At 34.9% G+C, this 131,663-nt stretch overlaps 1 protein-coding gene and 1 non-coding gene across 3 annotated transcripts; both read right to left on the bottom strand.

The window, feature by feature from the left end:
• Positions 1 to 18,179: 18,179 nt before the first annotated feature.
• LOC138709511 (protein obstructor-E-like) lies at positions 18,180 to 95,199 on the bottom strand. 2 transcript variants are annotated; one of them, XM_069840330.1, is made up of 5 exons: positions 95,042 to 95,199; positions 56,083 to 56,277; positions 52,710 to 52,913; positions 46,672 to 46,885; positions 18,180 to 18,444 (listed from the first exon to the last, which is right to left on the bottom strand). In XM_069840330.1, the coding sequence occupies exons 1-5, from the start codon at positions 95,100 to 95,102 to the stop codon at positions 18,318 to 18,320; spliced, it is 801 nt and encodes a 266-aa protein (XP_069696431.1). In that variant the 5' UTR covers positions 95,103 to 95,199; the 3' UTR covers positions 18,180 to 18,317. The 2 variants fall into 2 exon arrangements, with proteins under 2 accessions (XP_069696431.1, XP_069696432.1); XM_069840331.1 differs by lacking the exon at positions 18,180 to 18,444 and adding an exon at positions 28,971 to 29,619.
• TRNAA-CGC (transfer RNA alanine (anticodon CGC)) lies at positions 79,767 to 79,842 on the bottom strand. The gene has a single exon. It is a non-coding gene; the product is annotated as a tRNA-Ala (tRNA).
• Positions 95,200 to 131,663: the final 36,464 nt, after the last annotated feature.

Raw genomic sequence — 131,663 nt, 5'->3', positions numbered from 1 at the left:
TCAGGTCAGTTCCGCTCCTCACTTACATAACCATAACATGAATACTTATGAATAATTTCAAGTTAGAAATATGGTCGAGCATAAAAAAGTCGTATGAAACTTCCCTATAATGGTAATTAAGACGCTCGTATGAAAATTACTCGTGTCTTAATTACTACCATTATAGGCTCGTTGCATAATGTACTATTATTATATTCCTGCTAGTTTCCTTTAAACTTTATTGAACTGTGAGCTATAAGAGATTTCTCGCACTCTCGCTTCTATCCTTTGTGTAATACCTTAAAAATTTCCCCTAATTTATCTTCCATCTGTCCCATTCCCGACTACTATGCAATACATGTCTACAATAACATAGAAAAAATATGTGGGAAAAGCAGTTGAAATTTATTGTAAATTTTTACGTATGGGCTATTCCATATGAAATCGATCAGTAAAAAACCTCGCATTTTTTTATACTCTACTTTTTCCCTATTTATACAAGGTGCTGAGGAGAGTGCATTTGCAAAAATATACTATCGAAAGTCAAACGGTTTTCGTATTGTTGAGCGACAAATTTAGCGTATTTTAGAAAAACAAGCCTCTTTCAGCGCTCAGAACTCTGGAACCGTTTACTGCTGAACATTGAACGAGAGCTGGACCCCGGACTCATTTCACCGGCATTATAACCTTCATTTCATTCAGACGCTAAATAACCTAGATATTCATACACCGTCGTAAAATAACCCAATAATAATAATAAATTGAACGAGAGCTCATTTTGAAGCTGACATTTGGTAGGTTATGATAAGAAGTAATCCTTATTTTTATTGTATACAGAGAGACAGATAATCTTATTTTACTTACTTTTAGGCTTTTTGCCCATTTGTAAAAATGTAAAAAAATATTGAGAAAAAACCTTGCATTATTAAGAGGGATTCGGCATTGTTTGCTTAGTGTCACGGCAATAAGTTTCGAGGGTATTAAATAGATTATTTTCACACGCCTAGACTTGAACGGCGCAACACAGCTCGGACTGGCCGAGAGATGAAGATAAGCGAGCGCTGGACGTCATTTTACTCCTGTGTTTATGAAAACCTGTGATAAAGCTAGCCCAGCTATGCGCTACTAGACGAAACATCACGTGTTTGTCTCCTGACCTTGCTTGTCTCGGCTAACTCCCGCCTCACAGTCAGCTGGTTACTTCACGCGCGTACTATTTATTTTCTTTATTTGATTTTTCAATACTTTCTTATTAACGTTGCACCAGTAAAAAATACGTGTTTATTTGTACTTTCAATGCGGAATCTAACTATATATTTTTAAAATATTTTTTCATGGGCAATTTCTCCATTTCCATAAAAAGTAAGAAAAACTGTTTACATGTCAATATAAACTTTAACTTTTCAGCATCAAAATAAACCGTGATTTTGATCATTGGGTGAAAGGGTTTCAGAGCCACAACAGTTTAAAGTTGCTAATTTTATGAAAATACGATAAATTAAAATATTTTTAATTTAAACACTATGAACTTCTGATGCCTCAAACTTTGCACAAAGCATTGTATCATAGTTGTCTACGGACAGAAAAAGTTTCATTGTATTTAAAACTTGCAAGGTCAATTGTCAATTTTCTCTATATTTCGGTCGATTTGAGATGGAATAGCCCATATACTGTACGTTGAAACAATATAGCACAGAAGATTATCTATTGGGAAACGTTGCAGGAGTCGTCGTAAGCAATAGTGGCAAGTCCAGTTCTTGAAAGACAATTAATTTTAAATAAAAACATCTCTCTTTATTTTACGTTAGTTAATATGACATAAACTGTCTTCCTGCATTCATAAAACTTGTGACCCTTAGCCCTCGGAATGTGTGTCGATATGCTTACAGGGAAGTCTTCAACATTTCACTGACCTTTTCACTTCCCCGTCAGCACATCTTTTGTAATCGTTAACTTTTCTTTAAGAGGCGTTCTCCCTCCCTTCATCATTCTTAATAATAATTTTTTCATATGACGTGGCACTAAACCCTTAGAAAAAACACGCGCTAGGTAGAACTCTGTAATTGAAAGTACAAGTTTATGATCTGTAGACTGCAAGAAGAAACCGTCTAAAGGATAATGTATGAATGTGAATGACATCAAAGATTCGGCATAAAAATTCAGGAGTGGAAATATCACTGACAATATTTTTATACGCACTAATTGGAGGACTGTATTCATATTAAAATATTTATTTATTTATTTATTTATTTATTTATTTATTTATTTATTTATTTATTTATTTATTTATTTATTTATTTATTTATTTATTTATTTATTTATTTACTTATTTATTTATTTATTTATTTATTTATTTATTTATTTAACCTGGTAGAGATAAGGCCATCAGGCCTTCTCTTCCCCTCTACCTGGGGATTACAACTACAATATTAAGAATAGAATTACAATTATAATTACAATTAATACTAAATTTACAAATACAATAAAAGTCGAAGTACTAAAAGATTAACTGATTAATAAAAGCTAGACTGGTGTAAGCTGTACCTAATCCCTTGAACCCTCCAAGAAACCAGAATATAACACTTAAAACATAAACTCTGAATCTCCTGCATCTATCGCATTGACTCAGACACAAATTGCCGTTGGCGTCTGCAAATAAGTTACCCAACACGAACACCGACCTTAGGTATGCGGTCATTGCAACCAGGAAAGTCAGACTCGTCTTGTCCTTTTCTTCAGTTCCTGTTACATATTACCACCGCCATGTTGGCAGTCCTTGACACTGCACACTTGATAATTTTGATGTAAAAACTGATAAATTAGGTGAAAGTAATAGTACCAACTGAACCGTGCAAATTCGTTTAATTCTGCCACATGTTACAACAATACCCTTGCCACGGGCTTGGTCATATCCTGGTGGCATAATCGAGCTCTGCAACTCTGTGCATATCGAAATCACTCTTCTGTTAAGTAATCCACGACGTGAACTATAATCCAAATCAAGTGATAATATCCTTTTATGCGAGATCGTGCATATTTGCTTGGTTTCCGCACAAAACCAATCCGCGGAAAGTCTAAAATTCCACTTTCAGTATTCCCAACCGAACATACATAGCAATTTCCCTCTTCTTACCGCTTAAGTGACATATTCATTTTACTGCTTTAGGCTTTTAACATATTATTTTTAGAGACGTTCAATATAGTAACAATTATAAATTGGAAACTAACCACTGCAATTTCACCTAAATTGCACTGTTAATTATTGTTTTTAAATATTTTCAAAAATTAAGTAAACTCTAAATCATTACATAACCTTACCGTTTGTTTTAAGTTCGCATTTATAGACTGGGGAAAAAAAAAAGACAGACGTATATCAAGGCCTGCTGGAGTAGGCCTATAGTAAACACAGAAAACATTTTAAAGCAACAATGTTGAAGATCAAATAAGTGTGTCGCGATATCGTGGGCATTCAGTAAAGTGTGTCATCAGTCAAAAAAGGTTTGGAACTATTGCCTTAGGATATACCTAATTCAACACTGGTATAATGTTTACTTTTTTCAGAAACTTAGGATACACATAATAATAATAATAATAATAATAATAATAATAATAATAATAATAATAATAATAATAATAATAATAATAATAATACTTACATTATGTTTAATACATATTCAGTATTTCAACATACTCTTTCTTCTTGTTTTATTTTTCTAAAAACTGGACATTGATCTGTATTTGTATTTTATTTTACTATCAACTGAATATTGAAAATCGAAACTTAAAAATGGCATTAATATCGAAATATATTAGACGCCACACACTTGCATTAAATGGATTTATGACGAAGGATAGTGACTGTGCCTGATTTAGCTGGCATATCACCGGCACTTAAAATAATGGGAAAGAAAAATGAAAATAATTCTATAAATAATTTCAGCTACCGGCGTAGCTCATTCGGCTAAGGCGCTTGTCTGCCGATCGGGAGTTGCGCTCGGGCGCGGGTTCGATTCCCGATTGGGCTGATTACCTGCTTGGATTTTTTCCGGGGTTTTCCCCAACCGTAAGGCAAAAGTCAAGTAATCTACGGCGAATCCTTGGCCTCATAGCGCCAAATAGGCCTATCATTTCCCTATCACCAATCCCATTGACGCTAAAAAGTACTTCGTAGTTGATACAGCGTCGTTAAATAACCAAGTAACAAAATAAATAAGTAATTTCTCCGAAACAATTGGGCTCTGGCAACATACTGGGTAGATGAAGGATGGGTGGAGCGGAGAAAAATTCTCTCCGGCACCGGACTCGAACCCGGGTTTTCGGCTCTACGTGCTGACGCTTTATCCACTAAGCCACACCGGATTCCAGTTCCGATGCCGGTTTGAATCCTTTCAGTTCAAGTTTCACCTCTTAGATTCAATCCGGTATCGGAACTGGAATCCGGTGTGGCTTAGTGGATAAAGCGTCAGCACGTAGAGCTGAAAACCCGGGTTCGAGTCCCGGTGCCGGAGAGAATTTTTCTCCGCTCCACCCATCCTTCATCATATGATAATGCAGAATTCCTGCACGGAAGTATCATATGTACTTCGGTACATCACAATAACACTGGGTAGATCTCTTCATGTATTTCTTCATCTTTTGCAAGGAAAAATATAGGTGAAACCGTTCGAGCCGATCTCGAATTCATCACCATTTTGCGCTTCTAATTTGAAGTGAAAACATGTAAATTTTTTTACTAAAACTTATACCTATTTCATGTACACCATTCCCAGATATATTTACCCTGGTCACAAGAAAATCAATATTCCTCTGACCCGGGAAGGTTTGTATTCAGAGTCACGTGAACCAAATCCAACGTAAATGCTCATTCACAATGAAAATTAAACATAACATAAGCGTTAACTTAAGAATATAAACGTTACGGTAAAATCAAGAAATCATACCATCATTCACAATGGGAACATAAACATAACAGCAAACATACTTGGTAACCATGGAAACATAACAACGACGCCATTTCCTCATATTCTGTCGTATACTACAGCGCTCCACGATTGTGTTCTGTTTGCAAATCACGTAAGCATAAGCATGAAAGTTTGGAGTTTGCAACCTTCCATGTTAACGTCTTACGGTAACGTTTATGTCAGTGTTTATGTGAATCATTGTGAAAGATCCCATTTGGTAGCCTGGGCGCAAACTTCTGTGTTTATGTTACGGTTATGTTGAACTTTCATTGTCAATCGGTTTTAAACGTTACGGTAAAATCAAGAACATTCACGATGGGAAAATAAACATAACCGCAAACATACTTGGTAACCATGGAAACATAACAACGACGCCATTTCCTCATATTCTATCGTATACTACAGCGCTCCACGATTGTGTTCTGTTTGCAAATCACGTAAGCATAAGCATGAAAGTTTGGCGTTTGCAAACTTCCATGTTAACGTCTTACGGTAACGTTTATGTCAGTGTTTATGTGAATCATTGTGAAAGATCCAATTTGGTAGCCTGGGCGCAAACTTCTGTGTTTATGTTACGGTTATGTTGAACTTTCATTGTGAATGGGTTTTAAACGTTACGGTAAAATCAAGAACATTCACGATGGGAAAATAAACATAACCGCAAACATACTTGGTAACCATGGAAACATAACAACGACGCCATTTCCTCATATTCTGTTGTATACTACAGCGCTCCACGATTGTGTTCTGTTTGCAAATCACGTAAGCATAAGCATGAAAGTTTGGAGTTTGCGAACTTTCATGTTAACGTCTAACGGCAATGTTTATGTCAATGTTTATGTGAATCATTGTGAATAATCTCATTTGATAACCTGGCCGCAGTCTTCTGTGTTTATGTTACAGTTACAATTAATTTTCATTCTGAACTGGGCCTTAACAGGCGAATTGCTTTGATAAACAAACACTGTTAAATTCTGTACACAGTTAAAGAGGTCAGCTTCTCATATTTGCTGCATGTTACTTCCAATATTTCTTCAGTCACGAGTGGAGCCCACTTCGCCATGTGCCGGCTTTCAATATTAGCTGTTTAATTACATATTGTGCGAGATGAACTTTCTATAACAGTGGGCGTCTGCTAATTAAATTGGGAGATCTGATCGATTGAGAATTTGGTCATTAAGCATCCAGCGCACCCACTCGCTTTTATGTGAAGGCTCTGATTTAATTAATGTGCATCTCTGACAAACGGCATCCAAGGATTCCCAGCCGACTGTGAGTTCGACATTGTTTAAGTATACGTGTATTTTGAGATGTAGCCTAATCAGTGTACTTGCACATCAACAGCAGCACTGTTTTTGTCTGCTACCTTTCAGTTCTGTACCTTTTACGACGAATATTATTGTTGTTGAGCACAACACTAATTTCCAGAACGGACCGAAGATATTCTTTAAAGTCAGTATTTTTATATAATATTTTTATTGAATTTGGTATACCCAAGAAACTAGTTCGATTAATTAAAATGTGTCTCAGTGAAACATACAGCAGAGTCCATATAGGCCAATTACTATCTGATGCGTTTCCAATTCACTGAGGGCTAAAGCAGGGAGATGCACTATCACCTTTACTTTTAACTTCGCTCTAGAATATGTCATTAGGAAAACTCAGGATAACAGAGAGGGCTTGGAATTGAACGGGTTACATCAGCTGCTTGTCTATGCGGATGACGTGAATATGTTAGAAGAAAATCCACGAACGATTAGGGAAAACACGCAAATTCTACTTGAAGCAAGTAAAGCGGTAGGTTTGGAAGTAAATCCCGAAAAGACAAAGTTTATGATTATGTCTCGTGACCAGAATGTAGTACGAAATGTAATTATAAAAATTGGAGATTTATCCTTCGAAGAGGTGGAAAAATTCAAATATCTTGGAGCAACAGTAACAAATATAAATGACACTCGGGAGGAAATTAAACACAGAATAAATATGGGAAATGCCTGTTATTATTCAGTTGGGAAGCTTTTGTCATCCAGTCTGCTGTCAAAAAATCTGACTCGTATGGGCGAATCCAGAAATGCATATAGAGTATTAGTTGGGAGGCCGGAGGGAAACAGACCTTTGGGGAGGCCGAGACGTAGATGGGAAGATAATATTAAAATGGATTTGAGGGAGGTGGGATATGATGATAGAGAATGGATTAATCTTGTTCAGGATAGAGACCAATGGCGGGCTCATGTGAGGGCGGCAATGAACCTCCGGGTTCCTTAAAAGCCAGTAAGTAATAATAATAATAATAATAATAATAATAATAATAATAATATAATATCAAGATAGCAATCCGGCAGTTTGAGATGGGCAGGGCATGCAGCACGTATGGGCGAATCAAGAAATGCATATAGAGTGTCAGTTTGGGAGGCCGGAGGGAAAAAGATCTTTGGGGAGGCCGAGACGTAGATGGGAGGATAATATAAAAATGGATTTGAGGGAAATGAGATACGATGGTAGGGAATGGATTAATCTTGCTGAGGATAGGGACCAATGGCGGGCTTATGTGAGGGCGGCAATGAACCTCCGGGTTCCTTAAAAGCCAGTAAGTATAACAATAATAATAATAATAATAATAATAATAATAATAATAATAATAATAATAATAATAATAATAGTATATCAAGATAGCAATCCGGCAGTTTGAGATGGGCAGGGCATGTAGCACGTATGGGCGAATCCAGAAATGCATATAGAGTGTTAGTTGGGAGGCCGGAGGGAAAAAGGTCTTTGGGGAGGCCGAGACGTAGATGGGAGGATAATATAGAAATGGATTTGAGGGAAGTGAGATACGATGGTAGGGAATGGATTAATCTTGCACAGGATAGGGACCGATGGCGGGCTTGTGTGAGGGCAGCAATGAACCTCTGGGTTCCTTAAAAGCCATTTGTGAGTGAGTAAATAAGTATTTCAAGACAGCACATGAATAGATATGTTCCGCTTGAATTGTTCACACAGCCTGTGTCATCTTGTTACTCCACCGGAGATCTGGATTCGCAATTTATGGATGTCAGACGATGATTACAATTTGCAAGCAAGATTCTTCCCCCGTACTGTCTGTCACGGGTATGAGGAAGCAATTATATTACAGCAAGAACCCTCTTATAGTCTGTGTTATTATATTCTCAATCTGTGCAAAGTTGGCTTCAGTTTTCTCTAATTTCACTCTGACTATGGAAGTGGAATCGTTTATCTTTTGTTTCGGATGAAAGCAAAGCGAAAACAAAAGAGCTCTCGTCTGTCAGTTTCATCTGCCACGCTTTCATAGACTTATAACTGGTCAAAGAATGACACAATCTAGCTTCATCGCATTTATTGCGCATGGACATTCAAGATAACTCGAGCTTTCCTGCGAAACAGCTTTTCGTCTTCTTCGTCATCACCAATAATAGTAATATGCGTTACAAGAGCGGTATGTTGACGTTTTCATGTTCGAGGAAAAGATTGAAAAAGCGAAACGTAGTTGAGCTTTTTTAATTTCCGAGAATTGAAAGAAAACATACCGCTCGTGTATCGTACATTATTTTGTGCGAAGATCGCTTATTACATACCTGAAAGAGGAATTTCTAATTAGTTGCAATGAAATCTCCATCTTGGTTTCTGTTCAATGGCGGCAACTTTGTAAAACAAATATATCCATCTTCAACATTGTTCCTATAAAATGTTTTCTGTGTTTGCTATACTCCAGCAGGCCGTGATATACGTCTGTCTTTTTTTCCCCCCAGTCTATGATGAGTCTGGAATCTTGTTGATTTTTTCACGGCTTCCTTAATGTTACTTGCATTACAAATGCAGTAACTTTTGTGGTGTTGTAGAGTTTACTTAATTTTTGCAAATATTAATTGCAGTGGTAAGTTTACAATTTATAATTATTACTATATTGAACGTCTCTAAAAATAATATGTTAAAAGCCTAAAGCAGTAAAATGAATATGACGCTTAAGCGGTAAGAATGGGAAATTGTTATGTCTGTTACGTTGAGAATACTGAATGTGGTATTTCACACTTACCGCGTATTGGTTTTGTGCGGAAAGCAAGCAAATACGCACGATCTCGCACAATAGTATGTTGACGTTTTCATGGTCGAGGAAAAGATTGAAAAAGCGAAACGTAGTTGAGCTTTTTTTAATTTCCGAGAACATGAAAACAAACATACTGCTCGTGTATCGTACATTATTTTGTGCGAAGATCGTTTATTACATATCTGAAAGACGAATTTCTAATTAGTTGCAATGAAATCTCCATGTTGGTTTCTGTTTAATGACGGCAACTTCGGAAAACCAAAATATCTTTCTTCAACATTGTTGCTGTAAAATGTTTTCTGTGTTTACTATACTCCAGCAGGCCGTGATATACGTCTGTCGTTTTTCCCCCAGTCTATGATGAGTCTGGAATCTTGTTGATTTTTTCACGGCTTCCTTAATGTCACTTGCATTACAAATGCAGTAACTTTTGTGGTGTTGTAGAGACTACTTAATTTTTGCAAATATTTAAAAACAATAATTAACAGTGCAATTTAGGTGAAATTGCAGTGGTAAGTTTCCAATTTATAATTATTACTATGTTAAACGTCTTTAAAAATAATATGTTAAAAGCCTAAAGCAGTAAAATGAATATGACGCTTAAGCGGTAAGAATAGGAAAATTGTTATGTGTGTTACGTTGGGAATACTGAATGTGGTATTTCACACTTACCGCGTATTGGTTATGTGCGGAAAGCAAGCAAATACGCACGATCTCGCACAATAGTAATATACGTTACAAGAGCGGTATGTTGACGTTTTCATGGTCGAGGAAAAGATTGAAAAAGCGAAACGTAGTTGAGCTTTTTTAATTTCCGAGAACATGAAAACAAACATACTGCTCGTGTATCGTACATTACTTTGTGCGAAGATCGTTTATTACATACCTGTAAGACGAATTTCTAATTAGTTGCAATGAAATCTCCATGTTGGTTTCTGTTTAATGACGGCAACTTCGGAAAACCAAAATATCTTTCTTCAACATTGTTGCTGTAAAATGTTTTCTGTGTTTACTATACTCCAGCAGGCCGTGATATACGTCTGTCTTTTTTCCCCCAGTCTATAAATGCAAACTTAAAACAAACGGTAAGGTTATGTAATGATTTATTTTTCATTTTAATATTTTAACAATATTATTTATATGACATATTGCAGTAATAACATCGGCATCTGGAATCTTGTTGATTTTTTTCACGGCTTCCTTAATGTTACTTGTATCAGGAATGCAATAAGTTTCGTGGAGTAGTAGACTTTACTTAATTTTTGCAAATATTTAAAAACAATAATTAACAGTGCAATTTAGGTGAAATTGCAGTGGTAAGTTTCCTATTTATAATTATTACTATATTAAACGTCTCTAAAAATAATATGTTAAAAGCCTAAAGCAGTAAAATGATTTTCGCGCTTAAGCGGTAAGAAGAGGGAAATTGTTATGTGTGTTACGTTGGGAATACTGGATGTGGTATTTCACACTTACCGCGTATTGGTTCTGTGCGGAAAACAAGCAAATACGCACGATCTCGCACAAAAGTATATAAGTATACTCGTATAGCATGTTACTCTATTTCAGGCCTTCGAAAACGAAGATCATGCCTCTCTTTTTTCCAGCGTTCTGGATTTATCCTTTAGTAGGGCCTACCTCATCCCTAAGGCGGCGGGGTAGTTCAGTAAGTTTATGGAGCAATTGGAAGGTCCTGGCTTCAATTCTATGTGGCAGCGGGACTTCCCTCGTTAGAGCGCTTAAGGCCGTCCAGCTTCAAGATAAGCGTGGAATGAGACATCTGTCATTTGTTGAATAGCAGTTATCCCTCCCTCTCTCTCTCTCTGCCGGCAATGTTTACCTCGCCTGTCAGACATTATTGAACGAAGTATGGATATCAGTACAGCCGCCCGGATGTTTGGAAAAATGCCTTTTTTACTGGATGGAAGTAAATCATTATTTACTTAGATGTGACTAGTTGCGGCAAATGGGGCCTAAAGTCGGATTTTTATTTTTTGTAGTTTCAAAAAGAGGATGAAATACTGAGGATTTAAAAAAATTCATGGTTCTAGGTGCTGTAGTTTTCAATATATTACTTGTTGATGTTCATATTACATTATGTACTTTTCGAGAAAAATGCAATTAAAGTTTTCATTTGTTTTCTTAGCAACTATAAGAAAGATTTAGATATTTAAGAAGCACTGTGTAAAACTACGTCCTAGCTTAGTATGTAAAAAAGCCTACAGGTAGCGCAAGATGTCAAAACATAGAAATGCAGTTTTTACACCGCAAATTCGTTATTTTGTTCTCCTGTAAAATTTCCTTTCGTGACTTTAGGTCCATTTTCGCGCAACGGGTCACAGATATAAATGTGATTTGGGGTAAATCAAAGTGATAGGGCTGATTTTTATTTTGCCTTTTTAAGGTGTTCCTTACTAATAAATGCCTTTTTTGCTCATTTGTAACTTTCGAATTAATTTTAATGTAATGTGCATGAAATTTAAATATTTGAAACAATGACTAACTTTTATAACAATAGTAAATAATAGTAATATACGTTACAAGAGCGGTATGTTGACGTTTTCATGTTCGAGGAGAAGATTGAAAAAGCGAAACGTAGTTGAGCTTTTTTAATTTCCAAGAACATGAAAACAAACATACCGCTCGTGTATCGTACATTATTTTGTGCGAAGATCGTCTATTACATACTTGAAAGACGAATTTCTAATTAGTTGCAGTGAAATCTCCAACTTGGTTTCTGTTTAATGACGGCAACTTTAGAAAACAAAAATATCCATACTCCAGCAGGCCGTGATATACGTCTGTCTTTTTTTTCCCCCCAGTCTATAAATGCGACCTTAAAACAAACGGTAAGGTTATGTAATGATTTATTTTTTCATTTTAATATTTTAACAACATTATTTATATAACATATTGCAGTAATAACATCGGCGTCTGGAGTCTTTTTGATTTTTTCACGGCTTCCTTAATGTTATTTGTATCAGGAATACAATAGCTTTCGTGGATTAGTAGACTTTACTTAATTTTTGCAAATATTTAAAAACAATAATTAACAGTGCAATTTAGGTGAAATTGCAGTAGTAAGTTTCCAATTTATAATTATTACTATGTTAAACGTCTCTAAAAATAATATGTTAAAAGCCTAAAGCAGTAAAATGAATGTCGCGCTGAAGCGGTAAGAAGAGGGAAATTGTTATGTGTGTTACGTTGGGAATACTGAATGTGGTATTCCACACTTACCGCGTATTGGTTTTGTGCGGAAAGAAGCAAATACGCACGATCTGGCACAAAAGTAATTTATTTCGGTGCTTAATCTGATAATAATCGTGCTTTAATACTAGCCTACCGGTGTAATATGAATAATGATCGACAATCCACAGTTACAAATATAATATTGTCATGTCTTCACGATACCAACAATCAGCTTTATAATTTTAAATATTCAGCCCGTTCTCATAGAAGTTTTCACGTAGCATTTCCAATTGTTTGCTTTCATATTTTCAAATCTTACTGTTACAATTTTGTGCTACACGTGTTTATTATTGTAGGAGAAAGAAATCTGAGTGAGGAACAGTCAGTTATTGTCGGGTGACAGAAGGTATAAGATCGGTTAGCTAGAATGCCTAAATTCAGTAAACCATTGAAAAGTAAACTTCATGCTTACGTTAGTGAATTTGGTGCCCATGTGTTTTCAACCGATGGAACAGTTTTGTTGTATAAGGTTTGTGAAAAGACAGTTAATCACGAAAAAAAAGTATTTTATAAGTCAACATGTGTCACCTACGAAGTAAATATGTGAGTTATTTGATATAATTTAAATTTATTGCCAAAATATATTATACCTTTTTAAATTTTATAATGCCTTTTTTACGTTTTATTTCTTTCTTGCCTGCCTATTTTAACTGTTATAAATGAAGAGTCCACTGCAAGAAAGATGGATGTCACTTTCTTGTCGAAAATGAACCAAGACTGTCAATGCATAGCTTAAGACATATAGAATGTACATAGAGAGTTATATGGCATTAACACTGATAGTCATTGTCCAGTAATGATAGGAAAATCACAGTTAAGCTTTGAGCGCTAAGCATTTCAAACTTTCAATTGCTTGTCCTGCAAAATGTATTCCAAATGACATCCATCATTCTTGCAGTGGACTCTTCAAATGCTTAAATATCCGGGCTCTAGATATCAGTGTCTAGATACAATGTTGCCTTTCTAGATTTATTTTTAATCTCTTTCATTCATTTCTGCATAGAGGATATTTCGATAGAAAAAGTCATCGCCTATTGAAAAACAATTCATCCAGTTTATAGTTTACTATTTGTGTTATCTTGAAAATATTGACCCAGACTTTCTCGAATACTGTGGCAAATGTAATGTTAGATCACTATCAAGCAATGTCTGTAAAGAGTCTTCATTGACAAATGAAAGCTAATGAAGTGATAGCTTTTAAGAGAGAATTATTTTTTGGATTTAATATAGTAAAATATCTAGAATATGCATAGACATGAGCGTCTGCCGTGATTCCTTGATTGAGGCAAATCGCTGGAGGATGGAAACAATGGTGCAAGAGTGTCTAGACGACAGATGTGGTGTAACGCGATTTACGAGCGATCCGGTCGTTGTACGGGTGAAAGTAAGTGAATGAGTGGTGGCCAACACTGCACAGCGCTCAGGGTGTGGTCACACAGCTTTCTTTCACGTTGTCGCAGCTGTCGGATTCCAATCAACGCCCTATTAACACAGCGTATGAATGGAATAAAGTACAGGGACATCATTTTATTTTTACTAACATTTTTAATATTAACCTGACTATACCTTTCTATTAACGATTGAAACAGGAAACACCGTTTGCTACCCTTTCCACGACGGAGTTCGATGATACTGGCGTAAAATACAAATCACTTTGCTAGGTATAGGAGGGAAGAAAAGTAGTTTATCCATTTATGTAAACTAGGAAATATCGCAATTCTGAGTTTGATAATTTTCATTAGGTTTTTGTTTAATCAAAATACAGTACTGTATTAACACTTAATGTTTTACACACGAATTGAGCTATCCATTCGGAAGTATTAATTATGCAGTGTATATTGTACTGTTACAGCACATTAGTGTACTATATATAGAATGAAGTTAAATTGAAAAATAATTATAATATGAATATTTAAACACATTTAGAAAATGGTGGTCGTTCATTTCGATACAGGCTTCTTTTCTTTTGTGCATATTATCGCACTATAGACTATTGTACCTAATTCCAATTACCAGTTTCGTCTTTCGTACGAGTAACTCATGTTGAAATAATTCTGTACCTTCTCTATAAAAGAGTACCTTACGTACTGTAAATTCAATCTTCACTTCTGCCCGATCCGAAAAGATAAAATCACTCAGAAATGCTATCTACTGTCCGTTCAAGTGGTTTTGTCGCAGGGTTGTAGAAGGGGGGGGGGAAATCACGTGACAGTTAATTACTTAACGAGGCCCTTTTATTTAAGTTATTTTAAACACTTGAATAATATTACGTAGACGTCCAATTTCTAACAGAAATTAATGTTTTCAGAAAAGAGCTAAGATAGCCCAGCTACTAGACTTTACAAAGGGGCGAACAGAAGCAGGTGGGGGAAACCGGGATGCTACATAGGGAAACGGACGACAGTACCCGTACGAAAATATGATTCAATATTGAAAGCTCTTTCGTCACTGGAAAACGCGAACATATTTCTGAAACGTACTATACTCAGTAACTCAGTACTGCTTACGCGCCCTCGGCTCTGTGTCGTGAACGGTTGGAAGTTTACTAGTAGAAGGGGTGCGAGAGAAGTACATTCCAAAACTCAGGTACAATGAAAATTGAAGTAAAAATAAAATGATGTCCCTGTACAATCACAGTCTAGTATATACAGTCACGAAACTTGAGTTGTGAGGGTGCTAGGAACAATAGACTGTGCCGGTACTATTTCACATTGTCTGTAATGAGGCGATATTAGCGATTCTAGTGGTTAGTAACTATCTATGGATGCATATTTACTATGTATTGAGCTTCGTGACTGTATATACTAGACAGTGACACAATATTGAAGAGATTTTCCGATATTAGCATTCACAAAATATAGAGTTAGGTACTAACAGTTATGACAATTTTCAAAACTTTTTATCACAAGCAAAACACATTAAGCCAAAAATATTACTTCTGAGCAAAAGGCGTACCAGTATAATAGACTAATACACTAGGGCATTCGATAAGTAATGGCAACAAAGCTCCTAGCGGTGACCATTGAAATCTTTTACTGCGTAATACAGCAGTAATTGTTTAATAAATTTACAATTTGAAAGTCTCGAAGTAGCCATATTTTATAAATACAGTGGCTGTTTCTGATTTGTAGTAAACAATACAGCCCTAAGGATACGAACAAAGGTACTTCACAAAAATACAAGTTGGAAGAGAAAAACATGCAACTCAGTGCTTTAGGGCATTACAAGAAACCTGTGGGAGAGAAGTCCTACCAAACTGAACTATTGTAAGTTTGGCATTCGCTTTCTATAAAGAGTTTACATCCAAAGAGCTTAGATTGAATAGTGAGAGAGATACCAAGAAATACTGCTACCGATGGAGTCCGCCGTCTTCCAAGAATTTGGCAACATATTGTTGACTTGGCAGGAGACTTTATTTGAAGTATATAATGTCAAAAGTAACCTAAATAAATTTAGTGTGAAACAGTAACCATGTTGCCATTACTTTTCGAATGCCCTAGTGTCCTAATACATAATGTGTGTATAAACTTAGAATTATAAAATAAAATGCACTTAAAGACAAACAACTTTCTAAAAAAATAACATTTTGAGGATACACTTTTGTAAAAATAAAAACGCACCTTCTTTCAGAAGTAATATTTTTGGCTTAAAATGTTAAACCGACGATTTACAATAAGCCAATAGAGTTTGTGAGAAAGAAGGAAAACGACAATCTCTGAGTCACCGCATTTCTCTTTTGCTCGCTAGAAGCGATAGTGTTGTTTCGGTACTGAAAATGCTAATATGTTAAAATATGGTTGATGCCCCAATTAATTATTCTTTACCTGAAAATTGACTCAGTTTGTCTCATAGATAATTAGGCATCCATAGCTACTTGAATAAAAGTCTTTTAGCAATCTAATTGTGCGAGAAGGGCCCATATGTTGCTCTTTCAGAGCCTCTGATTATATCTTCTTGAATTATTATACCAGGGCATTCAAAAAGTACTGGCAACATAGTTACTATTTCACACTAAATTTATTTAGGTTACTTTTGACATTACATAATTCAAATATAGTCTCCTGCCATGTCAACGTTGCCAAATTCTTGGAAGACGGTGGACTCCATCTGCAGCAGCATTTCCTGATATCTCTCTCACTAATCAATCTAAAGCTCTTCGGATGTCAACTCTTGATTGAAAGAGAAAGCCTCGCCTCCATCCAACTTTCAATAGTCCAGTATGGTACAATGAAAATGTCCTCCTTTAATTTGCCTTCACGCAATCTGGTAAACTTTTCTTTTAAATACTGAAAACCACACCCTTGTTCGTTCATTGCGTAGACCTCACTTTGAACTGTTATGAAATTTAGTGAATAGAAGGGACCAATATCTGTTTATTTATTAGAAGTACAAAAGAATATGCCAACAACCATAAGAAACCGAAAATATATCGTAAAGTCATAAAATGCATTAGCTTTTGTTTTGGTTTACAACCCCCAACCCGCGCTAGCAGATATTTCCTGGGGGAGCGCTTATTGAAAAGTGAAATCATAGTATATCTTAAAAACTTTACGTGATACGAAGAAAAGAGATGCAATTTCGGATTCAGCGCACACCAAACCGTAAGGGACACATTGTTTTTAAGGGGAGATTCCACTGAAAATTATGAAAAATTTCCAAAATATTTTTATTGACCCTTTCACTTCTTTATAATGTATATTTTCATACCCCAAATGGATTTATTTCAATACTAATTACAAATACGTTCAACATTGTTTTTAATTAAGGCTGTGGGGGGACGTGGCATTTAAAGAGCTGTCAAAAACAAATTTCTGATTACAAATGTAGTAACTTTTTATTCTAAAGTTGGCTCCCTGAAGTTACTACATGAATGTAGTGGAGGAGAATTTTAATAGGTACGTGTTATATAAATATTCATTTTACTTTCAAATACACTTTTTCGTAAGTTTACTTTTCTAGATTCAATACCAACTTTTTTATGCCAAATATTACTCAATCTGGATGAAATTTTTACTGCAAGTATTTATTAGGTAGCTGTATGTTTCTATACATTTATTTTGTAAGAAATGCTGCTAGTTTATTTTATTAATATTTTTTCATTAATTATAGAAAAAAATAACATTTTCAAAACCTCAAAACAATTTTTGAAAGTGAATAAATAAGGTATTTCATAAAATAAATACATACAAATGTTTCTCTATGTCTTGTGAATGTAACCAAAAAAAATTAAACTTAAAAATTGAGACCTTCTACTAAAAACTTGGGTTTGAAAATAGTTCTGAAAATATTTAAAAAATCAAAAGCCAAAAACATTTGTGAGTTCAAAGTTTACATTTTGTTAGTCCTTTACATATTAAACATTCTTTCAAAATTTGTTTGAAAAAAAAAAAGATTCTGAAAAAAATTGTCACTTTCAGTGTAGTGTCCCCTTAAGTCGGGGCAAAATTCTTGTTGTTCAGTGTAATTAAGGAGAAATCACAGACAGACAAATAGATTGCAAGGCAACTTTTCCATTTTGATTAATGCTGAAATGTGTATTTCTGTGAAAATATATACATTAAACCTTACTGCATCAATCAGTTTCTGTTCATGAGAAAGAAAAAGGGTAAATACATTCATTAATAATGAGATATATCGCAGCAGTCTTTATTATTTTCATTTTACCTTGCATTTATTAAAATTGTATTTTGATTTTCTGGACATATCACTGCCATGGAGTAATGATACCTAGTCGCTGTTAGTGAGTTGTATGCTGTTGTCCATAAGAAGAAATTCTTGTAACTCATAAACACTTTTCACCCCAGCATTCATTGTGCGAAATCATCCGCAGAAATTGTCCGAAGGAAAAGTATGAACACTTCACATCCATATTTCTGTGCTCAGCCGCTGTGAACCGTTACGCAGAGAAGATAAACAGATTTCCTTTCTGCACAACAGATACTTCCATTTCACAGCTTCAAGGCAGCCCCATAGACACGCTCATGCTTTGGAGTAAGGTCAGTTTCGGACTAGAGCATGGTTCAGTAGCCACACTCTTTTCTATGAGTCCACATAACAAAACATCAGTTCCTCTTCTGGTTGACGTTCACTTGATCAAATATTCTGCGATCGCCGAAGTCCTTCTTCCCGTCTCCATCGGCATCGTGATACAACACCTTGAAGTTAGGATGGTCCTTATACCAGTCCTCGCTGAAACAGATGACAACTCAGATCAGTCACAATGTTACATTCATAAAATTCAACTACGTAATAGTCTAGTTTATTGCGGTGTGGACAAGCGGTACCATTAATAGTAGTGTAGAGAGAGGGAGAGAGATAGAGTGGGTGAGTGTATGGGATGAGCGAATGGGCGAGTGTACAGGATGAGTGGGCAAGTATATAGGATGAACGAGTGAGTGAATGTGTAGGATGAGTGACTGGGAGAGTGTATAACGTACGTGAGTGGGCGAGTATTAAGAGTGGAAATGAAATAATCCTGCAGATTGAACGGGACGATAGGGTTACACTTAAATGAATAGAAAAATATATTACGTTTTGTGAAATATTGATAATTTATTATAGTTCAAGACAAAAAAAAAAGAAAAATATACATACATAAAATCATTGAACCCTTACAGTACATAATTTATAATTTACATATAGATATACAATTTTTAATATAGCCTAACTTCTAAACGTAACTACTTAACATAAGATGTTTTATCTTGCACTTGCGACTCAACTCATTTTAGTATGTTGATACAATTAGTCTTTGCTCACTTGACTAAGATGTACAGTAGTGGCAAAAAACCGGACCGACGCTTGTAGCTGATTTCAGAGCCTTGTTCACTCCAGAGCACGATAGACTGGTAACTAAGACTTTCGTGGTTGGAATCCTGCCTGGGAAGGAAACTCTTTTTTGTTCCTTATTCAAATTTATTCCCAATAATTTTCGATTACAGCGATATTTTACTACTTAATTAACTTATTATTCCCAGAACATAGATTTTACCAACAGTCGAATTATAGTGTGAGTGTGCGAGTGTCTATAGTGTGTGAGTGGGCGAGTGTGTATGATAATGAGAGAGTATGTAAGATGAGTGACGGCGAGTATATAGCGTAAGTGAGTGGGCGAGTGTATGATGTAAGTGCAAGTGTGTATAGAATGAGTGAGTGGGCGAGTAAATAGTTGAGTGAGTGGACGAGTGTATAGGTTGAGTGAGTGAGCGAGTGTATAGTATGAGTGTGTATAGGGTGAGTGGGCGAGTGTATAGTGAGAGTGAGTGTGTATAGGATGAGTGGGCGAGTGTATAGCGTAAGTGTGTATAGGATGAGTGGACGAGTGTATAGCGTAAGTGTGTATAGGATGAGTGGGTGAGTGTATAGTGTGAGTGAGTGTGTATAGAATGAATGGGCGAATGTACAGTGTGAGTGTGTATATGATGAGTGGGCGAGTGTATAGCGTAAGTGTGTATAGGATGAGTGGACGAGTGTATAGTGCGAATGAGTGTGTATAGGATGAGTGGGCGAGTGTATAGTGAGAGTGAGTGTGTATAGGATGAGTGGGCGAGTGTATAGCGTAAGTGTGTATAGGATGAGTGGGTGAGTGTATAGTGTGAGTGAGTGTGTATAGGATGAATGGGCGAATGTATAGTGTGAGTGTGTATATGATGAGTGGGCGAGTGTATAGTGAGAGTGAGTGTGTATAGGATGAGTGGGCGAGTGTATAGTGAGAGTGAGTGTGTATAGGATGAGTGGGCGAGTGTATAGTGAGAGTGAGTGTGTATAGGACGAGTGGGTGAGTGTATAGTGTGAGTGAGTGTGTATAGAATGAATGGGCGAATGTACAGTGTGAGTGTGTATATGATGAGTGGGCGAGTGTATAGCGTAAGTGTGTATAGGATGAGTGGGCGAGTGTATAGTGAGAGTGAGTGTGTATAGGATGAGTGGGCGAGTGTATAGCGTAAGTGTGTATAGGATGAGTGGGTGAGTGTATAGTGTGAGTGAGTGTGTATAGGATGAATGGGCGAATGTATAGTGTGAGTGTGTATATGATGAGTGGGCGAGTGTATAGCGTAAGTGTGTATAGGATGAGTGGACGAGTGTATAGTGCGAATGAGTGTGTATAGGATGAGTGGGCGAGTGTATAGTGAGAGTGAGTGTGTATAGGATGAGTGGGCGAGTGTATAGCGTAAGTGTGTATAGGATGAGTGGGTGAGTGTATAGTGTGAGTGAGTGTGTATAGGATGAATGGGCGAATGTATAGTGTGAGTGTGTATATGATGAGTGGGCGAGTGTATAGCGTAAGTGTGTATAGGATGAGTGGACGAGTGTATAGTGCGAATGAGTGTGTATAGGATGAGTAGGCGAGTGTATAGTGAGAGTGAGTGTGTATAGGATGAGTGGGCGAGTGTATAGTGAGAGTGAGTGTGTATAGTATGAGTGGGCGAGTGTATAGTGAGAGTGAGTGTGTATAGGATGAGTGGGCGAGTGGATAGTGAGAGTGAGTGTGTATAGGATGAGTGGGCGAGTGTATAGTGAGAGTGAGTGTGTATAGGACGAGTGGGCGAGTGTATAGTGAGAGTGAGTGTGTATAGTATGAGTGGGCGAGTGTATAGTGAGAGTGAGTGTGTATAGGATGAGTGGGCGAGTGTATAGTGAGAGTGAGTGTGTATAGGATGAGTGGGCGAGTGTATAGTGAGAGTGAGTGTGTATAGGATGAGTGGGCGAGTGTATAGTGAGAGTGAGTGTGTATAGTATGAGTGGGCGAGTGTATAGTGAGAGTGAGTGTGTATAGGATGAGTGGGCGAGTGTATAGTGAGAGTGAGTGTGTATAGGATGAGTGGGCGAGTGTATAGTGAGAGTGAGTGTGTATAGTATGAGTGGGCGAGTGTGTAGTGAGAGTGAGTGTGTATAGGATGAGTGGGCGAGTGGATAGTGAGAGTGAGTGTGTATAGGATGAGTGGGCGAGTGTATAGTGAGAGTGAGTGTGTATAGGACGAGTGGGCGAGTGTATAGTGAGAGTGAGTGTGTATAGTATGAGTGGGCGAGTGTATAGTGAGAGTGAGTGTGTATAGGATGAGTGGGCGAGTGTATAGTGAGAGTGAGTGTGTATAGGATGAGTGGGCGAGTGTATAGTGAGAGTGAGTGTGTATAGTATGAGTGGGCGAGTGTATAGTGAGAGTGAGTGTGTATAGGATGAGTGGGCGAGTGTATAGTGAGAGTGAGTGTGTATAGGATGAGTGGGCGAGTGTATAGTGAGAGTGAGTGTGTATAGGATGAGTGGGCGAGTGTATAGTGAGAGTGAGTGTGTATAGTATGAGTGGGCGAGTGTATAGTGAGAGTGAGTGTGTATAGGATGAGTGGGCGAGTGTATAGTGAGAGTGAGTGTGTATAGTATGAGTGGGCGAGTGTATAGTGAGAGTGAGTGTGTATAGGATGAGTGGGCGAGTGTATAGTGAGAGTGAGTGTGTATAGGATGAGTGGGCGAGTGTATAGTGAGAGTGAGTGTGTATAGTATGAGTGGGCGAGTGTATAGTGAGAGTGAGTGTGTATAGGATGAGTGGGCGAGTGGATAGTGAGAGTGAGTGTGTATAGGATGAGTGGGCGAGTGTATAGTGAGAGTGAGTGTGTATAGGACGAGTGGGCGAGTGTATAGTGAGAGTGAGTGTGTAAGGTATGAGTGGGCGAGTGTATACCCAGGTAGTATGAGTGAGTGTGTATAGAATGAGTGGGCGAGTGTATAGATGAGTGGGCGAGTGTATAGATGATTGGGCGAGTATAGATGAGTGAGTGTGTATAGGATGAGTGGGCGAGTGTATAGTGTGAGTGAGTGTGTATGGGATGAGTGTTCGTGTGTATAGTATGAGTGAGTGTATATAGAATTAGTGGGGAGTGTATAGATGAGTGAGCGATTGTATAGAGAGGGCGGGTAATATCGAGTGAATTCATAGGGTCAGTGAGAAATGGAAAGAGGAATTGATACAAATGAATTATTCAGTAGACTTCTTATCTCGTTCTATGATAAGTGTCTAGCATTTTCACAACTATTTCGAAAATATAAATGATATATACTTCAGAAATTTTAGTTACTTTTTTTTTTAATTACAAGACTTTTATAATTTCAGGAAAGGATTTTCCAGTCGTTTTATTTTCTTCGTAGATTGATAGAAAATATATGTATGCCTAGACGTAAAAGGCACAAACATTTACATTTGGTCTTACTGATGTAAATCCGGCTACATTATGGCTTCAGGATGTGATATAGTGTTCACAGGACCAAAAGAATTGATTATTGCTTTACAGATCGGCTACTGAATTATGATTTATCAAATCACGTACGGGTACAATGCTATCTGAACCTGTAGCATTGATGTTTGAATGTAATAATTTCTCTATGTGAGATCTTTGTTTCAATCTCATCCTGGTGGCGGAAAATCTAAGGTAATAATCTATATGTACTTCATAAAATAATTGCATACAGTCAAAATATATGCGCTTGTAATTATTTTCATCTTTATGTTACGTAATAGTTAAGATATTAAAGTCGCAGACCCAACCTTCACAATTCACAGTTCACCCATGTTAAACCGCTTCATTTAATTATAAAAAATAAAGAAGGAAATTGAATCAAGCAACGAATCAAAGCAACAGTAAGTGGGTAAAGAGGGAAGTATGGAAAGAGGCGGGAAGAAAGAAACTAAAAAGGTCTGAAAATGAAAGAGAGGAAAGGACAAGAAGTAGAGTATAGTCCGGATTAGCTTACTTAATACCCTAAGGGCGAAACCTAACCATTTTTCCCCTATTACGACATATGCTAGTGGATTATAGTGATTTTATAGCTCTCAGGTTGAATTTTCTTTTACCAACTTCATTTCGAATTTCGGGTAATGAACAAACTACAACTGGCAGTTATTTTCTAATTGTTGTGTTGGCAGCAATAATTTCGGTTTGTAGTGAAGAAAACTGATGAAAATGGAAGTAAGTAAATACATTTTTACGTTAAGTCTCATGAATCATAAACTGTTTAGTCAAATGAATGAATTTCATGTTGCCAGACGAAATAAATTCTAATATTAGATCATACTAATCCTAATTACCAACATAATATTGTAGAAGTCCAGGAGAAAAATATACTATTTCATAAATTATTGAACCATTTAGAAAACAACTCGCAACATAAAGATGAGATGTGGTAAATAATTAAGACATTGTTATTGTTAATACTGTATTATTATTATTTATTGATTTATTTATTCTTTTTATTTATTTAACTAGCTAGCTAGTGAGTACAAATTAAATTTATAAAACAAAAATGTTTCTAGCCACTATCGTAAGAGCCAGGCTCGTGTACGGTGTGGTCTTAGTCAATAAAATAACATAAAATTTACAAGGACAGTTTACTAAACACAGTAAGTAACTTAATTCAAACCAATAAATAACACACAGGAGCAAACAAAAAGAAGAAATAAAAAAAAGAGATAAAAATACACATTTAATATAAATTGACAATCAGACAGAAGCCAGTGATATTCAATAAAAATATGAATATAGTCGACAGAAATAAAAGGTAAAAAAATACATTTCTTAATATTAAAATGTAATAAATAATTTTATTGGAAACATTTTAGAACAAGTATCCCACTTCAATTATCTAGGATGTGATATTAGTTTTAATTATGAGAAAGATATTGAGAAGAAAGTTAATAGATTTCAGATGATATGTGGAACAATTGGAAGAACTTTAGAAAGAAAAGCGAGAAAAGAAACTCAAATGAAATTTTATAAAGTTATGGCTGTACCTACTCTTATATATAGCTCTGAATCATGGACAATAACAAAAAAAGAAGAATCACGTAAACAATCAGCAGAGATGAAATTTATGAGATACGTAAGAAGATGCACTAAAGCCGATAAAATAAAAAATGAAACAATAAGATCAGATTTAAATATTTTTTCAGTACACGACATGGTAGAAGAAAATAAAACAAAATGGAAAGATCATGTTGACAGAATGGCAGAGAATAGGCTACCAAAGAAGATAATGAATTATCGCCCGATCGGGAAAAGGGATCTGGGTAGACCTCGCAAGAGGTGGCTGGACGATAGAGACCGGAACAGGTGATATCACCTAAACCTTGAAGGGAGAAGAAGAAGAAGAAATAATTTTATAAATTTATTTTTTAAAAGTTTCAATTTTAAAATATTTGAAATTTGGAAAATGGTTTGTACTTTTATTATAAAGTCTTGGGCCGAATGTAGCACCATGTTTAAGAGCTGCACTTGTATTATTATTATTATTATTATTATTATTATTATTATTATTATTATTATTATTATTATTATCCAGGATTGTTAAATTTATGTCTGCCTATATTCCATCTATCTGTATAACTATATTTTATCTGCCTGCCTGCCTGTCTGCATATTTATACATCTATATATCTATCTGTCTGATCTATTTATCTATCTCATCTATACTTATATCTATGTATAATATCTGCATTCAAACCTATATCTTCGTTAGTTCATCCCCATCTTTAAATATAAATAAATAGGCTACATAGGCCTATACATTAAATTTATAATATAGATATAAGCTATATAAAATTATTATTGCCCATAGCGAGATTTATCTTAAAAACCAATGTTGTGGGTTGCTTTTATTAATCTACTCTATCAAATCTCAGTAGTGAAGCATGCTTGATATGTGATTTACACGATGCGACGTCGGGCGATGATATTTCTCAGTCCTTATTAATCTTTATAGGGTTCCCGCTTTTTCAATCATTTTCAGTCCTACATATTAGATCTGTACACAGAGGTGTTTAGTATGACATGATCACAGTGATTTATATTTATTTTCTACTCATTACAACCTTAAACTTTGAGTGATTTTACATAAAGTCATAATTACTTGAGACACACATGTAGAATCTGATAAAAATACTGGTGTAACTTAAACTAATAGAGTAGCGGGTGGATTTTCTCATCGAGGACCCAGCTTAACACCCTGGAAAGATCAAGTGGTGATGAGCGAAGAGAGTGCTCCGGTAGTCTTACTGGAAACATCTTTTCTTCCCTGTCAATTGTTTCACCGTTTTGCTATAACTAAATTCATTCCTGTGATCTGCCCAGAAAGTAATGAGAAATTCCTGGGATCCAAGCGGCAAGGAATCTCACAGCTGACGCCGACATTCCTTTGATAAACAAGTTGCTTTTGATGCCATTGTAGGAATGTTCTTTGGTTACAGTAATTCTTAGACATTAATTGTCTGAGTTTGTGTAAGTGGCTATATATATATATATATATATATATATATATATATATATAGTGAATTATATGGATTTATTATAATATTTATATACGCCATAGAATCAACAAAATTGGCATTACATTAGTAAATGGTTGTTGTGATGTTGCCTAATTCTCGTACATAATCTTTGTAAATAATGTAAATGCTTAAGAGCTGACAACAAGTAATTAAATACCAATAATAATAAAACAAATTTTCACTTTTGTTCTTCTTCTAAAACCCTTGAAGATGAGACTACTAAAGATCCATTTTATTGTACTTAATGTTTCTATTTTTTCTACCTTGTTAGTCAGACACCTCGTCTTGAAGTGATTATTCCAGTCTAAATGCAAATTTTATCTTCCAAATACATTAGCCTTAAGATAGAGAATGCAGTGACGCTAGAAACATCTGAAAATATTTCTTACCAATAAAAGGGCCTTTTACAAGTCATAATTGTACGATTTGATGTTTTGGTTTTACTTCTCTTGCGGAAAAAGTCATGCGAAGGAACGTTATTGTCCCTTAAAAATTTGTCTCTATCGTTCAAGGTTAAAACCTTGAATATAAAGCCCAATAGGAAACATGATAACCAACTGTAAATAAAGAAATATCTGAATTCTTTTTTCTGTAAGATAGGCCTACATATCCTTAATTTATACATCTTGATTACACAACTTTTAACACTGTATCACTTCGGAATATTTATGATAAGACTTTCCTGTGTTAAATTCTAACGTACCTTGTTTACATGTTCAGACCTATTTATGGGTCATCTTCAGAACTGGCTATTGTTGGTCTTGGCGCCTCTTGTTCTGTTTCCTGTGGGGGTGTGTTCGTGTGGTATAGTGTAGAGTCAAAGAGTGTGTGTGTTTTGAAATTGAGTTTTTGTTGTTGAGAATTTCGTTTGGGTGTGTTTTCGTTTGTCTGTATATTTCATATTGTTCTAGTGTGTTTAGTTTCTGGCTTTTTGGTTGGATGTGTAGTATTTCCATGTCTGTGTTGATGTCTCTGTGGGTGTGGTTAGCATTTGTGATGTGTCCTGCATATGTGGAGGTGTTTTGTAACACTACAAAAACATCTCAATACACAAACAACACAAACAAACAAATATAACCACACAGGCGTATACAAACTCAAATATAACACCTGCAACAGCTTCTACATGGGACAGACAGGCAGATCATTTCAAACACGTTACAAAGAACACATCACAGCCATAACAAAATTACAAAACACCTCCACATATGCAGAGTACATCACAAATGCTAACCACACCCACAGAGACATCAACACAGACATGGAAATACTACGCATCCAACCAAAAAGCCAGAAACTAAACACACTAGAACAATATGAAATATACAGACACACGAAAACACACCCCAACGAAATTCTCAACACACAACTCAATTTCAAAACACACACACTCTTTGACTCTACACTATACCACACGAACGCACCCTCACAGGAAACAGAACAAGAGGCGCCAAGACCAACAACGACCAGTTCTGAGGATGACCCATAAATAGGTCGAAACATGTAAACAAGGTACGTAAGAATTTAAGACAAGAAAGTCTTATCATAAATATCCCTTCATTTATGTCATTATATAATATAATAGAAAATAAATTGTTCTACTTGGATACTGAACAATAAAATATGAAGAAGGCAAATAAAATATTTTATATGTAGTTCAAAAACAAAATGTGTAATTATTACACAACACCTCATTGCAAGCTGTAACAGGCAACTTACAGAAATCAGCATTATTTTAGTGGTAGGAGCATGTGGGAAAGTTGTGTTCGGGTTTCTTCGTAAAATAAATTGTAGAGAAAAAAGAAAACATTGTGTTTATTATGCAACACATTTACAAATCCATATCAATGTTTAATTTTTTACATTAGCCAAAGAAATATATACTTTGCAGTCTTTCACATTCACCAATACATTAAATTGAGCTGTGTTACATAAGGTTTTCGTCCTGTCAAGTCTGTCTTAGCACTAAGTATGCAAACCTTAAGGCTTTCAGAAACTTCACACACATTATCGTATTTATTTGCAGTTTTTTCATTGCATTATTTTACAGAATATTTTATGTGGTGTTAATTGACTATTGAAAATGTATGTCGTTCATAAATCTATATTTTTTAGAGCTTACAATAAAAACAAAAGGAATTTGAGTTCATTTTATTAAATAGATAAAATAATTTGAGTTCATTGATATCTATGTAAAATTATGAATATTTACAGTAGAAATACAGTCCAGTTCTTAATTTTCTTCTCACATTGTATAGTGAGGGACATAATAGTTGAGCGACTCAAGTATTTTCTGTCAAATAATGCCACACTGCGCATGCTCCAAAAAGAAAGTTTGGGTTCATATGATGAAGAGATATTTGCTTTGCTTTTCTATTAAGTTTCACACTTTATGCTAAGAAGAAATTAAAATTGCAGTCTCTTATTAACGGCGCTGCAGATTTTGAAATGTTTTCGCCCGCTCAACAACTATGTCCCTCACTGTACATGTAACATAACCGCATTATTCATGTTCAAGTAAGTGTATCTCATAATCAGTATTCTAATAGAACTGACAGCTTCAAACTTACAACACAACGATGATGGTTTAAGGATGATAAGCAGGCTTCGAGACTTCGGACCCAATAGAGCAGTTCAGTGGGAAATCCGCATAACGGCGTATTGAGTATAGTGGTAAAGCGTACAGTGGGTGGGGGTACTGTAGAATGAATGCCAACAAATACGCAAAGGAAAACGCTCTGGATTTGACGAATAAATTGGTTTTTATACAAACCCATTTTCAAACTGTGTGTGAAACTATTACACGGTTAGAAAAGTCAGAGCAAGAGATGCCGGAAGCCCTCAAATTAGTTGAAATGACACGGAGAATTTATGAGACACCAAGTATACCGGGTACTGGACGTATGAAACAGAAGTGGAAATCAATTTTATGTAAAAATAACGGATATGGAACATTGTGTAATATAAACAGCAAATTAGTGGACATAGAGTCACCCTAGAATAAAACACTGTCTCTTAGAGACTGCGATGATGTTAGGCTTTTTCGTTTTGCTCCTATCACGTCATGCGACGTAGAGCGCAGCTTTCTACAGTACAAACTTTGGCAGATAACCGAAAAAGATTTACGTTTGAGACACTGAGAATGTATCTTGTAGTACATTGCAATTCGGTACTATAAATGTACTTCCTAAAGACGACCAATAGGATAAATGAAGAAATTAAAATTTCTACACGTTTATTTCCACTATTAACACTGTGTATAATTAAACACAAATGCCTATAAAAGACAGGAGAATAAATGCTTTTCACATTATTTTGACATTGTCATTGTGTAATGTATATTTACTTTCAGAATATACACATGTGTGTGTTTCCCCATACTACCGTACTCTATTCTAAACAGCAACGTTGTTACCTCAACACATCTCTACCTTTCACTACCTGCAGCGAGTCAACAACCTATAGTACATGCACAGTAAACTTATTGTATCGGGTCTCAAGTCTCGAAGCCTGAGATAAGATCCATAACTGTCTATACCTGATGACTCATATTGTATTCTGAGGTTTCCAGAATTATGTGGAGTTATAAAACATTTTAACGTATAAATTTTCGAGTGGAATAACATTCTTAAATGATGAAATGTAATACTAACACCAGGTTCTCGAAATATTTTCATTATTAAATTACTTTCACTTATTGATTTGCTTGAATTTAAATGACACATTTTTAGAAGAAATTATGAAAATTTTAATCTCGTTGTCATTGACTTTCTTGTTACGAAGGTATCACAGTAGATGTGCTGTGCGATGTCGATTCATGTAACAAACTTCTACCTCCATGAATTTAATCCCTATGAAGATGGTCACCAAAGAAACCAACGTGACGTTACAAGCAATTTCATTCCTGATACTTATGCAACTATCACAAATGTGACATAGAAAGTTTACGTCACAAAATATCACACTCCAGAGTAGGAATTACTTTCTTCTTTGCTTCTTTCCTTTGCTGTTCTTGTTGTTCACTTCGGGGTTATCTTTGTACCAGTCCTCACTGCAAAAAAGGAGATGCAATGTTATAAATCCATTTTCAAATTCCATATTTTAAAACAATCTACCAAACATATTACTGCAACTTAATAATTACCTCCAATTATGTAGAACATGTTAAATTACATATAATTAATTTATACTTGCATATCAATTCCTCGGCCAGAGCGTACCACTACCTCGTAAAATTGGGAGTTCTACCTCCCTATTTTCTAAGCACCTTAGTAATGTGTACACGAAAACCCTTACTTAATTTTTTAAATAGTTTATGTCAGAAGTTAATAATTATATGTAATATAGCTTAGTAGCTATATTCTTAGACATTACCATTTCTAGCTTTTCAGTTGAGGGGGCGAATTTTCGAAATAGTATAGTAATTTGTATATTATTGTAATGTGCATTACATTTTCTCTAGACAATACACACAGGATGGACACTAAGTAATGTTATTAATTTCGAAGGTTTATTCCTTGAGATATTTCAAAGAAAATAGTTTAATACAATTTTGCTCGTTTTTGTTTCCTTTTAGAGAAAAAAATAGTACATTATGCAACGAGCCTATAATGGTAGTAATTAAGACGCGAGTATGTTTGTTTATGAAACGAGCGCAAGCGAGTTTAATAATTTTCATACGAGCGTCTTAATTGCCATTATAGGCAAGTTTCATACGACTTTTTATGCGCGACCATATTTCTAACTTGAAATTATTCATAAATATTCATGTTATTGTTATGTGAGTGAGTGCAATTGCCTACCTTATGAATTGTGAGATGTGCGCAGACGCGAAAGTATTGATTTTTTCGGGAAACGAATATCGACGACCTTGATATAATCTAGAGAGTAAGATAAACATGTCTTAATATAACCTTGAAATTGAATTCGACATTGAAAAACGAGATGTCAAATTGAATTTATTTGAATATTATATACAATTAACGCTAATTATTATAGTAACAGAACATAACCTTCTGCGACAGTATTGGATTTCCAGCCTCCGTGACCTTTCGGTAGTTGTCTTTCGATTGCATATCCGAGAATAATCGAAAACCTGAACTTTAATGAATAGGTGTACTTTAATGACATGCATTAAAGGACTGCTACCAGGTGTATAATTACTACATTTCGGCATGGTCGAGCATAAAATATTTTATAATACGAAACATTTCATAGCGTATTTTGGGAGAACTACTGAATTGATTCCCAATATGCTCAGTCAGTTTTCTTTTACTGATGGCGGGTACTTGATTGTTCGTCATTCAACCATATCAAAGACAGAGTCATTGTCCATGGTGCGCCATAGGAGGCTTGTCTACGCTACACCCGTGATGACATAAGATGATGATGGAGATTTGTTGGGAGCCACAGAACCGGAGCTTCTGGAGAAAACCCTGTGTTACCTGGACCACGGGCTTGCCCAACACAAGTTATAAATTCGGAGTAGGTCGAGGATCAAACCTGGGTCCACAGGATAAGCCCAGCGCTCTAACCACAGTGGGGGCATACACAGAACTCAATATACCGAATTTAATGGACAATCTAAAACATTAGTTATATGTATTTAAGAAATGAACGTTGTTGAGCTTGGTGCTACATATTTGTTTCGTTTTTTTTTTTAATAGTGCTGCATACAGTACTGTATATAGAAACAACCAAAGTTTCGGTGCTACGTATTGACTCCATCACAACTATCACCACTCTAATCATCATTATTATCAACATCATCTTTTTCGTCAGTTACTAACAGCTACTCTTCAAAATTTAGATCGATGATAACATTGTCGATCTATGACGCAGGAAAAAAGGAAACACATTTGCATTACTTACTTACTTACTTACTTACTTACTTACTTACTTACTTATGGCTTTTAGAGAACCCAAAGGTTCGTTGCCACCCTCACATAAGCCCGCCATCGGTCACTATCCTGATCAAGATTAATCCAGTTTCTATCATCATATCCCATCTCCCTCAAATTCATTTTAATATTATCCTCCCATCTACGTCTCGGCTTCCCCAAAGTCTTTTCCCTCCGGCTTCCCAACTAACATTCTATATGTATTTCTAGATTCGTCCATACGTGCTACATGCCCTATCCATCTCAAACGTCTGGATTTAATGTTCCTAATTATGTCACGTGAAGAATACAATGCGTGCAGTTCTGCGTTATGTAACTTTCTCCATTCTCCTGTAACTTCATCCCTCTTAGCCCCAAATATTTTCCTAAGCATCTTATTCTCAAACACCCTTAACCTCTGTTTCTCTCTCAAAGTGAGAGTCCAAGTTTCACAACCATACAGAACAACCGGTATTATAACTGTTTTATAAATTCTAACTTTCAGCATATTGGATGACGAAAGCTTCTCAACAAATTTTCATTAGCATAAAATAATGCGTAACAAACTAGTGGAAAATAACCAAATAAGAAAACAATCACGAATAAGCGGAATGTAACGAAACGAAGAAGCGGTGGTTCGTAAAATGTGCATTTTCAAGAGGCTGAAACGAGATTTACAGATTGATGGTCATTAATGGTAATATTGTCTTAGTATCGTAGAATATGATTGGGCTGTCCTGTTGGACCTAATGTGAAAAGTCGAAACCATATAACGATTAGAGTCGCTTTCAGAAACAAGAGATTGCAATCATCCAACTTAATCGAGGTTATAGACTCAGCCTAGAGCAGCGCACTGCACGAGATTCGAGCTCAACCCGCTGTCTGAAAAGTGAGAGGTTGCTCACGCCACTTCAGCAACAAGAGAAAGCATTTCAGAGCACTGACTCGGTTTTATAATGTGACGACATTGTTGCAGTTAAGGGGTGACGAATCTCCCCATTGGCACCATTCGGCTTTTGAGTGTAGGAACATGAGCTCTTCTACCAGCACACAAGGATCACATGGAGAATGTTATGACAGTGTTTAACTTAGCACATTAAGTAATTATTTAGCCTATAACAAATCATAGGATGAGTTAAGAGAAATTTATATTCTTCGTATTATTATTATTATTATTATTATTATTATTATTATTATTATTATTATTATTATCTCTCTGTGTTATTTATACTCGCTTTAACATCTCTGGTCATATCGCGAGTTAATCTTCTGGATGAAATCCGAAGGCCTGTGTACTATTGTTGAGACTGGTTCTATTGTTGTGAACTAGATGGCGACTGTATATGTATTACTGATTTGTTATGAGCAGAGACCGGAACTTTGGCAGAATGCCTTTTTTAATATGTTAAATCTATCTTCATTTTGAAAGTAAAACTGTATGAATTATACCTTTGTGATTGAAACGTCACAGTTTTATGCCGCCCTTTTCTGCCTTTTTTTATGTAAATGCCTAATTTACAAAATAAATGCTTTTTTTGCCTTTATTTGATTATTTATCTACTACTTATTAATTTATGATTAAAAATTGCCTACAGATATATTTTGATTTATTTCTATAACCGCTACAATGAAAGTGACTTCACCGAATGTATATTATTGTCTTTCAGTCGTTCATATTCTCTTTGCAGCAATGAGTGCTGCCGTGTAAAAATGTATAACAGTAAGCGTTTTAATTATCGCTTGTGTTTATTTGACAAGGCTACAATGATTTTTGCTTCCGACAGTAATTACAACATCGAGTCGAAAATCTCAATTTGCATCCGACTTATGTAAAACTTTTCTTGCTGCCGAAATCTGTTTGTGGTAAGTGCAAGGTTTTTGTTATTGCCTTCTATTGCGTATTTTAGATAATTGTAATGCCTTTTGCCTGCCTATTTTAGCTATTTATGATGCCTTTTAATGATTCATAATGCCTAAATTTCCGGTCTCTGGTTATGCGTATGATTTCGGTGATGAATGAGACCGGTGATACTCAAGGATGTTGTGGCCCGAATTTCCTGGCATTTGTCTTACTGTTGAGGGAAAACTCTGAAAAAACTCAACCAAGAAATTCAACTCGACCGGGAATCGAACCCGGATCTTCTGCATAAGGGACCAGCATGGTGACCCCTACACCACAGAGGTGGTTTATTATTATTATTATTATTATTATTATTATTATTATTATTATTATTATTATTCAAAGATCTCCACATGCCTCGCTGATCATAAAAAAATTATCCTTACACTTTTTTTAGACTAGTCTCGTGCGAATAAGAAGAAATCCGATGATACGGTCTGTGCAGATATACTGTCTGCTAAAATAAATGGATCACACGATTTGTGTTCCATGAATATAGTCTCTGTTTTAGCACATTCATACAACTAGCAGAAATTACTGGAATAATAAATAATAGCGAGTCTACTGTCCACATTATAACTGAAAGCAATTCGCTATGTACGAAGGTATTTACCGGTCTCGTTAGCTGGATGTGTTCAGATGTAATTAACATCGAATTTTAAAGCGATTAACAGCTTTGGTATTGTACTCGCGATTCATTTATGACGCATAACCCGTCCAGGCACATGGCAAAAGCGCATAAATTTTGCTTTATTTTCCCGCACATTGCATTATATGGGTGTTTGTTTTTGATACAATTTAGCTCACCAAATATCTGAACATTCAGCTTCTAATTTCAATCTTTTTTTTTTTATTTCAAATGCATTTGCACTGCACACAACATTTTTATCAACGCCCGTATTTACATTTTTACAGTTCAAAATGGAAATATTGATTTTTGCTGTGGGAATAATTACAGTAATTCCTAAATTAAAGAGTTGTGATTGACTTCTCTGGAGGATAATGATCTCATTGCGTCAAATACATTCAACTTAGTAATATCTACTACTGACTTTAGTACTAGCAAAGCAATTTGAGTACTGTATCAAATGAAGGTTTTTTTTTTAAAGAACCATAGTCCAAAAAATGCAAATTTGAGATATTAATCATATTGTGAGCTTATTGTAGTGGCCATTTGCTGAATTAGTTGTTAGGGAAAAAAGACCATAGGTCTATGTTATAGGAGTGGAAATTTTCAGTGGTTTTTATATACCAACCTTAGTCCAAAGACTTTTTTGTGAAAGCAGTCATTGTCCAGCCAGGACGATGGTAACATTTACATATATCCCATTCATACCATCTTGAAACATTTATCCAAACAATTTTAAACTGTAGTAGATTGGCAGTACTACTTCTTATGTAAAGTAGTGGCAAAAAAAACCGGACCGACCCTTGTAGCTGATTTCAGAGCCTTGTTCACTCCAGAGCACGATAGACTGGTAACTAAGACTTTCGTGGTTCGAATCCTGCCTGGGAAGGAAACTTTTCTTTGTTCCTTATTTAAATTTACTCCCAATACTTTTCGATTGCTGGTAAAATTCATGTTCTGGGAATAATAAGTTAATTAAGTAGTAAAATATCGCTGCAAGTATTTCAAATTTACACATAAATAATTATCTACTAATTACAAATAAATTAATACTGTTTCAAAACTATTATTATAAATAAACTGTGTATACTCCATAGTAACACATTTATGTAACCATTCATATTGAAAAGAATGTTCAAATTCGTTCTCTAAAGCAAGACAGCTGTCCCCCACGCGACTGAATATGTTACGAAAAAGTAGTAGGGGAGAGTCGGGTAGTATCGGACATCGGGTAATATCGGACAGTGAGTTTCTTTCATCTACCACACGATGATAGTACCTGATTGACGTGGTTACGTTTCTGTGATATCGCATAGATAAACGTAACCATGTCATTCAGGTACTACCATATGGCGGTAGATGAAAGAAACGCACTGTCCGATATTACCCGATGTCCGATACTACCCGACTCTGCCCTACGCGAGTACTGCAGAGTTAAAACAAATCGAACTGAACAGATTAAGCCCATCATTTACTTACTTACTTATAAATGGCTTTTAGGGAGCCCGCAGGTTCATTGCCTCCCTCACATAAGCCCGCCATCGGTCCCTATCCTGAGTAAGATTAATCCATTCTCTATCATCATATCCCACCTCCCTCAAATCCATTTTAATATTATCTTCCCATCTACGTCTCGGCTTCCCGAAAAGTCTTTTTCCCTCCGGCCTCCCAACTAACACTCTATATGGTTTTCTGGATTCGCCCATACGTGCTACATGCCCTGCCCATCTCAAACGTCTGAATTTAATGTTCCTAATTATGTTAAGTGGAGAATGCAATGCTCTCTAAAATGTACATTATTTAATTTATTAATTGGGATGTTGGCATTGAACATCATGGTACTCTGCACAAATCCATGCTAAACGTCGAGTTAATATCTTCATAATTTTCAGATTTTTTTTTACTTTTGGATTACATTCAACACACTTTCTGTACTTTTTGTATTGCAGTGTCTGTCAATGCACTGTTTTGTTACGTTTACCTTTATTTACACAATTTATAATGTAGTGTCTATAGCCTATTGACAGTGAAAATATTATTTCAAATATCCTCAACTACTGGGTGTTCAGTTCAAAGTGTGTCATGGCTCGCTGTATGCTGTCATGTGGCTAGCCGATGAGCCTAGAGAATTCAATCTTCCTGCACTTCCACAGCTCAGGTGTATAACCTATGAGGCAGAGAAGTTGCCTAGCAAGTACGGCGTTCATTCTGAAGAGTACGTACCGATACGTACGGTAACGCCGGTAGTGGCAGGAATGTGAACTGTTTGGTAATACGTACTGTCGGGATATGGGGAGAGGGTTAAGACGATTACTTACGTATTTGTTGACATTAACTTCGACGGTTAGCATGGACACGGAGCATTTGATTTGTGTTGTGGAATGTTATCGTACGCAACCGATGATAACAAATACCCTGCGTACGACTTGCCGGCGCAAAACACAGTTCGAAAGAGGTTATGGTAGCACAGTCTACTATATACAGTCGCGAAGCTCAATATGTAGTAAAAATGCAAACATGGATAGTTGCCCACCACTAGGATCGCTATTATCGCCTCATCATCGCAGATCTCTCTCCTAGCAGCCGACAAAATATGTTACACTTTCGTTGTGTTCTTTTGGAAAAATTAACACCTTCCTTCCATTATTGAAATGTTAAATGCATAAAGTCAATTATTAGTTTAATGAAGTATATTAAATTCCACCATAAACTCGAAGGTACCTGCAAGAAATAGGTTAATATTATTTTTGTTTGTGCAAAACGAACTGAAATTTACTATAATCGCTTCACTCATTCAAGATTATAGCGAAATTAACTATGAAACCAATAAATATTAATTTGCATTTCCTTTTACAACAATAATAATGGAAATATGAATTAATGGATTAACTTATGTGTAACGGTACTTGTAGTGTAGGCTTACGTAGTTAAAGTGGGATGAGGTTAAGCAATAATAATCACACCAGAATTGGAAATAAAACGTGATTAATAAATTTTATTGTAGCAGACTTTTTCTACGTCTCTAGTAAAGTAACAAATAAAAATAACAACAAAATTAACAGCTATAATTAAAAACATATCCTTTGAAAAAAAAAGTAGGCCTAAGCAATAATAATCCCACCAGAATTGAAAATAAAATGTGATCAATAAATTTCATTAAAACGAACTTGATTTTTCTACGTCTCTAGTAAAATATTATTCCAATTATTGTATTTTAGCCATTAACATTTTCATTACAACCAATAACGAACATTTCACAAGCATCAATGTGAAATATGCAACGAGCTAGCACTCGATGGAAATACGATTCAGTCCAAAGTCGACCGTCGACCGTGATTGTTTCTAGTTGCTAACCGCTTGGAGCGCTTTATCACGAGATTTGCAAAAAATCACCTCGAGCTTCGCGACTGTATATAGTAGACTGTGATGGTAGCACACAGACCGTACAGACCGCCATCTGTTGCTACGACGTTCAAGTTATACCATACACGTTCTCAAGTTCAGATTGAAGAACGCCTTGAATAATAGGCAACTTCTCTAACATATAAGCTGAAACTCTGTTCAAATCTGTGACCCAACAACAGTGACGTCGTGACTTTGAAATGAACATCCGGTATATCCTGCAATATTACACGCTTGAGCGTCTAACCTAAGGCATTTTTACGTCTGCAATGATCCTTCGATCAGCCACAAAGATGTAGTTATTAAAATAATACGTCTAGTAAGAGCAGTGATCGATAAGACTACTCACTATGACTGCGTCCCGGTTTCGACTTTCTAGAGGAAGAGGACAGAGGATGGGCAACTATTTTGTATACGAACGTACCTGTACCAGCGCTGTGACGTCACATATACTTCGAATCAAGCAACGTCATTCCAGTTTATAGGTAGCTGGAATACGAAGCCTAGTCCTAAGTCACAGAGACTAGATTTTACAGTAGAACGTATTAAAGGTTTAGGGCCATATTCATAGACATTCTTAGCGCTGGCTTCCGGTGGATGATCAGCGAACTAACGTTTTTCATATTCATAAACCAATGTTAGCGATATATGATATGAATCCTGTACAAGTAATCACTTGATACCCGGGCTAGTTTAGCACGCTCGTAGCGCGGGCTAGCGAAATGCCTATGCATAGCACCCTTAGAGCCTAATGCTATTAGATGCGGTATCATAATTTCTTCGGCGTATACATACGTCATTTGTTGAGTCATTTTTATAATATTTTACTAGTATCTTCCTCATATGTGTAAAAAGTTAACTCGTACAAAAAAAATTGTTACAAGCATGGCTTTTCACTGTCTCATTCTCACCCCTTCAGTTGTATAATTAGAAAAAGAACCGATTAAATTGTATTAAATTTAATAGTCATGTCCGTGAACAAAATTACTGAAATTCATTAAACATATAATAAATCTCATTTCTTATCTCAAAAGCTACACGAGGTTTGAGTCATTGAAGGTCTAACGATATCAGATTATAATTTACGATCATACATTTATTGCATAACTCCTAAAATGTTTATAAGTCTGTAACATTTTATGTAATTTGTAATTATCCGTTTTTACTACCAAACCTACGTGTATACAAAATACTGTGCAGTATAAGGTCACTGTTCCGTCTGCGATCATATTACCCAGACTTAACAGCTTATTGATGCGTTTCTGATGTTCGTGAAGTTTGTTCCTCCCTAGCTTGAGGCTCTTGGAGAGTTTATACCTCACAATAATATGTGCTTGCTACATTTAATGGGGAAGATTTCACGCAAGAGCTGTTTGCGCCATCGGTGTTGTTTATGACTCTAAGTTAATACAGGCTATTACACGTCATGTTCTAGAACTGGTCTGCCATGTTGACTGCGTGTTCGACGTGGGATGATGAACCAACTGATTGCAGCATTCCGCCGCTACCGGTATTTCGAAACGAGATCACGTTTTTCGAGTTTTGAATAGATATAAATTGGGACTATTCAAATCGCGGTAAACGCATTGAGTAAAACAACCATTATTATGCATGTGATATACAGGGACATCATTTTATTTTTACTAACATTTTTAATATTAACTTGCCTATACCTCTGGATCAACGCTGTTTGCTACCCCCTTCCACGACTAGAGTTCGATGATACTGGCGTAATATACAAACAAATCACTTTACTACGTATAGGAGGAAAGAAAAGTAGTTCATCCATTTACGTAAACTAGGAAACATTGCGCTTTTGAGTTTGATCATTTTCATTAGGTTTTTGTTTAATCAAAATACAACACAGTATTAACAATCAGTGTTTTTACTCACGAACTGAGCTGTCCATGTGGACGTATTAATTATGCAGTGTATATTATACTGTCTACAGCACATTAGCGTACAATATACAGGATGAAGTTAAATTGAAAAATAATCATAATATGGATATTTAAATACATTTTTTTAAAATGGTGGCCGTTCATTTCGATACAGACTTCAGTTCTAATGTGTATATTATCGCACTATAGACTATTGTACCTAATCCCAATTACCAGTTTCGTCCTTCGTACTAGTAACTCATGTTGAAATAATTCTGTACCTACTCTATAAAAAAGTACCTTACGTACAGTAAATTCAATCTTCACTTCTGCCCGATCCGAAAAGATAAAATTACTCAGACATACTATCTACGGTCCGTCCAAGTGGTTATGTCGTAGGGTCGTAGAAAGGGAGGAAATCACGTGGCAGTTAATTACTTAACGAGCCCCTTTTACTTACGTTATTCTAAACAATTGCATAATATTACGTAGGTGTCCAATTCCTAACAGAAATTAATGTTCTCAGAAAAGAGCTAAGACAGCTGGCGAATAAAAGCTGGTGGAGGGGGGGGGGAAACCGGGATACGACGTAGGCAAATGGACGACAGTACCTGTCCGAAAATGATTCAATATTGAAAGCTCTTTCGTCACCGGAAAACGCGAACATATTTTTGGAACGTACTGTTTACTATGACTGTATATGCGGTCTTGGATCTGTGTGGAGGACGGTTGAACTTCATTAGTAGAAGGGGTGGGAGTGAAGTACATTCAAAAACTCAGGTACAATAAAAATTGAAGTAAAAATAAAATGATGTCTTGTACTAGTTGGTGTGTTATAATTTTACATATTTTCGATTTCCACATTCAATTTCGTTTTTAAGTATTCATATTATAACATAATACAGCGTGTCTACCGTGAACCTCCAACATTGGAAGTTTATTTTTAAATTAACGTCAGAATGTATTTAGCTGTGATTCTGGTCGGAAAATAATCGCAAACTCAAAAAGTTTATGTAGCAATTTCGTAGTACACGCCACAGCCATAGTAAGTGCTGCAGAAATGAACCATTTGTAAAATGGCGATTCCTAGGGAGCGTGTCCATGTTGTTCGGTGGTATGCAGAGACAAAAGACTGTCAAGGAAAGGTGTAGTTTCACATGGTTTCCCTTTATCACAGGTAAATAATATAATAGTATAGTTAAACATCGGTTGATTAATGTATTAAAATTAATTTTGGATGCGTAATTAGCAAAAGGATATTAAAATAAAGACATAGTGGAAGAAGAGTTTTATTCCCTTTTCTTAAATCAGCACGAAGGAATGGACATTTCGCGAGACTTATCAAGGACAAATTAAGATAAACAATTTGGTTTTTAGTGTAGAAGAGTGCCTAGTAAGCTTAAAGGATCAGGATGTAGGCTTAGAAAAAAGGGGGAAAAAAAGGAAAATTTTGAAGGGAAAAATCAAGAATATCGTGGCGAAAGGCGAGGTTAGTACATGAATATGGTCAGTGTATACCAGAACAGTGAGACATGTATGGAAGTGATGAGTTCAGAAGAAGTGCCAGGAAAGCAGGCAATGACGTCATCTGAAGAAGTAGGAGTAATGCAAATTGGAATTCAACAAACGCAGGAGAACATGACCTCAGTGCAGTCGAAGGAAAATAGTGGACAGCAGCTGGGGATCATTCTGAAGAGAGTGATGGAGGTAGGAGATAGAGCAGGAAGCTGTGATGAATGAAGAGGGAAAACAAGGTGAAAAATCAGTGTGACTTAAGGAAATGGTGTGGAGGGGAAAAGAAAATTAAGACCTAAAAGGATCTCTCGCATTCTTCATTGAAAATAAATCTGAAAAATGTTTATTTGAACGTCTAATGAACTTAGTTTGCAGCAAATGCTGCAAACTAAGCTCATTAGACGTTCAAATACTGTAAAAATTGTTCAGATTTATTTTCAATGAAGAATATCAGACATTCTGAAAGTTATTTGCTTCCATAATAATGAAAGATACTCTCTCTCGAGCCAATATTGAAGAGAACCACGCATATAAATATCGACACCACACCCCCATTAAATATATGAAAAAGACCCAACCCCACTTGATTAATAATTTAAAAAATATTTGATTTTTAATAATATTATCTTACGTAAGTTTTATAGCTTTCAGTAACATATAGTATATATACTATTTAGCCGCCACTCAGTAACATACAGAAATCAAAATCTAATTTACGTTATTCTCTACATCTACTTATATAACCTCAAAACGTTTCACTTTCATATCATCAATATAGCATTAATATGTATAATTAATGAAAAATAGTCACATCATGGGATTAACTACAATAATATTTCATTTCTAATGGTAATAATGTCATCAAACCACCTCAAGTTTTGTAGTTTTTAACATCCAATACACAGCTGTACCCAGAAAATTACACACTACAGAATCGAACCTGTAAATTATTTTTAGTAAGTTAAGTTTTTAATAACCAATTTAATTTGAGCTCTAAATATGTCAGCATTCTTGCAGATCATGGCCTTCGTGTAATATTGTTTACAGTAGTATGTGTTTTGTTTTATTTTGAAATGCAAACGGCCGACTTGACGCTCGCTTCGCTTTTCCTTTACAAAAAAGCGAACGGAATATCAAGTCGGCTATTAGCTAGTTCTCAAAACTGACGACAGATGGATTTTGGAAAATAGGAAAATTATGTTTAAAAATTGACATTTCACTGAAAACTACTATTTTTTTTTAAAAACTTTGAGTTCCAAGCTTCAAAATGAGGGATCATTTATTAAAATCCGTCCAGCCGTTTTCCCGTAATTTCCATTACCAGTTCAAATTATATATATATAGATTTTCTAACACCCGACATTTAGTAGGATAATAGCCTATTTCTAATTCGGATATGCATCAGGTGTCCCTACTGTCATCGGTGTTCATAGCGGTTCTAGTACAGGAAATAACTCTCGACTATGAATGTGATTGTGAGTGAGAACTGTAACAATGCTTACGAAAGTCTGTCATTAGTAAAACGTCATTAAATCATTCAACACAATGTATAACACATTTACATGAAAAAATTATCGCAGCCGTCGCGCAAAATTATGCACAAGCTGTGAGAAGTCATTATCCGTGGTCGTGATATTGTGGCCAGGTAGTTCCACTCCACGATATTCGCTCGGCTATCGGATAAATCTCCGTACAAAATGCTTGGTCACGAAAATATTGAAAAGGGGTTGCATGATGTTCAGATTGGAATCATAACCATGTTCGATTTCCTCAGCATTTACATGTCTGGATAGCTTACATGCGGTCGTACAATTTTCATACCACGCCTGCTTGATTCGCATAATGCATTTCACAATCTGCCGATAAATCATTACGCCAGGCTCTAGACAATATAATGGACGAGATTGTGCGACGCTTGTGTAATGTGGTCCGATTTGTTTCCACTCACACTGGCCTCGAATCTGGTATTCGTGCAATTTATTTGCCGTCACATTCTTCTGTATTTTTACATCCCGTTCTACACGAACTACAGACTTTGCACAGAAGCAAATTAGACCTACCACAAAGACGTTTAAAGATATTCCGACTGCGTAAAGAAAATTATTTAGTTTCCCAACCGATATATTTTGTCGTGTTGTACGCAGCAGTAAAGACTTAATTTTAATATTGCTTGGATATCACTCTCATACGTTTGAATAATATATTTTCGTTGTGAATTCATTTCCTAAGACCCGACGTAGTACCGCCCCCATACAAAGAGAGTCGTTCCGTGTTAATCTAGTACCAGGTCAAAGAAACTTAATACTTACTTACTGGCTTTTAAGGAACCCGGAGGTTCATTGCCGCCCTCACATATCCCTATCCTATCCTGAGCAAGATTAATCCAGTCTCTATCATCATATCCCACCTCCCTCAAATCCATTTTAATATTATCCTCCCATCTACGTCACGGCCTCCCTAAAGGTATTTTTCCCTCCGGCCTCCCAACTAACACTCTATATTCATTTCTGGATTCGCCCATACGTGCTACATGCCCTGCCCATCTCATACGTCTGCATTTAATGTTCCTAATTCTGTCAAGTGAAGAATACAATGCGTGCAGTTCTGTGTTGTGTAACTTTCTTCATTCTCCTGTAACTTCATCCCTCTTAGCCCCAAATATTTCCCTAAGCACCTTATTCTCAAGCACCCTTAACCTATGTTCCTCTCTCAGAGTGAGAGTCCAAGTTTCACAACCATACAGAACAACCGCTAATATAACTGTTTTATAAATTCTAACTTTCAGATTTTTTGACAACAGACTGGATGATAAAAGCTTCTCAACCGAATAATAACAGGCATTTCCCATATTTATTCTGTGTTTAATTTCCCCCCTAGTATCATTTATATTAGTTACTGTTGCTCCCAGGCATTTGAATTTTTCCACCTCTTCAAAGGATAAATTTCCAATTTGTATATTTCCATTTCGTACAATATTCTCGTCACGAAACATAATCATATACTTTGTCTTTTCGGGATTTACTTCCAAACCTATTTCATTACTTGCTTATTTTCCCTAATCGTTTGTGGATTTTCTCCAACATATTCACCTCATCCGCATAGACAAGCAGCTGATGTAACCCGTTGGATTCCAAACCCTCTCTGTTATCCTGGACTTTCCTAATGGAATACTCTAGAAGAAACTTAATACAATCCACAAAAACACTGCTATAGATATGAAAACACTCAGGACAAAAATAAAATTATATGTTGTCCTAGTAATCCTACCTAGCGTCCTAGAAAGGAACAAAGTTAAGCTAATTAAAAAAAACGTTATGGATGCATGCTATTGGGAAAGGCAAGTATTCGATATTTTAATAAGTTAGAAAAGACATGAAGACGTTAACAATTTGTGACTGGTAAAATACCTATACAGATACGATGGCATTTTATTATCTTTTCAGAAGCGAAGACCTTCCGTAGATTGGAAAGCTAATACCGGGTGTTCAATTTTGAATGAGAGCTTCCGGAACTTGTTTTTACGTTCAAGATGTCATAGGTTTGCCGTGTCTAACCAAATATAGACGATTCTAATGATTTATTATTTTGGGTTACTTTCGAATGTCTGAGTAAATTAAAATATAGGCTAAAATATAGGCTAAAACTTGTAACAAACTCAATAATGTTATCTCTAATAATGTCTGTAACTCTGAGAAATATGCTAATGGTGGAGTATACATCCTTCATTGTAAGAATTGTACACAAAAATATATTGGCCAGACTACAAGAAATTTAAAAACTAGATATTCAGAACACAAAGCAGATTTTTGTCATAGACGTCATAGATCTTAATTCGCATCCCAGTTAATAGAGAACAACCACGAACTTAAAAATAATGTCAAATGCCTTACATATTTTAAAACTATTGAGGGGTTAGGTACAGCTTGCAGCAGTAAAATTTTTGGAAATATTCAACTTTTTTTTTTTCCTCCATTACTGTATCTTGTACAATTATGAAAATTGGTATGTATAAAATGTTGTCCTTCTACTATATGAAGTCCACATCTGTGGAGTAACGGTTAGCGCGTCTGGCCGCGAAACCAGGTGGCCCGGGTTCGATTCCCGGTCGGGGCAAGTTACCTGGCTGAGGTTTTTTCCGGGGTTTTCCTTCAACCCAATATGAGCAAATGCTGGGCAACTTTCGGTGTTGGACCCCGGACTCATTTCACCGGCATTATCATCTTCATCTCATTCGGACGCTAAATAACCTGAGATATTGATAGAGTGTCGTAAAATAACCTACTAAAATAAAAAAAATACTATATGAAGAAAATATTTTTACGATTTAAAACAATTTATTTATGTATATTTTGTTTTTCAAAATCCGAAACGGTGGCAGTTTACTGTGCAGTGATGAAGCTTTTCCCTCATAACTCATAAACTTGTTAACTTTTTCACGTTCTCTCTCTTTTATTTTATTGCTGAAACTCATGTTTGCATTGTCATGCTCTTTCACCTACATCTCTTAATAAATAATATTCTTTTTATTTTGTGTTAGAAGAAAATAAACTCAATTAAAGTTGTTAAGAGTACTTTTAGTTCTTGAATCTGTAATTGTATGTCACTTGCTGAACTACATTTCTCATTTCGTAAAACACACATTTTAATATTCATTAATATTCGAAATTACTGAAGTTAGCACAGAAAGGGGCTCATATATATCATTAAATCTTTAAATGAAATTGATTCATCACAATAATAATTCTCTCTCTAGTATAATATTTTAGAAAGCTTACGACATACTGTATAATTAGAATTAAGTTTAAAGCAATTTCAACATAACAGAAACAGAAAACGGATGTAGGTAAATTCTCATTTTTAAATAGAACTATAAATGATTGGAATGACCTACCTGCAGCGGTCTTTGAGGGCTGCCCTTCCTTAAGGAGTTTCAAGATAATTCAAAAAGTTGTGTATAAAGTGCAAATTAAAATTAAGGTGACATTTAACATTTAACTTTTTAAGGTGACATGTATTTATTTAGCCTGACGAGTTACTTCCTTGGTTTGAATTGTAAATTATTTAAAAATAGCTTGTAAGAGGGTCTTAGACTAGAAATGTTTAGTTTAAATGTAGTTCTGTTTATAAGTACAGTATACATAAGGGTGTAATTATTTGACTTATTTTAACTGTTGTATCAGTGAAGCGAGGTGAGTCAGTGAAGTTATGGTTTTACAGTGCAGTGAATAGTTCCGATCAGTGATAATTTATAGCGTCAATGAAATGTGTTCTATAGTGTCAGTGAAATGTGTGCTAAAGTGTCAGTGAAATGCGTCATAGTGCCACTACAGTGAGTGAGATGAGAGTAAAGTGAAAGACTATTGAAACTTATGTAGGGCCTATACATATTAATGTAGGTTGAAATGTTTTTATTATTATTGTGTTAAATTATATTGTGTATTCTTATTGTATTGTGTATAAAATTGTAGGCCTATTGTGTATTGTGTATTGTAAATTTATTGTGTATTGTAATTTTATTGTGTATTGTAATTTTATTGTGTATTGTTTATATTGTGTATACCACTGCCACCGGGTGCTTGCCCACTTGCAGTGTGAATAAATACATAAATTAAATACAATATTTACAGTCTTAGAAAAATGTTTTGTCGCACAGATACTTTATAAGTCCCAGAAAGGAGGCAGTGCGCATGTTCAGACATACAACGAAACAAACTAATTTTATTACCTCAACTAGTCGTTCTCTTGTGAACCAGGTCGCTCGTCCTCTGATCATGCGCACTACCTCATTTCTGGGACATAAATTATATGTGTCACAAAAATATTTTCTAAGGCTGTACGCAAATTCCTTTACAATAAATTTATGATGAAGTATTTTAAGACTACTTTCTAACACACTTACCAGCCGGGCACGTTCTCCGGCGCGTCGCATTTCTGGTCCTCCTCGTTGTAGACCTCCCCCAGAGAGCAACCCAATTCCCGAGGCTGCACACCATTCAGGCACACGTAGAACTTCTGGCAGTCTTCCGGGTGCGCAAACTTTGGATGCGCTACCGCCTGTCCATTTCTGTCGACTTGTCCATCTTTAGGGCACTCGAACCCGTCCTTCAGTTTACCTGAGTTAAGACACATGGCAACAGATCACTACTTTGTTGTGAGGCGAAGCTTAAGTCAATATCAGTCTGACGTTATATGAAAATATATACTAAATTTCTACTAAACTTAAGCTCGGATAAAAGTTTCTTTTCACATAGGAACGCAGATAATAAAATTAACAAATACCAAGAAATATGCGGCACGATAAACAGAATATTAAGAAACAAGAAAAGAAAAGATACAAAAATACAATTTCGTGAAACAGTGACAGAAGTTGTGCTTATTAGTACAGGGACATCATTTTATTTTTACTTCAATTTTTATTGTACCTGAGTTTTTGAATGTACTTCACTCCTACCCCTTCTACTAATGAAGTTCCATCTGTCCTCCACACAGAACCAAGGCCGCATATAGTAAGCAGTACTGAGTTAGCGAGTATAGTACGTTCCAGAAATATGTTCGCGTTTTCCAGTGACGAAAGAGCTTTCAATATTGAATCATATTTTCGCACAGGTACTGTCGTCTGTTTGTCTACGTCACATCCCGATTTCCCCCACCTGCTTCTGCTTGCCCCTCTGTAAAGACTAGTGGCTGGGCTGTCTTAGCTCTTTTCTGTTAGGAATTGGACGTCTGCGTAATATAATACAACTGTTTAAAATAACTTAAATTAAAGGGCCTCGTAAAGTAATTGTCACCTGATTTCGCCCCTTTCTACGATTCTACGACATAACCACTTGGACGGACAGTAGATAGCATGTCTGAGTAATTTTATCTTTTTCGGATCGGGCAGAAGTGAAGATTGAATTTACAGTACGTAAGGTATTCTTTTATAGAGTAGGTACAGAAATATTTCAACATGACTTACTAGTACGAAGGACGAAATTGGTAACTGGAATTAGATGCAATAGTCTATAGTGCGATAATATGCACAAAAGAACTGAAACCTGTATCGAAATGAACGGCCACCATTTCCAAAAATGTGTTTAAATATCCATATTATGGTTATTTTCAATTTAACTTCATTCTCTATATTGTACGCTAATGTGTTGTAGACAGTATAATATACACTGCATAATGAATACGTTCGCATGGATAACTCGGTTTGTGAGTAAAAACAATCATTGTTAATACTGTACTATATTTTTATTAAAGAAAAAACTAATGAAAATTATCAAACTCAAAATCGCGATATTTCCTAGTTTACGTAATGGATGAACTCTTTTTCTTCCCTCCCATACTTAGTAAAGTGATTTGTTTGTATTTTACGCCAGTATCATCGAACTCCAATCGTGGAAGGCGGTAGCAAACGGTGTTTCCGGTATAGCCAGGTTAATATTAAAAATGTTAATAAAAATAAAATGATGTCCCTGTAGAAGTGAATAGATGACAAGCAAGAAAACTATACAAACTGCGGAAATTAAATTTGCGACAAGAATTAAAAGCTGACATATTAAAAATGAATATGTCATCATTATGAACTGTATGGATTACATCTTCTGGTCTGATCAGCTTTCACAAAGTTTTTTAATTTTATTTTAAAATGATTGTTCTCTCCAGAAATTAAAATGTAGAGGAAGCATAATTCTGAAAGACTACTTGCAATGATAGCCAAATGTAGGTCTCAAGAACGAAAAGACGCCGAATACAAAAGATGGAGCTGAAGTAAAATGTGAAGAAGCATATTGCTAATCCTTGAAGTGAAGAGAGAGAAGAAGAAAAAATAACCATTTAACCTTCTTTAATTTCATTTGTCGCTATCATAATTTACATCTAACTATTATCCTGTTGGCCGTTCGTCCCTTACTATTCTAAGGATTAAATGCGACAGGCTTATGTCAGTAGATTCACTGGCATGTAAAAGAACTTCTGCAGGACGAAATTCCGGCTCACCGGCGACGCTGATATAATCTCTGCAGTTGCGAGCGTCCTTAAATACATACACACAAACACATACATATAATATGAGGAGGTTATTACATACGTACATAAGTGTTCTGCACAAGGGCAGGTCTTTCACTCCAAACCCAGCATTCTCCAATCTCTCCTATTTTCTGTCTTCCTCTTTGTTTCCTCATATGATCCATATATCTTAATATCATCTATCATCTGATATCTTCTTCTGCCTCGAACTCTTCTCCCGTTCAGCATCCTTTCCAGTGCATCCTTCAGTAGACAGTTTTTTTCTCAGCCAGTGAACCAACCAATTTCTTTTTCTCTTTCTGATCAGTTTCAGCATCATTCTTTCTTCACCCACTCTTTCCAACACAGCTTCGTTTCTTATCCTGTCTGTCCATTTCACAAGCTCCATTCTTCTCCATATTCACATTTCGAATGCTTCTAGTCGCTTCTCTTCACTTCGTCGTAATGTCCGTGTTTCTGCCCCATACAATGGTACACTCCACACAATTCACTTCACTAGTCTCTTCCTTAGTTCTTTCTCCATAGGTCCGCAGAAGATGCTCCTTTTTCTATTAAAAGCTTTCTTTGCCATTTCTATCCTCCTTTTGACTTCCTGGCAGCAGCTCATGTTACTGCTTATAGTACAGCCCAAGTATTTGAAGCTGTCCACTTGCTCTACTGCCTCATTTAGTATTCGCAAGTTTACCTTCTTTACTTTTCTTCCTATGACCATGGTCTTCGTCTTGTTGGCATTTATCTTCATTCCATACTGCTCACAGCTGTCATTTAGCTCCATTAGCATATCCCTTAGTATCATCTCCTCTTCTGCTAACAAAGCCATATCATCAGCAAATCTTTATTCTTCTTCCTCTTACTATCACCCCTCCCATGTTCTGAAAACAGTTCTTCATTAAATCCTCCAAGTAGATGTTGAACAGGGTCGGTGATAAAGGGCATTCTTGTCGTACTCCTCTCCCTATTTCACTTCCTTCAGACATTTCTTCTCCTAATACAGGGACATCGTTTTATTTTTGCTTCAATTTTTATTGTACCTGAGTTTTGGAATGTACTTCACTCCCACCCCCTCTACTAGTGATAATTACTCTGCCTGCCATTAAAATTTCACTTTGATTCAATGTCCTCGTAAAAATAAACAGGCCGCGTTGAGTATATTGTGAGGATGGTAAGTGACCGAAACTAATTTATGTGTTGAGATGAGGAGCAAGGCAGACTCTCAAAGTCTAGGAATGAAGGCATGGGTGAAGGCATGACTACTCGGGACATTTAATTGGACGAAACAGAAAACAGAAAACTATTGAGTATGGAGACAGTGATGAACCGTTAGAAAGTCGTATTTGCAAGCAAATTTCTATCTCTTTACACACTGAAATATTTTATGGACTTGAAAGACAGTAAATTTACCGAGACGTGATTACTAGGGACCGGATTTTTATGTAATATCAAGGCGTGAAATATGTACATATTTATGTAAGAAAAATAAGCTGAATATGTACCAAAATATGTAAAATCATTAAAATATTTATCAATATCTGGCAGGTATAGGATAAGTAAGACTGTCCATTTGTGATTTCATAGAGCACCCGACTTTTTTACCGCACACTTGACACATTACTATTTTTCCATCTGTAGTGAAAGCTTCGTCCATCGCAATCCACGATTTTATTTTTGTCGTTAGGGTTGAAGATGCAGGGGTTATTTTAGTTAGTTAAAAGCAGTAGATAAACTCACTTGCACTTTATGCTGTAGGTACTAAAACTAGAGAACTGAGTGAAATGAATGACACAACAGTACTGCAAGCACTGTTTCGCTTTACTGGATTAGGAGAAAATAAGAGGAGATGTGGGGCACATGCATTTTAACTGCTCCCTGTAAGGAACAAAGTACCTACTGAAACCTCAAATTATAGGCATTTACAAACTGTTGTTTGAAAAGTGACATTCCTGTCTCATTCAGAAGAGTAGGATTATTCCAGAAGAAAACCATACTTTCTAATTGTTCGGAAAATCCCATTTCCGTATAGGTCTACTAAATTTAAAGTAAAGAGGTCAAGCAATAACCTGAAAAGCTATTTATTTTAATCTTTCAATATCTTTCCAGTTTGTTCCTTTACAGCTTCTTTTCAAAAGTAGGCTACTTTATTGCGGCTCATGCCAGACTTGACACGGGTTTTCCCTGGAAGGATTAGGAAGAGGATGGGTAAGGTTACAAATTGCATGGGAACAACTTGTTAAGAGTGTGCAGAACAATTATAGTTCGAGACAAATCATGTCGTCCTCGTCCCATTCCACTGCATGAAGTCAACGCTACTTTCTGATTTATTTTTACAATACATGCAGTTGTATGAGAAAGGTTGCCTTTTGTTCACTCATATTTACAGTGGACGGTATGGGGTGAGTGCCTCTATTACTTTCTGGAACTAAGGACGTTTATGTTTCGTCCCGAAATGTATCTTTTCTTGGGTAGGTAAAAAGGTTTTTTAAATCTGCGTATTTCAAATTGTAAACTTCCTCAGCAGAAGTTCTTTTTTCCCTTTTAGAAAATTAAAAATGAATAAAATATCTAAATATGTATATTTATGTAATACCAAGCCATAATATGTAATGTGGGGTAAATGTGTAAAAATATGTAGTATCAAATTTTAATATATTACAAGATTCGCAAAGATTTGTTATTTATATACGGTTAGATTGAAGGGAATATAATATGTAATTACTAGACTTCGTGGAATTGCCACGAGATTCGCAAGGTTTACTGTGCACGCAGTATAGACTTATGAGAAGGGGCGTGTCTCTGATGTATATACTGAGCAGTATACTGCGGTTACAATAAAACCTGTATTCTGCATTCAAGAAATATAATGAATGATCATTGAAGTAGGAAATATCTAAACATGTAAATATACAATTATTTCATAGTGAGATATATTAACTCTTAAAATTTAATTTAAGATACATCATCCTTGAATATGTGCATTGCAGTGAAGAGTTACGTACATTTTGACCGACTGCAAAGTAACCTCCTCCGATGGTCACTTAAACAGTTTGTATATTGGGAATTTGTAGTTCAACCTCACACGATGTAATACGTGCATTTCTTAAGAACGGGAAGTCACTACTTTTTAGTACACCAACTTCAGACGTCTTGTCGTGATCTGATAGTACATAATTTATAATACGAAGTTGTGAATAGGCAGAACTTTTAGCAATAATGTTTCTCAACTTACATTTCACTTTTTTTTAAATTAGTGAATTGTTATTTTGGACAACGATTTGTGATACCTTATCCACTATATTAAGGGCTTCTGAGAGTTGTAGTTTAGACGATTCTAACAGAATGATGCTTTTGGACACGATTTTAAAATTAGAATCAATGACAGAATATCTTTCAATAGCTGTTCAGAAAGCAACGACTTTACAGCTGCAACAGCGGAACTGTCTGTGCTATCCAATGCATCAATTACCTCCATTATTTTGCCGTAATATTCTGCATAATAATTAACAGCATCCAACCACGTTCCCCAACGGGTCAAGACTGGCTGTGGGGGTAAGGGTATTCCAGGGGCAATTGTTTGGAACAGCAACACTCTCATTGTAGTATGTTTGATTGAATTCTTGTCTGCACTGAACAAATGTTAAGCTTTGACTATTCCAACCACAGTAATGCAAAAACAAGTGCTTACATAGGTATACATTAGCTGTAGCTGCTCTATCTATTTGGACCGGTCACAACTCATAACATGAACTGCTTATACTACGAGACCGGGCGGTCTCTCGCCTCCTCTATACTACCGTACATCGGCAACCAGATTGCATGCTGCGTGTGGCAATTCAACGAAGTCTAGTAATTACATAAAAATCCGGTCCCTAGTGATTACGGAAGCTGTTGCTAATGCAAATAATATGTTTTATTGATGATCGCACTCACTCTCGGCCTTGCTGCAGCCGGTGCGCCCCGACGACTCTGGCCACACGCACGTGCCCTGGTACTCGTCGAAGTGCAGCCCCGGCGTGCACGGCACCTCTGTATGCTCCCCGTCGATGCAGTTGTAGAACAGGTGGCACACGGCCGGGTCCGGGTGCGCGAAGTAGCCGTTCTTGCGCGGACAGTGCTGGTTGGGCTTCGGCGGCTCTGAAACGTAAACCAGTGCATGTGGAAAAGATACTCGAAATTTCATCAGGGTTTTGTCACCAATGATATTTGAGAAAAAGGCGCTAAGTAAGTTGGGTGTCGATAACTTCTCCAGACGATTTAAAATAATGACAAGTGAAGGAACATAACACTGTCACCTATGAAAGGAAATAAATCTTCACTCCGTATTAAATCGAAAATGCCATAAATATCGTAAATGATTTATTGAAAAATCGCATTTATCATCCTCTTACTCATTATTATTATTATTATTATTATTATTATTATTATTATTATTATTATTATTATTATTATTATTATCATCATCATTATTTTATTTTATTTCGAGTATTTTTCTATTTAATAATATCAGATAATTTATGTTGTCTACTTAGCTACCTGAGGGTATTAAGGCCCAGCATATTATAAGGCCCACTACCTAGTTTTGTCATTAGCTATACACTTTTGCAAAAGAGAGCAACAGCTCTTAAGACCTATTTCTTCCTGCATTCGAGTGAGGTGTAAAGAAATTAGATTCTCGTTCTTGTTTGTAGCTGACTGATGGCACCAAGTTATGTGTGATTATTTCTGCTTTCATTATAAAAATTTTGCAATATATAAGTTGATATTTAATCGTGTTACTGTGTGTTATTAATATAATATTAAATGCATGTTATTGTGTAAACATTAAGAAGTTTGGGGCTACCGTGAAACTTTCGCTAATGAGCATATGAGCACTCCATAAATTAAAATTGGCGCGAAGTAACAGAGCAGGAAATAAGGCCCATGAAATAAATACGTGGAAACGCCCACAAGTTCATAGAAGTCCCTGAACTATAAAGTTCAAACTCTGAAGCACAATATTTTTTGCAAGAAATGAAACAAACGAAAGATTGACAATTCCTAATGCAGAAAGAGCATTGAATGAACCATCAACTTCAGGATTTGTAAACATCCAGGGGACGCGGATGTTCTGTCTGCGAAGAGAATTGTTGTGGATATACATGTGTGTGTCTCTTGTGAATGTTGGGTGCACGATGAATATGTAGGTCTGACTGAGGAAAAAAACTGAAGACTTTGTATGCCCAAATTATGTTCAATACTTGTATTCTTTATTGTGGGCCTTATTATTTGTCACAGCAGGATATAAGGCCCAGTGACATGATGTTAATTTTCATTGCTCACAGCATTTATATGTCTGTTTGAATACTTATTTGAAGTAAAATATTACAGGATAATTATAAAAGTATGCTATTCCATTATTTAAAAATTCCTAAAGGTCTCAATTTCAAAGAAAGGACGTTTTATTCCTTAGGTGGGCGTTATTACCCCCGGTTACCTTACATTATGCTTTAGTGCAATTAGCTTGGTACAAGAACACTTAGTTGAGATACCAGCTGCAAACATCAGACGGGGAACAAATATTTAATTCCTAAGTCTCCAGTTTCCTCTTGAAAGCCATTACTGCGGCGGATATATATACAGGGTGTAAACAATATAAACTGCCGAATTATATAGGTAGTGCCTATCGGTCTACTGAACAAAATATCCAGTAAAATTTAATCATATCTTTATTTTGTTTTTAATTTTTAAAATACCATGTTTTTAGGATTGATAGTAGTTTAATTATTTGTTTACATTTCGACTAAACGTGAAATGTTATTGACAATGACGTTACAGCCAACACAAACCAATACACAACCAACAGAGTAACAAACGACTGCTTCAGCGTAACGTACATACCGGGCAAAGTAGCCTAAATAATGACAGTTTATTCTCTTTTCCAAAACCGTTAGACTCACAAAACATATTTTTCCTGGGAAAACAATGACGGTTACAGAAAAACAACATTTGACTTTTTTCTTCAATTATTTATGCTCTACCACTTTAGGAACTGGTAATTTTAATATTCACTTTCGTTCAGTTTTGTAACTTTTTATATAGGACAAATAAAAAATTATATTGTTTATAAAATTAAACAGAAAAATTATTTAAATAATTTCATACAGTATATAAAACTAAATGTAAATATTTACATACGGAATACTAAATAAATTTCACAAGAGAAAAAGTTCATCGAAAGGGCTGGACTCGGGAAGAGTACCCAAAACGCTCATTGCATTTCCACGTTGAATTGCAATACTTAAACGGTGACGCAAATAAGTAGTGCAACGACGATCACCAGTAATGGAGATCAAAATTTGGCCGATTTGAGATACCAAAACTTCAGCGTCATGACTCCAAAGATCGAAGGTCTCCACAGGAAAGGGGACAAAGATATAATTGTCTACCACTAGTATTATTTTTTTTTTTTTTGCAGTTTATATGGTTTATGCCCTCTATATATTTTTTTTTTCTTATTCATTTCTGCATATAAATATTCATTCACAAAATAATGCTCACTTAATTTGAACCCATATTTATATATTACAGTATATTCATGCCCATATTTTTCCCATTGTATTGGTGTTATTTTAAATTGGTTTCAATTAGAAAATACTTTATATAGAATAACTCATGAGAAGCTCTCAAACAATCTAGCTTTCAATCTATTGTCAGCTTAAGTAAGTGGTCAAATATGAAGCCATTATAAAATATTTGTCCTACTAGCTTAAAATTGAATTTTTTATAATAATTCTAACATAGGTGTATTCTGTATGCTATAACTTGGTATACTGTACAAGTATCAACCGTCCATGTAACGAACACATTCTAAATTAATTTTTCAATACAGCGAAAAAATTCGTAATCCCGTCCATGTCTTCACAAGACGAAATGTAAAATAATTTCATTTATACGAAAGCCAGAATTTCGAAAATTTCATTAACACAAAATGAAAAACTCTCATCAAAATATAATCGATTCCACGAATTTATTTTGTACATTTCCCTTTACTTAAGTCCCTAAATACATTTTATAGCCCAATTCAATAAGAAGATTGTTCACACCTTCCGTAATGACGGTATTTCCTCTCCTAGGCCAGTGTTCTGAAAGTACCTCTTTTATCCACCAATGGAAGAGGAAAAGATAAGTTTTAGACGACGCGATAACATAACGTTAGTATATCAGGGGTGGACAATCCGCTCATTGAATTAGATAAGTTAAAGACGAAACCTATCAATAAATATAGCTACTTTGAAACTTTGTAACTTATCGGATTGTAACTTACGTAGTTCTATCCTGTCGCCGCAGTCCACGTTGAAAGGTTGGTCACATTTGTTGGTCTTCCTGTTCTCAGGATCGAACATGAGTCCGTCAGGACACAGTTTTTCCCTGGGGACCCCTTCATCGCATTCGTAGAACTTATCACACTGTTTGGGATCTGGGTATTGGCCGTACTTCCCAGGGCACGTGAAGGCTCCACCTGAAAAGTATACAGATACATCAGCAAACATATGTATGCACGACTACGTTTAGAAGTTCGAAATGGTTAAGGCAGTTCATGCCCACATGCCTGCCTTTCTGGTTATGCAATTAAATTGTTGTTTTTGTAGCAAATAAGCTGAATGGTAATGAGAAGAGCTGAAATAATATATATATATATATATATATATATATATATATATATATATATATAGACACACACACACACACACACACACACACACTAGGACATTCGAAATGCAATGGCAATATAGTTACTCTTTCACACTAAATTTACTTAAGTTACTTTTGACATTACATAAGCTTCAAATATAGTCTTCTGCCAAGTCAACAATACGTTGCCAAATTCTTGGAACACGGCGGACTCCATCTGCAGCACCATTTCTGGATATATCTCTCACTGATCAATGTAAAGCTCTAAAAGAGTAGCTCAAGCCGTAGTGTTTTTGCCTGCTTAACGTCAGCCGCAGTCGAACATGGGTTCGATATCCCCTTGGGCTGATTACCTAGATGAGTTTCTTCCGAGGATTTTCCCAATTGTAAGGCGAATGTCAGGTAATCTATGACGAGTCCTCGGTCTCATCTCGCGAAATATTATCTCGCTATCACCTATTCCATCTACACTAAATAACCTAGTAGTTGATAGAGCATCGTTATATAACAGACTAAAAATGAAAAATAATTACAACCGATCTCCAGTATATCGATAGCTAAGAAGTGATACTTCGTACCTATAGAAATGGTCATTTGGTTTACTACATCATTTTTATTTGGTTATTTTACGACGCTGTATCAACATCTCAGGTTATTTAGCGTCTGAATGATTTTAAGGTGATAATGCTGGTGAAATGAGTCCGGGGTCCAGCACCGAAAGTTACCCAGCATTTGCTCGTATTGGGTTGAGGGAAACCCCCGGAAAAAACCTCAACCAGGTAACTTGCCCCGACCGGGATTCGAACCCGGGCCACCTGGTTTCGCGGCTAGGCGCGCTGACCGTTACTCCACAGGTGTGGACTGACTACATTATTATTTTTTTTTTCACAAAATTGGAAAGTTAATTAATATTTTGGCAACCCTGCGCCATTCTCTTCTGGCTTAGTTTCCTCATAAGTGGTACCTTGTTGTATCACTTACGAAGTTCAGACTTGTCTTCGGACAGTTGACTAAACAACAACAACTAATATTTTGTCCTCGAGTAGAAGATCTTGCAAAGCAGAAACATATGGGCCTATAAAAAGTTTGTCTATTTTGAGATAAATTAATTTTAAAACATTTTTTTATTCACCTGCAATTTACAGGTACGAGGTATCACTTCTTAGTCCTTGATATCATTTGTATCTTTTAATAAAAACTATCATTTGAGTGAGAATTATATTTGAGGCGTGTGGTTGCAAAATCAGATACATCACTTTTTTTCGAAAATGAGTTAAAGTTATATTTCATATCTTCATATGATTCTACAACTGCTATAGCATTGTTATGCTCCAAAGCCAGATACATCACATGGATATGAATGATGAAAGAATAGTATTGGTTGCAAATACTTGGTTCGTTGCAAACGTTTTTCCTTCATACTGAAAAATTATGTTTTAGCGATGTATCTGATTTTGCAACTGAACACCTCATTTCATGTTGATCATTTCCGGTTAAAATTGTTCAGCAACATTGAATACGAACAAAATCCATAAAAAATACAAGTCAAATCGCTTTGTGTATTGAAATCTCGATATTAGTTTTTATAGTATTAAATTCAAAAAGTTATGTATGGATTTTATAAATAATGAAAATTGTAAATTTAGAGTTACATATTCTTATTGCGTAGTAGACATAAGACAAAGTGTATTATATACTTCTTAATTTCAATTCAGGAATCCGCCCCTGAGCACGAGTTCTACTCTTTCAAGGGTGAGCTAAAGTTTTATCTGTTTATAATATATTTTATGTTACAACTATTAGCAAATAAATACAAATACATGATGATACATGGTAAATAATGACAGTAACTAGCAGACATGTACTTCATACAATGAGAAATTAATACTGTTTAAATGGTACATTGAGTAGTTTTCTATTGCTTATTTGTTTGTTTATGCTCGACCATGCCGAAATGTAGTAATTATACACCTGGTAGCAGCCCTTTAATGCACCTCATTAAAGTACACCTATTCATTATAGTTCAGTTGTTCAGCCAATGAGAAATCACTATTGTAGCATTATAAAACCGCAAGTATCGATTATTCTCGGATATGCAATCGAAAGACAACTAGCGAAACGTCACGGAGACTGGAAATCCAATACTGTCGCAGAAGGTTATGTTCTGTTACTATAACAATTAGCGTTAATTGTAAATAATATTCAAATAAATTCAATTTGTCATGTTTTTCAATTCTAAATAAATTTCCAGGTTATATCAAGATTAATGTTCATGTTATTCTCTAGATTATATCAAGGTCAGTGACATTCGTTCCTCGGAAAAAAAAACAATACTTCCGCGTCTGCGCACATCTCATGATTTAGAAGATCAGTTCCGCTCCTCACTTAGATAACCATAACATGAATACTTATGAATAATTTCAAATTAGAAATATGGTCGAGCATAAAAAAGTCGTATGAAACTTGCCTATAATGGTAATTAAGACGCTCGTATGAAAATTATGAAACTCGCTTGCGCTCGTTTCATAAGTAAACATACTCGCGTCTTAATTACTACCATTATAGGCTCGTTGCATTATGCACTATTAAAGTCTTTCACTGGAGGTTTTATCAGTCACTCTATCGTGTGCCTTCCCTTTTGAGAACTCATTTATCATGAGGTTGTCTGAGCAGCGTCGGTCTGGGTGGACCTTGCAGGGACGGCAACGTCTTGCTGAAGCATTTCCTGATTGAAAAAATAATTTAGGAAGTCCTTGTGCGTAAACCAGTCGCCTTTTTCGCAGCAATAGTGAACATATCTGTGAGAAACACGGTGTAGATTAAGGCTTTCATTAATGTGAGGAAGTGGCGTACTGAATTTCGAATTAGGGACCGGCAATATGATAAATACACAAATTCGTGAAGAGAAGTCTTGAAGCGGAAGTGAAAGTGTCTGATAATATTTGGGCTCGACAAGAGACAAGTTTCCAGTTGACTGTCTTACATAACACAGCTCCCGCTTCCTGCATCCGTGCTTCCGTATGTCAATAAGGACCAAATGCTCAGGCTTTAGCTTTCTTCTACTGTCTTTGCTTTATTTGCACTGTTACGTGAATGAATACTGCACTCTACCGTGACTCAGTAGTAGGCCTGGATAGAAATTCGAGGACCCAGGTTTAGTCCACCGGTAAAGAAGTGAAGTGAATATTATAATAATAATAATAATAATAATAATAATAATAATAATAATAATAATAATAATAATAATAATAACAATTATTATTTATTTATTTAATCTGACAGGATTAAGGCCATAAGGCCTTCTCTTCCATCCTACCAGATAGCACATATAAATACAAAAAAGAAATACAAACACTGATGAAAATGACACAAATTAAGTTAAAGCCCTATAGAGGGTCAACAGAGTCATAGAGTTCTCATCGAGCTAATACAAGAAAAAAGAAAGAAAACAGAGATAGCAATGATGATATTGATAACTGACAATAATAATAATAATAATAATAATAATAACAATAATAATTATTTCTTTATTTAATCTGACAGGATTAAGGCCATAAGGCCTTCTCTTCCATCCTACCAGATAGCACATATAAATACAAAAAAGAAATACAAACACTGATGAAAATAATACAAATTAAGTTAAAGCCCTATAGAGGTTCAACAGAGTCATAGAGTTCTCATCGAGCTAATACAAGAAAAAAAGAAAGAAAACAGAGATAGCAATGATGATATTGATAACTGACAATAATAATAATAATAATAATAATAACAATAATAATTATTATTTATTTATTTAATCTGACAGGATTAAGGCCATAAGGCCTTCTCTTCCATCCTACCAGATAGCACATATAAATACAAAAAAGAAATACAAACACTGATGAAAATGACACAAATTAAGTTAAAGCCCTATAGAGGGTCAACAGAGTCATAGAGTTCTCATCGAGCTAATACAAGAAAAAAGAAAGAAAACAGAGATAGCAATGATGATATTGATAACTGACAATAATAATAATAATAATAATAATAATAATAATAATAATAATAATAATAATAATAATAATAACAATAATAATTATTTCTTTATTTAATCTGACAGGATTAAGGCCATAAGGCCTTCTCTTCCATCCTACCAGATAGCACATATAAATACAAAAAAGAAATACAAACACTGATGAAAATGACACAAATTAAGTTAAAGCCCTATAGAGGGTCAACAGAGTCATAGAGTTCTCATCGAGCTGATACAAGAAAAAAGAAAGAAAACAGAGATAGCAATGATGATATTGATAACTGACAATAATAATAATAATAATAATAATAATAATAATAATAATAATAATAATAATAATAAATACATTACATATTAATTGTCAATTTTACAACAGCATAGTTACAATATTTACTATATGTCATGGGTTAAGGTGAAGTTGCGCAACCTGACATGTGTTCAACAAGCAATTCCACGAACTAGAATGTGATTTTTTAATTTAAATTTGAATATTGATATTGTCCGACAGTCTCTGACATGGTCAGGGACAGCTTATGTTTGCCATGTAATGTCTCCAAGTGGTTGCCTCTTGCCATTCTGACAACATGAGCAGGGTGTCTTACTACTTCTGAATGTGTAGTGTTAGCTCACTCCTCGCAAGAGTGAAGGGGATCGAGAGTAAAGGCCCATTCACAATGAAAATTAAACATAACCGTAACATAAATACAGAAGTTTGCGCCCAGGCTACCAAATGGGATCATTCACAATGATTCACATAAGCATTGACATAAACATTTCCGTAAGACGTTAACATGAAAGTTTGCAAACTTTCATGCTTATGCTTACGTGATTTGCAAACAGTACACAATCGTGGAGCGCTGATGTATAGGCCTACGACAGAATATGAGGAAATGGCGTCGTTGTTATGTTTCCATGGTTACCAAGTATCTTTGCGGTTATGTTTATGTTCCCATCGTAAATGATTTTGATTTTACCGTAACGTTTACATTTTTAAGTTAACGCTTACGTTATGCTTAATTTTCATTGTGAATGAGCTTAAGGCTCCTTTCTTGAAAATATAATGGTGATGATGAGAACATTTTTAACCTATATCTTCTAACTTTCTCTTTCTCTCTGATTCCACAGCCCTAATTTTATTAAATGAGCACGTTCATTTGTGATTCCTATTGTTCAAAATCACATATCGGTAAAAAAAATTACGAAACTATTATCTTGTTAATAAAAACTCTTATACAGACGTTTAACTGTCTTATACTTATACAGTGAATAGCTCGTTTATAAGTCGTGTGTAAATTCTTGACTAATAATCACTATATACATCGTACATAACAATACAATTGTTATGGAACTATATCATAGTTTCTTCATTATTTTATTACGAAACGTAATAGAATAACTGATAATCTTTACTGCATCCAGTAGTGTGCTCTAGTGTGCCGCGCTGAGTATCGATATTACAACTGGGCTGATCGATTACTACGCTATATTTTGATCAAAGAGCACAGCTACAGCAATATTATTCTAATTATTCTATGCTCTTTGATTTGTTCTATGGTTACAAGGCAACCATGATCATAAAATGACAATCGAAACGAACAGCTGTTACAGAGCTTTGCCATTTTTTTTTTTCTGTACACAACGCTTAAGGGGTTAGGTACAGCTTAAGCAGTAAAATTTTGGGAATATTCAACATTTTTTTCCTGCGTTACTATATCTTGTACAATAATGAAAATAAGTATGTGTAAAACACTGTACTTCTACTATATGAAAAAAATATATATTTACGATTTAAAAAAATTATTTACACTTTTTTTTTTCAAAATTCAGTTCACTGTGCAGTGATGAAGCGTTTTTTCACATAACTAAAAAATTATCAAACATTCTGTGATGAAATATTTTGTGTGTTTTTATGCATGTCATATCTACAATATGATGCAAATCACTTCTCTACCTTTGATAGATTGTCTGATAAAAAATAAATTCATTTAAAAATGGCCAAATTACAGTACTTTCTCCTAACACAAAATAAAAAAAAATATTATTTATTAAGGAATGTAGTTGAAAGAGCATGATATTGTAAACTTTAATTTCGGCAATAAAATAAAAGAGAGAGAACATGAAAAAGTTAACTAATTTATGAGTTATGAGGGAAACGCTTCATCACTGCACAGTGAACTGTCAGCATTTTGAACTTTGAAAAACAAATATAAATATTTTTTTTAATCGTAAAGGTATTTTTTTCATATAGCAGAAGGACATTGTTTTACACATATCAATTTTCATTATTGTACAAGATACAGTAATGGAGGAAAAAAAATGTTGAATATTTCCAAAAATTTTATTGCTGTAAGCTGTACGTAACCCCTTAAACAGACGGTTTCCTATATATAACTACAGCAAAGCAATTCCCATGTGTAGTTACACAGTACTTATACATTCGTTATTAGAAAAATTTTCTGTCCCAACTCTGCATAATTCTCGTATAAAAATTATAATATACCCTACGGTTCATTAGTAAGACCGCTAGAGTATAAACATCTCCCTATTTAAAAGTCTGTTGTTTACAGTTGATCATTATAAAATTATTTTCGTTTGAGGAAACAAGACACGTTTCTAGTTTAGGCCTATGCATATATGATGAAACACTCTATTACTCTTAGAAAAATTGAAATATAATCTATAGAAATGTTCTTTTGCATACATGTACAGGGACATCATTTTATTTTTACTAACATTTTTAATATTAACTTGCCTATACCTCTGGATCAACAGCATTTGCTACCCCCTTCCACGACTGGAGTACGATGATACTGGCGTAATATACAAACAAATCACTTTACTAGGTATAGGAGGGAAGGAAAGTAGTTCATCCATTTACGTAAACTAGGAAATATCTCGCTTTTGAGTTTGATCATTTTCATTAGGTTTTCGTTTAATCAAAGTACAGTACAGTATTAACAATGAGTGTTTTTATTCACGAACTGAGCTGTCCATGTGGACGTATTCATTATGCAGTGTATATTATACTGTCTACAGCACATTAGCATACAATATAGAGAATGAAGTTGAATTGAAAAATAATTATTATATGGATATTTAAACACATTTTTTTAAATGATGCCCGTTCATTTCGATACAGGCTTCAGTTCTAATGTGCATATTATCGCACTATAGACTATTGTACCTAATTCCAATTACCAGTTTCGTTCTTCGTACTAGTAACTCATATTGAAATAATTCTGTACCTACTCTATAAAAGAGTACCTTACGTACTGTAAATTCAATTTTCACTTCTGCCCGATCCGAAAAGATAAAATTACTCAGACATGCTATCTACTGTCCGTCCAGCTGGTTATGTCGTAGGATCGTAGAAAGGGGGGAAATCACGTGACAGTTAATTGCTTAACGAGTTATTTCAAACAGTTGTATAATATTACGTAGACGTCCAATTCCTAATAGAAATTAATGTTCTGAGAAAAGAACTAAGACAGCCCAGCCACTAGCTGGCGAATAAAAGCTGGTGGGGGAAACCGGGATACGACGTAGGCAAATGGACGACAGTACCTGAACGAAAATGATTCAATATTGAAAGCTCTTTCGTCACTGGAAAACGCGAACATATTTTTTAAACGTACTGTTTATTATGACCGTAAGGCTACTATAACTGTATATGCTGACTTGGATCTCTGTGGAGGACAGTTAAACTTCATTAGTAGAAGGGGTGGGAGTGACGTACATTCAAAAATTCAGGTACAATAAAAATTGAAGTAAAAATAAAATGATGTCCCTGTATAAATCGATGTAAAACAGAAATTTCGCGAAATAAGAATACCGTGATAATATTTCTATAAACTAGGAGCAATAGTTGGTAACAGAAAAATACAAAGTGGAGTATTTTTTATTCATATTGTGTGATCTTCGATTTCCATCTTCTGTGGTACCAACAACAAAGCGTGGTATGTTACCGACGGAGTTTGGCAAAAACCAATGAAATGTGGTGATTTCACTTTCAAAGCAAGATGACTGGTTTTCTTCATATTGACCTTGGTTCGCGAAGAAACAGCTTCGAGCAAGAAGAACAATTGATATCCACTTCAGAGTTTGATTGGTTTTTTTACCGTTTGACATTTCTGCACGTCGCTTCTCGGTATTCGGACAAACCCCTTTCACTTTCCGCTCGATCACCTCGAGCCATGCCGCGACCCACCGGGAGAAGAACAGCCTGTTCAACAGTTGTGCAATACACGGCTGCAGCCATACATCCGGGAGCGAAACTGTTTTCATCACTCTCATTTCAAGACTATACAAATATGCTGACAATGTTGTAGAGGCAAATATGTATTTTGAGATCTCTGGGTTCAAGTTCAAGACTGAGAAAGGACGCCATCCAGTGGCCAAACCTATCCAATTCTGGTCACATTTTTGCCCGTCCATTGAAGATCAAACTAGACTATTTATACCGTTCTACCTCCGTTTTTTATTACAAACAAAATCCTCCCAAAGTCGCTTTTGGTGTTCTAGAGGTTAGGCCTACATGTTTGCCATTAGATCCAGGTTTCACGAGTTCAAAACCAGCAGAACTCGATGAGGTTTAAAGTGCGATAAAAATTATTAGCATTGGTAAAGCTCTTGCGTCAAAAAGACAAAAGGGAGTAAGCTCAAAACGTGAATTTTTAGGTTATGATTGACTCATATGTAGGATTTTATGGTTGTTTTAATATTGATAATCCCGAATTTCAGGCATAGATAGTTGAGTAAGTAAGCCATAGAGCTGTGCGTAAAATTGGAATATTTTTCTCACCATATCTCAAAATGGAGATTTTGGACTAAATCCCTTCTGGCTTCTGAGGTAATAGCAGTGAGTCGTGGGTTTACGGCACATAAAATAATCATGTCCCTACAGACGGCTGTAGTCCAAATATGTTGACCATTTCTGGTCCAGTCGAATATCTATCTGATGTAGTATAATAGATCCAATATTAGTGGTCTAAATATCAGTGGACTTGTCATACCCTCCATCCATAAAAGATGGCATAATACATACATACATACATACATACATACATACATACATACATACATACATACATACATACATACATACATACAGTCCACGCCTGTGGAGTAACGGTTAGCACGTCTAGCAGCGAAACCAAGTGGCCCGGGTTCGAATCCCGGTCGGGGCAAGTTACTTGGTTGAGGTTTTTTCCGGGGTTTTCCCTCAACCCAATATGAGCAAATACTGGGTAGCTTTCGGTGTTGGACTCCGGACTCATTTCACCGGCATTGTCACCTTCATCCCATTCAGACGCTAAATAACCAAAGCTGTTGATAAAGAGTCGTAAAATAACGTACTAAAATACATACATACATACATACATACATACATACATACATACATACATACATACATACATACATACATACATACATACATACATACATACATACTGTACATGCACAATGTAAACAATATAAAGTACTTTTACAAATTAGAGATACCTATTGTATTAACTGCCGGTATAAGATTTGCTCCGTAAGTATCTGCTTCATCCAACGGAATAAATAATGCATTTATAGAGCGTAATATATCATTTTAAAGCCTATTTTGTGTACTTTCTGGCTGTATTTTTAGAATTACATTTACTATAGCGATGTCCTACTCATGACATTATTATTAAATATTGGAACTGTTCTTATGGCCAGCTTAGGATCATTCGTTGCTGCTTCTCTGAGATCTTTGGCAGTTTAAATAACTGATTTGATTACATTTTAACTTCAGTATTTAAACTAGTAATATGTTAGATAGTTTATAGGTAAATGAATACTAAAATTATTATAAATAAATAAATTATGTTTTATTTAACGACGCTCGCAACTGTCGAGATTATATCAGCGTCGCCGGTGTGCCGGAATTTTGTCCCGCAGGAGTTCTTTTACATGCCAGTAAATCTACTGGCAGTACTTAAATGCCATCGACCTAGGCCGAGATCGACCTCGCAACCTCGGGCACAGAAGGCAAGCGCTATACCGCATGTGCCACTCAGGGTGACTACTAAAATTATTAATCCTGTGATAATTTATTTATAATAAAACTTTAATTCCTACTATGACCATTTTTCTGTATTAAAATACATTACATCTGTACTCTGATGATATTAAAATATTACTTTAATTAGAACAGGTTCACAATTGGCGAACTTTAGTGGACACATGCGTCTTAACTTCGCCAGTTGCACCCCCCCCCCGTCTCCTTTGATTTTGTACGAAATCTTTATTTAAAATGCTCTTTAGTATCAATATTGCAACGCAATTTTTTTATACTTTCGAAATATGATTTCATCATTAATTTAAAAATAAGTTTGCTTAAGATCCCGAACTTGTATGTATGTATTTATTCACACTGCAATGGGTATATACCCGGTGGCAGTGGTAACTAATTACACTCAATAATGACAATAATAAACTTATTAATTAAAAATACAATTAATGATAATACTAATAATTAATACTAATAATAATAATAACAATAATAATAACAACAACAACAGGGAATATACTAAATTAAATGAAACGATCACTTAAAATAACATTTGAAATATTCTAATTTGTATCTTAAAACTAAGATCGAACTAAAACCCACGAGTATATGTTCATATCTGCACAAGTACCTTTCAACATTACACTCATTTCGCTGTCAACTCACTCACTGCACTGGAACTACGACACATTTCACTGATTCTATCCTGATTTCACTAACACTTCAAAAACATTTCACTGTTCAAATACTTTGCACTGCCACTATAACCTATACAGCTTCACTGACAGGAACACGTTTCACTTACACAGCACACTTCACTGACACGACATACTTCTTCACTGATACAACACACTTCACTGACACAACATAATTCTTCACTGATACAACACTTCAATAACAACATATCATTTACACCCTTTAAGTACTGTGTATAATTACCGTCTATTAGTAAGGTCCTTAAGCCTATTTTTAAATACATTTTTGGTTGTTGGTAAAGCCTTTAGTAAGTCTGCAGGTAAAGCATTCCAGTCCCTGATAGTACGATTGAGAAAAGAAAACTTTCCAGTGTCCGTCCTCTGCCTTCTTTCCCTCAATTTATATGAGTGGTCGTTCCTTGAAGAGTAATTTGGCGGCTGCAACCTATTTTTTATTTCTTTCCAGGCAGGCTCACCTCTGTATGTTTTGAACAGTGCGCATAATCGAATTCGCGTTCTCCTGTCCGTGAGTGTGTCCCATTTTAATGGTGAATTTTTCCAACAACACTTAAGAGCCCGTTTTTGAATCTTTTCCAGTGTCTTAATATGTTCTAATCTGTAAGGATCCCAACATGCAGCACCATATTCCATTACTGGACGTACTAGTGATTTATATGCAATCTCTTTGGATTTATCAGAACCTTTTCTTAGTACCCTCATCACAAAGTGTAACGCTCTCCATGCTTTTCCCGCTGTGTCTGTAACGTGTTCCCCCCAGCCGAGATCGCTGCTAAATGTTATTCCGAGGTATTTACATTTGTTAACTTCCGGAATGGTTTCACCCCCTAACGTATACGATGCGACTATTTTATTTCTTTTCCTTGTAAAGCTGATGGCTTTGCTCTTTAGAGAATTTATTTTCATTTTGTTGGCTATTGCCCAATCATTTATTCTATTGAGGTCATTCTGGAGAAGAGTAGTATCTTCATGACTTTTTATTTCCCTGTATAGCATACAATCATCCGCGAATAAGCGAACCCTAGATAAGATATTAACTGGCAGATCATTTACAAAAGCCAAGAATAGAAGAGGCCCCAAGACACTCCCCTGCGGGACCCCGGAAGTAATTTCAATTGGGTTCGATAATTCCTCCCCTACCCGTACTCTCTGAGTGCGACAAGTTAAAAATTCCTTGATCCACTGGAGCACTCTGAAGTCAATCCCCGTTGATTGTAGTTTAACCAACAATATATCGTGTGGGACTACATCGAATGCGCGTGAAAAGTCAATAATCACTGCATCTACTTGGCTATTGGAATCTATTCCGTCTTCTAAATCCTGACATACCGTTACTAATTGACTCTCACATGAATAGCCCCCCCGAAATCCATGCTGACAGTTATGTAACCAATTTGAGTCATCCCACTTAGGGAGACTTACCTTATTTTCAGTTCTATCGCCCATGTAACACTTCCTAGATACTCTTGTTAGATTAGCATAAAACTATCTCAGTAGCTAGATCACTGTCTAATTGACTCCGAGTCTTTTGACCCTTCATGGAATTCATAGTCGACCTCTCATGAACACTCTACCATCCTGAATTAATTCAATCCAATTTATAATCTCATCTCCGTCATCTTCGTAAACATTTGATGTTCTCAGCTATCCCTTTCTTTGGTTTTTCAGACTTACTTAAATTCTGTAATCAATTATGATATACGTCCTAAGCCCCTCCTCGTTCTACATACCATTCAATGTTAGCGCTTGACTTCTAAACAGTTCTATTTTATGTTCACGGAAGAATACAAAGCAATAAGCTTGTAACTTTCTCCATTCTCCCGTCTCAGTCAGCTGGCGACCCTAATCCAAGATACTGGGGTTCGATCTCCAGCCAGCACTTTCTAAGAGATATTTTTTAAAATTTACTGTTGGGAAGATTTCGCTTCGAGTATTTATAATTATCTTGCCATTTATATTTTTTAATTGCTCCGTTCCTGTCGTAACATAATTTCAACTTTTTTAATTGTTCCTTCAGGCTAAATGAGGCGTACGTAATTTATCGTCATTTGAGCGCCGTTCGGAAAACCGAAACAAAAGAGAATAACGTAGAATTAATCTGGAATATGAGTTGTGAAGGAGATTGTAATTGCGAAAGCAGTAATGATTACTAAAAATTAATGGTGATTATAGAATTATTATGTTTAGAAAATCGTCATGGTGATTACGATTCGTGAATAAGATGAATGTGATTACTATCAGACAATAACAAAGGATACACTAATGATTTTTTAATATTGCTAGAAAATGTTTTTCATATGATAGGGATAATTGTGGGTTTGCGGTGTAAAGATGATAAAGGTGAAAATGATGGTGTTGCTTGAGAACATGATATTGGTTAAGAAGAAGAGGATGATGATGGTGATAATAAAAAACAAAATGCGTGTGATGAATATGATGATGCAAAAGAAGTAATAGTGTTGAAGAAAAAATATAATAATAATAATAATAATAATAATAATAATAATAATAATAATGGATTAAATGATGATGGTGGTGGTGGTGAGGTCAACGACGATAGCGAGGAAAATGGTAGTGAAAATAAAAGAGAAAGAAAATCATGAAAAGATGAAGAAGAACAACACTTTCGGATAGCTCAATTGGTAGAGCACCTGTCTGCGAATTGGAAGGTTCCGGGCTCAATACCGGGTGATAATATGATTTTGTTCGTCAAAACTTCTAGAATGGCCCCGGAGTCAACTCAGTCTACTGTTAAATTGAGTACCGGATCTTCCCCTGGAATAAAAGGCGATCTGAGCGTGGTGCTGACCACAACACCTAATTCTAGTGCCGAGGATATGAATGCATGAAGTGCGCCTTCATTGCGTGTAAAGGGGATGTCTTTACCTTCGTCCGTGAAGAAGGACACTGAAATGGTAAAGAAGAGATGAAGAAAATGAAAATAAGGGTGATGATATTGGAGAAAATTAAAATAACGATGATGATATTATGATGACATTTAAGATGCTGGGAAATAGATGTCGATACGATGACAGTGAAGAAGGAGAAGAATTTATTTTATTGGGTTATTTTACGACGCTGTATCAACATCTAGGTTATTTAGCGTCTGAATGATATGAAGTGAATAATGCCGGTTAAATGAGTCCGGGGTCCTGCACCGAAAGTTACCCAGCATTTGCTCGTATTAGGTTGAGGGAAAACCCCGGAAAAACCTCAACCAGGTAACTTGCCCCTACCGGGATTCGAACCCGGGCCACCTGGTTTCGCGGCCAGACGCGCTGACCGTTACTCCACAGGTGTGGACTAGAAGAAGAAGAAGAAAGAAGAATATGATCACTATAGTGACAAGTGCATGAAAAAATAGCATAAAAATTATTATTATTATTATTATTATTATTATTATTATTATTATTATTATTATTATTATTATTATTATTATTATTATTATTATTATTGTAACAATAACATTTCCTACATGCTAGCTTAGGACTCATACCCCTCGTAATGTTGTTTAGTCAACTATTCGAAGACAGTTCTGAACCTCATAAGTAATATCATAAGGCATCATTCAACTGAACCAGGAGATAATGGGGTAGGGTGGCCAGTTCCTTTCCTTCTCCATTGCATACATCGCTGACTAGTACTCATATTACACGAATCAGACTTCAGATGCATACAAACAATTGAGCTATTTCATCTCAAATCGACCGAAGTATAGAGAAAATTGACCTTACAATTTCTAAATACAATAAAACTTTTTTTGTACGTAAAGAACTGTGATACAATGCTTTGTGCAAAGTTTGAGGCATCAGAACTTCATAGTGTTTAAATTAAAAATATTTAAATTTATCGTATTTTCATAAAATTAGCAACTTTAAACTGTTGTAGCTCCGAAACCCTTTCACCCAATGATCAAAATCATAGTTTATTTTGATGCTGAAAAATTAAAGTTTATATTGACATATAAACAGATTTTCTTACTTTTTATGGAAATCGAGAAATTTAGATTTTCCCTCACTAAGGCGCCTTTGACCACGAAAAAATATTTTTAAAATATATAGTTAGATTCCGCATTGAAAGTACAAATAAACACGTATTTTTTTCTGATGGCATGTTGATAAGAAAGTATTGAAAATATCAAATAAAGAAAATAAATAGTACGCGCGTAAACTAACCAGCTGACTGTGAGACGGGAGCTAGCCGAGACAAGCAAGGCCAGGAGACATAAACACGTGATGTGTCGTCTAGCAGTCATGGCTGTGCTAGCTTTATCACAGGCCTTCATAAACACAGGAGTACAATGACGTCCAACACTCGCTTATCTTCAGCTCTCGGCCAGTGCGTGCGGTACTGCGCCGTTCAAGTTTAGGCGTGTGAAAATAATCTATTTAATACCCTCGAAACTTATTGCCGAGCCACTAAGCAAACAATGCCGAATCCCTCTTAATAATGCGAGGTTTTTTCTCAATTTTTTTTTTACATTTTTACAAATGGACAAAAGGCCTAAAAGTAAGTAAAATCAGATTATCTGTCTCTCTGAGTACAATAAAAATAAGGATTACTTCTTAACATAACCTACCAAATGTCAGCTTCAAAATAAGCTCCCGTTCATTGTTCTGCAGTAAATGGTTCCAGAGTTCTGAGCGCTGAAAGAGGCTTGTTTTTATAAAATACGCTAAATTTGTCGCTCAATAATACGAAAACCGTTTGACTTTCGATAGTAAATTTTTGAAAATGCACACTCCTCAGCACCTTGTATAAATAGGGAAAAAATTAGAGTATAAAAAATGCGAGGTTTTTTACTGATCGATTTCATATGGAATAGCCCTATTGTTTTTCCTTTGACACATATCGTCAAGTGAGATGTACTGTCTGATAATAGATCTACATATCAGCCAGAACCTCAATCAAATTGTTGCTACATGTGCTACTTGTTGCCAGGACAGATAACACTGGTGAACCGCTTGGAATCGATTCAGTTGTCAATAGTTCGCAAACCACAGTGTGGAAGCACAGTTCTGAAGCAAGAAGACGCTGACTGAAACCGCAGCTACAGATGTAGCATGCATGAGTCTAGGGGTGATTTAATGTCTCACTTGTATGTAACTTGGAAACCTGTTAGTTGCCGCTTCTGGGAACAATGCTTCGTTTGTCACATTTCAACTTACCGGACCGCCTATAATGCAGCTTGCCCTCATGTGGCTGTGTCGATTGAGTTGCATATAACCACGGCGAGTTTTCAAGGCCTAACGGTACTTTGTGTATTGTTGCGTTTTAACCCTAACAGTGGTCGCTGTAAGTTTCTGTCACAGAGTAGTCGATGCTAGCATCATTCGTTTTCAAATAAAGAAAGAAAGAAATGTGTTAGTTCTATATAAATCACTCTGTACTATCGAAATGCTCAATCTGTAGAAAATGTAAACTAAGATTTGTAAACTCTGTTTATATAAACATTCATAACAAGCATACTAGTTATACAGGGACATCATTTTATTTTTACTAACATTTCTAATATTAATATGGCTATACATTTGAATTAACGGTTGAGAACCGGAAACACTGTTTGCTACCTCCTTCCACGATTGGAGTTCGATGATACTGGCGTAAAATACAAACAAATCACTTTACTACGTATAGGAGGGAAGAAAAGCAGTTCATCCATTTACTTAAACTAGGAAATATCGCAATTTTCAGTTTGATAATTTTCATTAGGTTTTTCTTTAATCAAAATACAGTACTGCATTGACAATAAGTGTTTTTACTCACGAACTGAGCTATCCATTCGGACGTATTCATTAGTATATTAATATATTATACTGTCTACAGCACATTAGCGTACAATATAGAGAATGAAGTTAAATTGAAAATATGGATATTTATATGGATATTTAAACACAATTTTGAAAATGATGGCCGTTCATTTCGATACAGGCTTCAGTCCCTTTTTGCATATTATCGCACTATAGATTATTGACCCTAATTCCAATTACCAGTTTCGTCCTTCGTACTAGTAACTCATGTTGAAATAATTCTGTACCCACTCTACAAAAGAGTATCTTACGTACTGTAAATTCAATCTTCACTTCTGCCCGATCAGAAAGGATAAAATTACTCAGACATGCTATCTACTGTCCGTCCAAGTGGTTATGTCGCAGCGTCGTATAAAGGAGAGAAATCATGTGACAGTTAATTAACGAGGTCCTTTTATTTAAGTTATTTTAAACAGTTGTATAATATTACGTAGACGTCCAATTCCTAACAGAAATGAATGTTTTCAGAAAAGGGCTAAGACAGCCCAGCCACTAGCCTTTACAGAAGGGTGAGCAGAAGCGGGTGGCAGAAACCGGGATGCGTCATAGGCAAAAGGACGACAGTACCTGTGCAAGAATATGATTCAATATTGAAAGCTCTTTCGTCACTGGAAAACGCGAACATATTTCTGGAACGTACTGTACTCACTAACTCAGTACTGTTTGTGTTTACTATAACCATAAGGCGACTTTGACTGTATAGGCTTGGTTCTGTGTTGAGAACGGTTGGAAGTTTACTAGTAGACGGGGTGGGAGTAAAGTACATTCAAAAACTCAGGTACAATAAAAATTGAAGTAAAAATAAAATGATGTCCCTGTATGAATATCATGTGAAAGAGCATCACAAGAAGATGAGTGAAAAATGCGTATCTGTAATTCTATGTTTCGACCTGGAATCGAAAATGTTCGCCGAGTTTGTAGCCACAAGCAATAGCTGACGAATGATTTCGATTGCAGGAAATCTATTTTGTATGTAGATCTATGTTTTTCAACCTAATACCAAGAAGAAATCGCCTTGTAAAGCAACTTTCATTTCCTATTAAACTACTGAATTTAATTACATGGAATTCCCTTGAATGAAATCAATTCACATTGCAACCGAATGTAATGTTTGTGACGTAGTAAGTGAGAAAGTGGCACGACTCATTCATTCCACTCCAGATTAGAGATGAAGATACGGCTTCGCTTCGATATCATTAAACATGCATTTATATTATCCATTGTGGATTTATGATAAAGAAAGCTTTATTAAACTTCATAATAAAATGTCTTAAGGCTTTCGATTTCGGTAACTTAAGATAACATGCCGCTTTAAATATATTTTAATCTATTAAAGAGTACCATTAAGGAGAGTGGGTAGTGATGCCTGTGCGATTAAAAAATTTCAGTACAAAAGTTTAGTTCAATATTTCTAGACTTTTAGTGCTCAGATTGAAATAAAAATTTCCATGCTTATACAATCAATCATTCTGAATTCAGTGGTATAGAAGACAACTAATTGGTTTCGTATCCAAGTGCAAAAGAAAGGTCCTAACTGATAACCTGTTCTCACACTTTGCTAAGTGTACCTCATTCTTCAGGTGCACATTCCTTGCTACAATCTTCACTCATATACCTGGTATTTTCTTAAGTTATCTAATAATGTATATTGTAAATTCTAAAGCAAAACTTTGTTAAATATTTCGCTCCTAGTGAAACAGAAAAAATATTGAACTTTGTTTACCATTTTTTAACAAATATAAATGACACTCGGGAGGAAATTAAACGCAGAATAAATATGGGAAATGCGTGTTATTATTCGGTTGAGAAGCTCTTATCATCCAGTCTGCTGTCCAAAAATCTGAAAGTTAGAATTTATAAAACAGTTATATTACCGGTTCTCCTGTATGGTTATGAAACTTGGACTCTCACTCTGAGAGAGGAACATAGGTTAAGGGTGTTTGAGAATAAGGTGCTTAGGAAAATATTTGGGGCTAAGCGGGATGAAGTTACAGGAGAATGGAGAAAGTTACACAACACAGAACTGCATGCATTGTATTCTTCACCTGACATAATTAGGAACATTAAATCCAGACGTTTGAGATGGGCAGGGCATGTAGCACGTATGGGCGAATCCAGAAATGCATATAGAGTGTTAGTTCGGAGACCGGAGGGAAAAAGACCTTTAGGGAGGCCGAGACGTTGATGGGAGGATAATATTAAAATGGATTTGAGGGAGGTGGGGTATGATGATAGAGACTGGATTAATCTTGCACAGGATAGGGACCGTTGGCGGGCTTATGTGAGGGCGGCAATGAACCTTCGGGTTCCTTAAAAGCCATTTGTAAGTAAGTAAGTAAGTAAGTAAGTTTACCATTTTTTGCAATTTTTATAATGCATATATATTTTTTCTCGTGTTATATGTGAGATATTCTTAAACCTGTAGGTCTACAATGTAGAACATAGGGTGCAGAAAACACTGTAAAAATTTCATGTCAATTTATTCAGTACTTTCAGAGGAAAATGCACTTAAGTATGAAAAATGTCAAGTTATGGAAAACTGCATTTAAAAAGAAGGATGTATGAATTACATGCACCGCCAAATTTAAATAGGCTATTTAAATGACTTATCTGCAGAAATACTCTCCACAATATTTATATTGTTTTAAAGAGCAAGTTTTGTACTCTTTTTTAACATAAAATAAAAAATCGGATTTTTAACCCCTAATCACTACCTGGTTCCCTTAAAACAAGATGACAATCAATAGACACGGCAAACGAACCAACTTTAAAACCTTTCGCTCTCGCCCGAGTTTTGACACGATTTTCTATGTATTCGTTTTTCATTACGTTACTGTAGTTTTATAGTCATTTTAACCCGTAGGGTATATCGCGACTCTCTGTAGTTTACTGTTGAAAATGTGCTGTTATACTGTCTTATTATTCAGTGGTAATTAGGGTCCAATCCGCCATTCATCTTTATTTAACTGAAAATTAGCTGTATTCAGTCGAGAAACCCCACTGAAAAAACCTTGACCAGATTGGTGTACACCTCCCCAAAGCAAGTCTAGTGCGTTACCACTGAGCTACCTCATTCGGTTTGCTATAGCTTGTATCAAAGTACAAAACACTGTCTCGTATTTCATTATAAAATTATTACAGTCAACTGATGTGGAGACGTTTGAATTAAGTTTTGAACTTAAGAATTTCGGAGATAATAAGAATATTCACTTTTATGGAATGTAAAAAGAGCAATTTTTCTTTGAGATACTAAGAATATAGAAGAAATGATGATTTAAAGCTACAAGGTGAAATTTTGTTGTAACATGAGCCGTTCTAGTCAAAGAGTGAAAGGTAAATTTGATTGAACAACTTATAAATGTACACGAATGCGTAATTAAAGGCATTATAAAACTAAAATGGAAAAATGACGGATCTCCAAAAGTTTAAGTCATATGTTATGCTGAAACACAATTAATTATAAATTGTAAAATTTTACAGAATTAATGTAAAAAACATTCTGTTTATTCAGTTTCAGCCTCATAGATGTTTAAATTATTGTCCTATCCACAGAACTAAAATAAATTTGAAAATAAACTGGAAGCTGCAACTTAGTTATTTTGTCGAATTTAAAGAAATCCATGTAAGATTCAAACTGTCCTTCATACAAATTGGGCCACCGGCGTGGCTCAGTCGGTTAAGGCGCTTGCCTGCCGGTCTGAAGTTGCGCTCGGGCGCGGTTTCGATCCCCGCTTGGGCTGATTACCTGGTTGGGTTTTTTCCGAAGTTTTCCACAACCGTAAGGTGAATGCCAGGTAATCTATGGCGAATCCTCATCTCGCCAAAATACCATCTCCCTATCATCAGTCTCATCGATGTTAAATAAACTCGTAGTTGATACAGCGTTGTTAAATAACCAAATAAAATAAAATTAAATTACAAATTAATACTTTTAATATTTATGAGGGTACACAGCGCAGATAGATTTGTTATCATTAGGGCCAGAAAGTTCATGCCCTAAAAGCCTACTAAATATGCATGCAAGTATGACTTTAAAAATCTTAAAATATATACCATTAATAAATAAGTAGTAAATAATAATTTATCTAAAACTGGTTTAACAATGTGTTCACATCTTCCAGTGTTCAATATTCTAGTTTTTGAAAATTAATTTTAAACATTCTCTCCAATCTTCTCTGTTAACCCACTGTCCTTCCTCCAATGTTCTTTCCTTCATAGTTGTTTTAATTCCGTAAAACCATGTACAAAAGGTAGTGTTAGATCTCCCTTCCTTCAAACATTTTTTGGTAATCGTTCTTCACTCGTCCTTTTTACTTGACAATAATAAGAACAATGCGCTCGTAAAATAACAACAAATTAAAAAAGGAGAAAGAGTGGCCTCGATTTGTCTGGATTTTGTATTATTTGTGGACTCACTCTGTGACTCACTACCTCCATCTGTTATACTATCGCCAGTTTCTATCCATTTAGTATTTCACTTCCTATCACTTTCTGTCTTTCACTCATTTTATCCATCGCTCATTTTTACAGTCTCATTTGCTTTTACTTTAACGAGTACTTTCCCATTAAACAAAGTAAGGTATAAGATAGGTATTGTGATGGTCAGGATTATACTCTGGTCAGTCAGTAGTAACTCAATGATTGTATAGTGAATTTACAATGAAAATGCTTGATTTCAACTTATTTCTTTCGTGAAGGTACCTTGTTTTTTCTCAATGAAATATGCATGAGACCTTCGTGTATATCTTGGTTGTAGCGCGGCTTGCCTTCCGATTTGTGACTACTGTACAAAATACAGACGTAATGTTTCCACTGTGACACTTGTAAAAACATGCACGTTCTAATTTGACTTTACAAACATTTTCAAGACTCCTTACCAACACTCGTACGTCTGTTCTATAAATAGATTCGCCGCATACGTCCTTAGAAAGTTGCATCGCACGGAATTCTTTGCTACACCCTGTTTCAAAAGTGGCTTACAATTCTACAACAAATATCGCAAGCTGTTGAAAACTTGAAGTAAACAAGGATAGATATGGATTTATTGAGTAATATTATACATACAGATTTTTATATTATCATAGTTTTCTCTAAAATCAAATGCACGGATCTTCTGATTGTACGTGCTTTGTACCTAAAACAAGTCCTACTTTGTAGGTTTCACCTCCCCCCCCCCCATCTATGATTATATCCACTACTCTCTAAAAGAACACACATATTAAAATGAAAATGGCACAACAAAACACATTATATAATATATCCTAACCTAAAAGACATAAAAGTGTACAGTTGGGTGGATACTATTATCCCTTCCTCAGTTCGCGTCACAAACTTCAACAGCTGAAGTTCTAATCTTTCTCGCCGTCAAGAGGAACAATCCAGTCTTTTGTCCGTATTCTCTATTCCCCATGAGGTCAAGGCATGCAAGCGTACTCCTATTCTGACTTAGCATCGAGGGTGGTAGATATTTTCTCCGTACATTTTCGAATTCGACACACTGCAATAAAATATGTTTATAGGAGTCCTTTTCCCTGCAAATCGGACAAAGGCGCTCTCCTTCTTCGTTGACAATTTTATTACCCTTCCAAGTCCCCAATCTTAGCCACGCTAAACCTGCTCTGCTGTCTTTGTTACAAGAATTTATGTAGTCACACCTCCCCCAGTTAAGCCTGAGATCTGATTGTAAATGTAATGAGGACTTTTCCGAACATTGGAGCTCAATCCCTTGCCTCTCGATATCAATTAATCGCATCTTCACATTACGCCATACATTCTCTCTGTTATTCTCTCCTTTCTCCCACACCCATCCTATTCTTAAAGTAAGCAAGGATCTAAGTACCGTTTTCATACTTTTAAGGAAATTAAGTCATATGTTGAAGCTATTGGAACACACGTCCGCCTATTAAAACGATAAAATAACGAGCCTGGACTTTGATTCTTATTTATGTTATAGGGCTAGGTTTATAAATTCTTATTCCAGTAAAACACAATTTTCACGAAAATAGCACTTAGACACTTATTCAAATATTAATTTATTGACGTATCCATAAGCAACAATATCGATTCGAATTAGGCTTTTGGTAATCCACCGTGTCCTGGAACTTGACATTTCCATCATCAGGGTAAGAACAGAGACGTCGCTACTCCGTTAGACTGAGCTGACATCGTCCGGATTAGCCTAGCGTAACGAGCCCAACAAAATAGGCGACTTCTCTAGTCTTATCCCAGGGTTGTCAGATTTTCTCGTCAGGAATCCAGGACAGGTGATGATACCGCATACCTTAAAGTGGTTACACATTTTAATTAATTCAATTTGTAATACAACTGATTTTATTCGTGTGATGTATTTCAAGTCATTATATAGGGTCTAAAGTTTTAATTTTGTTAAATTTTTGCTAGACTATGTAGTTTCATTACGATTATTGATAAAGTCTGGGAAAATAATGTTATATTCCAACCTTATTTAGCCTATACAGAAAATTGCATAATACAATGTTTCAATCCTATTAATAATGAATCAACTTCCAAACAGAGTAACAGGTTTTCCGCTGCAAACCCAGCATTCTCCAATCTTTCCTATTTTCTGCCTTCATCTTAGTCTCCGCATATGATACATATATCTTGTCTATCATCTGATATCTTCTTCTGTCTCGAACTCTTCTCCCGTTCACCATTCCTTCCAGTGCATCCTTCAGTATGCAGTTTCTTCTTATTATTACCATTTAATACGAGAAAAATTCGTACCGGCACTGGGATTCGAACCCAGGACCTCTCAGTTCTGCGCGCTGAGCGCTCTTTCCAACTAAGCTATGCCGGGACACGATCCACGGCGCCGGCCGAACCCCTCTCGTATTAAATGGTAATAATACACATTGGCTACTTCATAGTAGACGTGTAATGTTCAATGAGGTGGGCGAGACCTCATACATAATGAATATTGAAGTTTCTTCTTAGCCAATGACCCAACCAATTTCTTTTTCTCTTCCTGATCAGTTTCAGCGTCATTCATTCTTCAGTCACTCTTTCCAACACAATTTCATTTCTTATTCTGACTGTATAATTCTACATAATTCGAAATTATTATTTATCATCGTTGTAGAAAGAACATGAAACTATTGTATCGTACCTCTATTTACGAGATCAACACAACGAACTACTACGGCGAATATTCCAGGGAGCAAGTAAACGCAGGAATCATTGCAGTCGGTACTTACGCCTGAATCATCAGGTATGGCACAGCTGTAATGATGCTATTTCAAAGCTGTGCAGCTGTAGCAGCGTGTCTGGCGTTGAGGGAAGTCAACCTTGGCATTTCGCATGGATCTCAGTCGTATGAGATAACGGTACCAAGAGTCAGACACACTCCGTAGCAATGTCACTTTTCTAACGAGCTCCGCCACCTTGAGTCCTGTACGCCTAATTTCCAAGAAATTTATAGACTCGAAATTGCACAAGGTCGTTATAGAAAATATTAAAGTTCTAATATTTTTTTCACTGATATTAGGCCTACTATTAGAATCACGCTACATTTATTTTACTTTTCCGGAGATGGAATGAATTTCAGCCGTATCATGCATCTGGCTTTCTATGTTACGAGATAGAAGTCGATTTCTTGCTGGATTTCTGATGAACAAACTAGTTCATAGTACGGTTTTCTCCTCCTAATGTTCTGGCTTTCCTTGTCGCTCTTCTTTTACAGTTGTTTCTTCATTAACTTTTATGTAATTATTTTTCTCGTTTTCTGTAGCCTACCCATGAAATACTCGTTTCTATCAACTACTATTTAATGCTAAATAACTGTATAAACTTCAAACAGAACAATATCTAGCAAAATTAATTTCCAGCTCAGAGAAGAAAATCTGGTGTCGTAACGATTCCTATGTATCAATCCATAAAATTGCATGACAACCAACTCAAGGGAACTGGGTAGTGATTAGGAGTAAAAAATCTGATTTTTTTGTGTTTAAAACAATGTTAATCAATGAATAGACTACAAACAAAAATAAAAACATCTTAAACGAAGGATTTTTCTCTAATCCTACTTCCTGTGTTAAAAACCTTGGAGTTTACTTTGATACGCATTTAAACTGGAATAACCAAGTAACCCATATTACCAAAAAAGTTCTTTCCATACTACATTCCATAAACAGCATTCGAAAATTCTTTCCGCTATCACTCAAGAAAATATTACTGGAAACACTAGTAATGCCCCACTTCGATTATTGTGTTTTTCTACTGACTGACCTCAATGTCAACCAGTCGCAAAAATTACAACGTGTTCATAATTCTTGTGTTCGCTTCGTCTGCGATGTCCGTCGCGCTGACCACATTGCCCCATCCTTCCAAACTCTAAACTGGCTACGGCTTAACGAACGTAGAAATTTTCATTCTCTTGTTCTCCTTTTCCAAGTCCTTCACACCTCTACACCTACCTACCTTGCCTCCCGTTTCAGTTACCTGTCATCATATCATAATCTCTTCACACGCACGCAAAATAGCCGCATACTAGCCATACCAACACATAAGACATCATCGTATTCATCATCATACACAATCTCGCTCTCGCGCTTGTGGAATACCCTACCCAGTGACATCAGAGACTGTCGGAATTTAGTAGCGTTCAAAAGCAAGCTTATTAAGCATTTTCTTACTGCGTAGATTATGTTTAATTTTTACTTAATTAATAAAAAAAATGTTTCTCTCTTCTTAACTTTTACAATAAACTGTCTAGCTTTTATTAATAATTAATAAAAGCTAGACAGTTTATTAGTTAATCTTTTAGTACTTTGATTTTTATTGTATTTGTAAATTTAATATTAATTGTAATTATAATTGTAATTGTATTCTTAATATTGTAGTTGTAATCCCCTTGTGGATGGGAAGAGAAGGCCTGATGGCCTTATCTCTACCAGGTTAAATAAATAAGTAAAAATAAATAAATATATTATTCCATAAGAATACTAGAAATGTTGCAAAGAAAATAAAAGATAATTTAAAAACAATAATTAAATGTCATTGCCAAGAGCAACCTAAGTCTATACATTGAAAGAATCAGATTCGCATTCATTCATGTTGGCATTTTTAATGCACCTGGAGTCTGGTGAAAGAAATTTTGAATTTCTGTTGTACAAAAAGTTTGTGAGTTCTCATATATTTCGCCCAAATACGTAAGCTAATCAGAATATAATATATCACTTTTGAGGACCTTGCAAAAGAATTACATAATCGAGCTCAAGACGTCTAGCTTCAACAATTAAAATATTCGCATTTTTCTCTCATAATTATACCAGGAACTAATGTGCAGAAATCTGAATGAACATAAAGATATGAATTTTCTTTGTATATTTTATAATTTTATCGAATCATTAGTCGTAATTATTTATTTATTTACATATTTGTTTATTTATGTTTGTTTATTTATTTTTATTTACTTATTTATTAATGTGTTTATTTATTTATTTATTTATTTATTTATTTATTTATTTATTTATTTATTTATATATTTATTTATTTATTTATTTATTTATTTATTTATTTATTTATTTATTTATTTATTTATTTATTTATTTATTTATGTGCTGCTTAACAGCCGTTGGCCAATTAAAGACGAGCACATTACTTACTTACTGGCTTTTAAGGAATCCGGAGGTTTATTGCCGCTCTCACATAAGCCTGCCATTGGTCCCTATTCTGAGCAAGATTAATCCATTCTCTACCATCATATCCCATCTCCCTCAAATCCATTTTAATATAATCTTTCCATCTACGTCTCGCCTCCCCAAAGGTCTTTTTCCCTCCGGCCTTCCAACTAACACTATATGCATTTCTGGATTCATCCATACGTGCTACATGCCCCGCCCATCTTAAACGTCTGTTTTTAATGTTCCTAATTATGCGAGATGAAGAATACAATGCGTGCAGTTCTGTGTTGTGTAACTTTCTCCATTCTCCTGTAACTTCATCCCTCTTAGCCCCGAATATTTTCCTAAGCACCTTATTCTCAAACACCCTTAACCTATGTTCCTCTCTCAAAGTGAGAGTCCAAGTTTCACAACCATACAGAACATCGGTAATATAACTGTTTTATAAATTCTAACTTTCAGATTTTTTGATAGCAGACTGGATGATAAAAGCTTCTCAACCGAATAATAACAGGCATTTCCTATATTTATTCCATGTTTAATTTCCTCTCGAGTATCATTTATATTTGTTGCTGTTGGTCCCAGGTATTTGAATTTTTCCAACTCTTCAAAGGATTAATTTCCAATTGTTATATTTCCATTTCGTACTATATTCTGATCACGAGATATAATCATATACTTTGTCTTTTCGGGATTTACTTCCAAACCTATCAGCACATTAGTACAATCAAATAAATAATAAAAATGTTAGAATGTTAAAACTTAAATACAGATATAATATTAATAAGATTGAAATGATGTGTTGAATTAATAAAGAATCGTAAGAAATATAAGGAAACATAAAATGCCAAAATTTACAGATTACATAATGCAATTAAATAATTTATATTTAGTCACTACTAATGTTATACATTAAATGAATCGAAATCACAACCATGCATGTTGGCATTTTTTATGCATTTAGAGACCAGAGAAAGAGATTTAGACTTTCTAGAACAGAAAATTTTGTGAACTCTAAACTCTTTACTAGGAATAAGAAAGCTGACATTACTTATGATGATGATGATGATGATGATGATGATATAATAATAATAATAATAATAATAATAATAATAATAATAATAATAATAGTACATAGTAAATAGGGAGGATTATCCAATATCAACTATGAACTATGAATATATGTAACATAAACATAGCATGTAGTATTGCAAATCTTGTAAGCAATGGAAGATGCTGTTTTAGCACAATAAAGAAAATAATAATAATAAAAATAATAATAATAATACATAGTAAATAGGGAGGATTATCCAATATCAACTATGAACTATGAATATATGTAACATAAACATAGCATGTAGTATTGCAAATCTTGTAAGCAATGGAACATGCTGTTTTAGCACAATAAAGAAAATAATAATAATAATAATAATAATAATAATAATAATAATAATAATAATAATAATACATAGTAAATAGGGAGGATTATCCAATATAAACTATGAACTATGAATATATGTAACATAAACATAGCATGTAGTATTGCAAATCTTGTAAGCAATGGAACATGCTGTTTTAGCACAATAAAGAAAATAATAATAATAATAATAATAATAATAATAATAATAATAATAATAATAATAATAATAATAATAGTACATAGTAAATAGGGAGGATTATCCAATATCAACTATAGCACAATAAAGAAAATAATAATAATAATAATAATAATAATAATAATAATAATAATAATAATAATAATAATAATAATAATACATAGTAAATAGGGAGGATTATCCAATATCAACTATGAACTATGAATATATGTAACATAAACATAGCATGTAGTATTGCAAATCTTGTAAGCAATGGAACATGCTGTTTTAGCACAATAAAGAAAATAATAATAATAATAATAATAATAATAATAATAATAATAGTACATAGTAAATAGGGAGGATTATCCAATATCAACTATGAACTATGAATATATGTAACATAAACATAGCATGTAGTATTGCAAATCTTGTAAGCAATGGAAGATGCTGTTTTAGCACAATAAAGAAAATAATAATAATAATAATAATAATAATAATAATAATAATAATAATACATAGTAAATAGGGAGGATTATCCAATATCAACTATGAACTATGAATATATTTAACATAAACATAGCATGTAGTATTGCAAATCTTGTAAGCAATGGAAGATGCTGTTTTTGCACAATAAAGAAAATAATAATAATAATAATAATAATAATAATAATAATAATAATAATAATACATAGTAAATAGGGAGGATTATCCAATATCAACTATGAACTATGAATATATGTAACATAAACATAGCATGTAGTATTGCAAATCTTGTAAGCAATGGAACATGCTGTTTTAGCACAATAAAGAAAATAATAATAATAATAATAATAATAATAATAATAATAATAATAATAATAATAATACATAGTAAATAGGAAGGATTATCCAATATCAACTATGAACTATGAATATATGTAACATAAACATAGCATGTAGTATTGCAAATCTTGTAAGCAATGGAACATGCTGTTTTAGCACAATAAAGAATAATAATAATAATAATAATAATAATAATAATAATAATAATAATAATAATACATAGTAAATAGGGAGGATTATCCAATATCAACTATGAACTATGAATATATGTAACATAAACATAGCATGTAGTATTGCAAATCTTGTAAGCAATGGAACATGCTGTTTTAGCACAATAAAGAAAATAATAATAATAATAATAATAATAATAATAATAATAATAATAATAATAATAATAATACTAATAATAATAATAGTAATAATAATAATAATAGTAATAATAATAATAATAAACCTTTTTCAATATCCGTTCCCTTTTTTTGGCTCACTGAAAAGATTACACGACAAAACACGAAATTTTTCAATTCTGAGAATTCCCGGGTCTTGCGGAGAGCATGATGAAAGGCCAGTAATGTGGTTCAGTGGCAGCGCTTGTGGGCATAAATTTAGTCGACTGAGATTCAATTTCCTGCGAAGGAAATTAGAATTATTCTCCCTCTACTTGATCCTTTTATTGTGAATGGAATTTTCCTTCATGTCCCGTATCGTATATTACCCTCAAGCGGTGGCTCTCATCCAGGTTCAAAATTCATTAACTGCGGCGTTAACGTTTGGTATTACGTTGCATTTCCCCTTAATATACTTAATATTTATGATAATGTTCACTTTTCTCGTGTAATCTTCACTCATTTGTTAGATATGAAACACCTTCTGTGTGCAAGAGACCATGTCTTTGTGTTGGCTGTCAAGATTGCCTACGTTCGGAAGATTAACTACATAATGAACAATTGAAGGAAATTGTGCAAGGGAAATCTTCACCTTGGACTTTGAATCCCAGAATCGTCATTCAACTATCCTTCCGCTGCAATGATAGTAAATATCTATCGTAAACTCACTGCCTCCTGGATCACATCCTATAGCTGTGTGAACTGCCTGCTCAATCGAAATTATTTTGCCGCTAGCTGGCAGCAGTGCCCACTGCTATCCGCTATTAACATTATCATAGAGTCCGTGGAGCTTCTTCGGAACAAGGGTTGGAAAGTTCATGAAGAGGTCCACTGTATTTCTGAAGACGACTCTCACAGAAGAGCGGATATAATAGCAATAAACAGGCAACAACAAAAGGCTATTATCATAGATCCAACTATACGCATGGAGAGAGATCTAAACCAAGCTCATCAGGTTGATCAGGAAAAGAGGGCCATTTATGAACCTTGTATTCCCTACCTTAGTGCCAAGTATAACATCCCTCTCTTCAATTGGTCAGTGACAGGTTTATTTTTTGGTGCTCGGAGTTCTTTACCAAAATGTACATATCATTTTTAAAACAATTATCAATATCATCTTTTAAAATTCAAAAAATCATCTCGCAAATTCTCAAAGATTCCCTGCAGATTATACAATTTCATTTATACCACTCAGAAGGCCTTAATTAAGGATATGCTAATTTTACATAAAATCTTTTATTTATCAGTATAATTTTATAGCCATCTTCTAAGATTTTATTTTACAATTATTTTTATAACAATATTCATATTTAATTAATTATATTTGTTTGCTATTAATTTCCGGATCCTCGTGATTATCCTTAATTAAGGCCGGATGAGATTTCTCTCTCTCTCTCTCTCTCTCTCTCTCTCTCTCTCAAAGTCACTATCTGCCACCTAGCGGCTACTCGCTCATAATTGTTGATTGGATAGGCAGTGTAAACAGCCATAGTATGTGATCCACCAGGCAGTGCGTAAACTCTAATGCCACGTGACAGAATACAGTGACTACGATAATGCTATATAGTACGAAAGAGTTAACGAATAACTGCGTCAGATCGTAGCATTTGGAGTCATTGAAGATGATTTATTAGAAGATATGATATTAAATAATGTTGACAGAAGATGAAACATTCAGGAACAATGCTTGGCGAAGCCTAGATTTGTTTTAAATCACTTAAGTGATGAAGAATGTCGATATACAGTATTTGAGGTTATGTTCACATGAAATATAACTTACGCTTATGTTTACACGTAGTTAGCATTACCAATTCGACCCTCACAAGTATTAACATTGTAACTCACTTTCTTCCATTTTTCAGGACAAGGAAATTAAGTTTTAAAATGATCATGTGAATCAGTGTATATAGATAGTAACAATAAGATTTTACGTACGATTGGGAGGGTTTAGAGCTACAATGATAGTACTGGAAGAAAAAGAAACAATTTAACACCATATTAACTAGCATAACTCAAAACCATAAAAAGAAATTGAGTTACAATGTTAGTATTTGGAAGGGTCGTTTAGCGACTTTTAACTGTTTTTCGGACACAGTCTCTTTTGAGTTTTCTATTGCTTAAATAGGAGTTTAGCGATTTTTATGATCCTCTAGCGATAACAATAAACTTTATCCATTGATAATAAGGAATCTAGCGACTTCTGAACTAAGGTTGGAGACTTTCCATACTTAACACCTGAGAAATAAGCAGGTACAGATAATAGGATAAAAAATGTTACTGTATCACGTATAAAGAATAGGAGAAAATTGTACGCATTTGAAACTAACTTACCCAGCACACCACAAAATCCAAGCGATCTTCATTTTGTTTCATTGTCATGCCATCACTTTGTTTAATTTTTATTATTCCTTACAGTACTTCTCAACAAGTTCGAGTAAAAATGAATTTCTGTATGCGCTGAAATTTGGTGCTCTCCCTCTTTTCATTTCTTTTCTTTCCATAACCATTTATTTTTTTTTAGAATTTTCAAAATGTAACTATTTATTTATTTATTTACTTATTTATTTATTTACTTATTTATTTACTTATATATTTACTCATTTATGTTTTCATTTATTTATTTACTTATTTATTTATGCATTTATTTATTTATGCATTTATTTATTTATCTATTTATCTTTTATCTATTTATCTATTTATTTATTTATGTACTTATCTATTTATCTATTTATTTATTTATCTATCTATCTATCTATCTATCTATCTATCTATCTATCTATCTATCTATCTATCTATCTATCTATCTATCTATCTATCTATCTATCTATCTATCTATCTATCTATCTATCTATCTATCTATCTATCTATCTATCTATCTATCTATCTATCTATCTACCTACCTACCTACCTACCTATCTATCGACCCATCTACCCATCTACCCATCTATCTATCTATCTATCTATCTATCTATCTATCTATCTATCTATCTATCTATCTATCTATCTATCTATCTATCTATCTATCTATCTATCTATCTATCTATCTATCTATCTATCTATCTATCTATCTATCTATCTATCTATCTATCTATCTATCTATCTACCTACCTACCTACCTATCTATCGACCCATCTACCCATCTACCCATCTATCTATCTATCTATCTATCTATCTATCTATCTATCTATCTATCTATCTATCTATCTATCTATCTATCTATCTATCTATCTATCTATCTATCTATCTATCTATCTATCTATCTATCTATCTATCTATCTATCTATCTATCTATCTATCTATCTATCTATCTATCTATCTATCTATCTATCTATCTATCTATCTATCTATCTATATATATATATATATATATATATATATATATATATATCCATTTATTTATTTACTTATTTAATCTGACTGGATTAAGGCCATAAGGTCTTCTCTTCCTTCCTACCAGATAGCACATATAAATACAGAAAAGAAATACAAACACTGATGAAAATAATACAAATTAAATTAAAGCCCTATAGACGATCAACAGGGGCAAAAGAACAATATACAGCTCTCTATTTCAACGAATTATAAATATAAAATACGTTTATACACGAATAAATACAAATTGAAACTATTTATACAATATTTTTATAATACCGCTTCTAAAAATCAATTAATCACTGCCTCCTGAATACTATGATGAATTGCTCCAGAAAGGAATAATGGCGAAATACACACCCAGCAACTAACTGCAGTTTCGTAAGCAATGGTGCATCGATTTGTATTCTTATTATATTTTTTTTTTAAGCTGGGACATGACAGTTAAGCGGCCGAACTTGGAACTACAGTGCCATGTTGCCAATATGGACTACCACGCTGCCAGCTGATAAAAGCTAGCAATTGTCGTTAAGATGGCTGACGTTAAAACATTCATTAACAATTGACGCGAAGGTAAGAAAACAATACAAAAATCGACAGAGAATGAAAGACGAAACGTGCCAATGTTAACATTGTTGCACAATAAATGTCGCCAAGAGAGCTATTAACCCAGATTTTCCCACCGTCCTTTTTTAAGGACAGTTGCAGTGCCTTCGGATATTATGTCATTGTTGGTGTTAGGGACATTTTATAAGTTGTGCGATAATGTTGGTAGTATTTGTTAGCTTTAGAAAATGTACGTTCCTTGTTTCAGTTTATTTCAACATCATTTAACCGATTTTTGAGATTAACTAATGTGCTACTGTATTTTTATCACAAAAAATTTTTGGGCTTATCTGGGTTAAGTGCTCGCCATGTGGGAACGGTAAGTTTGGGAACTCAACCGTTGTTACCATAGCAACAGGCCTACCACGCTATGTGGCATTCAGTTGTTTTTCCGATCGCAACGCTTCTGTCATGTCCCAACAGTATAATAATATAATAATATATATAATAACAGAACAAGTATAATTAACAATGGGTATCTAACACGCATTCTAACCGAGATTGGTGCACTGGGCCATAAGTCTATAGATGGGATTCAAGTAGAACACGGTGATTGCCACGTGACTGCAAACTGCAACTAAACTGTCACGTACACCACTGCATGTCGCGTATTGTTTCAACGCCTCCTAAATGGATCTGAAGACATTGCCATGAACTATCTTTTCTTTTTTGCAGGATAATGTTGTGCAACATTATGACGGAGAATAACTTCTTGCTCCGAACACAAGATGAGAGAGGGTGTCTCGACCCACTTCAAAGCGATCGAACAGGTTCCGAGTTCTCAACTGGCGCTGATATAGAGGAATGAAACAAAAAGGTAAAGTTGGCCCAAATCAGTTCACTGTCGAGAATGTTACACAATTGCTTGCAGTAACACAACATGCAACAAACAGGCTCTCTGCAACCTCGCTGGGCTTTCACATTGAGGAGAGACAAATTGTGGCTCGAATATTTAATGATGCAATTTTTTATCTGACATCCCTTCTCAATCTCGCAAGATTTGACTAGGCGTGCTGATGATGTTAGTGGTAAGGTGCAATGATAATTGAAAGACATTCAATGTTATTGAAGGAAATCTGCTCACTGTAGCGTTCAAAGCGAGTAATTACAGGAGATTGAACCTCCATCTATTTCTAGAGACGCTATCAGCTGATTTGGATAAGAGGAAGAGAAATCACAGCAGTTCAACGCACGAAATATGGCAATAACTTTTCTTCTCCTTATTTCAACCAACTTAAGGTGTGACTCCACTGAAAATCATGAAAACTTTCCAAAAATAATTATTGGCTATTCCACTTCTATAGAATGCATAGTCTATTTTCATACCCTAAATGGATTTAGTTCAATTCTGATTACAAATAATGTGTTAATTGTTTTAATCAAGGCTGTAAGGAGGCATGCATTTAAAGAAATGCCAAAATTATTTTTTCATCAAAGAATTCTATTTTACAAAATTCTGATTTCAAATCTAGTAACTTTTTGCTTTAAAGTTGGTCCCCTGAAGTTATTAGATAAATGTAACGGAGGACAATTATAATAGGTATGTGTTATAGAAATATTCATTTTACTTTCAAATCCATTTTTCCGTAAGTTTATTTTTCCTGATTCAACACCAACTTTCTTATACCAAATATTAATCAATTTGGATGAAATTTTTACTGCAAGTACTTATGAGGTAGCTGCATGTTTCTATGCATTTATTTTGTGAGAAATGCTGATAGTTTGTTTTATTAAATTTTTTTCATGAATTAGAAAAAAAAATAACATTTTCAAAATTTCAGACAAAATTGAAAGTGAATAAATGAGGTATTTCATAAAATGAATGCGTAGAAATCTTTTTCTATGTCTTTTTAATGAAACCAAAGAAGGGAAGCTTAAAAATAATTGAAATCTTCTACTAGATTCTTGGGTTTGAAAATATTCCTAGAATGAATAGAAAAAATAAAAGATCAAAAGTCAAAAACATTTGGGAGTCCAAAATTTGGATTTTGTTAGTCCTTTACATAGTAAACATGCTCTCAAAATTTGGTTGAAAAAAATGATTAGGAAAAAAGTTGACATTTTTAGTGGAGTGTTCTCTTAACGATAACTTTCTGGCCCCCTGCCCTTGTCGGAAAATGATTATATCTAAATTCCTTGTAGGTACCGAAATCTGTCAGAGCATATTATGCTCCGCTAAATTCATATGATTATTATTATTATTATTATTATTATTATTATCATTATTATTATTATCATTATCATCATCATCATCATCATCTTCATCTTTATCTCTCCTGTAAAGGACCGGACATTGTTTGCACGCAGTTTCAGTGTGGCATTGATGTTCCTCCGTTGTAATTGTGATGACCCGTATTTCCTTAACTGAACGATGGAAGTTGTATTTCCCCCTCTTAACGGCAATCTTGCAATGTATATGTTTTAAAATCTCATGTACTGTGAAGTATAAACACAAATTGAGGTCAAGGTTATTCGAATAATGTTAAGCACCACGGAACAAAATAATAATTATGTTATTATTATTATTATTATTATTATTATTATTATTATTATTATTATTATTATTATTACTAATTAATATTTATATTTGTTACTTAAAGCTTTGATGTACTCTCAATATCTGTAATAGAAGAGGTATGTTGAAATTTTAATGGATTTCATAACCAATATTATCAGATGGATATTCTAGAACTTAACGTTAAAATTTATAACAATGTTGAAAGTACCATACTTTATATTACATTTTAACAGGTAATTAAATAATTATGAAGTATATGATCATGTCTCGTGACCAGAAATGGGAATATAAAAATTGGAAATTTATCCTTTGAAAAAAGTGGAAAAATTCAAGTACCTTTAAGCAACAGTAACAAATATAAATGACAATCGAGAGGAAATTAAAGACAGAATAAATATGGAAAATGGCTGTTATTATTTGGTTCAGAATCTTTTATCATCCTGTCTGCCTTCGAAAAAGCTGTAAGTTAGAATTCATAAAACAGTTATATTACCGGTAGTTCTGTATGGTTGTGAAACTTGGACTCTCATTTTGAGAGGTTAAAGGTGTTTGGGTATAAGGTGCTTAGGAAAATATTTGGGGCTAGGACGGATGAAGTTACAGGAGAATGGAGAAATTTACACAACGCAGAACTGCACGCATTGTATTCTTCATCTGACATAATTAGAAACATTAAGTCCAGACGTTTGAGGTGGACAGGGCATGTAGCACGTATGAGCGAATCTAGGAATGCATATAGAGTGTTAGTTGGACTTGAGGGAAAAAGACCTTTGGGGTGACCGTGACGTAGATGGGAGGATAACATTAAAATAGATTTGAGGGAGATGGGATATGATGATAGAGACTGGATTAATCTTGCACAGGATAGGGACCGATGGCAGACTTATATAAGGGCGGAAATGAACCTTCGGGTTCCTTGAAACCTATTTGATGATTATGATTATGTAATACAATCTAATCCATGGTTTAACGTTTTATAAGTTGTATATTCTGAAATAGGCCTAATTTATTTGAAACAAAACACGTTTACTTTTTAACAATTACTCAAGTAAACACACACAGAAGACAAGGAACTTGAAACAACATGATGCTAAAGGTGCCTTGAATTGTAGAAAGTCTAAGCTGTAAATCATCCCTATAATATGCTGTAATATCACTCTATATTCTGCATTTGAGGACATGCTATGATCTCTGAAGGTATATTCTACTTTATACTGTCACAATCATCCAAAATAACTCTAATGATAATGTTACTAAATTACTTTTTCAACTCTAAAATATTATTATTATTATTATTATTATTATTATTATTATTATTATTATTATTATTATTATTATTACTACTTTTGTTATTACAATCCATTCGGAAATCCGGGTCAATATTTCTCTCTCTTTCTCCAAATATTATGCTTATTTATGTCATGGAATTGGCTGTCCTATTGTATCTTTATGATGTTAAAACGCAGGATTCACGTATGTAAACCAAAAACAATAACAAGCAGTATTGTTTACATAGTTCTCGTTTGATTGTAGTTAAATTTAAAAGCGCCCATTGAAAAATACACTGAAAACTGGAATGCTGGTCAGATTTGTTTTACAATACACACATTGTGAGTACACAAAGGCAAAATTTCTATCATACTGTGAAACAGTTGTATTCGGCTCTATTCTCCCTTTAATGGACACTCTAAATTCGTGTAGTAATTATATCTGCCTTTCAGATCAATGTACTTCAAAATGTATAAAACTTCTAAAAATCTGTAACTTATCTTTATATTCATATCACTGAATGAATATTAACAGCTATATCTATTGGATTGAATGTAGTATTGTTTGTCATGACTGATACAAAAATTATTTGCCCATCCCTATTAAAATTAAGAGAAATTAAATAAAAACTATGATGAAACTATTATGAATATACTAGATTCTTGTTTTGTGCTTATTTTAATTATAAAATGTACTGCTTAAGTACGCCCGTTATGCACAGATTCTCTTAATTTAACTATTTATACATTTTAAAACTTTCTAATATTTATGTGTCTAAAAAAATCGTAATTTTTAAGTTACAGAAATATTAAAATATGTTTGTATTATTAGATTTTTCTATTTTATTTCGTATCGTTTTTCTTCAACTATTATTAGCAATTGTACTGTTTAATCCTTTCAGTGTAATAATAATAATAATAATAATAATAATAATAATAATAATAATAATAACAATGATGATTTATTTAAGGTCATAAGGCCTTCTCTTCCACTCAACCAGCAAAAAGTATAGGCTACATACATATGTATAAACTTACAAGCTACAAAAAATACAACAATTTGATTTAGATAAAAGTGGTGGTTGTTCAGAATAACCACAGTTTTCTTTCTTTCTCTACAATTATAGCATAAATGTTCCACCATGCAACCACCCTTGAGGATACATAGAGGTGCCATCTGTGTTTAAAATTGTGTGCAAAGTTAAAATTTCGAAAAAAAAAAAAAATTGATCGAAGCTTCGTTACGATCCATGATATGAAAAACATAAAAAAAACACACATTTGTGCTGCAAAGGGTTAAGTATGCCCATTTTTCACAGATTCGGGTATTATAACTACATTGTAATCCATTCTAATATTTTTATATCTATAAAAATCGGATTTTTTCCAAGTTATACAGATATAGAAATACAAAAAATTAGATTTTTTTTATTTTTTCATTTTTCTATAATTATTATTATCAGCAATACATAATGTGAAATGTGTCATTGTTAGAGTAGTATGAAGATATTTTAATGAAAATCATTGAAGTAATTTACATCTTATCGTATTGTAAATGGGAATTTCGTGCCTTACTTAAAAAAAAAAAGTTTTTATTCGTGGTTTCACTGAACACAAATTGTTATGAATCTTTAAAAAAAAATATCTGTTATGAAAAACGTATAACTTTAGATATTTTACAGACTTTCAAAGTCAAAGATTCAATAATACTTCATATCTTTATAAATTCCTTGTGAATTCCTTTGTATCATCGTTGGTCCGAGTCATGCTGTACTTACGATTTCAAATGGCGTAGGCCTACTTACTTGCGGTCTTGATAGCGGCAATCCCCGCGAGGAGCAGCACTGAGCAAGTTGTCAGCAGCATGACGGCGCTGGATGGACTGAAGGCTCGGTGTGAACAGCGTTGTTGTATCTCTTAGAAAACTTTCCAATCAACTTCCTATCCCTCCCCTGACTTACTTCTTATTTTCCGTGTTTATTAGCTTCTTACAGCTCAAATTATGCTACAATCACGGTCAAGAAACATCAACACAACCCCTAAGTGTGGCTGCTTCGTGGGGCATGTCGATGCGCGCGATGAAACAAGAATTCGTTAATTAGCCACAGCTTGTAGCCCAGCTGTTACACGCGGAAATTTCTTAAAAATGAACTAAGTCAATTCTTTTCTATGGTTAATATGATAGTATTGCGTTACAAATTCCGCATACTAGCATAATTCAATTCCCAGCATGCAAGTGTGGATTTATTTCCTCTCTAGGTATGTGTGTCCGTTCCTTGTAATGTTGGTATCTGTTGTTGTTTAAATCGGAGACATTCACAAAGAATTTTACTTCTGAATATTTAGCATTGTTAAGAGTTATAATTAAAAAATTCATTTCAATATTATTAAGATAATGTTAAAGACCTATGCCAAGTAATTGTAATGGTTTCTTAACTTCTGTAAGTGTTTTAATTAAATAATGAAAGAAAGCAAACAGGAGTGAATTGTTTTTAAAAAGTACCATGCCTATAAAGTCTTATGTTTTTACCACTGCCTGCTGGATCGCATCCTATAGCTGCGTATACTGCCTGCTCAATTAATAGTAATAGTAATATGCGTTACAAGAGCGGTATGTTGAAGTTTTCATGTTCGAGGAAAAGTTTGAAAAAGCGAAACGTAGTTGAGTAACTTTAGTGGAGTTAATTTTTGCAAATATTTAAAAACAATAACAGTGCAATGTAGGTGAAATTTCAGTGGTAAGTTTCCAATTTATAATTATTACTATATTGAACGTCTCTAAAAATAATATGTTAAAAGACTAAAATAGTAAAATTAATATGTTACTTAAGCGGTAAGAAGAGGGAAATTGTTATGTGTGTTAGGTTGGGAATACTGAATGTGGAATTTTAGACTTTCCGCGGTTTGGTTTTGTGCGGAAACTAAGCAAATACGCACGATCTCGCACAAAATTATTTTGCCGCTAGGTGGCAGACAGTGCCCACCACTATTAACATTATCATTATAGCAAAGTCACTGTCTGTCACCTAGCGGTTACTCGCGTATAACCGTTGATTGGGCAGGCAGTGTAAGCAGCCATAGGATGTGATTCAGCAGGCAGTGGTTTTTACTTAACGTCTTTTGTTTTAAAATATAGAATATCAGCATTGCTTAAAGACTATGACTGTGACAGTCATTTGTTTCCTGCTTGTGTTGATGCTGATGATAAGACCAGAGAGAATGAAATCATATATTCCTTGCGGTAACAAAAGTTACAACATTGGCGTTGTCTTAATGCGATATAATTTCATGAAGGACTCCTTTTCTTTAGACCATTGATATGACGATAAGCTGCTAACACAGGCAAACTGTTAAGGTATAATAACTTTCATATCTATTACACATCATTGTGTCTTACAATTCTGATTTGAAAACCATTCGTTCTTATAACGTACAGTACATTAACCTGCTTTGTATAAAATAATTACACAATATGTTCACATTATATTTTACATTACAAAACATTGACAATAAAGCCTTTGCTGGCCTCTCCCATTAGTCTAAATTACTTCTTAAAAACTCCTTTCGTAAAAATAGCTGAAATAGTTTTAGCGGATAATTTTTAACTGATCATATTTTTAATTGGTTATTTTACGACGCTTTATCAACTGTTATGTTTATCTAGTGTCTGAGTAAGATGAAGATGATTATGCCGATTAAATGAGTTCAGGTTCCAGCGCCGAAAGTTACCCAGTATGTACTCTTAACGGGGTTGAGGGAAAAGTCCGGCAAAAACCTCAACCAGGTAACCTGTCCCAACCAGGATTTGAACCCGGGCCCGCTCGTTTCACGGTCAGATATGCTATTACTCCACAGCGGTGGACCCCATACGATGATGAAAATCTATGATGTGCAATTTGTGTAATAAAAATATACTGCACATACGCTGAGAAAACGTACCCCAAATTAGTCTACAAAGAATTACAGTCTGGGATAACGTTCTGAGGTGTTCGAACATGAGAGAAGCAACCAAATTATTACAAAATTCGTCTTATTCTACTTGAAAACTAATCGCAAGATTTGTGTTAAAATCTTTAAGCGTTTAAAATATGAAGGAACTTCACCATTCTCGACAAACTTGGACCGGATATAGCGCCTGTAATGCAGACACTAGTCTGGACTATATCCTAGGCGGACCCACATTTAATCTGAGAGTTACAGCGTCGGCTTTTCACAGTGAAGACTTGGATTCAAATCTCGGCAACTCCAAATGGCTTTCTTGGAGGTAGAAGACGTTTTGTGGAGATGATTTTCCCAGAACACTATCGTAGCCGCTGTTGATATTCCACAAATTTCTAATCACTAATAATAATAGTAAACGATCTATTTGTAAGATGTACATATTCATGCCATTTATATGGGAAATAATGTACCTTTTCAATTGTGGTAAATAATATCTAATATTTCAATTCCTATTGTACAATAATTCACAACAGCTCTTAACAATAATTCGTCTCAGAAAAATCATTTCGGCAGTTTAGATATTTATTTTCTGTTCAAAGTGTAGTTTTCGTACGCATAAGAGTATTTCTTTCTTTTTTTCTTTCCTTCTCTGTTCATTTATTTATTTATTTATTCGTTTATTTATTTATTCCTTTCTTTCTTTATTCTTATCTTTTTATTTATGTATTCCTTTCCTTATCTCTCTTTATTTCTTTATTTATCTTTATTTATGTATTTATTTTTTCTCTTTCTTCCTTTCTTTCTTTCTTTATTTATTTATATTTTTAATTGATTTATTCCTTTCTTTCTTTATTTCTCTTTAATTTAGGCCTATTTATTTAGTTATTTATTTATCTTTATTTATGTATTTACTTTTTCTCTTTCTTCCTTTCTTTCTTTCTTTATTTATTTATATTTTTAATTGATTTATTCCTTTCTTTCTTTATTTCTCTTTAATTTAGGCCTATTTATTTAGTTATTTATTTATCTTTATTTATGTATTTATTTTTTCTCTTTCTTCCTTTCTTTATTTATTTATTTATTTATATTTTTAATTGATTTATTCCTTTCTTTCTTTATTTCTCTTTAATTTAGGCCTATTTATTTAGTTATTTATTTATATTTATTTATGTATTTATTTTTCTCTTTCTTTCTTTCTTTGTTTATTTATATTTATTAATTTATTTATTCATTTTTCTTTATTTCTCTTTATTTATTTATTTGCTTATTTATTTATGTATTTATTCCTTTCTTTGTTTCTCTTTATTTATTCATTTCTTTGTTTCTCTTTATTTATTTATTTCTCTATTTATTTATTCCTTTCTTTATTCTTCTTTATTTTTTCCTTTCTTCCTTTATTTCTTTTTCTTTAATTTTTATTTCTTTTTTAATTCTTTCTTTCTTTGTATTACTTTCTCCTTTGATACCCACATAGGCTATATAGGAGGATATATCTTTTGACCGACAACACTAGACAGGAATATATTACCGTTCTCTCTGATCGTGTGATCAATACGGCACCGCTGAGACAAGACAAGGGACAAACATTCATTCCCGTGAACGGAAGATACATTATCCACACCAGGAATGAAAACATGAATCCCTTGAATGGTAAACACGTTCTCTATCCACTGAGCCAAGACAGTGGAAATGGAGATATTCATGATTGCAAATTTACTCTATATTTCTCCAATTTATATTCTTGTCGTGAATTGCTACGTCATTAACCAAGAGCTACAACTGTGAGTTTAATGATTCAATCAAACAATATTTCGAACGCTTATGTTAATGTAATGGCTATTGTTACATACAATAAGTAAAATTGTAAAATAGGAATAGGGTTATTCAAATTTTGGGAATAAATTCACAATGGGATCTTCTTAACAAATAAAAGCATTGAATAATTTTAAGGGAAAAATTGTTCCGGGGCCGGGTATCGATCCTGGGACCTCTGGTTGAACGTACCAGCGCTCTACCATTGAGCTACCCGGGAACTCCACCCGACACCGTCTCAACTTTCCCTTTATATCCACACAACTCGCGTGGGCTGACGAAACGCCAGAGACTCACAACGAGTGCACACAATCTCTGTGTGACTTGGAATTGTGGTTTTGTGTTAACGTACACAGTAACGTATATATTATGCAAATCTAGTCTTTCAGGTGAAGCTCCCTGTAAAGCAGATTTGAATAATTTCAAGGGAAAAATTGTTCCGGGGCCGGGTATCGATCCCGGGACCCGGCCTCGGAACAATTTTTCCCTTGAAATTATTCAAATCTGCTTTACAGGGAGCTTCATCTGAAAGACTAGATTTGCATAACCAAAAGCATTATTCGTGTATATTTATCCAATAAAAGTCATTAATATTTGTTTGAATAGTGGTCCATAATTTAAATGCAACTTCACTCCATTGCATTAGAGATTTTCAAAGAAATTGAAATTGTCTAGTTTATGAATTTGTCCTGAATGTGAAGTTTTGAATACGAAGGAAGAAGTTTTGAGAGCATAAAAGTAGAATAGGGAACATTTTCGGAAATATATACTTTCTTGTATTGATTTCGAAATGAAAAGAATATCTACATAAAACTATTTTAAATTGTTGCAAAATATTCTGCTGCGCCAAAATGAAGCGGATTTATTTTGATACTTGCAAGTAAACTCATTATGAAGAGGTAATACGTATATGAATGATTTTATGCCCTTAGGTCAGTATTGCAGTCGACCGCAATATCATTCTGTGGGCTTTCTTCGACTGGCACAAATTCAACCGTTTCTTAAGGTAAACCTATTCTTCTCTCCCCACTGAGCGGCAAACAATGACAGCGGATTCACTTCACGCAAGACGTGCTTTTCCAAGAAGCATTTCTTTCATTATTACTGGCGTAATGGAAGAGTAGTCATAACTCAAATCAACGGTCGCAAATCCGAGGAAATGAAACTTTACAGTTTGATTGAAATTTTGAAACAGACAGCAAACTGTAAGAACAATGCAAAAAGAACCTTCAAAGAAATTTCGGTAGCATTCAATAAAATGCTTCCATAATGGAGGAAGTTTTCAAAAGCAATCAGTGCATGTATTATAAAAGCAAAGTTATATAACACCTCCATTGCAGATGAGCATTGTGAACTTAGGTACTTATATTATATTTTACTTTCTCATTATATGAAATTTAATTACAAAGTATTTTCATACCTCACAGAGTAGATTTTGGTATTTTCACGCAGATAGAAGATTTTACACAGAAGGTGGATTAGGGTAAATATCTAAGAACTGGCCACAAATAAGCCTACTAATAGAGAAATAATAATAATAATAATAATAATAATAATAATAATAATAATAATAATATAGGACATATAGTACAGAATAATACATCAGACTACAGAATATAATTGTAACAATAGAAATAAAATAATACATCAATATGACAAACAGGATACAATAATATTAATAAAATTTGTGGACCGAATGAGCAGCGCTCGTTTTCGGTCGCAGTTCAGATATAATATTTATAGACTATAAGAAGGATACTGTATATAGATAAAATAAATAGGAACTAAAATTAAAATTAAAAATGAAATTACATAATATTATATTAACACAGAGAAGAATAATAGGTAAATTTATAAAAAAAAAATATTCCGAAATTAGAGAATAGAAATATAATATAGGCAGAAAGGAAGAAATAAAGAAAGAAATAAGGAAAGAAAGGAAGAAAGAAAGAAAGACAGAAAAGAAGGAAGAAAGAAAGAAGGAAAGAAAGAAAGTAAGGAAGGAAGAAAGGAAGAAAAAAAGGAAGGAAGGAATAAACGAAGAAAGCAAGGAAGAAAGAAAGAAAGAAAGACAGAATGGAAGAAAGGAAGGAAAGAAGAAAGAAAGAAAGGAAGAAAGAAAGGGAGGAAGAAAGAAAGAAAGGCAGAAAGAAGGAAGAAAGAAAGAAAGGCATAAAGGAAGAAAGAAAGAAAGTAAGGAAGGGAGAAAGGAAGGAAGAAAGGAAGAAAAAAGGAAGGAAGAAACGAAGAAAGCAAGAAAGAAAGAAATAAAGAAAGACAGAATGGAAGAAAGGAAGGAAAGAAGAAAGAAAGGAAGAAAGAAAGGGAGGAAGAAAGAAAGAAAGGCATAAAGGAAGAAAGAAAGGAAGAAAGTAAGGAAGGAAGAAAGAAAGGAAAAAAGGAAGGAAGGAAGAAACGAAGAAAGTAAAGAAGAATGAAAGAAAGAATGGAAGAAAGGAAGGAAAGAAGAAAGAAAGAAAGAAAGGAAGAAAGAAAGGGAGGAAGGAAGAAAGGAAGAAAGGGTGGAAGAAAGGAAGAAAAAAAGGAAAAAAGGAAGAAAGGGAGGAGAAAGAAAGAAAGAAAGGGAGGAAGGAAGAAAGGAAGGAAGAAAGGAAGGAAAAAAGGAAGAAAAAAGGAAAAAGGAAGGAAAAAAGGAAGAAAGGGAGGAAGAAAGGAAGAAAGAAAGGAAGGAAGAAAGGGTGGAAGAAAGGAAGGAAGGAAGGAAAAAAGGAAGGAAGAAAGAAAGGAAGGAAGGAAGAAATAATTGAAGGAAGAAAGAAAGGAAAAAGGAAGAAAAAAGAAAGGAAGGAAGAAACGAAGAAAGCAAGGAAGAAAGAAAGAAAGAAAGAATGGAAGAAAGGAAGAAGGAAAGGGAGGAAGAAAGAAAGGAAGGAAGGAAGAAAGTAAGAAAGAAAGGCATAAAGGAAAAAAGAAAGTAAGGAAGGAAAAAAGGAAAGAAGAAAGGAAGGAAAAAAGGAAGGAAGGAAGAAACGAAGAAAGCTAGGAAGCAAGCAAGAAAGAAAGAATGGAAGAAAGGAAGGAAAGAAGAAAGATAGAAAGAAAGGAAGGAAGAAAGAAAGAAAGGAAGGAAGAAAGGAAGAAAGAAGGAAAGAAAGAAAGAAAGAAAGAAAGGGAGAAAGAAAGAAAAGAAGGAAGGAAGAAAGGAAGAAAGAAAGAGAGAAAGAAAGATGTAGAAAGGAGGAAAAAAAAAACAAAAAAAAAGTTTTGAATGAAAATATTTGACAGGGAAGTAATGGTAATGATATCTCAGACCAGTTTACATTAATTAGCAGCTACTTCTAGCGAGACCCAGCTTTCCGATTCAGAATTTGTCAGGAGACTGAGTGGATTCCAGGACCGCTTTGGAAATTTGGCAACGAGGAAAAATTGGAATCTCCCAAAATGTTGCAGTTCTTAATGAATTCCTCTACCAGCTAAGCTACTTGGCCGTCTAATATCCAATTATTATCCTTATATTGATTTAAACCTCCGAAATGTTAGAATATGAAAAGAGTGATGGGCAACTGTTTTAAACTGTAGCAAAAGCTCATATATGACAGGGTGTAAATTAATATTCAGTACGAAATGAAAGGAGTTTTATTCATCTCAAATATCTGCGTATCTTTTCAATCGAAATTTCTTAAAACTGTATTTACTTTGCTTTAAGCATTTTATTTAGTTTGTTGTTTGCTTAACTTCTTCCATATAATAATTTTATTATTAAGGCTAGGATTTTGATGAATTGCATCTTTTTTCTAGTAAGCCAGAAACATATCTGCTTTAGTATTTATATGTTATGTGATAAACTAAGTGTTTTAAGATATATTTGTTAGGGCATTTTTTTTTTGCATTTTTTGCCTGTTTCAACTCATAAGAGCATCTTTTGTTTTTTTCGGACATATTTGAAGCATTTTCATTTAATTTTAGCCATAAATCGACATTATTAATATAAATTAATGTTTATTTCCTTTGATATTTTGTCTACATATTTTATCCATTAATACCCATTATTTTTTTACTTGATTATTTAACGACGGTGTATCAACTACGAGGTTCTTTAGCATCGATGAAATTAGTGATAGCGATATGTTATTTGGCGAGATAAGGCCGAGGAATCGCCATATATTACCTGACATTTGTCTTACGGTTGGGAACACCTCGGAAAAAACCCAACCAGATAATCAGCCCAAGCGGGAATCGAACCCGCGACCGAGCGCAACTCCGGATCGGCAGGCAAGCGCCGTAACCGACCAAGCTACGCCGGTGGCTAATACCCATTATTTTGTACAATGTTTTAATCGTTTTTCTACACAAATATTGCCATATAGACTCCTCTACACCTGCTAATTCCTGATAAGAGTGTCCTTGTGGTGGACTACATGGAAACTACATCAGGTACCACTTAGAAAAAATTAGGTAAAATTAAATAAATTTAAATGTTGGTACTAGAATTTAATTTAATTACTAGTCTAAATATTAAGTAGCACAATAGTAATATGCATTACAAGAGCGGTATGTTGAAGTTTTCATGTTCGAGGAAAAGTTTGAAAAAGCGAAACGTAGTTGAGCTTTTTTAATTTCCGAGAATTTAAAGAAAACATACCGCTCGTGTATCGTACATTATTTTGTGCCAAGATCGTTTATTACATACCTGAAAGAGGAATTTCTAATTAGTTGCAATGAAATCTCCATCTTGGTTTCTGTTCAATGACGGCAAATTTGCAAAACAAAAAATATCCATCTTCAACATTGTTGCTTTAAAATGTTTTCTGTGTTTACTATACTCCAGCAGGCCGTGATATACGTCTGTCTTTTTCTTCGTTTAAAGTACCGCCATGATGAGTCTGGAATCTTGTTTATTTTTTCACGGCTTCCTTAATGTTACTTGCATCACGAATGCAGTAACTTTAGTGGAGTTGTAGAGTTTACTTAATTTTTGCAAATATCTAAAAACAATAATTAACAGTGCAATTTAGGTGAAATTGCAGTGGTAAGTTTCCAATTTATAATTATTACTATATTGAACGTATGTTAAAAACTTAAAGCAGTAAAATCAATATGTCACTTAAGCGGTAACAAGAGGGAAATTGTTATGTGTGTTAGGTTGGGAATACTGAATGTGGAATTTTAGACTTTCCGCGGATTGGTTTTGTGCGGAAACCAGCAAATACGCACGATCTCGCACAAAACTCCTTTTCCTACTAAGCCAATTATGTAAGATTAATTTTTAGGGCATTTTTAAGACCATTTTTGAAAGATTTTTAGGTCATAAATGCATTGTTTTAGGACATTTTTTTTATGATTTATAAGTCATCAAAATCCTAGCCCTATTTATTATCGACACATTTTCTTATTTTGTCGGGATCTCTTTATAATACTGTAATTACATTTTTCATTGTATGGTACTCTATTTTATCTGTATTGTAAACATTGTGGTAAAGGTAATGTGTGTATAACCTATTTAAATTCAGGGTACAAATGATCTGACTTTCCCAGATGCATTTTTGTATTAAGTGGCCAGTCCAGAGAAAGGTATTGAAAGAGCAAAGAACTCTGAAAATTTCTCTACAAGACCTTGTAGACAGGAGGCGTGCATTACGTATTACACCTGGACCACAGCCAATATCAGCGGGCCTTGGGAGTCACGACAATGCCTCGACACAAAGAGTACCTTGGAATGTCGTTTAGAAATTGATCTTGGAGAAAGAAGTGACAGCGAATATAACTTTCATGGTCTGTTACGAACCACGGTCCTCAGATCGTAGCACCGAGATAAGTTTTCATCTGTTTTTATTAATTTTGATAGAAAATGTGCTCGGAACAGTCCGTGCTTGGCACAGGAGTCTCTTGTGTGATGTCGAAGCAGGTGCTGCTTGGCAACACTTTCACCGCCACTCTTGTACTGTAAATGTGTTACAACACGTAGAATCGTTTCAACACTCTCATCGCAACTTTTTATGGCAGATCAAATGTTCAAATAACGGAATATTAGTTTCTTCGCGTTGCTGAGAGCTGGCTTGTAAAGGTGTGTTGGGTTTCTCTGCAACGGGATGTTCTTTCACTTGAGGTCACTTCACAGTGGACAGTATGTTTATTTATTCATTTGTTGTTGAACATAACAGGCAAAGCCCAATTACAATGTTCACGACTAACAAATTAATTTATAAAACATAAACAAGGAAAAGGAAACATATACTTATTGAAAACTGAAACAAAATATAAATAAGAGAAAGAAAAAAAGAGAAATTGAAATAAGGTGTGAAAGTAGCTTCAAATTAACTAACAACAATATTCTGTAAAATATGGTAACAAATAATTCTGTATGTAGAGAAATTCAAATTGAAAATATCAACATTCGGATGAGGACGTAATTTATTGTACAGGGACATCATTTTATTTTTACTTCAATTTTTATTGTACCTGAGTTTTGGAATGTACTTCACTCCACCCCTTCTACTAGTAAACTTCCAACCGTTCACGACACAGAGCCGAGGGCGCGTAAGCAGTACTGAGTTACTGAGTATAGTACATTTCAGAAATATGTTCGCGTTTTCCAGTGACGAAAGAGCTTTCAATATTGAATCATATTTTCGTACAGGTACTGTCGTCCGTTTCCCTATGTCGCATCCCGATTTCCCTCACCTGCTTCTGTTCGCCCCTTTGTAAAGTCTAGTAGCTGGGCTATCTTAGCTCTTTTCTGAAAACATTAATTTCTGTTAGGAATTGGACGTCTACGTAATATTATTCAAGTGTTTAAAATAACTTAAATAAAAGGGCCTCCTTAAGTAATTAACTGTCACGTGATTTCCCCCCCTTTCTACAACCACTTGAACGAACAGTAGATAGCATTTCTGAGTGATTTTATCTTTTCGGATCGGGCAGAAGTGAAGATTGAATTTACAGTACGTAAGGTACTCTTTTATAGAGTAGGTACAGAATTATTTCAACATGAGTTACTCGTACGAAGGATGAAACTGGTAATTGGAATTAGGTACAATAGTCTATAGTGCGATAATATGCACAAAAGAACTGAAGCCTGTATCGAAATGAACGGCCACCATTTTCTAAAATGTGTTTAAATATCCATATTATGATTATTTTTCAATTTAACTTCATTCTCTATATAGTACGCTAATGTGCTGTAACAGTACAATATACACTGCATAATTAATACTTCCGAATGGATAGCTCAATTCGTGTGTAAAAACACTAAGTGTTAATACAGTATTGTATTTTGATTAAACAAAAACCTAATGAAAATGATCAAACTCAAAATTGCGATATTTCCTGGTTTACATAAATGGATGAACTACTTTTCTTCCCTCCTATACCTAGTAAAGTGATTTGTATTTTACGCCAGTATCATCGAACTCCGTCGTGGAAGGGGTAGCAAACGGTGTTTCCTGTTTCAATCGTTAATAGAAAGGTATAGCCAGGTTAATATTAAAAATGTTAGTAAAAATAAAATGATGTCCCTGTATAACTGTAACATTTGGAAAACTGGGGAATTTTTGTGGGATTCAGTATTTGTCCTTGATATGTAAAACAAATTTCGAAATTTCGTTTTAAACTTAGGTGCATATAATGTTATATAATAAAATAGACCAACACAGTCCAACTTATTGTTAATAATTTTATAACGAAAGTTTAAAGATTGACAATTTCGTCGAATTTGCAAACTAGTAAAATGGAAATGTTGAAGCATTGTAACATAACTCTCATAGGTAGGATAATCATTATACAGTCTGTAATATAACCATTTTAGAAATTTATTTTGAATTTTTTCTAGTAACAATATATTTGTTAGTAACTGGGTTCCAGATAACAGCAGCATACTCTAATTTAGATCGAACAATGGTATTATACAAAATTATTATAATTTTGACCTTAAATTTACAAGAATTTCTCATAACAAAACCTAAACTTTTATAGGACAAATTTATAATATTATTAATATGACTATTAAATGTATCCAGTGACGTCGCCAGGATCAGAAAAAGGGGGGTGAGGATGGGGTGCGAGATTTAAAAATGGGATGCGAGCTGTAAAAATGTGGTACATAAAAGATCCAAAATGATCTATCATGCACTTGCGCGCATACTATACATCTGTTTATTATTATTATTATTATTATTATTATTATTATTATTATTATTATTATTATTATTATTGTTCATCACATCCATTACGATACACTATGGGATGTAGTTTTTTCACATCCAAGAAATTGTTTGTTTTTGTTCTTCAAAATAACTTATGCCTAGTATGTTTTTAAATAAATTGCCCTTTGGGGTGCGGAAAGGGGTGCTCCGATTTTTTATGGGGTGCTTGCGCTCCCTTTCGCACCCCCCTCCCTAGCGACGTCCCTGACAGTATCTGTTAGTATTTTCTTAAGTTCTTTGTCTGAATATGGGACGATAAAGTGTCTATCGCATAGTTGCATTTTTTATATTTCTTTCAGAAAGGCCTTGAAATATTAGACTTGTAAAGGTCCAATCATGATTTCCTGGTGAATGGAATCCTTGTTCACTCCGTTATTTTTGCATGTGATTACTTCAATGATATTTGCCTTTTGCAGTTGAAGCTATTATCATATACTTAGCTTCTGTAATTTGTGAACTTTCCGTTCTTGAGTTTGAACATCGATACGAAAGGTTATTCTTAATGGAAAATATCTGTATTTTCAAATACAGACGTGGACAAATTATTAGACTAAATTAATTATATGTGCAACAAAACTGTATTTATCGGCAGAAATAATGAACAGAAATGTATTTTGCACAGAAATAATGAACAGAAAATTGAGTCTGGAGGTTACTAATATTTTGTGAACATTCCCTTATTCTTTATCAACACGTTGATTTTGTCAGGGATGCTGGAAACCAAAGTTCCACACTTTCTTTGAATATCAGCATCATTTAGTCAGATATCAGACAGTGCTTAAATGAGTCCATGTTTTGTTGTAAGCCTCTTTTTGTTCACTTTCTTCTTCAGTATAGATCACAGATTTTCAATTTAGTTCATGTCCGGTCTTCTTGCAGGCCATGGGAGAACAGACTGTTGAATATCTTCTGCAGTATATAATTAAAACACCAGTAGTACCAACACAGCCAGACAAAATATACTTAGCCATTGGAAAAATATACCAGAAGATGTAAACAATCATATTTACAACAATATAGATTCTGTGAATTATACTGACAGTTGATATGACGAATTGTATTAGGTTTCCAAGAAAAATATTTTAGACTAATAATTTGTCCACGTCTGTAGTGTGCACAATTATAAATAGTTTCCAATTGAAGGTTTAAAAAAAAACATAGTCCAAAAATCCAAAACTTGAGATATTAAATGCAGTATATCGTGAACGTATTGTAGCGGCCATCTACTGAATCAGTTGTTAGGCCTATGTTATAGGAGTGGACATTTTGGGTTGTTTCCATAAAACACCGTAGTCCAAAGACTTTTTTTTCTGAAAACAGTCATTGTCCAGCCAGGACGATGGTAACATTTACAAATATCACATTCATATCATCTTGAAACATTTATCCATACAATTTTAAACTGTAGTAAATTGTCAGGGCCACCGGTGTGGCTCAGCCGGTTAAGGCGCTTGCCTGCCGCTCTGAAGTTGCGCTAGGGCGCGGGTTCGATCCCCGCTTGGGCTGATTACCTGGTTAGGTTTTTTCCGAGGTTTTCCCCAACTATAAGGTGAATGCCAGGTGATGTATGGCGAATCCTCGGTTTCATCTCGCCAAATACCATCTCGCTATCAACATCTCATCGACGTTAAATAACCTAGTAGTTGATACAGCGTCGTTAAATAACCAACTAAAATAAATAAAAAAATAAATTGTCAGTTCATGTTGAATCTTTCGTACACTACTTTTAACAGATGAATATAAATAATTTATTAAATGGGGATCTTACTCGTGTTAATTATGTAAGCCGAACACATAACTAATGCTAACCACACATACAATAACATAAATACAGACGTGGAAATCCTACACATACAACCCAAAAACGAAAAACTCAACACACTAGAACAATATGAAATATACAGACACACTAAAACACACCCTAATCAAATTCTCAACACACAGATCAATTTCAGAACACACACACTGTTTGACACAACTCTTCATCACACGAACGCACCCACACAACAGGTAGCGAAGTTGAGATAGCGCCGAGATCTAGTAGGCTCTGAGGATGGTGTCAAGTAGCACCGAAACAGCTATAAGCCACACATGCTTACGAGTAAGATCGCCATTTAATCAATTATTTAAATTGCCAGTGTTGCTTCTTACGTACGCGGCAAAATCGCACCGCTCACTTAACCCTACAGCATTAAAAAGCGCCGCTCACCTAACGCTAGAGCCGTCAAAATCGCGCCGTTCAACTAACCCTAGAGTGTAAAAATCGTTCCGCTGCCCTAACGCTATAGCGTCAAAAACTCGATACACCTAACGCTAGAGCGTCAAAAACGCGCTGCTCACCTAACGCTACAGGGTCAAAAACGCGTCCCTAATCTAACGTTAGAGCATCAATATCGCACGGCTCACCTAACCCTAGACCGTCACAAACGCACCACTCATCTAACCCTCGAGCATCAAAATCGCTCCGCTCACCTAACCATTGAGCGTAAAAATCGCTCTGCTCACATAACCCTAGAGCGTCAAGAACACGCTGCTCACCTATCCCTAGAGCGACCAAAACGTGCCACTCATCTATTGCCAGTGTCAAAATCGCGTTGCTCACCTAACCATAGAGCGTCAATATCTTGCCGCTCACCTAGTTATAGAGCGTCAAAACCTTAGAAACCTTGCCGCACACATAACTTTAGAGCTTCAAAATCTTAGAAAAGCCTCACCTAACACTAGAACGTCAAAATCGCGCCGCTCACCTAACCCTAGAGCGTCAATAACGCGCTGCTCACCTAACGCTACATCGTCAAAATCACTCCGAACACCTAAACTTTGAGCGTCAAAATGTGCCGCTCATCTAACGCTAGAGCTTCAAAATGGCTCCGCTCACATAACCCTAGAGCGTCATTATTGCGACGCTCAACCAACCCTAGTGCGTTAAAATCGTCCCGCTCACATAACCCTACAGCGTCAAAAACGCCGCTCATCTAACCATATAGCGTCAAAATTGAGCCGCTGACGTCCCCCAGAGCGTCAAAATCGCTCCGCTCACATAAACATAGAGCGTCTAGAACGTGCCACTCACCTATCGCTAATGTGAAAATCGCGCCGCTCACCTAACCATACAGCGTCAATATCTCGCTGCTCTCCTAGTCCTACAGCGTCAAAACCTTAGAAACCGTGCCGCTCACCTAACACTATAGCTTCAAAACCATAGAAAAAGCTCACCAAACGCTAAAGCGTCAAATTCGCGCCGCTCACCTAATGCTACATCGTCAAAATCGCTCCACTCATCTAACCTTTGAGCGTCAAAAAGTGCCGCTCACCTAACCCTAGAGCATCAAAATCGCTCCGCTCACCTAACCCTCGACCGTCAAAATCGCTCTGCTCACATAACCTTAGAGTGTCAACAACGCGCCGCTCACATATCCCTAGAGCGACCAAAACGTGCCACTCATCTATCGCTAGTATCAAAATAGCGCCGCTCACCTAACCATAGAGCGTCAATATCTCGCCGCTCACCTAACTCTAAAGCGTCAGAAACACGTCCATCTACTACAGCGTCAGAAACTCGCCGCTCACCTAAGCCTACGTCGTCGGAAACGTGCCACTCACGTAATCCTAGAGCGTAAAAAACGTGCCGCTCCCCTAATGCTAGAGCGTCAAATTAGTTCCGCTCACCTAGCCCTATAGGAACAAAAACGCACCGCTCACCTGACCATAGAGTGTCACTTAAACCGAGAGCGTCGAAATCGCTTCGCTCCCCTAATGCGTCAGAAAGCGCCGCTCTCTTATTGGTATAGCGTCAAAATCGATCTGCTCACCTAACACTAGAGCGTCAAATTCGTGCCGCTCACCTAACCCAAGAGCGTAAAAAACATACCGCTCACCTAACCCTAGAGCGTCAAGAACGCGCCGCTCACCTAATGCTACAGCGTCAAAGTCGCTCCACACTCCTAACATTTGAGCGTCAAGATTGCCGCTCACCTATCCCTAGAGCGTCAAATCGCGCCGCTCACCTAACCCTAGATCGTTAAAAACGCGCTGCTCACCTGGCCTTACAGCGTCAAATCGCGCCGCTCACCTAACCCTAGATCGTTAAAAACGCGCTGCTCACCTGGCCTTACAGCGTCAAAATCGCTCCGCTCCCCTAACCCTATAGCGTAAAAAACGCGCCGCTCACCTAACCCTAAAGCGTCTAAATCTCGCCGCACACCTCACCCTAGAGCGTCAAAAATCATAGCTTTGATGCGACACCGTAGCTCCTGTAGGTTATTGGCCAAAAGGGACAATCTGAACGTTGTCCTGTCCTCCCACAGGAAAAAATCACAGGGTGTTGGGTCAGGTGAATACGGAGATCACCTTATCAAGTTTAGTCTTCGGTAGTAGAATAATGAGCTTCGAGGTTCGGGGCACAAACAGTTGTCTGAGGTTTCCATAGGACCATAGGGCAATGAAATTTTCTAACAGCCAGCTCAAGTATTATGGTAGCCGGACGATTAATGAACAAGAGATATTGGCTATCTATTGAGACTGTGTTCCTACAGCTTACATACTTTCCGAAATAAACAGTATTTTAATCTAAACAGTCTTGGGACACGTACAGTGTATTTAGTCTTAAAGCCCATTCACAATGAAAATTAAACATAACCGTAACATAAACACAGAAGTTTGCGCCCAGGCTACCAAATGGGATCATTCACAATGATTCACATAAGCATTGACATAAACATTACCGTAAGACGTTAACATGAAAGTTTGCAAACTCCAAACTTTCATGCTTATGCTTACGTGATTTGCAAACAGAACACAATCGTGGAGCGCTGAAGTATACGACAGAATATGAGGAAATGGCGTCGTTGTTATGTTTCCATGGTTACCAAGTATATTTGCTGTTATGTTTATGTTCCCATCGTGAATGATGGTATGACTTCTTGATTTTACTGTAACGTTAACCACTTCCCTTATTATCCCGAGTTAACTCGGGTTGCTAACATGTGTCAAAATTTATTAACCCGAGTTAACTCGTTCGAGTCCCATTGTCTAATTCATAGCGATTTTTTAAGTATGTAAGAAAATTAGTGATATACAGTGATTCTGCAATATTAAATGACCTCTTTACGAAAATAAAAAAATACGACACTTTTTTTCACAAAACTGGTAAAATAAATAGTAAGGGAAGAGGTTAAGTTAACGCTTACGTTATGTTTAATTTTCATTGTGAATGAGCTTTTAGATTTCATTAATTTTTCTCTGATATTTGGTTTGTTGTACTAGCACAATTACTAACAACTGAGTTAAATGTAATGTATTCTATACGTCCGTGTTGTGTAGTATAGTGTAAAAGGTAAAGTAATTCTTCATGAACCGGTAAATTATGCTCAGAAATAACGAGTAACGACGTGGTGTTGCCCGAGAGAGAGAATAGGCCTATATCTAGCTTGAAAACCTGAAATGAATAAACTCTAACCTTTGGGTTCTATTTCATTTTGATATTTTACTTCTTCTTTCAGTTAAAAGTTAGAAAAAAGACTAAAGAGGCCCTGAAAAGGAGTGACTTCGACCTCGCAGTTTTGCATGATAATATCGCAGAAAGTCTCTGGTTGGGATCTATTTTTGGGAGTTCTTTCCATTAGATAAATTGGACTGAGTTTCATAGCAAAGTTGTATCCTTCTACATCGTTGAAATGGGTAACTTTTAACTCCTTCCTTTAGTACAGACGTCTCAATAGGGCCTTCTCAGAGCACTTCCTCCTCTTTCTCTTTTTCAATGTAAGAGTGGAACAAGATGCAGGAGCAGTTCGTGTATCTCCAGATGACGTCATTGACCGCGACGTTTGAATAGATATCTGCAACCGCTACGCTGTAACAGTCAGTCATTGTGTCCATCTCCGAGGAAAAAATGTTCTTATTACCGCAAATGTATGAAGAAATAAATCTTTCATAGGGAAAGCGAAATTGTGGGAGACGCAAGCTTCAGTGGGTAACTGTTACCACTTTATTAATCTAAAATTGTTACCTATTTTGAATCAAGACCAGTGTAACAAATATAATGAAGTACTGAAGGACTTGAGAAAAGAATTTCAGACCAGATTTAATATTTGAATAGTTCTAATTTAAAATAATTGCGTGTGAATTTCTAAGATGTTTAGGTTATTTTTAATTATTGAAAACATTACGAAATATATTATTGAGCTATTATTGTAATTAATATATTAATATTAGCGTAACGTAAGAATACTTACTTTAACAACCAACAGGTTTAATTGTAATTTTATTATTATTATTTAATTGAATTTTATTTTATTAAATATAGTATAAACTTAAAAAAAGAGCGATACCAAAACCTTTACTAGAAATGAAATATTCTTATTGCTTGGTCAACTGTCCGAAGACAGGTCTGAACTTCACAAGTGATACCAACAAGGCACCACTTATGAGTCAAGTAGGCCAGGAAATAATGGAGTAAGGTGGCCAGTTCCTTGTGCTTAAATAATTACATAACACGTATGGTTCTTCATCCTTCAGATGTCTTCTTTTTACTCACTGATAGCATATAATTAGAAAATAAATGTATTATTATTATTATTATTATTATTATTATTATTATTATTAGTATTATTGCAAACTACTTAAGAAATTCCTTCCTAAAACAACCGTCTATTGTGACAGTACAACTCAAAAGTGCAGCTTTGTGGTATTTCTCCCGCGACAGTTACAACTTAGCTCGCTCATGCTTGTAACATTAATCAGCGATCGGTTATCTTCGGGTACTGCGCTTATCTTTTCAGCTGACTATGTTATCTACACTTGCTCCCTGTGACAACGTTTATGCGTTGGCCTTGAGACGCCTGCTTTAGTAGATGCACGAAGAATGATATATGTTTTGTAATTTAATATTTCCCTGTGACTTCACCATTTTGGGGTTTCCTAACGGGGATGCTAATAGAAAATAAACGGCATTCAGACAAAAGAGTCGTAAATTGATAATAATTAGACAAAGTTTAGTTCTTAAAAGCTTTCTTACGTATTACACGTACTCTTAATATATAAAAAGGGAGGAGAAACGAAAAAGTTAGTGTTCCACAGAGGACACATCCTTTCATATCATATCTTGCCCTTTGCCTGCCTCGTAGATAAGGGATTTGACATATTCGCCTATTGCAATTGTAAATTAATTGAAAATAATTTAATTATAAATATACAAAATTACTATCACTCTTCTGAAAGACAGCGATCTCGTGCTCAGTGGAGGATTTAATACATGATAAAATTACTTAGATAAATTACAATAAAAAATAAACAACATAAAAATTAATATCCACTAATAACAAGGTGCTTATATCCATTTTTAAATTTAAAACTGAATGAGTTAAATAGATGAGAATATTTCTTTATTAATTTGTTATAAATTCCAGTAATCTAGGACAGAATACATTTTAAAAATTACATAGATAAATTACAATAAATAAATAAAATTATTAATAATTAATGTTCACTAATATTTCAAATTTAAACCGTTTGAGTTAACCTCACACCAGACAGACACAAACAGTAGAACTTCCTTTACATAGGTGAATAAGATATCAGGCCTCTACTTAAGAAGAGAGGATTTCATACTGAGAATATACTAATATTTTCGACATAGGATTTGAACTCAGAAACTTAGGGTGCTATTCATAGACATTTCGCAGCACGCGCTACGAGCGTACTAAGCTAGCCCCGGCTATCCACTGGTTACTAGTACAGAATTCAAATCATATCCTATCGCTAACACTGGTTTATGAATACGAAAAACGCTGATCATCCACCGGAAACCCGCGTTAAAAATGTCTCTGAATACGGCCCTTAGCTTTTCTGTTAGGATAGAAACTGCCTCTTAAGCTCTGAAATACAATAAAATTTAATTGTGTAGGTTTTATTAGACTCGTTTAAAAATTATGGGTACATTGGCTGCACACAGAAAATGTATTGTATTCCGTAAGAATTTATGTCACACATTTCATAGTCGAAACCTATTTAAATAATTCAATCTTGTAAAATATCGTCTAATCTGATAATTCCAATATAACCAGAGTAAATTTTCCTCTAACGTAGGATGTACTTTATAATGCCAGAGCCATCTCTTGGAAACAGGTTGGACTATATGAACATTCACTTCCTCCTTGGTTATTACCAACCTCCTCAGGTATGTTGGCATTTGCGAGTCATTTAACTTTAAAAGCTCTTAATATATGACATAAAAATGTTATTAAGATTGTTTATCAGCACAGACGTCTACGTCAAAACGATAGAATTGCGTGGATACCTAGAAATATCATATCAGGCACATAAAAGTTTGAGAAAAAAAAATAACACCGCAAAGTACACCATACAAAGAGTTTTGTGTCTAGACTCTTTTGTTTACCCAATTTACATCCACAGATGATGCAGATGATGTATACATTGCTTTAGGCTAATATTAAAGCAGGTACATTTTATTGGCGCATCCAGTATTTAGCCTTCAGAGCAAAAATGTTACTAGACAATGGCAATCGACAAACTGCGAGATTTTTAAATAATTGGGATGGATCAGACCTCCCTAGTCTCCTACGTAGTATGTCGCATTGAATATTTAAAAAATGGAGAATGGTCACTTACTTACTTACAAATGGCTTTTAAGGAACCCGAAGGTTCATTGCTGCCCTCACATAAGCCCGCCAGCGGTCCCTAAACTGTGCAAGATTAATCCACTCTCTATCATCATAAACCACCTCCCTCAAATCCATTTTAATATTATCCTCCCATCTACGTCTCGGCCTCCCTAAAGGTCTTTTTCCCTCCGGTCTCCCAACTAACACTCTATATGCATTTCTGGATTCCCCCATACGTGCTACATGCCCTGCCAATCTCAAAAGTCTGGATTTAATGTTCCTAATTATGTCAGGTGAACAATACAATGCGTGCAGTTCTGTGTTGTGTAACTTTCTCCATTCTCCTGTAAATTCATCCCGCATAGCCCCAAATATTTTCCTAAGCCCCTTATCCTCAAACACCCTTAACCTATGTTCCTCTCTCAAAGTGAGAGTCCAAGTTTCACAGCCATACAGAAGAACCGGTAATATAACTGTTTTATAAATTCTAACTTTCAGATTTTGTGACAGCAGACTGGATGATAAAAGCTTCTCAACCGAATAATAACACGCATTTCCCGTATTTATTCTGCGTCTAATTTCCTCCCGAGTGTCATTTATATTTGTTACTGTTGCTCCAAGATATTTGAATTTTTCCACCTCTTCGAAGGATAAATCTCCAATTTTTATATTTCCATTTCGTACAATATTCTGGTCACGAGACATAATCATATACTTTGTCTTTTCGGGATTTACTTCCAAACCGATCGCTTTACTTGCTTCAAGTAAAATTTCCGTGTTTTCCCTAATCGTTTGTGTATTTTCTCCTAGCATATTGACGTCATCCGCATAGACAAGAAGCTGATATAACCCGTTCAATTCCAAACCCTGCCTGTTATCCTGAAGTTTCCTAATGGCATACTCTAGAGCGAAGTTAAAAAGTAAAGGTGATAGTGCATCTCCCTGCTTTAGCCCGCAGTGAATTGGAAAAGCATCAGATAGAAACTGACCTATACGAACTCTGCTGTATGTTTCACTGAGACACATTTTAATTAATCGAACTAGTTTCTTGGGAATACCAAATTCAATAAGAATATCATATAATACTTCCCTCTTAACCGAGTCATATGCCTTTTTGAAATCTATGAATAACTGATGCACTGTACCCTTATACTTATACCCACACTTTTGTTAAACTTGCCGACATTTATTCTAATTTAATATAATGTTCCTTTCATTATACCTTTGCAAAATTTTGTTGTAGGGGGGCCTATACCATCTTAAGTTTCTTGATTTTGAAATTTAATTGCATACTTTAGTTTATTTGAAACATTGACAAATAAAAGCACATGCTAAGCATTACGAATCCTATTTCATTATTGTAATCACGAATTGTAATAGAAACGATTTAAAAAAGTCAACAACGAGACTCAAACAAGACAGCATACTTCTCTTTCATCCGACTCTAATACTGTCTCTACTGTGTTAAAACGTGTTACAGAAGTGCAACAGATTTTAATGTAACTCTTCTGATGGAGGTATACTTCATTATTGGTGGCGGAATCACTAAAAACTACTTCCACTATTGTTTGATATAATTTATATCGTTAGAAGTCAGTTGTTTGCCTACCCTTAAGCCTTGGGCATCGCACCTCGCATGCGTCGGTTCAAGGCTTAAGATGAAATTGGGTTTTCAAGTCAACTACATTTTATGCTCTATTTTCAAAATGTGTTTACTGTTTAGTTATTATTCGGTTGAGAAGCTTTTATCATCTAGTCTGCTGTCAAAAAATCTGAAAGTTAGAATTTATAAAACAGTTATATTACCGGTTGTTCTGTATGGTTGTGAAACTTGGACTCTCACTCTGAGAGAAGAACAGAGATTAAAAGTGTTTGAGAATAAGGTTCTTAGGAAAATATTTGGGGCTAAGAGGGATGAAGTTACAGGAGAATGGAGAAAGTTACACAACGCAGAACTGCACGCATTGCACCCTTCACCTAACGTAATTAGGAACATTAAATCCAGTCGTTTGAGATGGGCAGGGCATGTAGCACGTATGGGCGAATCCAGAAATGCGTATAGTGTGTTAGTTGGGAGACCGGAGGGAACTAGACATTTGGGGAGGCCGAGACGTAGATTGGAGGATAATATTAAAATGGATCTGAGCGACGTGGGATATGATGATAGAGACTGGATTAATCTTCCACAGAATAGGGACCGATGGCGGGCTTATGTGAGGGCGGCAATGAACCTCCGGGTTCCTTAAAAGCCATTTGTAAGTAAGTAAGTTCAGTATTTAGTGCAGAGATGGGCATAACGGAGGGGAGGTAAATGTGGTCCAGTATATCCCAATATTTCCGACGTGTTTACATCACGTGAATTTGGCTTCTCTTCCATTTAGGGATGTACGAACTAATGCGACATGCCATTACATTAAACATTAAATTTCAAATCAAGTCAAATATGTAATATAAGAATTCATATGGCCATTACGGCTTAACACTTATTATAAATAATCACTTACAAGCTGTAGATCGTCTATACTGTTTGGTCAGGATGAGTCTGTCTAAATTATAATTAGTACTATTACTACATAAACGTACAGCAAACTGTTAGACATGTACCTGCAATATCTTTCGTCAGGTTCTTTTTAGAAAAAAAAAAAACTTTCGCAGACATAATTGGATTCAAAGATTGCCATCATCTTAGTTGCGAAATTACTTATGTTAGGAGACTTTCATTAGGTAATGATTCATACAGTTCCTTATTGGTTGTACCTGGCATTTAAAAAAGGATATTTTTCTCTATGAGTCACCTATGTGTTTGAAATGCGATAAATTGATCGGGTTGCATTTTCAGCTCCTATTGTTTGTGGATTGACTTTTCCATTAACAAATTATTCTTGTAGATTCTTGAAAATTCTGTGACTATTTCAACCTGCATAACAAATTACATTAAAATAACACATTGCTTTATCGCGTGTAACAATTATTTTCTTAATATAAACCATTTTTAACAGTCCTGTTTATACTCTTGTGTATAAGTTTATTTATCTATCTATCTATCTATCTATCTATCTATCTATCTATCTATCTATCTATCTATCTATCTATCTATCTATCTATCTATCTATCTATCTATCTATCTATCTATCTATCTATCTATCTATCTATCTACCTATCTACCTATCTACCTACCTACCTACCTACCTACCTACCTACCTACCTACCTACCTACCTATCTATCTATCTATCTATCTATCTATCTATCTATCTATCTATCTATCTATCTATCTATCTATCTATCTATCTATCTATCTATCTATCTATCTATCTATCTATCTATCTATCTATCTATCTATCTATCTATCTATCTATCTATCTATCTATCTATCTATCTATCTATCTATCTATCTATCTATCTATCTATCTATCTATCTATCTATCTATCTATCTATCTATCTATCTATCTATCTATCTATCTATCTATCTATCTATCTATCTATCTATCTATCTATCTATCTATCTATCTATCTATCTATCTATCTATCTATCTATCTATCTATCTATCTATTTTATTGCTAGTAAGTTTGAAATGAATACAAGTTAATACAATGAAAGATAAACTAACCCACTCCTGAATGAGTAAGACTCGTGCTCAGGAGGGGATTCCAATACAGACAAAAATAAAATTAAAATTGAGAGTGAATACAGATTAAAAGGTGTTTAATAAGTTCAAGATCGAAGTGTCAGCTGATATAATGTTTTAGATAAATCTCAACTCAACAGTTGAGCCATTGAATTTCACCTTTATTCATAATAACAATATAGTCTTGTTTCCATGTTTCTTAGAAATTCAAACAAAATCTATAATTTATTCGCCATATTCCCCAGTTTACAGACCCCTGATTAGAACGCTATGGTACCGAGTTCAACTTCTGTTTGCTGTACGTACACGCAAACAGATAGAATATTTGTTGGAGGGAGAAATGGAGGGGTGGTGTGTACAGTTCCCATGCGGGAACATTGTGCCCGTCCCTGGTTTAGTATAATTTTATTCTCTACTCCTCGGCTGAGAAATTACTTGAAGATAAAGCCTCTGTCCTCGCTTGCACAGCGAAAATTACTGGCCACTAACACAGAATGCCTCGCCTTTCAAAACGTGGCTATAAATTCCTTACATAGCGCCTCGCTGTCGCAATCGGGCCACGCCCTCCTAGATGAGAGGTAAGGACGAAGTGGAGGAGAATGGGCGCTAACTCATAACACACACCCTTTGACTGATACACCCCATGGAGGTACTCACTAGGCGTGGTTTCTTTATGTGTACGGTTACTTGAATATAGTATTCTTCTCCTCTACATTTCAGGATAACGAGTCCTAGTCTGTTCCCGGGCTAAACGCTTCTGCATAGACACGAACTGTCCCTTTTTGTCTCTTAATATATGTTGTATAATTAATTAGTTATATAATATAAAGATCACCAGTCTTATGATTTCCTAGTGATCCAATATCCGTATACGTGACCACGAGTAAAGAGTTACGTACAGCTTACAGCAGTAAAATTTTTGGAAATATTTAACATTTTTTCCTACATTACTGTATCTTGTACAATAATGAAAATGGTATATGTAAAACACCGTCCTTTTGCTATATGAAAAAAAAAATATTTTTACGATTTAAAAAAAAATTATATATATATATATATATATATATATATTTTCAAAATTCATAATGGTGGTAGTTCACTGTGCAGTGATGAAGCGTTTCTCTCACAACTCATAAACTTGTCAACTTTTTCTTGTTCTCTCTCTTTTATTTTATTGCTGAAACACGTGCTTATAATGCAATGTTTCAACTACATTCCTTAATGGATAATATATATTTTTTTATTTTGAGTTAGAAGAAAATACTGATATTTGACCATTTTTAATGAATTTATTTTTTATCAGATAATCTATCAAAGGTAGAGAAGTGATCTTTCATCATATTGTAGATATGACATGCATAAGTATAAACACAAAAAAATTTAATCGCAGAATGTTCGATAGTTTTTTAGTTATGTGGGAAACGCTTCATCACTGCACATTGAACTGAATTTTGGAAAAAAAAAATGTAAATATTTTCTTTTAATCGTAAAAATATATATATATATTTTTTTCACATAGCAGAAGGACAGTGTTTTACACATATTAATTTTCATTATTGTACAAGATACAGTAATGGAGGGAAAAAAATGTTGAATATTTCCAAAATGTTACTCCTGTAAGCTGTACTTAACCCCTTAAGTTTGTTCTTCTTTCATTCACTTCAGGACAGACTCGACTGTTTTACCATCAGTAAAGTAAATAACCATCCCAATCACAGGCCATGGAGGCCTTCGAGAATGGCGGTAGATTGAAGGTCCCTCTGGACAGACAATCGGCAGTAGGGATGTCAGTCTTTGGTGTCCACCGCCTTCACCTCTAATGAAGTATCCGTGGTACTCATTTCTGTTAAGGTATATGTACACCCACAAAACGCAAAAAATGATTAAAAATTAGAATTTTCAAACTATAACTATTTTAATAGAGAATTTTCTCCCCTTTAATTTGATATAAGAATTTTCGATTTATGCCTTATGGTTTTTCAGATAAGTCCCATTTTCCAAAATGCTGCGTCATCAGCCACGGTCACTTACTTTTGGAATGATCATCGTAGCAGTCAATCCCCTAGTCCAGCATTGCTTGTAAAATAAACTTCTTTCTAGTCCCGAAATAGATGCATAGATATCAGGACGTGATCATTAGATTGAAAAAACTTTTTTACATAATGAAGTAATTTATAATCTTTCACTGTTAGTCATAAAACTGTAAATTTGTGTGACAATGATGTTGTGCGTCATTTTAATATGAGTCCAAAAGTAGAAATTACAATTCTGAGGAGGATGGGCATAAACCCTGGGACAAACACCATCGCAGGATTTGTTGCATCAATGGAAATAGGGACAAAAATACCAAAATAAACATTCAACACCTGAAGTTAAAACAAGGCGGAGGTATTTGAGAGGCAGAAAGAAGCTGAAACTGGACCGACATGAAGCTGCTTAAGGGGTGACATATGATGATGCAGTCTTCCAGGCTCTGAAAGTTTGTGGCTCATTTCCTGTAAATAGTAATTTTAGAATATTTAATTCTTTCAAACATGATATCTCAGCCAAATATGGTGATACCAAGAAGATATTGGTGTCATTTTGAAGCTTGAAATGTCCCCCAGTGCCTGACAATGAGTAAAATAACATTAATATAATTAATAATTATGTATAGATTTTTACATGATTTATGCAGCATAAAATATTATTGTAAGTTACATATATGGTAATATTTAATTAATGTAAATAAAAATAAAAAATAGCTCTATGTCAGGCACTAAAGAATAGTTTTAGCTATAAAACAGTGAAAAAACTGTGGCTCTATCTTAAAAACTGCATGAGCTATCATGTTTCAAATTGTAGTCAAAATTATAAACAAAATAATTTTTATAAACAATTTAGACATAATTTCAAGGGATCTGTTCACTTCATTCTCTTTCTGGTACCATTCTCAATTGTATAAAATTTTACAGAGCAAAATTATACAAAACAAAATTTTTTGTATGTAAAGGTGTACATATACCTTAAAGGCTGGGTGAGCCTTAGGGCGATAATGTGGCCGGAAGAATTGGATGAATGAAGACCATGGCCCCATCGGGAATCGAATCCGCGATCTTCCGGCTTGCAGCGTTACGTCTCGCTTTACACGAGCTTCCAATTACCGTTAGCATTTAAAACATTTACAGGCAGTCATGTATAGCCGATGAAATAAATGAAAGAGAAATCAATTACGAGTAAATGCACTTGGATTTGAAGTCACAGTTACCCTGTCTAATAATACAGTCATTTACGACTAATATGAAAGTGCTTTCTGCTTCCTTTGATGAATATAGCTTTAAATCTACTCAGAATTCAATTTCACAGTCTAAAGCAATCGCAGAGCTTTTAATAAATATGATTTGTGTTAGTAAAGAAGATGAAAGGAGAGCTGGAAATGTTGCTAATGGTGTTCACGAAAAGGATAAGAATCATAATAGCCTATAGCATTCTGACGGGTCTATTTTAGAGCTATTTGAGTTCCGAAGTTGCAGAGAAAGGTAATAAGGTCAGAAGATGTCTCGTGAGATGCAATAATGGTTGCGTTGACATTTATGTGACCTTTGTTCGATGCTGCAATGAGTTGCAAACTGCACTTTCACTTTCATTTTCCCGGGAAGGAGAAACATGACGCGACGAGTTCAGTATGTAATACACCCGCACAGTCTTGCTCTCGACTTCTTATTTCTTTATTCTTACCTGCCATACGAAGTCGATCGGGAATGACCTCTCTTACTTAGGATACACAACGTCTTTTACTTATTTCACGAAATGTAGAAATAGTGATGTTTAAACTCGGATTTTTAGGCCCTTGAAAAATCAATTTTTAGGCACTTAAACTAGGATACAAATTTAAAAAAAAAATAGACACAAAAGCATAGAATTAGGCAAGTAAAAATATAATTTCAAGCCGCTAAAAATATGATTTTATGCATCTAAAATGTACTTGTATCCACGCAAACTAAAATTACTATAAAAATGAAATTAATTTATGAGTTACTTCCATACATGATCGAAATGATAGCCGTCCAAATCTTGGATTTAAAATATCGGCATCCTAATCAATTCAAATGAACAAAAAAGAAAATGTAATTTAATGTTGAAAAAATACATAATGAAATTTTAAAAAAGAATATTCTGCGACAAGATATGGTAGCTATCAAAACTATAAAAATTTATTGAAAATAAATAATATACATTGAATATTATAAAGATGAATAGAGATGGTGATTGATGATGTTCAATGAAGATTTTAAAATGGTTGATGCAATTGTCTGAAGAGTCTTTTCAGGAACCTTTAATTTTCTGAGGATCTCCAATGTAAATTTGGGAATTGTTCCTCGCGCACCAAACATAAGTCCAATGACATTCCAATCTTGAATATTATATTGGTGAATATGCAAATCTAGCAACATTTACCATGACAAATACATCTTCCCCATTCATCACATTTCTACTGCCTGCTCAAGTGGTAAAAAAAAAAGTCATTTTCCAGGAATTTCTTCATTCCTACAACCGAACTATTACAAGACTTTTGAACCAAACCTATTCCATAATATTTAAAACTTCCTCTTTCAATTTTATACGAAAAAATAAAAACATACATGTAAAAAAATAGAAATAGGCTATAAAATAGGTCACAATGGGCAAATTAGACATTTTAGGCACCATAAAACCCCTTCCAAACGTTCATACTCTATATAAAATGTAAATATATTTAACTAGTTTTAGTTTATCCGTACAGAAAAAATAGGCATTTAGCCTAAAATCCGAGGTCTAGTAATGTTGTATAAAATCTTGCTTGTTTAGAACAAATGTCTCCCGAAGATACTATTCATCGTTTTCAAATTCCTCCCGGAGGAACAGACAAAGTTCAGCTTGTCGATAAATTGTTTTTCCGACTATAGAAATCCCTTTCCCAGCGTTTGGTTCTATATTTGTCGTAGATAAAAACTTGAGTTTTCAACTTTTTAGAAGAAAATGTATTATAATGTTGCAGTCATTTATTAATTTCCAATTTTGTTTTCCAAGATGACGTGACATTATAAAATATTTGTGGTTTGCTCTGAACTACACATCAGAACGTCCGCCAGATTTCTTAACATCTGAATACCTTTGAATGAACAAAATGAAATTGTCAACATAGTCAACAAGGTGAATGCAACTCACTGCTTTGGTTCGGTGTGTACCGTACAAAAATGACTTCGTTTTAATCAAATTGGGTGCAATCAATTTTTTCACACATGCATCGAATAAAAATTGATCATAACCAGCACTGCGATTGTCTCGAATTTTAGGCCATTCTCGTTTCCGAACACAGCCTAGTAGATTCACTCTGTCATCATATTTGGTCGTCGTATATTTTGTTGCAAGGAGGCCGTGAGATACTTTCTTCTTCATTCATCGTTTCTAACTAACTCAGAAATTCAGTAGAATCATTTTCAATATATTATGCTACGTGTAGTTTATATTTGACCAGACTACCACGTGAATTAAATTCTTAAATATTCTGTCATAAATGTTGAAGTTGGTTAACCTGTGTTTATGTTGGCTGCCTTGTACTCATGAGAGAACGCCATTGGTCAATATCCAAGGCTTCTATACACTCAATAGGTTATCTCCTTTTTCATTAGCCAATCAAATAGCTAATTGTCTGATGGCGCGCGAAGAATCCATGCTCATTGGTCTTTTATTTTCAAATTGATAGCGACATCAGCGTACATTATAAACACAACCGCCTAAATACTCGTAAAAACATTACGATACGTATCATGGCATAATATGAATACGTTGGAAGTGTTTACCGTATATATAAAAACTATACTTACACTTGTCACTGCATTATTTTTCTGTATTTCTTAACAATTCGCCTGCTCTCAGTGTCTGCCGTCCGTTTTCGTCTACTAGTTTCCAGTCTTGTGTTTATAAAAATTTTAACATTGAATGTTTTTTAATATCTCATTCTAAAGTTTGGAAAAAGGAGGATGTGTATCGGTAATGAAATGTCAGTCGCGCGTTCATTTACAATAATCATTATAACTCAACAATGAAATGTCACTGGAGGCTTTTATGATTAACCCACTAAATATGCCATAAGGACAAAATGTCATAAATCGTTAATATAATGAGAATTATAGAAAAAAACATTACTGGTATCAGTCGCTAACCCTCCACCCCTTTGGTATGCGACTGTTAGTATAACTAGCATGATTATTTTGTTAATGTTAAATGTTATGATTTATTTAACGACTCTCGCAACTGCAAAGGTTATATCAGCGTCGCCGGAATTTTGTCCCGCAGGAGTTCTTTTACATGCCAGTAAATCTACTGACATGAGCCTGTCGCATTTAAGCACACTTAAATGCCATCGACCTGGCCCGGGATCGAACCCGCAACCTTGGGCATAGAAGGCCAGCGCTATACCAACTCGCCAACCAGGTCGACTATTTTGTTAATTGTAAGTTATGTGCGATCCAGCAAAGATTACAAAAGAAAGAAAATAATTTAAAGTTTAACGTAGATGAACCTAATCGAATTATTATGCAAAGCTGGTATTAATGTAGGCTACCGGTACTTATATAGGCCTACGTGATTTATTTAAACTTACCTGTAGGCTTTAACATTCTCGGTCGTTTCGGCTTTATTTTCATTAAAGCTGCTCGAAAATCAGGAAAAAGATCATCATCTTTAAAATGATCAGAGCATACTCTGCTTGTATCAGGATTGAATTTATCCTGTCTTTTGCACGCAATTACCCATTTTTTTCTAATTCCTAAATTTTTACGAATGGTAAAGAAAGACAACTCTTTATTTTTATCGTTAGAATTATTGCGTTCCGCAACAGCACAATTTTGACCTGATATAATGCATTCAAAACAACATAAACAAGAAAAAACACGAGATACTACTTTGAAGCATTTGAGCTTTGGCGCGCTCAGCTATCTTGTGACGTCAGAATCGCTCTCCTTTCCCCGTCGATCCCTCGCCGACAAGCTCGATACTAATGCAACCTATGAGAAGTTAAGAGGCCTTGAAGAATATCAGAATACGTAATCTCGATTTTATTTATCGTTATTGACTTACATATCGATATGCATAGCCGTTTCCGTTCTCGGTTTATTGTTGGTCAGAAATATTCATGTTCACGTCTGGTTCTTATTCCCGGTTTATTGTTGCCCAGCTTTCAGTTTCACAAAAATGCTGACTGTGAGTTTACTAAAGCGTTACTAATAGAGAATTCTTAACACCATCCGGTTGCAAGCCGCATACCGGTACTGTTGGTAGACTGTCACATATAGCTGCGATGATTCACTCTCCAAGTGGGCGCCGTAAGTCTTCACACCCAGTTAGTATGAGCAGTTTAATACATGTTTGTGTGCTGTGAATTCTATATTCACAGGTTGACGGGAGTTTTCGACACAAGCTCATTAACAGTCCAGAAAAGCTACAGTCAGAACTCTAAAAAAAAACTTTAAATTTTCGTCAGTAAAATAATGACCAAGGTTTTGACGTTTTATAGTTATGCGGTCTTACTAATAAACCGTGTATAGTTTTTATACGAGACTTACGCAGAGTTGAGGCAGAAAACGTTACTAATAAACCATGCATAAGCGATGGATGTATAAACAGTCTGTAACTATACAATGGGAATTGCTTTGCAGTAGTTATATACACGAAACCCCTTGTTTAAGCATTGTATATAGAGAAAAAAAGGCCGCCCCTCTAACAGCTGTTCGTATCAACTGCCATTTTATGATGATGGTTGCCTTGTAACCATAAGAGAACAAACCAAAGAGCATAGAATAATTGAGGGGAGTTTTCACAAAACTCGTTATCTACATTTGTTTCGATCTTGAGGTTTTAGCGTATCCTTATGTTTTTGGGTCAGGAGAATCCAATGGTGCTATCAGAATTAAGCTAAAGTTGGTAAGTATATCAGTAAATTGATCTTGAAATAAAAAAGATTTTTCAAAACTCGGTATCTACAGTTGTGTATTTTAGAAAAGAGCTCTCTTGAAAAAAAAAAAAACAAGATTTTGTAGATAACTAGTTTTGGGAAAACGCCCCTCAATTAGAATAATATTGCTGTAGCTGTACTCTTTGACCAAAATATAGTGTGGTAATCGATCAGAGCCAGTTGTACTATCGATACTTAACACGGCACACTAGAGCGCTCTACCGGATGCAATAGAGAACCTCAGATATTCTATTACCTTTCGTAATGAAGTAATGACGAAACTATGACGTAGCTCTGTAACAGTTATACTGTTATACACGACGTATGTAGTGATTATTAGTAAGGAATTTACACACGACTTATAAGTACTCGCTATATAAGACAGTTAAACGTCTGTATATAGAGTTTTTATTAGTAAGACCGATAGTGTTAATACTGCGAAAATTATTTCACTTTAATTGCCTCTGAAATGTGTTTACCAAGCAGAAAACAGTCATTCTCAGCCATTCGCCTACAACAAGCATGCTCGACTTCGCTCTGTAAAAAAATGTGACAGCAGAGAAATTTGCAGTAACTTGTTGCTAAAGTGTCGTTATGTAACAAATACACGCACAGCACTCTCACGTTTCTTACTCCCCGAAGTTCCTTATATAATTTAATATTTAAGACAGCAGATTCATTTTAGGGAGATTTAAAGATTAGTGAGCGTTTACCCCTGTGAGTTCTATTTAAATTTTTTATCTATTTTTACTTTCTGATATATATTAGCTAAATGTTACATCTTACTACATAAAAATGTAACTGGAAAGCAACCAGAAGTATTCTGCTTTCATCTTAACATGGTTTCTTGAAATCGTATGGAAAATTTTTGGCATAAGTTTTACTTCAAAAGAATTCAAATTCTTTACATGAAGCAATATGTTTGTTTACGAGAAGAAAATCTAGAATAAGTTAAAAGTGTAGGCTTACTGTTTTTCATTTCATAAACTTCGAATCTCTTTAATAAAAATGCGTATTGATGATTGAAGTATTGAATTCTAATATCATTTATATACCCTAAAATATATGTGAAGATAATCTCAAGGAGATTAAAAACGATAATAAAATACATTCTATCTGAAGAACAACATGGCTTTCGTCAAGGAAGATCTTGTACTGACTGCGTTTTATAATAGGCCTAGATCAACTGATAGAAAAACACGGATTATGAAAAAGTTTGATATAGTAGATCGTCGAAAACTATGGGATATTTTATTAAGTGAAGAAATCTCGAAACATCTACCATAGCCCATCACATCAGTGGAATCTGGTCATAATTTCTGTTAATACAGTGAACGTCATTAATTACAATAGGCATTTCATCACTGATATTCTGATGTGTTTAAAATAAGTTTGTTTCGAATCCAGTCAGCCGTGATAAAACATAAAGATGAAAAAAATAAATATGACATCATAATGAATTCATTATTTGTTCGTACACAAGAGCGTGATTTAAAGACGGAAATAGTTACTGTAATTTAACATAGTCTAATTCTAAAGTAATTAAACACTGTATGGTATTAATTTCTAAACGAATTCAATTTTATGTAACGACATTTATTACGCTGCAGTTTCAAACAACTCGTTGGCGTCATATTGATGTCTGATTCGTTTCGACTGTCAATTGCATTGTTGTCTCGAGATTATCTCTCATGGAATGAGGAAGCAATTATGAAGTAATTAACAAGAAAGTTCCGCCTTGTTAAATATAAATACGGGGTATATAAAGACAAATACAAACAAATATCAAAATTGTGTTTCAAATCTCAAACATCTTTACAATAAAATTCAAGCCATGCTCACAATAACAATTACGAACAGCATAAGAGTCTTATGCAATTATAGGGATTCTAAAATCCCCTTTCACTTTTTATATTCCATATAAAACAGCCAATGGCGCAGTGTGGGTAAAGCGAACGATGATCGTGCTCCGAGGTTCTGACGTTACGCAAACACAGGAGATCCCATATTTTAGAAACAGAGATGATAATGAAAGGGGAATTGTGGAGAGTGTTGGCGAAATAACAAGGGAAAAACGGGAGAACTACAAAAAAACTCTCACAATCTTGGCATTTCAACCACATTATAACTTTGCCACCTTCTATAATTTGAGAACAGACCGATTGTATTACTACTACTACTACTACTACTGCTACTACTACTACCACTACTACTACTGTCATTATTATTATTATTATTAGTAGTAGTAGTAGTAGTAGTAGTAGTAGCAGTAGTAGTAGTAGTAGTCGCAGTAGTAGTAGTAGTAGCAGTAGTAGTAGTAGTAGCAGTAGCAGTAGTAGTAGTAGGAGTAGTAGCAGTAGCAGTAGTAGTAGTAGTAGCAGTAGTAGTAGTAGTAGTAGCAGTAGTAGCAGTAGTAGTAGCAGTAGTAGTAGTAGCAGCAGTAGTAGTAGTAGTAGTAGTAGTAGTAGCAGTAGTAGTAGTAGTAGCAGTAGTAGTAGTAGTAGTAGTAGCAGTAGTAGTAGTAGTAGTAGTAGTAGTAGTAGCAGTAGTAGTAGTAGTAGCAGTAGCAGTAGCAGGAGCAGCAGCAGCAGCAGCAGTAGTAGTAGTAGTAGTAGTAGTAGCAGTAGTAGTAGTAGCAGTAGTAGTAGCAGTAGCAGTAGCAGTAGCAGCAGCAGCAGCAGTAGTAGTAGTAGCAGCAGTAGTAGTAGTAGCAGTAGTAGTAGTAGCAGTAGTAGTAGTAGTAGTAGTAGCAGCAGCAGCAGGATGACGATGATTATTATAAATAGAAACATAAATACATATTCGTCTTCTTTTACAGGTTTAATGAAAATTCACTCGGAATTTTCATTATTTGTAAGGATATAGGAATGCAACATAAACAGAGAAATAAATTTATTCTCTCAACATTTGAACATGAAAACATACATTATTAATACCTCCTCTTGATTGCTGAAAGAAATTAATCAATTCCACTTTCTATACAAATGAACTTATTGGTGTTTCTCGTCATTCGTAGATATATGTGCATGTTATGATGTTTCTTTTTTCATTAAATTTAATATTGTTGGAATCTACGATTTTCTTCAGAAAATTTTAAACAGCAAGTTCACAAATATTGTTTGTTTCTTCTAACAACAGCACAATATTGTTTTGCGTATATTTAGTAAGTTGATGACTATGTTACATTTAACTTGTATGCGCTAGCACCCATAGATGCCACTAAACGATTGCAGTAACTTAGTACTTGGGAAGTGCAGATTGAAGACAACAAATTATCCAATAAGAATTAATTTAAAGTATTATTACAAAACTGCTTTATATAGCTATTTAAAGTAATAAATATAATTTAATGATCAACTAGAGTGATCTAAAAAAATAAAGCAAAAATAGGAAAGTTCTTCTGATAACTGTATACAGACCCAGAAAGAAAATTTGGGCCACCTGAATTTTCCAAGTTTCAGTTATAACATACTGCGCATGCTCATTGGCCACCTGAATTTTGATTCTGGGTCTGTACTTAAAGCTGCAATTCACATAAGTAGTTACGAGATAATTAAAAAAAATTAACCTGCCTGCTAAAGAATGTAATTTTTTATACATTTATTTTTGTATAAAATGTTGATATTTTAATTACATCGTAAGATGGTCGAAGGGAAAACTGTTATGTATGTACCCAACTGTGCAAGATGTTTTGTTGTTTACAAAAATTCATTTTTTTTTCAAAAAGTATTTAGTGTTGTATTTTTAAATTATATAGGGTAAATTAGGGTCTGTTGGACAGTCGGGCATGTTGGACACTTTGTACTTTAACGTGTTACCTCGCCACTTGTGAGCACCACATTCTGCTAGAAGTCAATGACGGAAGTAACCACGAGTGGGGCTACTTCCGTCATTGACTTCTAGCAGAATATGGTGCCCACAAGTGGCGAGGTAACACGTTAAAGTACAAAGTGTCCAACATGCCCGACTGTCCAACAGACCCTAATTTACCCTAATTCTCCTTACAAAATTACACAAAAATATCTAGGTAAGTCAGAAACAATTTATATTTCAATTTTTTGTTAAATTTAATTGCTTATATCTACTCATTACTGTGTTTCACCATTGCAAATTCGCATGTATCACCGGGATATGGTAACATTTCTATTCTCGAGAATTGACAGGCTCAGAAATGTATAGTACGAGTAAAGCTTCGCTACACCGTCACTTACGCCATTTTATACTTAATGATTAAGCACGATCGCTCTCAACAAAATACATAAACGCAAAAACGCACGTGTTGTTCCT

The sequence above is a fragment of the Periplaneta americana genome, chromosome 11, assembly GCF_040183065.1.
Source record: "Periplaneta americana isolate PAMFEO1 chromosome 11, P.americana_PAMFEO1_priV1, whole genome shotgun sequence".
Taxonomy (NCBI): Eukaryota; Metazoa; Arthropoda; class Insecta; order Blattodea; family Blattidae; genus Periplaneta; species Periplaneta americana.
Note: the sequence above shows the minus strand (reverse complement) of the source record. Positions and strands in the feature narration are given on the sequence as shown.

Coding starts and splice junctions, on each gene's coding strand:
- LOC138709511 (XM_069840330.1), bottom strand. CDS start 95,102: ATGCTGCTGACAACTTGCTCAGTGCTGCTCCTCGCGGGGATTGCCGCT. Junction 52,914..56,082: donor CGGCGACAGGATAGAACTAC/GTAAGTTACAAT, acceptor TTTACGTTTCAG/AGCCGCCGAAGCCCAACCAG. Junction 18,445..46,671: donor CCGGAGAACGTGCCCGGCTG/GTAAGTGTGTTA, acceptor CATCTGTTTCAG/CGAGGACTGGTATAAGGACC.